This window comes from Pseudorasbora parva, chromosome 15, assembly GCF_024679245.1.
Source record: "Pseudorasbora parva isolate DD20220531a chromosome 15, ASM2467924v1, whole genome shotgun sequence".
Taxonomy (NCBI): domain Eukaryota; kingdom Metazoa; phylum Chordata; class Actinopteri; order Cypriniformes; family Gobionidae; genus Pseudorasbora; species Pseudorasbora parva.
The window spans coordinates 8913044-9021290 of NC_090186.1; the positions used below are offsets into that span (position 1 = coordinate 8913044).

Here is a 108247-nt window from a genome sequence, read left to right on the forward strand (position 1 = left end):
ACATTGCAAAATGTGGTAGCACTTTAGAATGATGGTCATTAGTTAACTACATTAGTTAACATGAACTAATAATGAACGGCACTTATAAAGCATTTATTTATCTTTGTTAACGTTAATTTCAACATTTACTAATGCATTATTAAAATCATGTTAACATTAGTAGCTAAATGCACTGTGAAGTAACATGAACAAGCCATTACAGCTGGATTTTTATTAACTAACATTAAAAAAGAAGAACAAATACAGTAGGCTAACAAATAAACTGCTCGTGGTTAGTTCATGTTACGTTAACTAATGACCATTATTCTAAAGGTTACCCAAAATGCAAGATTCAAAAGTGCAAAAATGCCTGCAGTGATTAAAGTCCAGCTACACAGAAAGGAGTTTTTGGATAGGCATATAATCCTACCAAGCTGCTTAACACACACACACACACACACACACACACACACACACACACACACACACACACACACACACACACACACACACACACACACAGACCGAGCAAGTCCCTTTATCAACATCGGAAACCCAAATGTTAGTGGACACAAACAAACGCAGCGCTCGTGCAACCAAATGCTGTGAGCAACTCCACTTGCCTTTGAGCTCATCCTATCACCATGGCGACAATCACATGGGCTGTCTGTCCCAGATTGTTTGAGCACCCCCACCCTTGGGAAGACAAGAATTCTCTCCATCCATCGCACTGCAACTCAACTCAACCCCCTCCATCCCCTGCTACAAAACGCACACATTTCCCTCCTTCCACTCAGCTGTTACAGCCGCGCTGATGAAAACCTCGTTATGTAACTGCCGGTCCTAACGGGCTATACACAGACGGGCTTTCAGAATACATGCACACAACAGCCCACATCTGCCACCGTCTTCAAAAGGACTGAGAGCTGCTCACACTTGAGCTTGCGCACATCAAGCACTCTTAAACCGGACTGGTTTGTCAGACAGGCGCCTGTTAGTATGCATCCCACGTCTAACTCGTCTCGTCATCAGAGAGACGGATGCAAAGACTGCAGGCTGCAAGGCTCTGTCTCATACTAACATGTAGACGGCCATCTTGGGAAGGAGAACTAGAGCAAGGGGATAAACAGATTCCTGTTGAGACCCCGGGAGAAATGTGGAGCATGTGTAATGTAGAAATATATGCTGAATATTAGTTTAGGCCTAAGGAAGAGGGGAAAAAACACAATGTATGTATCACATGACATCAGTTCACACACACATTTGTTTAGCGAGGACACTAGTCACTGGATAGACTTCCATTGAATTTTATATTTTATATCAGTTAATGCTATTTTCTATGGCCTAACCCAAACTCTTAACCATTTCGCCACAGACACATGTGCAAAAAGAATTAAAAAAATTTTTTGGCCAATTTATAAGTCTTTTAACCAGTAAAATGCACATGCCTACACACACACACTTTAGTTTATATACACTGATTATGTAAAACATTATGACTAATATTGTGTTGGTCCCCCTTTTGCTGCCAAAACAGCCCCGGCCCGTTGAGGAACGCTGTGCTGTGGTATCTGGCAACAATATGTTAGCAGCAGATACTTTAAGTCCTGTAAATTGCAAGGTGGGGCCTCCATGGATCTGACTTCGTTTTTCAGCACATCCCACAGATGCTCGATTGATTTGAGATATGGGGAATTTGGAGGCCAAATCAACATCTCAAACTCGTTGTTTTGCTCCTCCAACCATTCCTGAACCATTTTTGCTTTGTGGCAGGGCCCATTAACCCATGGGCGTAGATTACGCGGGGGACGCGGGGGACGTGTCCCCCTCACTTTTAATAAAATGTATTTTCGTCCCCCGCACTTTTACTGGGTCTCACCGATCCTAGTCGACCCGCTCCGAGCGGGATCCGAACCGGCGTTACCCTGCGCGGCGACGGGCAAGTTAACAGGGACGCTAAAAACAGATTTCTTTAATCTGGGTTGATTGCGCGCTTCTTGAGGTCACGGGCAAGTGTATTTACATTGAAACCAATGTGAATACATCAAGATTTAAATTCAGAGACAAAAAATTATCTATGCATGACCTGTCATTTTATTCGCGTCTAAATATGAGGGCGCTCTCACAGAATGTCAAAAGCGGATTCGTAGAGGTAATACCCAGTCACGCTGGAGCTGCAGCTGAAGGAAAACAATCGTTATGAGTTATGAAACGTGACGACGACAATCAGACGATTGCGACAATATATGCTTTATGTGTGTTTTTCAAGTCATCTCAAGGCTATATTGACAATAAAGTATAGGCTATCATATGAATAATGGAGCTTTTAATGTTTAGTATCTTCTGCTCAAGGCTGCATTTATGTAATCAAAAATAGTTCAAACAGTAATATTTTGAAATATTATTACAAATTAAAACAGCTTTTTTCCTATGTGAATATAGTAATTTATTCCTGTGATCAAAGCTGAATTTATCATCATTACTCCAGTCTTCAGTGCCACATGATCCTTCACTAATCACTCTCATATGATGATTTTATAATCAAGAAACATTTATGATTATTATCTGTGTTGAAAACAGTTGTGCTGCTTAAAAATGTTGTGGAAACCATGATAGCCTACATGTTATTTTTCAGTATTCTTTAATGAATAGAAAGTTCAATGGACAGCATTTATTTGCATTCATTAAATAAATTATTATCTTTTGTAATATTAAAAATATCACTTGTGATCAATTTACTGCATGTCTGATCAACAAAAGTATTAATTTCTCTCTTTTTTTAATTTTACCACAAATGTTTAGATGATTTCCACAAAAATTAAGCAGCACCATGAGCAGCACAACTGATAATAATCATAAATGTGTGTTGATCATCAGATCCTCATTTGAGAATGATTAGTGAAGGATCATGTGACACTGAAGACTGAAGTAATGATGATAAATTCAGATTTGATCACAGGAATAAATTAAACTTTTCTATATCTTCACATAGAGAACAGCTGGTTTACATCAGAATATATCTATATTTTTTTACATTGCACAAAATCTATGGAGTCTTAATGCACAAGTGTTTGTAGTATATAAACCAATCATAAAATTGGCACAAAAAATAGGAGAATAATATTATAGATATTAATTAGTGGTTATTGTTCAGCAGTGTATTTGATATCTTGCCCAATTAAAAGCAAGAGATGCAATAAATGATATTGGTCCAAAAAAAAAAAAAAAATTCTGTCCCCCTCACTTCTGAAAAGATGGCTACGCCCCTGCATTAACCTGCCGAAAGATGCCACAGTCACCAGGGAATAACGTTTCCATGAAAGGGGGGTTTGCATCAATGAGCCTTGGCCGCCCATGACCCTGTCGCCGGTTCGCCACCTGGACCCCTTTTGATAGATACTGACCACTGCAGACCAGACCATGTTAGTAACAATAACACTCACCTCAGAGACAGTAAATAAGTAAATGCATACAAGTCAATACGGTGTCTGCAGAGGAACTCGGTCCAAAACTAGATAGACCTAGAATAACAAATATTAGACAACAGGTAAAAAAGTTTGAGGAATTCATTACATTCATAACAATTTTAATTTTGCCTTCATTTTAATTTCTGACCCTGCTAACAGCTAGAAATAAGGACGACGATGGTATGATGTTGAATCATATGCATACTCAGACACAGAAACTTTAGTTTGTTTTTTTCCCCCCCAGAAACAGGATTTGTGAGACTTGATCCTTTTGCAGAATCGAATCACTCCCATCACATGAGTCACAGCTGCACGTCCACATATGTGCAACAATGAGGCTATAAAATGTATGTTTTGAATATGAAAAGACATTGGTACAAAAGTGATTAGCACAAAAGTCAGAAAGAAAAATGAGGGTGCTTTTGTGGCAAGAAACAGGCAGCAGCTGGTTGGTTGCTAAGACAACCAAGATTAGTCCTGCACCATTGGCCCTCAGCTGCACCGCAGACTACAAGAGTTTTAACACCATCCCACCTGGATTGCAAATCATCCTTTATATCATATAATTTATCAAAATATACAAATGTTATATTTCATGTAATGATTATGCGTACTATACCTAAAATCAGCTTGTCAATAATACTGACACATTAACAGAAACAGAGAACTTATGATAACTCAATGTTTGACATGAAAGCGATAACAAGTCTGTTTTATTGTAATAGGAAAAGCAAATGTAAACAAACACAGAAAGGGAAGGACATAAGAGTATGACATCATCTGTAGTGATGCAGGAGCTGCAGTAGCACAACCCCACCACAGGAGGAGCAGTGAGTTTCAAATGAGACAAACTATCAATACAAACTGTTTTACAAGCTTTACCCATTAAATATAGGCGGCTTTAAAGATCTGTAAAGAGCAAACACAAGTAAACTAGGCCATTTACTACTGTCTATGTAGTATCTGTGACTGAAATAACAGCTAGCATGACTTGACAAACAAGCCATGTCAATCCAGACAAAATTCACGTTGACTAGTCGTCGTATAATAAAAAAAAAAGCAACTAAACTGAACCCTGCACATCAGCACACATGGCAATTCCAGCAGACAGCAGGCATGTGAAGTACTGACTGAGGGTATTGTGTCGTGGCAGATGAAACACAGTAGTTTTATTCAGAAAAGCAGGCTGGGTTGACCCGTTATGCAGATTTTTTTTTGTAGAATGGGAGGTTTGCACTCTGAGACCCCCTTCACTGAACTAGGTCACACATTGTCATGGAAGCAAAGAATTTCATTAAAAAGAAAAGAGAATTTACCAAACAGTCACGTTTAATAAGCTGTCAACAACTTGTGCATGTTGGAGAAATAACTGAATTTGCTAATACTGAGCTCAATAGTCCAGAATAAATTGAATAGTCACTTTAGCTGTTCCATGCTCTCTGTCTTGTTCTCTGTCACACACTCACATTGTCAGGCAAGACCAGACATCACTTCCAGGATGTTTGGGAAGAATCCGTAATGAGACAGAGGCATTGTGACAAGGAGGCATCTCCATGGTGACAGGAAGCCAAGCTGAAAAAATGCACAATAGTCAGCAGCAGAGGGAGGTGAATGTGTGTGAGAGAGGGGTTTGCTGGTGTGTGAACATTAAGTAAAACTCATGGAGAGCTTCAGAATTTCTTACATTATGAAAATATAATGACTGTCAATGAATTCCAGGTTATCAAGAGTCATGCTCATTTTTTTTTTTTTTGGTCCAGATGTATTAATTTATTCATAAATACATTAGACAAATACTTACTTCAGTATACATCTTTAATGATGATGATGGTTTTTAATTTCTGAATTCAACAGAATGAATTATACCCATTTGTGTCATGGTTGGTTGAAGTGAAGCAGAGTAGAAAAAATAGTCTTTATTAAATCCACAATGAAAACTCAGGAGATTGTAGGAGAAAATGTAAACACAACCAATTTTAACATAGACGATACTGGCCAAGGCAATTGAGGGTGTACAACTCATCTTTAATCGCCAAAATGACATGTTTTTCCTGTGAAACAAATATCCTCATGCCTTTAAATAGCTTGGATGTAACCCTACACTCTTGCTTCATTTAGTATACGTGGACATGAATATGTAAATTAGCCCCGCCTCCACTCACACCAGTTCAGAAACTCACTCTGTCAACTTTTATTGTAAATGCTGCACACTGGTATCGCTCTCTACAACGTCGGGCACATAACATTAATTAATATGATTGGCCTTTTGCTTAATAACGTTATCAAACCGCTAATAATGTGTTGCTAATGATACACAAACCATGTTCCTGTTGACCATCCCAGTGTTAGACAGGTGCCTTCTGAAATCTTCAGTATCTTTAGAAATGCTTTAAACTTTATAGAATGTGAGTAAAGGCATATAGTTCATCATAACATTGTAATGTACATCATATACACTATAATGCCAAAAATATTGGGACACCCCTCCAAGTCACTCAAGTCAGGTTCACTGAATTCAAGTGTTTGAATCACTTCCATGGCCACAGGTGTATAAAATCAAGTACCTAGACATGCAGATGCTTCTACAAACATTTGTGAAAGAATGTGTCGCTCTCAGAAGCTCAGGGAATTCAAGCGTAGTACCATGATAGGTTGCCACCTTTGCAATAAGTCAATTTGTGAAATTTCCTCACTACTAAATATTCCACAGTCAACTGTTAATGGTATTATAACAAAGTGAAAGCAATTGGGAACAACAGCAACTCAGCCACGAGAAATCACAAAGCGGGGTCAGCGCATGCTGAGGCGCAGAGTGCGCAAAAGTCACCAACTTTCAGCAGAGTCAATAGCTACAGACCTCCAAACTTTGAGTGGCCTTCAGATTAGCTCAAGAACAGTACGTAGAGTGCTTCATTGAATGGATTTCCATGGCAGAGAAGGTGCATCCAAGCCTTACATCACCAAGTGCAATGCAAAGTGTCAGGTGCAGTGGTGTAAAGCACGCCGCCACTGGACTCCAGAGCAGTGGAGACGTGTTCTTTTGGAGTGACCAATCACATTTCTCTGTTTGGCACTTGTCATAAGAACTATACTTGCCTGAGTACATTTTGCCAAGTGTAAAGTTTGGTGGAGGGGGGTTATGTTGTGGGGTTGTTTTTCAGTGGTTGGGCTTGGCCCCTTAGTTTCAGTGAAAGGAACTCTTAATGCTTCAGTATACCAAGACATTTTGGAAAATTTCATGCTCCTAACATTGTGGGAACAGTTTTGGGGGGGTGGCCCTTCATTTTCCCAGCATGACTGCGCACCAGTGCACAAAGCAAGGTCCATAAAGACATGGATGAGCAAGTTTGATGTAGAGGAAACTGACTGACCTGCACAGAGTCCTGACCTCAATCCGACAAAACACCACCTTTGGGATGAATTAGAGCGGAGACTGTGAGCCAGGCCTAACTTGCCTTCCCTTGAGCTTCACATCATAGTAATGATATGCTAAAGCTCGCCCACACGTTGACGTAATTATTTGCTACAAGATAGTAATTTCAGCAATTTCAAACCGTGTTTTTGAGACCATCTTTGGTCCAATAAACTTTTAAGGAGAACAATCTCTGCAATGGTGTTGACTTATGAATTTGCACATGGTTTGTCTTAAAGAATATTAAAAACACCACATAGACATAAACAACATTAAAAACTCTTTTCACACTCACTTTTCACAATACTGAAAAGGAGTAGTATAAGTAAACAGGAAAAACAGTGCGGGAATATTTAACAACTAAAGAAACTCAAAACAGGAACAAAACAGTGAAACTGAAAACAAAACAGAACATAAATTATTTAAAATTCTCAAAACTGTACTGGAACCATAGTGATAAAAACCACCTCACAGAGCAACACACTACTCATTTGTGGAAGCAGGACTGTTGTAAGATCATTAAAGCAAAAGGTGAAAGAACGTTTCATATAAGTACCTGTTTTCAGCAATGCCAGCATTGTCCTAGACTGACTGACTCCCTCCTGCCTGTTCCCAGTAGTGTTATGCAATACTCTGAAATGTACCAATTTTGCAATTTTATTAGAGCCACATATCAAAAATGGCTTTAGAAGAGAAGGATGTCAGAAACCCTGACATTAAAATATTTGGAGGAACCCACAGGGTTACCATCTGGAAAAACATCTCATTACATGTAAATACTCACACACACCTCCGAGATTCATCAGGATGGTTGTGGTATTTAATTATCATATATAACCACATTGCCTCTGGTGCACAGAGGTCATTACAGGGTCACAAAGGTCATATCATTAATGAAAGACAGTCACTGAGGTGCCATAAACTACAACATGATGACTGATGTACTGCATGAGCTAAAAAGACTCCAGGGCTCCAAATGAAACGGCCAGCATCCTTTATGTTTTTACTATATTGGACTGTCCCTGTTCATGGAGACTGATTGATTGTTCCCTGTGGAGCATGACATCACACTGTGTATTAATTTGACCCAGGAAAACCTTGGAGTTACCGCTCCGGTGTTATATAATTTCTCCTCTATTTTCTATTCTTACCCATTTAGTCCTTCTTCTGTTCTCTCTTCTTTGGATAATACCTTCTGTTCTAAATTACTCGGGGACAGTGCACAAAATCTGCAAACACATCAGAGACCATCTGTGATGTCTGTGTATGTATTATTGTGTGGTGAAGGTTATACCTAGAGGATAAGCTGCTACTAAAGTAAAATAGTTATCACAAAAAATTGAATAAAAATTCAATAATTTACTCGCTCTCATTTCAGATCTTTTCTTTCTTATGTGGAACACAAAAGGAGCTATTTAGCAGAATGCCCAAGCTGCTCTTTTCCATTAAATGAAAAAAAAAATCGGTTTAACCTTCCTTCATGCATTCAATGAAAAAACTGTTTGATTACGTAATTTTAGTGGCCCCTCTCAAGCGAGGAAGAATTACTAATGCAATAAAACAGACATCTTAACGTAGTCCCATCTAAATCCCATCTGCGTAAGAGCTCGTCTTAACTCCCCAAATAGAATGACGTGCCACCAAACTTACTGCAACGACTCCATCAAGTAGATCTCCATCAACCGGATGTTTACAAGCATTGACCGTGGCTGTACAAAATCCTCCCCCATAATTACGCTCCCATTGAGAGTGAGTGCTTCTCTCATAATCCTAATTACACGAAATTACAAACAGGCATATCGCTGCAGTCTGTTAAAGTATGTGTGATAGAATGACACAACGATGACCTTTAGTCAGGAATAAACCAACAGGCAACAATTCCTTCCAAGCAGCATTTTCTGTTTGTAGTAAGGGCTAAACTAATTAAAAAACCGTTATAGGCTCAGGCTCCAAAATGAACACTTTCCAAGAACCAAATGGGAGTGAAATGTGCATAAGATACTTGACATTTAGGAACTGCAGCATCATTTATGGTTTCAGCTGAGTTATAATAGTAAGAAAAGGCAAAATATGCAAGGAAATAAAAACAAATTTGTTATTGTAAAAAAAACAAATAGATCAGTTTTATGGCCATTAAAAAATATTTACAAATGTTCTCAGTTCTATTGGCTGGTGTGTGGCAGTTAAAATATAAATGCTGTTCATTTGAACTTTCTATTTATCAAACTGAAAAAAAATAATCATGGTTTCTGCAACAATATTAAGCAGCACAGCGGTTTTCAACATTGATAATAATTATAGGCTTGGTTGTGTTTATGTGGCGCAGTATAACATGTCTTAATACTTCTTTTGTTTAAAAAACGCTGTATTTTTCTTATATTTGACCTTTACTCTCCACCACTGTCTGCACTGTCCTTTGAACGGCTCGTTTGCTTCCTGCTTCTATGAAGCCCATCCCTCTGAAAAACGAAATGGTCTTAGATTGGTTAGATGGCCAAATGTAGTTTCCTGTATTTTTATTGGCTGAAGTGCCAAGCAGAGGTTGTCCAGAAACGCCACGCCCTTTACCATTACGGGCAGAAGTCACATCTGCGGTGACTAGCAAGGGTTTATGATGTCACCAACCCAGGAAGAAGCTTGTTGTAGTCCAAACCGGCCATTTTTGTAGGCAATAAACTGGCATAACTTTAAAAGACAATATCTCCGTTTGCATTGAACTTTCAGCGCTGTAACTTTGCAGATACTGTTTATGCTCAAGCAGCAACATTACACACTAACTGAAGTCAAAAAAGTGAAATCGCATGCAAGCACCCCTTTAAGAAACAAATAATAGTTGACTGTTATATTTCCACGGCCAATATATCAGCCGATACTTTGCATTTTTCTGTTTGGTCGAAGTTTTTGAAGCAGGACTTTTATTTTGACAGATACATATAAAATAGCGCCTTAATATCAGCTATTGGCCACCCTGCACTGAAAAAAAAGTAGCCTTACATTTTTAAGTACAATCATCTTCGATGTTTGAGTCATTTCAACTTAAATTACATCAAACTGACTTTAAAAAATGACTTGAATCTTGTATAACAAAAAAAGTTGAAAATTGATTAACTTATTTTGATGAGTTAAAGCAATGTAAAAACATATGTTGTCATAATTTCTTGATCATATATATTTGTAAAGTGTGCTCTCTAAAATATCGGCATCGGCTTTCAAAATTATATCGGTATAGGCCACTACAAATCAGCATATTTTAATGATTTCTGAAGGATCAAGTGACACTAAAAAATGGAGTGATAATGCTGAAAAGTCTGCTTTGCCATCACAGGAATAAATTATATTTTAAAATATACGAGATAACGGTTATTATAACCAATATTGCTGTTATTACTGTATTTAAATTTAAATAAATGCAGCCTTGGTTAGCATAAGATGTTTCTTACAAAAACAATAAAAAATCTTACAGACCCAAAACTTTTGAATTGTCTTATAGATTCAGTGCAAAATATGTATTTATTTATTTTGTTAATCAGGCCAGACAGATGAACCAGACAAAGTAACCAGTCACTAGTCAGACATCCTGGGTCTAATCGATACCAATCCGGGTAGTGATGATAGTGTACCAGTCATACATTGTCACGGCCCATTTAGCAGGGGCTGAATAAGGGTGTTTGAAGAGTGTTTAGGACTAAATGCATGTTATGAAGAAATGAAGATTTTATTGCTGACTTTATAAAGCATGTATTCATTAATAAATATTAACTAGGAGTATTTTAAGCATAATTTTACTCCTCCCACCCCTAGTGTTCACACACTTAGGCTCAGAATGTGCTCTTCAGCTCACATCCATCAGTTTATTCATGCGTGTGGAGAGGTATCAAAAAGCTGTTAGAAAAGTGAGAGAAATCCTTTGTGTCTGGATTGGGAGCCACAGGGGGGAGTAAAGCAGACAGTCTGGACATCAAATCAGGAGCATACTCTCATGGTTTCTGTACTGTTTTATAGCACATGTACCGGTTTTGCAGCAAAACACTCTATAGTCACCTACAATAGCTTAAAAATAGAAAGGCATTTATTTCACTTCACTGATCTACCAACTAGGACACACACTTGATTGAGTAACATGGTTTTAAGGCAAAGTCATACACCACAGTGTCCCTGAATTGCATTAAAGCGTTAATCGACTCAGTAGTTTATTTTTTACTACACTGCACTGGGATTAAGAAACGTCAGATACATTTAGGCGAGATAGACGAGGAGAGTAAAAAGGGAAGAGAACTGAAGGAAGAAAGCGGATGCTGAGGTACGAGTATTTTTAGCATGAGTGAGTTTGTGTGAACATGTTTGAGTGTGAGTCTGACTTAACTTCTGACCTCTGATATTATGCAAATGTGTCTGACTCACAGTCTTGCCATAAGTGTCTGCGTTTTTGACACCTCAAGAAAGCTCTGCAATAAGACATTTAGCATAATAAAAACATATTCTCAGATACATTATAATGTAAAACCATTGAAAACAATCTTTGAGCGGTATAAATAATTATTAAATTTGTAATAAGTGTTACATTGAATAAATACATTGAAAATTGGGGTTTGCACATTTTTATTTTGTTTTCTACACAGTAATATTAATAATCCATAAATGTATAAAATTCATAAATTCATTATTTTTAAAATTAGACCCCCCAGAAAGGAGTTTCCTCATGACATAAACAGTCAAACTGAGGAGTTCATACTCCCGCAGCAGCACATGATGTTGTCGCCTTATGCACCTGATCAGACATTTTATGAGGCTCGGGCTCCAGGGTGATGGTAGGCTCTGTCCTCTTTACTGGTACTGCATTGTGCATTGACTGAAGAGATGCTTGTTAAATCTAGATTTAAACTGAGAGAGTGTGAGCCCCGAAAATGATCAGGAAGGCTATTTCAAGGTGTGAAAATGCTCTCCCTCCTTTAGTGGACGTAGATACTCTAGGTACTAGAATAGAAGCCCATAGTTTTTTTTTACCTTAAAGAGCATGATGGATTTAGGGTGATAGAAGATGAGTTAAATACACAGGCGCTAGACCATTTAGGGCCCTATAGGTCAGTAGCAATACTTTGTAATTGATGCAGAACTTACTAAGTAACTAGATTAACAAATTGGTGTAATGATCATCATTTTCATGACATTTTAGACTGTTTGAAGCTTGTTTATTGAGGATGCAGGGCAACCACCTGATGTATTCCAGGAATCAAGTCTAGAAGTCACGAATGCATGAACTTACTTTTCTGCATCATAGCATGGTCTATAGCTTAGCCATGTTTCTGAGGTGGAAGAAGGCTGTTTTTGTAACATTTGAAACATGAAGACAAAGTTGCTGACTAATATAACACCAGTACATCCTTCTAAATGCAGATTGTATTCTTAGATATTCTGTACGATCTAAACCACATTGATGCATGTCCCTGAATACCAGTGTGATTTTGTTTGTTGATCTAAGAGTATTTTATGATCTATAGTGTATTATGTATAGAGTCAAATGGAGCACTAATATCAAGTTAAACTAGTATTTTGAGATACAGCATTGTTCAGAAGCTAGAAGTAATTTTAACAAGCGCAGTTTCTGTGCTATGATGAGGCCTGAATTCAGAGCAGACTGAACATTTTCATAGATATCAGCACTATTGCTTCTTTTTCTAGTATTTAAGGCATACATTAAGGAAGAAATTAGTCTGTAATGTGTTAAATCATTTGGATCTAATTGTGGTTTCCTAATTAAATGTTTAATAATTTCCAGCTTTAATGGTCTTGGGACTTGACCTAGAGATAAAGACGAGTTTATAATACTGAGAAGAAAAGAGTATATAAATACACAGAGTCTAAAAAAGTACAGAACACAGTATATTTCTGATAACTAAATGGATCATTGGTCTGCCTCAGATGGTGATTGAGTCTCACCTCCGCCTATGAGTGTGGAAAGGTGTTTGGAGGAGAACTGTGACTCTGTGTACTGACCCCTGAGACTGATAAACACAGTCCAGATGGGGACAGAGGGGCCCACAGAGGGAGCCCAGCAGGGCCCGCACACCCTCAGTCAGATACCTCTCCAGTGTCCTCTATAACCCCTCTCCTCTTTCATCCTCTGCAGTCCATATGCATCTGAGAAAAACAACAACAACATAAAATGTCTGTGTGTGTGTGTTCAATTTCTCAAAAGAACCTCACTACTGAAGATCTTAGTGGAGCATTACAAATGAAAGCAGCAACTATCTGCATTGTCATGATAAAGACTATACAAAGCAATAGACAAGAAGTGCTAAGAGCTCTTTAGGAGGGTGATAAAAGCTCTCTTTGTGTGATAATGTGATGAGTGCTAATTGTGTACGGCCATCAGAGCATTCAAAATGCGCAGTTAAACATATCATTTGCATTTTTTTTTCTTATCAAGGCTATAGAAATGCTATTTTATACACAATTCAAAATGTGAGTTTGGATTCAATTTCACAAAATAAAATATTACAACAAAACATAAAAATTATTGTAAATAACAAATAAATGTATTAAATGTTATTGATACTCAAATTTAAGCTAAAATAATAATGGCTGTTCAAGGAACACAGTAATGCCTGCATTAGTGCATCCTGTTGTGTTGATTTATTAAAAATGTCATGCCAAATAGACAGCACCCCCCACTGCCAGTCCATCTGTACACACTATCATAGACACACACACACATTCATATATTACACCAGTATTAATGTGATCTTTAGACATACACTGACCATATGTCCTTCTTACAGCCCATCCATTTTCAATCTGTTTCCCCAAGTCTAAGACATGTGATGAACTAAATGCACCCATTTCATGTGTGGAAGAGCTATTGTGTTACATAAGCCCATGAAGTCTTGAGATGCATGTGTAGTATCCATCTGTACCATTAAAGAAGAGTCTCTCTCTGTAGATGAATGTGCTGTTTCAGCTGGCTGGAAACTAAGGCGAGCTTCACAGTGCTGTATCCAGGGAGTTATTTCTGGCGTGCCTCGATAACGCCAACTGCTGATGACTCTTTAATATGTCCTGTCACTAAACCCTTTCCAGGAAGCTTTCTGAATCTTAGTCATTCTATTCTATTCTATTCTATTCTATTCAATTCTATTCTATTCTATTCTATTCTATTCTATTCTATTCTATTCTATTCTATTCTATTCTATTCTATTCTATTCTATCTTTGGGTTAGTTCACACAAAAATGAAAATTCTGTCATTAATTACTCACCCTCAATTCTATGCTGTTGATGTAGTAAATAAACTTCAGCACTTTCGAGTTACGTCAGAGCTACACCAGACCGCCGGCCTACCATTGGCCGATGCTGTTTTATATATATATATATATATATATATATATATATATATATATATATACAGTCTTGTTCAAAATAATAGCAGTACAATGTGACTAACCAGAATAATCAAGGTTTTTAGTATATTTTTTATTGCTACGTGGCAAACAAGTTACCAGTAGGTTCAGTAGATTGTCAGAAAACAAACAAGACCCAGCATTCATGATATGCACGCTCTTAAGGCTGTGCAATTGGGCAATTAGTTGAAAGGGGTGTGTTCAAAAAAAATAGCAGTGTCTACCTTTGACTGTACAAACTCAAAACTATTTTGTACAAACATTTTTTTTTTTCTGGGATTTAGCAATCCTGTGAATCACTAAACTAATATTTAGTTGTATGACCACAGTTTTTTAAAACTGCTTGACATCTGTGTGGCATGGAGTCAACCAACTTGTGGCACCTCTCAGCTGTTATTCCACTCCATGATTCTTTAACAACATTCCACAATTCATTCACATTTCTTGGTTTTGCTTCAGAAACAGCATTTTTGAAATCACCCCACAAGTTCTCAATTGGATTAAGGTCTGGAGATTGGGCTGGCCACACATAACATTAATTTTGTTGGTTTGGAACCAAGACTTTGCCCGTTTACTAGTGTGTTTTGGGTCATTGTCTTGTTGAAACAACCATTTCAAGGGCATGTCCTCTTCAGCATAGGGCAACATGACTTCTTCAAGTATTTTAACATATGCAAACTGATCCATGATCCCTGGTATGAGATAAATAGGCCCAACACCATAGTAGGAGAAACATGCCCATATCATGATGCTTGCACCTCCATGCTTCACTGTCTTCACTGTGTACTGTGGCTTGAATTCAGAGTTTGGGGGTCGTCTCACAAACTGCCTGTGGCACTTGGACCCAAAAAGAACAATTTTACTCTCATCAGTCCACAAAATGTTCCTCCATTTCTCTTTAGGCCAGTTGATGTGTTCTTTGGCAAATTGTAACCTCTTCTGCACATGCCTTTTTTTTAACAGAGGGACTTTGCGGGGGATTCTTGAAAATAGATTAGCTTCACACAGACGTCTTCTAACTGTCACAGTACTTACAGGTAACTCCAGACTGTCTTTGATCATCCTGGAGGTGATCATTGGCTGAGCCTTTGCCATTCTGGTTATTCTTCTATCCATTTTGATGGTTGTCTTCCGTTTTCTTCCACGTCTCTCTGGTTTTGCTCTCCATTTTAAGGCATTGGAGATCATTTTAGCTGAACAGCCTATCATTTTTTGCACCTCTTTATAGGTTTTCCCCTCTCTAATCAACTTTTTAATCAAAGTACGCTGTTCTTCTGAACAATGTCTTGAACGACCCATTTTCCTCAGCTTTCAAATGCATGTTCAACAAGTGTTGGCTTCATCCTTAAATAGGGCCCACCTGATTCACACCTGTTTCTTCACAAAATTGATGACCTCAGTGATTGAATGCCACACTGCTATTTTTTTGAACACACCCCTTTCAACTAATTCAACTAATTGCCCAATTGCACAGCCTTAAGAGCGTGCATATCATGAATGCTGGGTCTCATTTGTTTTCTGAGAATCTACTGAACCTACTGGTAACTTGTTTGCCACGTAGCAATATAAAATATACTAAAAACCTTGATTATTCTGGTTAGTCACATTGTACTGCTATTATTTTGAACAATACTGTATATATATATATATATATACATATATATATATATATATATATATATATATATATATATATATATATAATGAAAAAAATCTATCTAATAGCGTGAAACAAATAAAAAATCATCAAGCATGTCAAAGTGATTTCACAGGGTATTTAAGCCGAAGGACCAACATGAATAAAACCAATACATAATTAAAGATGATATTTTGATATTTCCAGTCATATAATTGAGCTCATACGTTTACCATCAAGAGTGCCGAGTCACCTTTCATCACATCCCCGATGTCAAGCCACATTTGTGCAAACAGTCTAGTCCTGTACCCCACCCTCCCCTGTTTCCGAGGTGGAAGAAAGCTGCTTTTGTAGCAAATGAAATATGATGTTTGAAAGTTGCTGTCTAATAACACCCAGGTATATAACTGTAAATTATTTAGTAACAGTACATCCTTCAAAATGCAAATTGAGAGATTCTGTGTACAGGTTTTTGGTCCAATAAGTAATGCCTCAGTCAAAAAATCCCTCCAATATTTTATATCTTTAACACATCAACTTGGATAATTTAGAGATTTCATCTGGTCATATCAACGGCATAACAGTGGAAACTAATTCCATGTTTTCTTATAATATTACCAAGGGGCAGCATATATATTGAAAAAAGCAGAGGGCCTAAACACAGATCCTTGTGGCACTCCATCATTTACTGATGTCATATTAGATTTTTCCCCATTTAAATAGACAAAATGGTAACGGCCTGGTACGATCTAAACCACCTTAATACATGTCCCTGAATACCAGTGTCATTTTGTTGTCGATCTAAGAGTATTTTATGATCCATAGCGTCAAACGCTGCACTAAGATCAAGTTAAGTTTTGAGATACAGCCTTGATCAGAAGCTAGAAATCATTTACAATTTTAACGAGCTATGAAAGTAATAATGAAAAAAATCTTACTGACCCAAATCTTTTGAACTTGCGTATATTGCAAAAGTAATGTATAACAAATAAAGTCTGCTGCACCAAACATGTCAAGCGATTGCAAAGGGTATTTAAACCGAAGAACCAACATTAAAAAAAACAATACAATTAAATATGTATTTTCCAGTCATGACACCATTCAGCTCATACATTAACCCAAGAGTGCCGAGTCACCTTTCATCGCGTGCCCGACGGCAAGCCACATTTGTGCCAACAGTAGTCCTGTACCTCTCCCTTCCCCCTCAAAAGCAGCTTATGGATTACTTGCAAAAGCACTTGTAAACCCTGTGTGACGAAACACTGTGTCTTAAACAAAAAAGCACATTGTAGGCCAATAATATAATGACTGTGATCATTTAACCTCTCAACATGCATCTCAAATATATGCAATTTTAATATACAGTACATTGTGCTGTTTTATCGTGTGTGTGTGTGTGTGTGTGTGTGTGTGTGTTTGTGTGTGTGTCCACTGGTAGAACAAGGCTTTATGTAAGAAGATAAGGGAAGGTGAGCGGGTGCAGAGCGGGCTGACAGACCAGTGTTTTTTTCCCCTGGCTGCACTGCAGACATCCCAATCTACTTTACTCTCACCTCAACACTAACGTGTCACATATCAAAGTGACTAAGACATTGTCACACGTCATCCACGTGGAGAGGTTCTCTATGTCATTGTGAGAGTGTTTAAGGAAGAGATGTGGTGTGTGATTGCATTCCTTCTAATACCATGATCCAACATCTTAATCGTCAATTAAATACTAATGACATACGTTAAAAAAAAATATTTTATTTAGCCAGAATTCTTAAACTTGTCTTCTGTAGAGCTGCTTTGAATTTGTTGCATAATTTATGAATTTTGCAACATTTAGAACACGGGACACAATGTCATCTAATGAATTGTATGTACTTTAAGTGGAAAACACACACACACACACACACACACACACACACACACACACACACACACACACACACACACACACACACACACACACACACACACACACACACACACACACACACACACACACACACACACACACAGCAGTCAATAAATCAGTCTTTAACAAAGCACTTTGAAAGACTAGAAAGGAAATGAGTAGGTTGGAAATAAAACTACAGGAGCCTTAATGAGAGGATGTGAACACACCGGTGTTTACAGTCATGACATAAGAGCATAATTACTTATTCCTTTTCTGTTAGACTATTTTTACTGCAGATCCTATGCCCAGGGGCGTAGCACCAAATTTTGGGCCCTGGGTACAAACCATCTTGCTGGGCCCCCGTACCATGTATGTGTATGTATAGAAAACTGACTTCTAAAGGCCCCCCCCCTGCCTCGGGCCCTGGTTACTCAGTACCCTTTATCCCCCCAGTCCCACGCCCCTGCCTATGCCTCACCTGTTACAAGCAGATTTGCTTGCATAGATCATTAATATGGAATATTTCAGAGAATTGTGGAATTATGTTTAACAGTAAAATTGCAGCGGGGTGAAATTGATTTGGTGAGATGGGTTTATAGAAGCAGGTGAAGGACAGCCAGAGGACTGACATTGTCAGGCTGTACTGCACAGACAGGTTGTGTTATTTAATCTGTCCCTTGGCTTTCTGTCATATTGTTTTCTAAATTGTTTCGCACTTTTTCGTTAAAACACCTTCTCCTATACAGATTAATATGCAAGTTTAATTGTAATTGTACTACAGGAGCTCTTGAATGCTTGAATCTTATTGGTTGACGAAAGTATGGACACAATATGTTGAGGTGTGGTAACGTAGTATAAGTGGAATAATTGACTCCGGTTCACTGAAATATTAGAAAATAACGCACACAGGTTCAAATAGTTTACGTTGTTGTGTCAATTATTTCAGTAGGTTCATCAGGTTGACACAATCATTGACACAATCACCCACACAATCATTAACTCGCGTCTCGCGAGTCCTCTCAGCACAACAACACAACCTCTCTGGTGTTGAAGGCTGGAAGATGAGCGATGACGGTGGTGTGGGACCTGCTTCCGCCGTTTTCAGAAACTGTGAAATCCTGAATGGCAGTGACGGAGACACTGAGTCTATTGCCGCGGTAACAGGGCAGATTTTGAAAAGGGGGCTGACAGCTAACTCAATGCGGGCATAGCCACGGGCTGCACATCACTTTGCAACGGGCCCTGAAGTATGGAGAGACCTGGCAAGACCCTGCGTTCTCTTTACAAATCGGCATCTTAGCCAGGAGAGAACTATGCAAAAGCATTTAACGTACAACTAAAACTATTTTACACTTAGACTATACATTTTATTTATGAAAAAACATTTGTATTTTGTTTTTATATTTTTATTCTATGCATGTTAGTTTCAGCATGACACGATTCAGCATTTAAACTTTTAAAATATAGCCTTTCTCTTCTAGAGAAAATATATTCTCATATATTCTATAAAATATTGATCACTTGTCCTGCATACAGATTATTATTTTTTTACATCAGATGCTTTCTAGAATGACAGTCCCTCCCCTTATAGGAAATAAAGGAGAGATAGAGAAATTAGATGAATATGAACACACACACACACACACGTTTTTATATCTTTACGAAAAATGTCCAGACTAAATCGTTTTTTTACTGTACAAACTGTATTTTCACAGAAAACTCTCTGCATTTTTACGTTTTCAAAAAACATCACTTGGTATGATTCTTAAGCTGTTTTTCTCATGGGGCCCAACCATGGCCCCACAATGTCAACATGTTTCGCATTTTACTATCGCTGTGTGGACATTTGGTCCTCATAATGTAGGTTAACTGGTTTGTCAGCCAAAAATGAAAATTTTGTCAATAATTACTTCCCCTCATGTCATTCCAAACCCGTAAGACCTTTGATCATCTTTGTTCAGCTTCCAGGTTCTACATCAGAACCCCGGCTTACTATTGGCCGACGCTGATCACGTGATCACCACAACGCATACCTGTGAGTGATGCTAACGCAGCAGCTGGCCAATAATGAGGTGGCATTATGCTGATGTCTTTAGTACTTTTCTGGGCCTTGAAAGTTGCAATGACGTTGCTGCTGGATGATTCAGAAAGCTCTCAGATTTCATCAAAAATATCTTAATTTGTGTTCTGAAGATGAACGAAGGTTTTAGAGTTTTGTAATGGCATGAATGTGAGTAATTAATGACAGAATATTCATTGGGGTGAACTAATCCTTTAAAGGAGGACGCATACACAGTATATTTGCAATCTAATTCTGTACTAACAATACTTATATCCTCACTGTTTTTACAAGGCCAGGTACAATCATTTCCTGTGGTTCAGTTTTTTTAATATGTGAGGTAATAATTCAGAGCTGCGGGTGACCCCTCAACTTAGGTGAGGCAGAAAGCTCTCTCCACCCCTCCCCTTCCATCCACATGCCTCCATTTTGCTGCTGAGCCTGTTCCTCATGAATTAATGAGCCTTGCAGTGCGGCAGTGAGGCCACAATGTGCTGCGATGACTCTCAAGAGTTCTGCCGCAGCCTGACAGCAATTCAGTTATACTATAAATTCAGTCCTGCATTCCAATTTACAGACTGGACTACCGACCAACATCCCCTTAAACTAGCTGAATTGTTGTAGGATTGCATCTAACCTTTGTCATTAAATGTAGTTTATTATAATGCAACATCTGCTGCTTTGGGTTATTCTACGACTGATAAAAAACCTAAAAAATAAAGATTCTGGCATCATTTACTCACCTTCATGCTCTTCCAAACCTCAATGACTTTCTTTCATCTTTGGAACACAAAGGAAAATATTTGGAAAAATATTGGTACGTAGGCAGTTTATTTTCCCATTGACCATAGCAAAAAAACTACTATTTCTTAATATTAATAATAATATTTCTTCAAAATATCTTTGCTTATGTCCCACACTGTAAAAAAAATATTGTTGGTTTAACTTAAAAAACTAAGTAACCTGGTTGCCCTAAAAAATGTTGATACAATGAAGGAAATTGGTTTAATATACTCAAAATATTATTGTATCTGAACCACATAATATGTGATAAATCATGCAAATAGCACAATTTGGCATGTTTCACTGCGTCATCACACATAAAACACACAATTACCCAATATGCTTACAAAATCTTCATCTTCATGAAATGTTCATTGTATTAACTCAATGTTTTAATTTCAATGAACTGGAAGCAACCAGGCAACGTATTTTTTAAATATTCTTTTACAGTGCACAGACAAAAGAAAGGCATTCAGGTTTGGACTGACATGAGGGTGAGTAAATGATGAGAGAATTTTCATTTTGGGGTGCACTATGTCTTTAAAGGGATAGATCCCCAAAATGCAAATAGGGAGAGAATGGAGCAAAAGATGTAGAGCAGATGTGTGATGATGGAGAGCGTTGCATGAGGGGGAGGGGCTATACGTATCTAGAGTGTAACGGGATATTGGCTGCAGTACTTCTCTTGCTTGTCACATTGCTGTTAAACTTTAATGTAATCAGAGTGGCATGGCTGGGAGTGAATGGCCTTCAGAGCAAGACATGCATCAGAGACGGGGTAGATAAAACGCTGTAATACAGGAAAAGCAAGAGCAGATGAAAAATGACACCAAGTCTCCTCTTTCACTCTCTCTGTTCCTCTTTAATGCTGACTTGCGTCCAGTGCCTCCTTTGAATGTTATTTTGACCTTTAGACGAGAAAAAGCTTTCCACTGCCTATTCCTCTCTGTATTAAGAATTTGTTTCGCTTCTGTTTTATTTTAAAAGTGAAGTGTCATTTTATGCACAACTAATGTCACTAAATGGAATAGGGAAAATATGTGCAGACAGCGAAGCAAATGTCATTTGAAAGTTGACTAGTTTTAGCATTTCATAACGTATATTTTCTCAAATATTTTTCCAAATCATGTCTGTGGCAAGGTTGTATAAGGACACCTTACAGCAACCAACATCTTCCTTCATCTGCATTGGAGCAGTGTGTGAAGTGACAGAACAACTGTTCAAAGAAAGGAGAATAGGATAGAGGACAGGTGAAAAAAGTCACAGGAGTGTGAGATGCCCAGGTGCATCATGGGAGACTGCAGCACTGCAGTGGTAACTGCAGTAGCTCCTCCTCCTAGATTGTCTTACACACGCACAAATGCATTCATCTTATCAGCCTTGCACATTCACAAGGACAGGAAAACATCACAGCAGGAGGAGTCTTAAAGGCACGTGGAACAGGACAGCGACACACTTTTATTACAAATCCCACATGCAGACTTTTAGATGAGATGTTAAATCATTCATAACTTAAGGCGGGCTGTGCTTAATTGCTTTTTCTATCTTCTGCTCTGAATAAAAAAGCCTTCCGTGTCCTGCAGCGTATCAAGCCATTCAGCAAATAGAGCTATCAGACATAAGACTGAGAGAGCCAAAAGGAGAGCCTTTAGCTCCAGTCCAAAACCTAGAGAGCATTTTACGACAGCAAAAAACGATCCAAAATGGCGGTAGAGTCATTAGAAATGTACTTCATTCAGTACTGAAAAGTATTAATAAAACCAATTCAATCTAATTAAAATGTACAGGTTTATGCAGCATTTATGTTAGGAATTTGTTATAATTTTGCATATTAGGCTATTTTGTCAATCAACATCAGAATCTGATGGCCCCGCCACTACATTATTAAAGCTACAGTTGAGTGCATGAAGTGTCCAATATTCCACACTTCCTTTTTCAACTAATTAAAGTCATATTTTTGTGTATATTTGTATACAATATATTTATATGTAAAATATCCCAAAAACACAGTTTTTCGTGTGCATATGATACGCACTTTATGGCGTATTATACGTACGAACCCCCCACCCCACCACACCCCACCACCCTAAACCTACCCAAGAGCGTGTCATATGCACGCCATAAAGTGTGTATCATATGCACGCAAAAAACTGTGTAGCATTTGCACGCCTAAACTCATTTTGGCGTATCCATTCCACGAGATTTCACACTCGTACTATTTATACGGATACAGTTACACAACAAAAAACGAATCATTGATAGGCTATACCGCGTATACACGGCATAATCAGAGAGAGCTTTCATCTTCATACAATATACTTTAAAACTAATTGCATGTCATTTAGCAACAGTCATTTAGTCATCCTGATTTTATTAATGTTATTAATATCAATCTAGATTAGAGTGCATCAAGTCTCTCATACCAGCCACCGAGCTTACGCACAGAATGTTATAATGACATAACTTTTTCAACACACTCATTACAAAAAGTACATTAAGAGGCTAGATACATTTCTAAAAACTTAATTTTGGGTAACTGCTAAAATAATTCATTTTAAATATAGGCCTTAATATAGCCTATATATTTTATATATTATATCTATCCTATATATATATATATATATATATATATATATATATATATATATATATATATATATATATATATATATATATATATATATATATATATATAAATAAATGACAAAAGCACATAATTAAAATAACTAAAACTTCAGCTAAATTTAAAATAGAAATCTATAATAAATACTATAATCGTATACAAATATCATACTAAAAAAATGTTAATATATTCAAAATATATATGTATATTTTGGTAATATAAAGCAGCAAAGCTCAAAGTTTAAGATGTGAGAGTGCTTGTAAGTGGGAAACAAGCAAAGACATTCAATCTTTCATACATTCAAGTGGACCTCCCCATTTCTGCCCCTGCCTCCTCATGGCCTTTAATCTAGAAAACTCTCATACAAGAACATAATTACAGTCAGCAGACAATTGCTCCCCATGTCCCTGAGTGCACAGAAACACTTTAGCAAGCCTTTTTGAATGCGTCTTGTCAATGGCGCTTTGAAATCCTCTGCATTTCCCATGGCTATGTGGCAGACACAGGTGTCAGATGAGACAGCTTTGATGAGCATCTTGCTTTGAGAAAAACACAGGATGGCATTGTTACACAGACTGTGGCCATGAAAGCAACAGTACCATGTTCCCGTGTGTTAATGTGATGCCAACAGGTGCAGCGGGAGGTACAGAGGTCTCAGAAAACCAAAGGCGAGTGACAAACCAATACATTTGATCAACATTGTTTGAACGGACACTTTTACTTTACTATAAATCATGATCATTACAATGAATTAAGTCATGGCTGGGATGAAAAGTTAAGTGTGGATGTTAAACAATAATTTATTTAATTAACTTAATAAGGAAAAAGAGACTACCACAACTTGTTTAATGTGACTTTAAAAATATATAAGTATACATACATATACTGTATATATATATATATATACACAGGTCCTTCTCAAAAAATTTGCATATTGTGATAAAGTTCATTATTTTCCATAATGTTATGATAAAAATTAAACTTTCATATATTTTAGATTCATTGCTCACCAACTGAAATATTTCAGGTCTTCTATTGTTTTAATACTGATGATTTTGCCATACATCTCAAAACATTTGCATATCATGAAAAGGTTCTCTAAACGAGCTATTAACCTAATCATCTGAATCAACTAATTAACTCTAAACACCTGCAAAAGATTCCTGAGGCTTTTAAAAACTCCCAGCCTGGTTCATTACTCAAAACTGCAATCATGTGTAAGACTGCAGACCTGACTGCTGTCCAGAAGGCCATCATTGACACCCTCAAGAGAGAGGGTAAGACACAGAAAGAAATTTCTGAACGAATAGGCTGTTCCCAGAGTGCTGTATCAAGGCACCTCAGTGGAAAGTCTGTGGGAAAGAAAAAGTGTGGCAAAAAACGCTGCACAACGAGAAGAGGTGACCGGACCCTGAGGAAGATTGTGGAGAAGGACCGATTCCAGACCTTGGGGGACCTGCGGAAGCAGTGGACTGAGTCTGGAGTAGAAACATCCAGAGCCACCGTGCACAGGCGTGTGCAGGAAATGGGCTACAGGTGCCGCATTCCCCAGGTCAAGCCACTTTGGGCTACAGAGAAGCAGCACTGGACTGTTGCTCAGTAGTCCAAAGTACTTTTTTTGGATGAATGCAAATTTTGCATGTCATTCGGAAATCAAGGTGCCAGAGTCTGGAGGAAGACTGGGGAGAAGGAAATGCCAAAATGCCTGAAGTCCAGTGTCAAGTACCCACAGTCAGTGATGGTCTGGGGTGCCATGTCAGCTGCTGGTGTTGGTCCACTGTGTTTTATCAAGGGCAGGGTCAATGCAGCTAGCTATCAGGAGATTTTGGAGCACTTCATGCTTCCATCTGCTGAAAAGCTTTATGGAGATGAAGATTTGGTTTTTCAGCACGACCTGGCACCTGCTCACAGTGCCAAAACCACTGTTAAATGGTTTACTGACCATGGTATTACTGTGCTCAATTGGCCTCCCAACTCTCCTGACCTGAACCCCATAGAAAATCTGTGGGATATTGTGAAGAGAAAGTTGAGAGACGCAAGACCCAACACTCTGGATGAGCTTAAGGCCGCTATCGAAGCATCCTGGGCCTCCATAACACCTCAGCAGAGCCACAGGCTGATCGCCTCCATGCCACGCCGCATTGAAGCAGTCATTTCTGCAAAAGGATTCCTGACCAAGTATTGAGTGCATAACTGAACATAATTATTTGAAGGTTTACTTTTTTTTTGTATTAAGAACACTTTTCTTTTATTGGTCGGATGAAATATGCTAATTTTTTGAGATAGGAATTTGGGGTTTTCATGAGCTGTATGCCAAAACACATTTTTTGAAGTTATTCTAAATATTAGTAATATTGCACAGTATTAGTTTTTTTACTATATTAAAATATGTTTTTAAAATAAATGTAGCCTTGCTGAGCATATGAGACTTCTTTCATAAACATTAAAAAAATCGTTTAAACCATAGTATATTAGTCAAGTGTAGGTTTTCATTTCATTTTCCCAGAGACAGCATACATCAGTCATATAAGCTGTAAAAATAAATGAAGGTGCGCAGGACACCCAATCAAGTCTTGTATTTTAATAGGAGGATGTTTAGGAGGAAGGTGCTTATGATGACAGTGATAGATTCTGGGTAAGAAATGCCCTAGAATCTGTTAGACAAGGAGACAAAGATTGAAGACATGAAGGGAATGAAACTGGAGGGTGGTGGATCTGATGGTGGGTCCTGCCTTCCAAAAGATACACACCTTGGGGCATAATAAATGACATTTTTTTTTTTATCTTTTTAACACATTCTGCAGGAACAATTTCAAGTGTAGCATAAAATACAGATGAAAAGAAACATTTTGGGACTGTTTGCATGTTATGCTCAAGCAAATTATTTGCTGTTAGCGTTTAAACATTCCCTGGGATGGTTGTTTGGCAAAGAGCTCTGAGCTCTTTCAGTACAGAGATGAAGGACACTGGCATTAAACATGATTATATAACACGCTTATAGATGTGAAATTCACTGCATGATGGGATGAGAGAGGGGAATGGGGACAAAGACAAAGTAAGAGATAAAGGCAAGCTTTACATGTCCACTGATGTGGAAAAAGCTCAATCAATACTGTACCCAATTACCCCCCACACCCCCAAAATATTACATTATTCTGCCTTTAGAAATGCACCAATATCAAAATTCTAGCTAATAATTATATTAATTTTATGGTATGTTACTGATAAATTGCAGATATTAAAATTATAATACTATTGTTTAAACAAATAAAAAATAAAGCTTTGTTTACATGCACCCACACATTCTGTTAATAATCAACCTTTTATTTAAACTGTTATTAATCAAATTATTTTATTAAATATAATCTTAAGGAAGTCTCAAAATCAATATCTGTTTTTGTGTGCATCTCTTTAAATGCAAATGAGCTGCTGCTCCCCACCCCCATTTCCAGAAGAGTCAAACACGTCCATCTAGCGTGTTTAGATAGAGAACTGAAGCAAAATTAGAGCAGTGGAATGGGGAAACGCGTTCTATCTTCATTGAAACTGTTCCATCGTGACATAACATTGGAAAATGAGAACGACTCATTTTGAGACACTGTTTATGAATTGTGTAGATTAAAAAAAAAAGGAGTGGGTGGATTTTTACCATTATAGGGTGGTTGTGTACAAACACTGTTGACACATTTATGTTCAAACACAGCATAGAGTGAATTTTGCATATTAGGGCCCCTTTAAAACCATTGATTTTAAGTACTCAGGTATGTTTACATGTAATAATTTCATCAGATTCTCAGATCTCACACAAGAAATCAGCAGCGCTCAGGTTACAAAAATGTGTTTTTCACTGTAAACGTCTGAAGTTTTTTAGATGCACAAAGACGTGTGTTGTTGAATGGCGCAATAATAAAAAAAATATAATCTCCAATTTCAGTCTTTTACAGCGTATCCAAAACAGAAGTGAATCAATCTGAACAAAACAAATATTCTATATGACCTGCCTTTTCAAGACCTATTGAACAATGAAATGAATCGGTTTAATGTGGCATTTTCCACCATTATGCTGTGTAGTTGGCTGGGAGACTACGTGGGCATCCAGTCAGTGCAGAGGCTGGGAACCATGCCTTCACTCATAATTACCCACTCCACACAGCCTGCTGCGTCCTCTCAGCTAATCTGAGAGGTGAAAGGAGCAGCATGACATCATCGCCTCTTTTGTTCTCATGGCAACAATGGAGGCAATGTTTCATTAATACAGTAGCCATGGCGTTCATATGCAAATGTGCGTCTGTGAATGAACGTCCAGCAGGTGGAAAGGGGAGGGAGAGCTATTCTACACTCATCTAATGATGGCTCGTTTGCAGGAGACGGCAAGAAACCCAATGACATGTAGGCCAAAGGCACAAGGTCCAATTTTGTCTCTTAGCACAGAAATCAATTACAGCACAGAGCACGGAGGGAAAATAACTGCAGTCTTGACAAGGCCACACAGCCCCAGGACAAACCTAGCGAAAAGCAGACAGATGAAGGTGACTGGGTTTTTTTCCGTCTTCATTGTTTTCTCTAATAGGTGGTTTTGGGGAACAGGAGTTGAATGCATAAACACTACTGTAGAAAGAGTGTTTAAAGATGCATTAAAGGAGAAATGAGCCTTTCTCTTTCACCCACTCCGGAGCAGACAAAGCCACAGGAGCTGGAGGAGGGGGAAAGAGAGAGACAAGAGAGGGAAATACAGCGGAGGGGTCAATGTCAGACATGTTTGTTTCCTCCACTGCAAACCTCATGCTGGCAACTAAATGCCAGAATGCAAACATTACAACCATTCAAGAATATAATGAAACAATACAGATAAACGCATGATTATTGTAATGTTATGGCTAGTAACTGACAAATGGCAGATATTAAAATTCCATCATTTAAAACTAAAACCATTAAAACAATCATCTAAAAATGTTTGAATTTAAGCATCATGACATAATGTACAGTATAAAATATATTCATTTTTTTAAAGTATTAATGAATTTATTTTAAGATTTATTAGTAACACTTTACAAAGGTTAACTTTGTCCACATTGTTGAACTAATCAATGGAAAATACTTCTAAAGCATTTATTAATCTTAGTTAATGTTAATTTCAACATTTACTAATTTAAATGTCATTATTACCATCAAATGTTGTATAATATTATTTAATTGACCTGCGCTAACAAGCTACCTATGTAGATTGTTCCAAAATGCTCACTTAATATGTCTTGAGATGAGTCCTATACTGTGTGTAATGGCAGAAAAAAATGCTACACATTTGAGCAGCAAGTCAGCTGAGCTGTCATGCAGCATCATATGAATGCCTCCACACGTGACCAGCAGAAGAGACAGGGAGGGAGAATGAGACAGCAGACCCCACCCACTCCACTTCATCTAAAATTGAAGATACTAGTTCACATCTCGCAGGAAAACACGATCAGTGTGATTGATATGTATTTGGGGGAGAGCGGTTGTTCCCTTTTATCAGTGTATAAATCTGCTACAGACATGATATACTCGGATACACACTCCGGCTGCATAGCCCAGCACATCCCTGTGACGTTGCACACCGTGTGACTCAGTGAGAATGAGCGTGTGTGTGTGTGTGTGTATGTCAGTGAATTAGACAATATGTGAGTGTGTTATGTAATGCAGAGCATTTGTTGCATGCTCCATCCCATCTGCAGCTGAGAGCTGTTTTTCTGTGAGTCAGCTAAGTGCTGCTACATCAAGTATGACTTTCTATAGCACTAAAGAGTGTACAGGGTATGGACACAGGAATGGGATCCATTACTGTAGAGCTCAAGCACTAAGCTTAATTCCTCTCAAGCACGATGCAAAAAGTCTGAAAGTCTTTGAAATCGCTTGAGATCCATTATAAGAGGCTCTTTCGGGTGCTTAATGGTTTAATATGCGAGTCTGGTACTTAAGAGACCAACACCCAGTAAAGCATGTTGCACTGTGCTTTAATCAGTCCCATCTGCTTTTATCATTAAAAAGTTATATCTCTAAATAAATAAATAGTATTTTTTTAAATATGCACCAGGTATGCGCCAACATTGCTGACGATATAATAAGCCAATAATTAACTTCATGCTAGGGCCGATAGCCAACAAATGGCCAGTACTAAAATTCTATACTCTTTTGTCTAAATAAATAATAATAAAAAATGTTAAACACTAAAACAAAAATCAATTGTTTTAAAAGATCAAAACAGAACAAAAAAGTATTTCTGAGATTTTCTAAAGATTATATTTAACAGTATTATTACAGTATTAAACAGACAACAACATAGACCGAGACAATGTTGACAGAAATAAACTTTTATTTAAAGACTTCTAACTAAATTAAATACTGTCAGCTTATCTTGTATTTAATATCATTGTGTATTTAGTATAAATATTCCTTCAAGATCACACCAATCAGTTTGCAAAGCCTTTAAACAGTCATGTATGACTCATGTATGAATATTTAAAGGCTTTGTACGATGGTTAACACACTTATTGGTGTGATCATGAAGAATTATTACACCTCCAGTTTAGAAACAAAGCCCATGAGGCAGTTCACAGTAACCCCATAAACAGTTAAGTGCTGAACTCTACAGCTTCAGTCTCTCAGCTGAATACACCGTTGTTTGGCATAGAGACTGAAGGGCAGGCTCTCTCCACTCATAGATGGGCTCTGTCACTGCAGGAGGGACAGCAGTCTAGATTTATTATTCAAGATAATTGAGCTCTTATGAAAGCCGATGCTGACCTAAATTCATTTGACTGGTTAAAATTTAAATGGCCTCTGCCATTGCCAGCCCGTGACCGCAATAGGCTGAGAGCAAAGGCAAAGCAGCCAATCTTTATTGGCCACTGAATGGAGGAGCTGGAAATTTGGTTACGTCAAGCTGTTTGCGTACAATAGCGCCTGCCATTTTGCTCGAAAGATTTGGGCATTCTGCCACAGTTGTTTTCCAGTATTATATTACATCATAAACTAGATCTGTATATCCATTTAAAGTGTCTTTTTATTGTTAAAAGTACTTCAGCTTGACAGAAGTCTCTAAATGTGCTTTACTCTTAATTAATGCAACTAAAAACTGTGATATGAATGAACTTTCAGAGACACAACACTCATTGATTCAAAAACTATTCAAATGGTGCTGTTGGATAGGGCAGTGGAGAACAGATGGCTGCTGATTGGTCAATGTTCAGTGGGTACAGAAAGTATTCAGACCCCCTTAAATTTTCCACTCTGTGTTATATTGCAGTCATTTGCTAAAATATTTTAAGTTAATTTTTTTTCTCATTAATGTACACACAGCACCCCATATTGACAGAAAACACAGAATTGTTGACATTTTTGCAGATTTATTAAAAAAGAAAAACTATTCAGAGCCTTTGCTCAGTATTTAGTAGAAGCACCCTTTTGATCTAATACAGCCATGAGTCTTTTTGGGAAAGATGCAACAAGATTGTCACACCTATAATTGGGGATCGCCAATGTCACGTGATTTCAGCAGTTTCGATCGAGTTTCAAACTGCTGAAATCACGTGACATTGGCGATCCGAATCATTGACTCATGAACCGTATGAATCTTTTTTTGAGGAACACGGAAGAGGAGACAATGCTGAGTAAAGTCGTAGTTTTTGTTATTTTTGGACCAAAATTTATTTCCGATGCTTCAAGAGATTCTAATCAACTAACTGATGTCACATATGGACTACTTTGATGATGTTTTTATTCCCTTTCTGGACATGGACAGTAAAGTGTGCATAGACTGCATAAGCTCTCGGACTAAATATAAAATATCTTAAACTGTGTTCTGAAGATGAACGGAGGTCTTAGGGGTGTGGAATGACATTTGGGTGAGTCATTAATGACATCAATTTCATTTTTGGGTGAACTAACCCTTTAAGTGCAGCAGAAGTTTTTTTGTAACCTTGGCCAGATCTGTGCCTTGCCACAATTCTGTCTCTGAGCTCTTCAGGCAGTTCCTTTGACCTCATGATTCTCATTGGGTCTGACATGCACTGTGAGCTGTAAGGTCTTATATAGACAGGTGTGTGGCTTTCCTAATCAAAACCAATCAGTATAATCAAACACAGCTGGACTCAAATGAAGGTGTAGAACCATCTTAAGCAGGGCTTAATTCTCCGAGGTGTACATAATAGAAGTTGCAAAATAATAGCCTATTAAGGCGGCGTGTACAAACAGGTGTTCTCGCCTCACCCGGCGTATGTTTTCAATTGTTTCCAATGGATGCGCCGCACTTTTCCACCAACAGCTGGCAGGTTTTGTCCATTTTTACGCGTTGAGCGTCCATAGTTCAACTTTGGGTGAACATCAATGTCCAATCACAGTGGAGGAGAGGCGGGACAAATGCCACAACCACCAACCGGCGCTTCAAACAACGACTGATGTTTGACATTACAACACCGCAAGGGCGCTTAATAATCAGGAATGCAAACTAATAACGTTTTCTTGACCTGGTTTTCTTGGAAGCCTTCAGTAAATTTACATTTACAACTTTGTTTTTACCGATCCAGACAAAAATGAAAAGACTGCTTCAAACAAAGCTCAGCTTTGAAAAGAGAAAAGATACAGGGCAAGAGAAGGAGACTGGGGAAAAAAGAAAGAGAGAAGATGATGGCGATGAGACAGAAAGAGCAGGTAGCCCACTGTGCTCAGAATAGAAAAAGCATTAGCCTACAATATATTCCTAATTGCTACACATAATGTGATTCTTGTCTGTGAAATCCAGGCTAAAGTCTCATAATCTAATATTGAGATTAGGAGCATCACATTTAGATTTCACTCATTGGTTATATTTTCACATTGATTTCTATCTTTGACATGATCTTACTCATTCAACATTAAATATATTAAGGTTATATGTTCAAATAATGTTCTTTACATAATGTAAATCACAAAAATTACCTTTAGCTAGGTTTTCAAAGACGGAGTCACACATGTCGTCTTTGGCTCAATTTAACAACAAAACAGATTTTCTGATTTTCCAATTTGGAGTCTAATTTTGTTGCAACATTTAACCAGATTCTCATTTATAAAAATCTGTTGTCTTCTTAAAATAATGTATACTGCACACTGACATGGTTTTAAAGCTACAGTTAGCTGATTCTTTGATTTTCTTATGTCTCAAAATGCGTGTAAAGGAGGGATGTTTTTTTTTTTTTTTTCAAACCCTCCAAAATTCATATTTGGACCTCTGTATTTAGAAAGTCCTGGGTACGGCCCTGATCTTAAGGATGATCAAAATGGACAGCACCTGAGTTAAATATATGAGTGTCACAGCAAAGGGTCTGAATACTTAGGCCTTGTCCACATGGACATGGGTATTTTTATAACCAGAGTTTTTCCTCCTGCCTTTTAAAAAAAAGACCGCGCCATTCGCCAGTTTCTGTGTTTACTAGACAACAGAAGCACGCAAACGCAACTCGGCCGTCGTCATAATGGCCCCGCCCGCCGACTCTATACACGATGTGATTGGCCCGTCCAGATTTTGAGGAATCCAGCTCAGAAGAGTATTGAGAGCTGCTAGACGACACTCGCGGGCAGATTAAATTTGCTGCCGCTAGGGTGTGTCTAGATTTCTAGGCTATGTTTTTCTGTCAATATAGAGTGCTGTGTGTACATTAATGAGAAAAAAATACTTAAATGATTTTAGCAAATGGCTGTATTATATAAAAAAGAGTGAAAAATTTAAGGGGGTCTGAATACTTTCCATACCCACTGTAAGTGTCAGTCAACAGAAGGCAATGCCATCAGGGTTTTTTAAAAGGCAGGTGAGCTCCAATGTACCAGGCGAATGTACCAGGCGAAAGCCAAGCTGAGGAACCCTGTTGACCTTCAGCTCAATGTCACTGGGCTTTCTGGAGAAGCAGGCAAAACAGAAAAAAAACATGATCATTTGAAGGTGATATGTAATGGATAACGTGTTATGTAGACTTATCGAGGAGTTTATGAAAGAAGTCTCTTACGTTCACCAACATAAGGCTGCATTTGTTTGATGAAAAATGTAGTAAAAACAGTAATATCTTTTGTAATATTTTAAGTCTTTTATTTGTCATTGTTGATTAAAAAAATCTTGCAAACCCCAAACATTTGAATGTTAGTGCATATAAGCTAAGCAGAAATGTGTGGTTGATTTAAAAATCACCTTACAAAAGAGTTTTGCATATAAAATAGATTTGAATACATTTGAATAATTTTTGGCTTCCTCTCTGTGATCACTAAATAGTGCTGATTTGGCCACTTCGCAGTGCTTCAGAGAGGTGACTGAGGAGGAGGAGGGGAGAAAGAAAGGATTAAATGCTCTCAAGAGCGATGCAAATGAGACATTTGAAGAGAGGGAAGGGGTGATTTTGACGGCTCCCTGTCAGGAGGGCTTGACAGACAACATGGATGCAGGGGGAGACTTTGTAGGCTGTTAGCCTTCTGTGTAGGCTATACACAGATACTAAATTATAAGCGAAAGGACTTCTTTAGTCTACTTCTTTCAGTGACAATATGCATGACGTGCTGTTATAGCAGCTGCTTTGTCCTGCTTTAGTATACATGCAGTGTTGTTTTCATTCAGCACTATTCTGCTCAGCATTCTCAGTATTCTGCTCAGTACCTATAAAAACAAGAAAGCTAAGGCGTAATATTTTGCTGTAGACTCTCTATGACATCAGCACTCTCAGCGTTTGTCTCGCCCTGTCAAAGTGTGATTGCTGACCACTACTTTGCAGTCCCTGAACCCGGAGAGAAAAAAACAGCAGTCCACAGGGTTGAGAGGGAAAACACTGCCATCATGAATACTCATCAGTTGCAGCCTCGGGCTTCATTCTGACACCAGTTCTCTTTCTCAGATCGAACATTTTTATTTTGTAAAAGAGATAAAATATTTTAAACAGCATTTCAAAGTGAAAACTGCCTTCGCTTGTCAGCATACCAGTTGTTATGCTAATGCTAAAGCTAGTTCATGAAACATGTAAATGTGTAGGCCTACCTTCAGTGAGGCAGTCAGTCACAAAAAAGGGGTGTGGTCAGGATGAGCATCTGGGATACTAGAGAGAAACAGGAAGGTACACTCAAGCATGACACAAACGGCAGTATTCAACAATATGTGTTTTCTGACAAAGCAAGAGGTAGAGGCAGCGCAAACAGCACTGAACTATAGCAGAAGTCAAACACTGTGGAGATGGCATTATCTTCTCAGCATGGATGTCTCTCCATGAGCCCACAGTTAAGCTCCTGTGAGTTTACTGTACACTGGGAAACTATTGTTAAGCCAAACATAACTTAAACTCCCAAAGGCAACAACCTCACAGTTACAGGACAAGCATATAATTTCCTTCAAACCAGGTGGCCCAGGAAATCCTGAAGTTTCTCATTAGTAATATACATAATATACATAAAATTTTGGTCACATATTAACATAAAGTCCTTCCATAATATAACAGCTAAAGGGTAGATAACAAACCATTTAATAGTTTGGAGTCTATAAGATTTGTATTATGCTAATCAAGGCTTAAATATAGAACATCTCAAATATAGTAAAAACTAGTGTTGTTGTGGGTATCGACTTCGGTACCAGTGAAACTTTAAAAATGTGACGATACCAGCATTTCCCACTTGCATTTTTAACCAAAGTCCTTTCCATAGACTGTAAAAAATTTAAAAATTAACATAGTGTCAGTGAAGCCTCAAAGTCAGCCGTTGCCATCTTGGCAGCGCATTACCCCGTGTCACTCGCAGATAACACAAAATGGGCAAAGAGGCGGGACGTGGGCGGAGCTAAGGGGACTTGATGACTAACAGACAGCGGATAAATGGCTATCCATGTGTCAATCAAAGTGGCCACGCCCTTAATTATGCAGAACTTTAAGGCTTTACATAATGCAAAGGATTGAGTTATAAAAAAAAAAATTAGCCCCTTACAGTTTTCATGAATGGCAAAATTAATGGTATAGACCAAAACCAAGTTATATATAAACCATGTATAGACCAAAACCTGCTGTAAATTTGGGCATTTTAACATGGGGCTCAATGAGATTCTGCTCCCTTTCGGAGCCTGTGTGGCCAGTCGATGAATTGCAGTTTAAGTCACATCCATATTGGCATATTGATCAATGCTTTAAAAATATGTTGTAAATAGACATCTTCACCTAACGCTTATACAGATACACACGGGACTGGAGTGTTTGAAAGCAGGTGTCTATTAGCGGATTCATTTATCAGCGGACACATATCAGCTCCCGTGTGTATCTATGTAATGCTCGGTGATGAGAGCATCAAAGATGTCAATTACAACATGGTTTTGAAGCGTTGATCATTGTAGCCAATCACAGACATATATTGAGCTTTTGAACACAATGGCTAATAAGAGATGTAAAAAAAAACAAAATCCATTCAACAACGTTTAAAATGCTAGTGGGAAATGCTGGTTTTTGAAAATGTCAGTACATGTACTGACTTGGTACCTGTGAAAACACAGTAATATTGTAAAATATTATTACTATTTAAAAGAAAAAATATATATATTCTGAAATGTAAATTAATTCCAAAGCTCCAAAGTCTTCAGTGTCAAATGATCCTTCAGAAATCATGCTGATTTGTTGCTTAATAACATTTCTTATTATTATCATATCAATACTGAAAACAGTTGTGCTACTTATAATTTTTTGAAAACGTAATTTATTTGTTCAGGATTCTTTGAGGATCCTAGAAAGTTATTTTATAACATTATCATTGGCATTAAATAATCTTTGTTAAGTAAAAAAAAATATTTTTTCAAAGAACATTTGACTGGCCTAAAACTTGAACAGTACTGTATATTTGTTAAATACACATGTTGCCAAAAGTGAACAGGCTTGTTTGCACCATAAATGGCCTTTCATAATATTAATGAATAAAATCAAATGGACAAGTGAAGTAGCGGAGATACGACTGGCATATTTTTGGACTCCAGAGTCCAGAATCAATCTACATCTGTTAAGTTTCAGCATTTGAGGTCTTATTACTATTAACTGCCTGGGAACAAAATATCATAGTGAATTTAAAAATAAAATCACAGGGGAATGAACATTCAATTGTGTTACTGAAAGATTTCAGGGTTTAGTTACACTGAAATCTGAAGCATGGATTGATGACTCTGCTTAGAGACTAAAGCATTTATTTTTATACAGATAATGCCATAAATGTATCACGTAACGCAAAATTGAAGACTTTTTTTTTTTTTATTCAATTTGGGAGACTGGTTTAAAGGAAAGATAAAATAAGCACTTCTATAAACAATGCTTCACAAGGCAATATAGAGGATGACAAAATAAAACCAGTAACAAATGCTTAAACAAAATGTATTTCCCGTGAAAATGGAAGCACATCCTCACTACATCAAGGTGATGATGCATTAGCGTGACAAAGAGAGAGCCAAGCACACACAGACAGATATCTTTCTCTTTAAAAAAGCAAGGCATATTATTATTATCCAGACAGCACAAAACAAAGCATCCGAATTTTGATAAACGCGTGTGATTAAATTCCATATTGTTCGATTTTGTTGTCAATCATGACAAGGAGAACCGTCAAGGAAAAACATCATGTGATCAATGTAAGCAAATAGTGGATGTTGTGGAGGTGATGCGGCGCCCTGTCCAATAGAATGAATGGACTCAAATAGCGTCCAATCAGAGGAGCGCTTGGGCTCAATATAAAAACCCCACAAAGCCGATTATTTCTGGACACCATTATCAGTCTTTGTGTGGGTTCTGGTGGACTTTAGGAAGGATTAATTCCGCTTTCCCAAAGAAAATCAGTATAAGGTATGGTTTTTGTTTAAAATCATTAAAACAAGCCTTTGTTATTCTAATATTCAGAAGTTGTGATGTGATAACGCTGCCAAATCAATTTACAAAAACATACATTTGCGGGCTGTATTAAATAATTTAATTATGATCAGGAATGCATACATTTCCAGGCATAAAACGTGGATTAAGCTCTACTGGGTATTTGCAATGCGCCGCTTATATTTACATAAATGATTTAAACGTGTATAAAGCCCAGCAACGTCAATACAAAGATGTTTAAACGCTTTAAATCTGTTGGCCAAGACGACACGGATTAAATTTGTGCATGATCTGGTGCTTTTGTCCCAAACATCAGCAACGACCTTGCAGTCTGCCTCCTTTTTCTGCAAGGTCTTTGGAGACGTTGCGCATTACGCATTCGCTTGCTTCAGAGAATAATAAATGTTTCCCATACAAGACTTTCTTGATGCACAGAAGGCATTACATAACATTCAAAAACGGTATGCATTTTTATAATGAGGCGTCAATTATTGGACGCGCGCGCGCTCGACATTCCATCATATTTACTGCCCGCGTGACATGACACATCACCGAGCGCAACAGTCGTCATACCCCGACCGTTGGCTGCTGTAACGGTTTAAGCGAATATAAACATTTTTTTCTGTTTTAGAAAATGCGCTTAAATGCCGTTACGTCATTATTAATGCAGCTGAGAGACTGGCTTTGTCGCCGCGTTTGAATCCGATTTAAATTCGCCTTTAACGTCCTTGTTTCCAAATATTTGCACCAGGTAGACGCAACCATGCCTTTCGGTAACACTCACAATCAGCTGAAGATGAACTACTCCGCCGAGCAGGAGTATCCCGACCTCAGCAAGCACAACAACCACATGGCGAAGGTGCTGACGCCCGAGATGTACGCAAGCCTCCGGGACAAACAAACCCCCAGCGGATTTACCCTCGATGACGTCATTCAAACCGGAGTTGACAACCCAGGTAAATGACCTACCTTCAAAATGGCCAGGTTTTCTTATTTCAGCCGGCGTTCCGGTGCAAGGTGCTCAAATGTTAGTTTTTTTTATTTTTTTTAAATAAATATTTTATCGGGTTTTTGTCTGATTATATTACATTTAAGCTTGTCTACATGCTGTTTTACCCTCTGAATCTCAAGGAACAAGTACTTTTAGTCACTGGCAGAAGACGCCAAAGATGTTGATGACTCATCCTGCACTCCCGTTTTTGAGCAATTGTTCTCTAGTATGGGAATGTCCCTCCCCCAATACCTCCTGAAGCCAAATAGGAAGTCGTTTTAATTGCCAAGTTATCCTAATTGTTTTTTTTTTTGTTTTTTAATGCATGAATAAAGAACCAATGCAACCGTACAGAATCCATATAGTAAGTTACACTTAACTAGGGGAGTGAATTATAAAAATAAAAAAATTCTCATACTTGTACATCAAAGTAATTATAAAAGCAGCAGAATTGATTCTTATCCGAAGCCTTTTTGATGTGTTTTTGGAAGATGAAATGGCTAGCTCTATTGAACAAGTTAAATGGTTCATGGCTGTAAGATGGCAGATTTGATAGTAATAACGTTGATCATTTAACTTGGTGGATCTCTAAACACTTTGACATTTGTATCTCATCATCCTCATGTGTTCACGTTCGCTTATTAATTACACAAGACACTTTTTTTAATTTTAATTACACTTAGACTTTAATTACACTTAGACCATTTAGAACACACAACCTTTTCCACAAATAACTAACTTTTTAATAATTTTTTTTGTTATAGTCTGGTCATTTTTGGTACGAAAACAACCTTGTATGTTATTTCTGCATCTGAACGTTTGTGTAACTGGGACTCTGGGGAAGCCTCCTTGGGCTGGCTCATATTTAAGTGCTTTTATGAAGTGTACATTGGCCTTCATTGTGGTGGTGCACTGACTGTCCCATTTGACGCATTCTTGCCTGATATGTCCAAAATAAATAGTCTCTGAGCCTGTATTGTACAAACATTATTTGCATCCTTTGCATAGTGCTGCTTGCTCATACTTGCGGTATTCATCCTAGTGGCTAATGCATGTTATGCACTTCAGTAAAAGCTTTGTCATGCATTTGACTCTGTATACCAAACAGTAGAAACAACATTCTAAGGTTTTATTTGTAAAGTCCATCAAAGGGAGGATTGTCTTGAATCTCATGATCACTGCAAGGCCAAACATGAGGTGTGGCTATATTAAGCTGTCGCCCAATCTGTTTGCCGTCAGTGCTTTAAGAAACGTCCCCAAACCCTTTCGTTGCTACAAAAAGATATTGAAGTCCAGGATTTGGCTGACTGCTGATGTTGTGTTCCAGGGCATCCTTTCATCATGACAGTGGGCTGCGTCGCTGGAGACGAGGAGACCTACGAGGTGTTCAAAGATCTTCTGGATCCCATCATCGAGGACCGTCATGGTGGATATAAACCCACAGACAAACACAAGACTGACCTGAACCCAGACAACCTCCAGGTACTCTGCGTCTCTCCGTCTGGTGCATCTAATCAGGTTTAACGTTTCGAAATAGCCGGCTGTTAATAGTGGTGTTTTTAATAGGGTGGAGACGACCTTGACCCCAACTACGTCCTGAGCTCCAGAGTGCGAACAGGCAGGAGCATCCGCGGTTTCTGCCTCCCTCCTCACTGCAGCCGCGGGGAGAGACGCGGCATCGAGAGTCTGTCCGTTGAGGGTGAGCTCACCTAGGCGTCTGTTTGCGCCGGCCGTACTTGATTCATGATTGGTTGTTAAAGAGGAGTGGGCGGAGATGAGTGATTTCAAGCATCCACTCTGGAGCTCTGTGACATATCCTGTGGTTTTTCACAGCTTTGGGAGCCCTTGATGGCGATCTTAAAGGAAAGTACTATGCCCTCAAGGACATGACAGAGGAGGAGCAGCAGCAGCTGATTGATGACCACTTCCTGTTTGATAAGCCTGTGTCCCCACTGCTGCTGGCCTCTGGGATGGCCCGTGACTGGCCCGATGCCAGGGGGATCTGGTGAGTGAGCGGGCTTTTGGGTTCATTGCTCCTCGCGTTATTACATTTTGGAGTTTCTCAACATACTAAATAAATCCATGTAGGTGCTAGAATACATTTAAAAATTATTATTAAGTAAAATAATTAATTCCAAAAACATTTGGAGCTGTATTTATATATTGGGGAAGGGGTTCATAAATTTATGATTTTTAATATATAATTTTATTTTCTTAACATTAAGGCACAATGACAATAAGACATTCCTAGTCTGGGTGAATGAGGAAGACCATCTTCGTGTCATCTCCATGCAGAAAGGTGGCAACATGAAGGAAGTCTTCAACCGCTTCTGCACCGGCCTCACAAAGGTGAGTTTTCCTGTCTGTTCCCTTCACTTTTGTAACCTTACTTGGAACTCCTATGATTTAAAAACAAATCTTAATCCGTTTCTCCTACAGATTGAGGAATTGTTCAAAGAGAAGGGCCATGAGTTCATGTGGAACGAGCACTTGGGCTACGTCCTAACCTGCCCCTCCAACCTGGGCACAGGGTTGCGTGGAGGCGTTCACGTCAAACTTCCCAACGTCAGTAAGCATGAGAAATTCGGTGAGATCCTCAAGCGACTGAGGCTCCAAAAGCGTGGAACAGGTATATATGCTCACCTGAGCCATACAACGAATCCTGTGCAGGATGTCGTCTCCAATACTAACCCTGCTCCCTTCAACAGGTGGAGTCGACACCGCTGCAGTAGGCGGTGTCTTTGACATCTCCAACGCAGACCGTTTGGGCTTCTCTGAGGTTGAGCTGGTTCAGATGGTGGTGGATGGAGTTAAGCTGCTTGTAGAGATGGAGAAACGCCTGGAGGCAGGCCAGTCGATCGACGACCTTATGCCTGAGCAGAAGTGAACACTTCGTGACTCCTAACTTAACTCCTTCCCTGCCTCCACCAGTCCTCCCTTCCTCCAGTACCAATAATCTTTAACCACATCAAGGAACATACACTCCACCCAAACGGTAGTGGCACTAAAGTTAGACGAGTCTTCCATCAGTGTGAAGGATTTTGTATCGCAAACGTCCTGCAATGTTGAAGATGGAGTTTAACACCAGAAAATAAAGTCTCTTTGGCCCATGGAGTTTCTTGTGTGCATGTCTGTTTGCTGTAATTGGATGGAATCATCAGTTAATTTTCTGTGTTCGTTAACAAAATCAATGCTCCGAACATGTGGTTTTAGTCAAATTACGCTATTTTTAGTTTTTAAACTGAAGATGTCACTGCTATCTGAGATACAATGATCAATCCCTGTGCTTTGAGGTCATTTTATAAAGTACAAACAGTCACAAGATCATTACGGATTTGCATTAATCCAAGAACCACAATCTCAAGCGCACTTGTGGTTTGAAGAGTATACTGTAGTTCTTATTGCATTTTATTTAATTCAAAAGGGGGTTGCTTTTGAATGCTACTTTCAAACCGGCCGTGTACTGCCACCTAGTGGCCATAATAGGCTATACATCCAAAAGGACTTTTTTTTTTTTTTTTTTTTTTTTTTTAATCTCTTAATTGGTTTACTATTTTTGTTGTAACTATTTTGCGGAAACCATGAATGTAGCTTACAAACATTTCGGTAACCATAGTTTCCGCGTATACTAGGCTACAGGTGTTTCTATCAGTGTCGTCTAAGAACTCACTACTTTTTTTTTTTTTGGTCTTAGACTCTACAATGAAGGAAACCCCGTTTAGTTATATTAAGGGCAAAGGCTACATTTTAGGTAGCTAACACTTACAAGCCAACACACACGCTATAAAATAAAAATCGTTGTCAACTTCGACATCAGAGAAAAGTAGCAACCCGATGACTAAAGTCCGTCACCATCACGTCTATACGACAACTATCAGAACAAGACCTTTTTCGACATTTGATTGAAACTGCATTAAAGAATTGTAATGGTAATTGTTTAGACCCTTTGACTGATTTATTCGGCAGAATAGTCTATAATGCACACATTTGCTCAAATTCTACCAGACTAAAATATTCCAAAATCTATCAAACCTGGGGTCACTCATGTAAGTAATTTTCGCTCTAAATGTTTGAATCTGGAATTGTTTAAATACTTCTGGTTTTCAGTATTAAAACCTTAAAGCAGTACTACAGGTCCTTCTCAAAAAATAGCATATGTGATAAAAGTTCATTATTTTCCTTAATGTAATGATAAAAATTAAACTTTCATATATTTTAGATTCTTTGCACACCAACTGAAACATTTCAGGTCTTTTATTGTTTTAACTCGTGATTTTGGCATACAGCTCATGAAAATCCAAAATTCCTATCTCAAAAATTAGCATATTTCATCCGACCAATAAAAGAAAAGTGTTTTTAATACAAAAAAAAAGTCAACCTTCAGATAATTATGTTCAGTTATGCACTCAATACTTGGTCAGGAATCCTTTTGCAGAAATGACTGCTTCAATGCGGCGTGGCATGGAGGCGATCAGCCTGTGGCACTGCTGAGGTGTTATGGAGGCCCAGGATGCTTCGATAGCGGCCTTAAGCTCATCCAGAGTGTTGGGTCTTGCGTCTCTCAACTTTCTCTTCACAATATCCCACAGATTCTCTATGGGCTTCAGGTCAGGAGAGTTGGCAGGCCAATTGAGCACAGTAATACCATGGTCAGTAAACCATTTAACAGTGGTTTTGGCACTGTGAGCAGGTGCCAGGTCGTGCTGAAAAACAAAATCTTCATCTCCATAAAGCTTTTCAGCAGATGGAAGCATGAAGTGCTCCAAAATCTCCTGATAGCTAGCTGCATTGACCCTGCCCTTGATAAAACACAGTGGACCAACACCAGCAGCTGACATGGCACCCCAGACCATCACTGACTGTGGGTACTTGACACTGGACTTCAGGCATTTTGCCATTTCCTTCTCCCGTCTTCCTCCAGACTCTGGCACCTTGATTTCCGAATGACATGCAAAATGTGCTTTAATCTGAAAACATTCCAGTGCTGCTTCTCTGTAGCCCATTTCCTGCACACGCCTGTGCACGGTGGCTCTGGATGTTTCTACTTCAGACTCAGTCCACTGCTTCCGCAGGTCCCCCAAGGTCTGGAATCGGTCCTTCTCCACAATCTTCCTCAGGGTCCGGCCACCTCTTCTCGTTTTGCAGGGTTTTTTTCCACGCTTTTTCCTTCCCACAGACTTCCCACTGAGGTGCCTTGATACAGCACTCTGGGAACAGCCTATTCGTTCATAAATTTCTTTCTGTGTCTTACCCTCTCTCTTGAGGGTGTCAATGATGGCCTTCTGGACAGCAGTCAGGTCGGCAGTCTTACCCATGATTGCAGTTTTGAGTAATGAACCAGGCTGGGAGTTTTTAAAAGCCTCAGGAATCTTTTGCAGGTGTTTAGAGTTATTTAGTTGATTCAGATGATTAGGTTAATAGCTCGTTTAGGGAACCTTTTCATGATATGCTAATTTTTTTAGATGGGAATTTGGGGTTTTCATGAGCTGTATGCCAAAATCATCAGTATTAAAACAATAAAAGACCTGAAATATTTCAGTTGGTGTGCAATGAATCTAAAATAAATGAAAGTTTAATTTTTATCATTACATTATGGAAAATAATGAACTTTTATCACGTATGCTAATTTTTTGAGAAGGACCTGTATATGTAACTTTCTTGTGATGAGCAAATACATCGTAAATCCATTTCTCAAACCGTTTTGTTTTAGCCTGAATCATTATGGTACACATAAGTGTCCAGCTCTTTCACAATTTTTTTACGGTCTATGGTCCAACTATTTTAGTCCAATTCAGGTCACACCGCTGCGGAGTAGCACAGGTCCTGCGTGACTCGTCATAGGCATACACAGAGAGAAGTAGCTCCGGCTACAATGTTCTTCCGCAAGAAGCATGCAGTTTTGTTTATTAACCACTAGAGGGCCAAACGTTTGATAGGCTGGATCCTATATCGCCCCCTTTACCCTCAAGGCTATTGAAGGGACAGCCATTTGTAGTGGTGTCCGAGACATTAGTGGACGTTATGGAGTCGAAATCATTCAATCCCACATTGCACCGCTATAACGAGTGTACAGCATGTACAAACAATGGCTGTCCAAATTCACTCACTCGTCTACATTCACTCCAAGTGAACTAAGTGACGTAGGGAATTAGGGTTTAAGTTGTGATTTTGGATTCAGCCCTAGTGTTGTTTTAAGAAAAGTACATAGCACATGTTATTACTCCAAATACTGTGAAATATAAAGTGTGACCCGAGTGCTAGGCTGTATTTGATGTGCCCCAATTATAAAGCTATACTTTTTGCTTCTTAATATTTATTACATCAGTTGTGAAATTGCTTCTCACAACCAGGCATGACTGAAAGTTGGCCTTTTTTATGCCACAATTTAATCAAGCAAAAACACAGACTGATAATAATAACACAAGGTGACATGATTTCTTGCTACGACTCATTTCTTTTTATTTGTGCACATGTATAGAACACAAGGTGTGAGTCACTGTATTTCACAGAAGCCCACACGGGCAGTTTAGTCTAACAGCATTGAGTCAAGCATGTCTCCTCTCCCATCCTCACAGTATTTACAAGGTTAAACTCCACAATAAAGCTCTTCACTGCCTCAGCGGCAGAATATAAAAACCACATGACTAAAAATAGGAGTGGAGTGGAATGGGCTGGTATAATATAAAGCAACATTTAAAAAAAAAAAAGTGTTAAATAAATGTAAATGCGCAGAACGTTTTCAGCTGAATTGAAGAAAGCTGTCGCACCCCAGCCAAATCCTGAACATATAGTGTCAGTTCCTGTAGGCTAAATACTGATTGTATAATGATGGTCCATCTTAATCTCTCTGCGCACTTCACACACGCTTCAAAACACGCCAATGCTGTGAAAAACTGCACTTCACACTGATGCATGATGCACACTGCAGTGTAAAAAGAAAATCTCACTTACAGCATACATAAATCCCATACGCAACACATACACCCTCACTTATATGAATCATACACATGCTTATCAGTAGATGGGGTTTATCAGTCATAGATCAGAATAAACGTTCTATGCAAACTATGTATATTTTTGTTCTCTGCTCTCATATACTTCCAGTCTATACACTCGTTTTGTAGATGAGCTATAAAACATATATAACATATCAGTTCTCATTCATTTAGTTCAATAAGAAGTACACAGAATCCTCTCTCTGAAAAGAGCACTGCCAGTCCTGGCCCTTTCAGCAAAGCATCACGGGTAAGCAACTACAAATAGGAAAGCTCTTGTCAAAGTGATTAGTGCTTGATCCCCAAGGTGTGATGTATAGCTATATTTTACATGGATACAAGAAACCGTTAGAGGAGGGGGAGATAAAGAGGCCTGGAAGCAGAGCTGATGGGGGCAGACCGAGAAACCTGAGGCTGCTTGTTTGGCCTGGAGAGTGTGTTTGTGGGTAGTGTGGTTGATTGTGCCTCCGGGTTCAGGGCTTAGCAGCGTCACCCCTTCTGTAGTCCAAGTGGCACAGAGGTGAAAGATGGAGGCTCAACACCTCAAGACATCAGTCCAGTCAGTCACCCAGTTGAGGGTTACGCCAGAGACCTCTGACGTGGTTTTATTCTGGGGTACAGCTACAGGGAAATTAAGAAACGCATAACTATTAATGCCATTTCATAACATTCACTACCATTTAAAAGGAAGAAATACTTTTATACAGCAAGGATGCGTTCAATTGATCAAATCTATCTGTCAAGTACTTTAAAATGTGGCGTACCACAATCAACAAACACTAAAGTAAATCACAATTACAGCCCATGTGTGCACCTACCCCCAATAAGTTACGTGGCACATAGCCCTCTTTGTCGTTGAGTTTACTCCACCACCACTCTGTCTCGGTATCATCCTTCCTGCGTAGGACAGTAATGGCGTCACCCTCCTGAAAGGAAAGCTCATCTGCGCTCTGAGCCTCATACTCCCACAGAGCGTACACAACTCCTTTATTCATCACACCCAACTTCTCCTGCACGCCTGTAAAAACAGAGAGAAAGTTCTTAATATGGTATGTAAACGTCTCGAGCAGTACAATAACAAAAAAACCGACAAAAAAATAGGTTACACCTAAATATATTGGTGAGGATTGAGTAATATTATTGATTTCAAAATTTAGTCAGTGCATTGTTTTTGAAAGAAGACACTTATGCTCATCAAGGCTACATTTATTTAATAAAAAATACAGTAAAACTGTAATATTGTGATATATTGTATTGCCAGGACATTTGTAATATAACTCAGATTGTATTCATCTGAAAGAACAAAGCCATATAAACCTAGGATTGCTTGAGGGTGAGGAAATCATGGGCTATTTTATTATTTTTGGGGGAACAAGCCAATTATTATTTTTTAAATGTTTAATAAAAAAATAAAAATAAAAATAAAAAATTAATAAAAAAAATCTTATTGACCACAAACTTTTGAATGATAGTGTAAATTAATATGTTAATGTTCTGTGGTACAGCTTTGGAACTTTTAGAGAGAGAGTTCACATAAACAATCTTACATCAAATCATGCCTAACAACCCGACAACAGCCAACTTCAACATTTTTGTACAGCAATTGATTCACTTCATTCAAATTGCTCTAAACGCTGTACACTGAGGACATCTTCTGGTTAAAGGCTTGTAAATGCAACGTGAATACAGCAAAAATATGTTCAATGGCATGTTCTACAAAACAAATACATAATATCAGTAAATATTACAGAGAAATTATCTGTACATGCCGTCTTTTATTAATTTCTAGCACTTAAATTGCGTGTTTGCTCTATTTCTTTAAATGAAAAATCCTTTGGCTAATATTTTGTTATCTAATACAGTTACTTTCATTTAATGAGACTTATGGGGCATTCACACCAGACGCGAATGAAGCGAATAATTTGTGCTATTCGTGCGAAGTTGGACGCTTGAACATTTTGAATCCATTCACTTTATTTGCACATGAAATTCGCTTCATTCGCGTGACATTCACTACACAACAGACGCGAAATCACGTTATAGCAGGGGCTTCTGCCAGGCAGCGGCAGTTGTCAGAAGGACTATCCGAGATAAGGCTGCTCTCGCTGGGGGTAATGAGCGCTGAGCGCCACTGATCACCTGGATCTCACACCTCTCTTAATAAATAAACCACAGATTTGTGCTTTAAACAACTACATTCTCACCTGAAAAACTTTTAAAACTACATTTTGTGACACAATAACAGTAATATTTTTAAATTACTCTGGCCTCTGGGTTTCCCATCCATCACCACCACTTGACAGAAGTAAGCAATCTCCTGAATAGTTAACGCAGCGCAAATATCTGGCAAAAGTTTTCAACTTGTGTTGATTCGCTCCACAGAATGTCAATTTGCGTATTTGCATTGACTTAACATGTAAATCACTTGCGCTTATCACTTCATTTGTGTATGGTGTGAACGTACCATTAGAGACGTTTTGAAGATGAATTTGTATAATATGAGATGCACAAATGGATTACTTGGTTAATTTGAGAAAACTATTTTCTTAAATAACCTTCACGTTTCCATAAAATTAGAGTTATTAAATCAGATGGTGTGAGAGAAGGACAAATACATTAATACTTTGAGACTCCGAGAGGAGCAGAAAGATGCTCTTACCATAGAGAAACTGTGAGCACTGTATGTAACCCTCCTCCATCTCCTCACATTTGTCTGCTGCTGTCTCCACATCACTGATGGTGGTGGCAAAGATGGCAGCACCAGACTCCACCAGCAGCTTACACAGGTGCACGCTGTTACAGGAGGCGGCACAATGCAAGGGCGTCCTACACACACGGACACGCGTCAGGGACTCTTTCTACTCACCACCTGTTAGCTTTAATTGACTGATCAATCTCGTTCACACTGACAGATTCAACAATGTGTCCTCACCAGCCATCACTGTCTGCTGCATTCACATTAACACCAAAGTCCAGCAGGAACTTGACGATGTGATGGTGTCCAGCGCACACTGAGTTATGGAGGGGTGTAATGCCCTCATCATTAGGGGTGCTGGGATTGTCAACCTATGAAATGAGAAGAATTAAACAGGAATTGGTTAATAAAGATGGGCAAAATCCATCTGTGTCTGCAATATCAATTCACTGAAGCACATGGCATACATCAATATACAAACCTCATAGATTATCCTTTGTACGAGGTCAAACTCGCCCTCCAGTGAGGCATCCAGCAGCAGGGCGAGTGGGTTGAACTTCACTCTAAGGCCATGACCCGTCCGCTCAGAGTCGGGCTTCTTTAGGTTAGTGCGTTTGCCCTGTTGAGGCCATGGACCATTAGGCTTTGTTCACACAGCACATATAACCTCATTTTTAGGACTGACTGTACTATTGCAAGTGATATAATCTTATTGGCTTGTTCAAAATTAGTAAAACCAATATCTGGGGTATCTATATTCACTGATATAGTAGTGATGTAAACATTAACAAGGTCAACACTACAAGACTTTCCAATACATACAGTACAGCAATTGAGAGTAGCTATCAGAGTGAGAAGAGAGGATGGAAACAGGAAATGTGCCTCTGCTCATGTCTTTAGGCACTAGGCACATGAGAACACGAGTAAAATTCATATGGCTGTGTTGCATGTGCATACTGTTGCACATACCATTGTTCAAAAGTTTGGGATAGACTTTTCTATCATTCTAATATGGGCTCACAAAATAGTTCAGATTTTTTAACAATGTTGAAAACTGTTGTGCTGCTTAAAGGGTTAGTTCACCCAAAAATGAAAATCGTGTCATTAATTACTCACCCTCATGGCGTTCTAAACCTGTTAGACCTTCGTTCATTTTCAGAACAAAAACGAAGATATTTTTGATCAAATCTGAAAGCAGAACCTGTGAGCCCTCCATAGACAGCAATTTAATTAACAATTTCAAGGTCCAGAAAGGTAGTAAAAAATCATTATAATAGTGACAGAAAATGTTATGAAGCAACAATACATTTTGTGAAAAAACAAACAAAAGTTCTGCGGCATAATGACTCATGCGCATGTGTTGTAATGCGCGTGAACAGCATCGGCCAATGGTAAGCCGGCGTTCTGGAAGTGCTGCACCGTTTACAATACGTCAACAGCGTAAGAGTCTAACACAGGCTAGAAGAAATTACTTAATAAAGATGCTATTTTTTTTGTTTTTGTGCACAAAGTTCTTTCGTCGCGTCATAACATTAAGGATGAACCACTGGAGTCACATGGACTATTTTAAAAATGTCTTTACCACTTTTCTGTGACTTGAAAGTGTTAATTAAATTACTGTCTATGGAAGGGTCAGAGAGCTCTCAGATTTCATCAAAAAGGTCTTAATTTGTGTTCCGAAGAAGGTATTACGGGGTTGGAACGATATGAGGGTGAATAATTAATGACAGAATTTAAATTTTTGGGTGAACTAACCCTTTAATATTTTGTTGGAAACTGTACTGTTTTTTCAGGATTCTTTGCGGAACAGAAAGTATAAAAGAACAGCATTTATTTAAAATAGAATTTTTTATAGAAATAGAAAAGAATGCTTTTGTTATATTATAAAGTTGTGATTAATTTAATGCACCCTTGCTGAAGAAAAAAAAAGAAAGATAAAAAATCTGACCCCAAACTGTTGATCAGCAGGGTATTATGTATTGTACATACAAATTTATAATTTAGATTGCATATTACAATACAAATCTAAAAATATATTATTGTATAATATTAGGTAATATAAGTTTTTAGATTATATTGTAATATCCTAAAAATATAATCTAAATAATATTTATACGCAATAATTGATTTTAATTATTTGTATTGTTATTATTAAGAATATATAATTATTATAAAGGTTCAAAGATTTCAAGTTTGCAGCACTAAAAAAAATGAAACCTGAAGGGACTTAAGAGTTAAAAAGGATTGAGTATGGGTGTGTAGATCAACATTAGACCAACCGTGGGCTGGGATGAGGGTGAAGTGTCTGCTTCTTCAGGGGTGCTGGCCTCAGCTACAGGACTCGGCAAAATCGCTAAAGGTTCCGCAGGATTATTGTTACTGTCTTCTGATGGTTCTGGTGCTGGAAGGGTCAGCTTTTCATCTGCTTGCTCTAGGGGCTCATTATCATTGGTTTCACTTTGCAGGACAACGTCCTCAACAACAGCACCCTCAGAGGGCGTGGTAGGTGTTTCTGAGGGTGGATTCCCATTGTCTGCATCAAAGAGCACTTCACCTGTGGTAATGGAGGGCTGGTAGAAAGGAGGCACTCCCCCACCTCCACTTCCACCTCCAATTCCTCCCTCCATTCCTCCAGCCAAGGTGTTGAACCGCTGATAGAGTAGTTTCTGGATGTTGGGCCCATTGGGTCCCTCTGGCTCTGTAATCGAGCTGCGCTTCTTAAGAGGCCGTGGAGCATTGGCCAGTTTCTTGCGCAAGACCTCCAGTTCAGCATCGCTCTGGTAGCGCATTGGGGAGTGCACCATGGGTGTGAGTTTAGTGGGGCTGAGAGGTCGTGGGATGTGGTCCACACTGGGTGGGGGCGGCTCAGGAACACCTATGATTTGTCCATCGAGGTCCAGCTCAACATCGAACATATCTCCTCCAGGACCCTGCAGGGCAGGAAAGGCTCCAGAGCCCCCGAAAGGTAAGGGGGAAGGGGGGGTAGAGCTAGGAGGTAGGACTGGCTTACCATATACTGCAGAAAAAAGAAGAAAATATAGTGTATTCAATTATACTGTACTCAGGGAAAAAACACAAGCACATCATCAAGAAATAAACATCATACACGGAAGATACTTCATTCTTGCATCTGTCTGCAGTTTTATTTTATTATTTTTCTATGTAAAATGCAATCTTTGACACCTGTGATGTCTCTAGCCGTTTTTTCCATCTTTAAGTGGTGCAATTTTGAAAACACTGTTTAAAGTTAAAAAGAGACCTGCACTGTTCCATTCTGCTGCACCGCATCAAGCCGTTTTTAAAACACTAAGTGTGTGAACATGGATTGTGTAGAAATACAGATTTTTTTATTTTCAGATTAATTATAATGATTAATTAAATCCCAAAGCTTATTGATTTATAGAAACACATTTTCTACAGGGATATTCAGACACTTTCTATTTACTATCCAATTTCATGGGGGTTTATTAGTCAAGTGCTAATGAAATTTCGTTATAATTTTAGACATTGACATTACAACAGGTTTAAACAAAATGCATTTTAAAGTTGACCAGTTAATATCTGCAGAGCGGTTTTTGGTTGTACTATTTTATCAGTTGAACTGCAGTTATAAAAAAACTATATTTGGTTAATATAAAAATGATATGTTTTCAATTATATAAATACAGAATTATATATTTTTAATTCATTTTTAATTTATATTATTATAAAATTAACTATAATATTTTATTTTTTAAATATGTTCTATTAATCGTATTAATATATATTTTTTTAGTAATTTATCAAGTTAGAAGTCTCCCTGCACAATTGTACAGTATTAGCTTGTGTGTAAATACCTGATATGAGAAGATTGGCTTAAAGTATAAGCAGTAGTATAAGTAGAAGTATGCTACTGCTAGAATAAGTAGTAAACTGTTGAACTTTTAACATTAAACTAGTTACTGACATATACCTGCTTTGACTGCAGGCTTGACGTTCAGAGGGTAGTTCTTTGGGGCTGCTTGTTGTAGGTACATGTGGTAGATGGAGCTTGAGTTCATGGTGGCTGGACCTTTTCTGGGTGACTGCGGTCTGGAGCCCTTATCTGGGATGAATGGCCTTACCGCAACAGCTAGAGGAGGGTCTGGTCTCTCCCCAGGGGGGAAAAAGGGTGGACTGGGCTGGAAGGTGGGGCTGGGGGGCACAGAAATGCGCTGCTGGATCTGCTGAGATGACGAGCCGGTGGGTGTAGGGGGGACACGGGGCCAGGCCGGCAGTGGCGGTGGGTTGTTAGGTAGGCTGGGCACTGGGCGGAGAGGAACGTCCTTGCGCCGATCCAAGGAGCTGGTGGAACCCGAGTTGGCAGATGAGAGGGGGTGGTTGCTGGTATGGGCTCCATATGGGGGAGGCTGGGGCTTGTTGAGAGGAGGAACGGAGCCTATTTTACTGGAATCCTGAATTAAAAAAAAAAAAAAAAGTGTAAAAGGAAGACACTATGATGATAAAATAATAAGAGTTTTTTTTTTTGTGTATGCTGGTGTTAGTTAGACACACCTTATCTGCAGGAGTGCCCGCAGGTGATGCCGTTTTGCTTGTCGTGTCCATTCCAGATTCCTTCCAGTCAAGTGGCTTGACTGATGCATTGCTCTTGTTGAGGGTGGGCCAACCGGCATCATTAGCTAGAAAGAGAAAGGAAGGGACCATTAGAAAAAGATTAGAAATGACAGAACCCCTCACAAGCATTCATGATTAGAGGAGTATGACGAACTGCACTGCTAATATATTAGACACAACTTCTAAAGATGTCTAGGTATGTTTTTGAGTTAGGAGACATGAAGTGTTACAATCTTGTGGAATGTGGAAATTAAGTTTACAAGAATAGTTCGGATGACCCTAAATTGTAAAATAATGCTATTCTGCAAAGCCTTCATGAATAATGTTGACTGCAAGATATCTTGACAATCTTGAACGAGCTTGATATGTGGCGTGTACATTTTGTGTGAAATCAACAAGTTAGCTGAATGTTAGAGAATGATGAAATGGAACCAGTAATTTAGTGAGTTTTAGTGTACTGAGGAAGGAGTAGAAAGCCCAGTGAACCTAATCAGGGTAGTTTCTCATGCCAGCACATACATTCACTCTCACTCATGAGACCTCACACAATCTACCCCAACTACATTCCTGCACACACAATCATATACACACACATACTCCCAAAAGGCAGGATCAGCAGCTTTTGACGTGTATTGAATTAGAGTAAAGAGAAGAGTGAAGTTAATTGACCAGGCAGAGGGATGAAGTGTATCATTAAGGTACTACTGCCCATGGAAAAACTATAATTTTGTCTTCTCTCTTAAGCCACATTCTGTTTGGAAAATTGCCCCTCTGCGAAGTGGATATTATTTACTTTAGCAGAATTTCCCCTACTGCCTAGAAGAAAGTTAAATAAACTCTGTGAGAGACTCAGCAATTCAGTTTGCTAAGATACAGAGGAGTCCAGAAGTCTGAGAGCACTAGAAAAATGCTATTATTTTGACAATAATATATATATTTAAATGTATATCTATTACAATTTACACTAAAGTTTAAAACTTTGGTGTCAGTAAATTTTTTTAAAAGAAATTAATATTCATTCAGTAAATGCATATTTTTAAAAACGGGACAAAGACATTCATGTCATAATATATATATTTAAAAAAATGCATTTCTATTGAGCTTCCTATTCATTTTTGAATCCTTAAAAACTTTCAGGAAATGTTTCTGCTTCAGGAAAAGGTTTTCTGATGGATCATGTGACTGAAAACTGGAGTAATGATGCTGAAAATGCAGCTTTGCATCACAGGAATAAAATACATATATATTCAAATAGAAAACGGTTATTTTAAATTGTAATAATATTTCACAATATATTTTTAATCAAATAAATGCAGCCTTGGTGAGCAAAAAATTCTAACCAACAAAACTAATGTATATTATCAGCAATAGAGTAAGACGTTAAAATTGAAAATGAACATGAATTTCAGAATGTATTTGGTTATTCTCTTTTGCTTTGATGACAGCAGCACGTCTGACTCAAGTTGGACACAAACTTGATGATCAAGTTCTCCAGAAAGATTTGAGGTGATCAAAGGACCATCTTGAGCTTCAATGGAAGCAAGAAATTCTAGCCCTACAAGGGAGTCACATGATCAATGACACTAATTTACTTATTCATTCTGTATTTGACTCAGACATTCTGTGTTGAGACTCATGAGCAATATGGGTTATTGTAACAAAGTCACAGAGACTAGGCCGACTGCATTGATCCTGCTCACAACACTGAATAAGGTTCATAGGCCATTCGTCCTGCCTTCCATCAGACACCTTCCCACTCACGAGAAGCGCCGTCCAACCCTGCCGTAGAGCAGGAGACTGGGGGTGGAGCCCCAGGGCCTGGGCGGGGCTCTGGAAGGGACGGAGCAATCGGGTCCACTATGATGTCTAAATCAGAGACCTTCCAGGGGCCAGGAGGTTTTCTCACTCCATCTAATCCCCCCCCCCACAAATTCCACAACATCAAAGTACAGGGACAGCAAAGAGAAAAAAGACAGACACACACACATACACATATTCACAGCACAGAGCAGAAACGACACAAGAGGTTAGAAGTAAAGAAAATGATAAATCAACTTCATAATAAAACAGTAATCGAAGAGAGTGAACCCACAGCAGAAAGCGATGGGATACATGCTGTGATCTTTTAGAAGGCTCAAAGCACTATTTACATTTATGCATTTGGCTTTCATTCTAAACATTGCATTCAAGGTATACTCTAGCTCTTTGGTTGCCCCAGGTGACCCCCCCCCCCAATTCAGCACACGTCTGTTTACCTACTCCTAACCGAGAAACACTTATTAAATATGTTAGATGGTTTATTTCCATTTTTTAAATATTTTATACATTTTTATTGAAAATAAATGCTTTTCCGATCTGATATGTGATGGGGAAAAGGGAGTAGAGCGAGTGTGGCAAAAGGCTAATTCGAACCTATGATCGGTTTGCATCAAATCTTGATAGGATGCTTCTTACCCCTACACTATAGCCACGATAAAGAAAGAGGTGATTTCTGTAATTTTGTCTGTCCCAATTTATCGTGTAGTAAATGCACATATTCTGTTTAATGTAAATAATATGGCATCTAAAAAAAAACAGAGAGAGAGGATCACCTTTTTATTATCTTCCAACACCCATGTAGAGAGCATATGTACTTTTCATAACTAGCATGCATATGATACGTTATCCACATTTATAACGTACTGGACTTTGATATTTAAATTACATCGATGTAGGTTATTGTAGATTATTGTCAGTGAAGTTATGTTTGTAATACGTAGTTATATGTCGAAAACTAGCAAGTGACAGCTTTGTGACAGAAATGAAACGTCCAATACGTTCAATATTAGTTGATATTATTAATATAATAATATTGATAAAAGTACATTTATTTTGATTGCTAACTTATTGGCTGAGATAAGAAGACTAACCTCTATACTGGGCTTTCTTCTGGTCTTCTTCCTTTCTCTTTTTCTGTCCCTATGCATCCGCAGTTATTAGACGCCTCATTTTTGATTAACGAGCAAGGGATGAGCACTTGCCGACCTAACGCCTGAACTAGACATGTGCCGATTTTCGATAATGCGATTTATCACGATAATGAATATGCACGATATTGTTATCGTGGGCACTTTAAAATATCGTAAATAATAATTTATTAACAATTAATAATTTTTTATAATGCACTCAAGAATACTTTGCCCATCAACCGTATAAATGCTCAACACCGCTGTATTCTGCGTCAAAGGGACACACGCTCAGGTGTAAATGAGAAGCACATGAACGAGTGAAGGAGTTAGCAGAGGGCGCTGATGAACGGCAGAATGCAGCAATTACCCCGGAAACCCGCAAACAAAAGAAACGGCTGTAGATTTTAAAACAGCCATTCGTTTTTGTAATCTCAATGTTGTTCATCTTAAAGACTTAATAGGCTATTTATTTTCAAATTTAAACATTTTTGTTTTAATCTGGACTACAACATGCCCTAATGTTTAGAATTTTTTTGATTATATGTTATTGTTCAGTAAAACTTTGAGACATACGACTTCATTAGTTAACATGTTAATTCATTATTACCAAACTGACAATGAAAAATGCTTAAATAAGAATTTATTATTCTAAGTAATGTTCATTTCTTAGTTACTGTTTAAGTCAAATCAAAATAACTTTTTTAATGGACCTAAGATAAATGATCAGTATTTCTTAACTAACATTACCAAAAACATACTTTCTTTACCAAATGTAGCTATTGCTCAATCTTAGTTAATGCATTAAATAATGAGACCTTTTTGTAATTTGTTACCTGTTGTGTTTTATAGCCTAATTCTTTTGCACTTTAATCTGTTTGAAAATTGTACTTTTACAGCTCTGAAAAAAATCAAGAGACAACTTAACATTGATTTCTCATTAAATTCTCAATGTTAAGTGCTCTTAATTTTTTTTTCCAGAGCTGTATATATTTTTGGTGCATTATTGTACTTAAACATTCAGTTATTTTTGTTATTACAAAAATAGTTCTTAAAGCTGTTATGCTATGGCAACACTTTTTTTTTGCAACTTATTTCAATATCGGGATAACATCGTATATCGTGATAAAACTTCAGCAATTAATCGCAACATGAAAAATTGATATCGGCACATGCCTAGCCTGAACTAATAATCAATAATCCCGTGGCTGAGGGGGCGCCCTATGATGATCATGTTTAATAAGCATCATGTTGTATTTCGAATGTTCTGATTCTATGCTTAAAGTAATGGGCGGCAGAGCGGGCGCTCGCTCTAATACAATTGTCGCCCTAGGCAACCGCCTGGCTCGCCTATAGCAAACGCAGGCCCTGAGCCCATAGTATTTTTTGTTATTATTATTGTTGTGTGCATGATATAACATTTCGTCATTAGCATAGTATGTGCATGCTGATTTTCCTAAAAACACATTTTGCATTAATTAGATGGTCCACAAGGTGGCAATACTAGCCCAGGCCAGCATTTCACATTCAGATAAACAAAGAGACAGGACAAAAAAAACGTGTCGAGTGTCGTTCGCACAAGCATTGAAATAGAGTATACTTTGAAATCAAGGTATCAAGCAGATACAATTCTGAGTAAGAATGAGTTGCTGGATTTGCCAAAGTTAGAAAGAGTCATCAAATATTTCACAAAGTGTTTTGCTTGAGACACTTATTAGAAAGTGAAGTAGACATTCATGAGCAAAACTAGTTTTCCGGGCTGTGTCTGTAAAATAATTGGATCTGACTGTTACGTATGTCTGTTTAATTTATTTCATTGAGAGATGGAATCCCCCAATGAGAGATGAGTGACGTTATCGGGGATTATAGAAGTATAGGCCTCAACAGCATCAACGGCATGCTCGCTTTCTCTTTGTTCCTCATGATATGATTACTGGCTGTACACTATCTGTGTACTGTTATTTATTTTATTCGCTAATATATATTTTTGTTAACATCATTTGTGAATTATTTTGTATAGATTTATCATCTTAAGTGGCATCAAGCCAATCCATAATTATTTTTTATAAAAACAACCAATATATCAGTTGGTTATGGGCCATAACACTGATAAATAAGCAGAGAGTTTTCTGTACAACAGTCCCAAAGACATTATTTAAATAAACATCATTGCTTGCTGGTTTATAATCAGAATTGACAAAACTTAAACGTGTAGTGAGAACAAAATGAAATGTGTCCGCTTTAAAAGGCTAAGTGAGCACTATTCGGCGGGAATAAAAATCTGGATCTGCAAGACTAAATGTAGCCCTAAATACAGACTACCATTGATCAAAAGTGATCAAAGCAGCTTAATGTTCAATCCAATGTGGATACATTTTATGTATTACAAAATTATAAAGCTGATTCACAATGTAGGATAAAGATAAACAGACATAAAGGGTACCATTTATTTGGCACCATTTAATTCCAAATAAATGTGTGCAGTTATCATGCAGAGAAGTCAGCGTTTAAGGACTGACCTGATTTGGAGCGGGCATGGTTGGCTGGGCTGTTGACACCCAGTGACTGAGGTTTGAGGGGTTCAGGAGGCACTACATAACCCTCCTGCCTGCCTGGCACTGGGACCTGGATGTAGGGTCCCACGGCAGCCACACGGCCAGTGTTTCCATGAGCAGGCTGTGGAGAGGGAGGACCATTTACTCTATTCAGCTGCAGGAAGGGGAAAAAGGAAAAAAGTGGGCAAAAAAGGAAACAAAAAAGGGTAATGAGCCTAGTTGAAATTCAACAACATTTCTCTAGCAACCAGATTTATTCTCTAGATGTCTGAATGGGTTCTAAACAAGCCTCCTAAACAAATTAAACTAAGAAACATGAGTGAGTGATACACCCTCGTGGCCTTACAGGAAGGTTTTCTTTTTGACGTGCCTCAGCTTTTCTCTTGTACAGTCGATCTCTGAGCTCACTGATACGCTTGTCCATCAGAGTCACCTCCATGTTTCTCTTATTCAACAGCTCTTTCTGCTGCTGAAGTTTACTGTTCTGCTCCTGATTCAGCTTATTACGGATCTAATGGGGTGGGGAAAAAATGCCAAAAAAAGATCAATAATCACTGACAGAAAAAACAAGCACACACACTAGTAACACAGATATACAAAGATTAATAATCAAGATCTACGTTTGGGGCTGATTTTATGTTTCTATAACAACAAATGTCTAATTGATCATTCAAAATGTTCTATTTTTTGTTTTTCTCTTTTTACTCTCATGGCCATTGACGGAATATTCAGGCTTTCCAAGTAAGCAGATGCATATGTAAAATAACCAGTGTTCTAGGGGTATTTTAATGCAAAAATCTTACATATTGTACCTTTATTTATTTTTTTAAAGATGGAAAAAAAATCTGCACAATAAAATGTCTTAAATGTAATAATGGCTAAACTGTGCCTATACCTGCAGCTCCTGGTAGAGTTTGCGGAGCTCCAGGGCAGCGTTGCCGGTGACCTGACCCCCGAGGGTCTGCAGGCCGTTCAGTTTGCCTCTCCTCAGTTCCTCTAGCTGCTGGCTGAGCTGATCCACCCTCGAGACGGCAGCCTGCAGCTCCGCCTGCTTCTCCTGGAACAGCCCGCTGATGTGCTCGATCTCTGCGGCTAACAGATCACATCAGGGTTATACACACACAAACTTGAGTGCAAACCCACAAGATATACATAAGCCGACATACTTTCTCCATTACTATAGGATTATTATTTAATGTCAATGAAAATACAAATGCATGGCTGCACATGTTTTACAAGAGCTCATTAAAAATGCAACACTAGCAGGTTGAACAGATATATTCTATACAGCAAAACTGACTTTTATAGCTTTCATAACTTAATCATAACATAGCCTAAATGCCTGTTGAAAAAAAACTAATCCTGACCCAACAGCATGTGTATTTATGTGTGGAGTTGGAAGCTCAGTGGCCTCTCACACAACTTCTTACAAGAAGCAAGTCGGCTTAACACAGCCACGCAAAAGGTCAAAACCACATCATAATCAGCAGTGACCAGTAACGTATCTACTCTGATGAATGCCAAAGTCAGTGATCAAGCAAGTACATACACAGGTTGCCATTGATGACTTTGCTGTAGTCCACTTGGCCCCTCATGGCACGGATCTTCTTGAGTTTGGCTTCCTGACTCTCCACCCTCTCCTTCAGCCTCTGTAGTTTTTCGGTCTCGGAAACAGCCTGCTGCTGCCGTCGCTCCTGCTGCTTAAGATAGCGCAACCGCTGCTCCTGCAGACACGATACATACATGAGCATGCAAAAAAAAAAAAGTATTTACTGAACCACTTAAAAACTATCATAGGCCTTTAACTGACCATACAACAGCTCAAATAGCAAAATCAAATCATTGCGATAATACACTTTACAGTCAAATTTTATTACGGTAAAAGGGTGTTTTGGTATATGTAATTTGTATACTAGGTATCCAAAGATGCTAGTGAATCAGAGAAGCATTGAATCAGACTATGGAAGACTACACAATTACACTTGCAAATGTTGAATGATCGTCATAAAGGAAAACCTCTCTATGTTTGCACAAACTAAAGGAAAAGTAATGTTTAAGCCCGGGGCATCTGCAGTGCCCTAACAAGAGTAAAGCGCATCACCATGCGATCTTGTCATTACATCACAATTCATCACTTAAACAAGACAGACAACCCAGTGATTTACTGTCAGTGTCAAGCATGGAGAAATTTGTTATTAAGAGCAACAGTAGTACCTGTGGGAAAAGATGCTGCTTACAAACCTGACGTATTGAGTAACTAAGAGAAAATAAAAGCAATTAGGCTTTTTTTTGTGTGTCAGTTTTCTCTATCTGCAGGGAACACAAACAGATGCAGTGAAATGGAAACAGTGTCTCTGAGTGAGTGAGAAAACTAAAAATAGCACATAGTGGACATTCAATGACTGGAGGCTCATAGTCATCACAGCACATCGACTCACAGCAATAATAAGCCAAACAGCACTGATATCAGTGTTTCCGTCGGGTCTGATCCTGGAACAGTCTGTAAGTGTGACCAGTTCTGGATTCCACACAACACTCTTTGTTGAATGTAGAAACAAAGCTATTTGGCGCTAGTGTGGATGAGAAATGCCTGACATACAGAAAATGTCAGGGTTGTTTGCTACATAATTGGCATTTTCTGTCTCATCCAGTTTCCCGCCTCAGCCTGCGGTTCCCATGACTAACACCCCTATAATGGTCAGAAAAGCCCACTGTAATGACCTATAAATGGCACTGAGGAAAACAAATATGAGGTCAGTAACTTAAAATATCTAATAACAACATTGCACGACGATAATAAAGAGCTTAAGCTGCTTCATAAACAAAGTTAGAGGTTTACCCAACAAGCAGCTGTGTTTTGAATAATTACAGGGATACTTATAGCATTAATTAGCAAATTTTTAAACGTCTTACAGTTATTTGCATAGAATGGCAAACATGGCAGTTTACTTGAAACTTTAAAGTTTTTTTTCTTTTCTCCAACATAAAGATGATTGTTTATTGACAGTGGGCAAATATCTTTCACATGCATATGAGAAGCCTATACAAAGATTGCGAGAAAAAAAAAGTGTTTTTGCCAAGTGCAAATTTAAGTAAACACCCAGAAATGACAGTGTGAATTAAATCACCACTAAATGACACAATCAGTTGTCAACATCTCTTCCCATTTCTTAAGGTTACTAATTGTTTTTATACCATCTACAGTTACCTTTTCAAAATGAATAAGGCAAACTTCAGTGGATTAAATTCATTATAAAAAATTTGGCTTAAACTTTTTGATTATTGACTTAAGGAATCAATTTAAACAGCAAAAAAGACCTCTAATTCTATCTGAAAAATAAAGCCAACACATGCGATTAAACAAGGTACTCAAGCACCTTTCCCAAAGATAAGAGGTTACTATTCAGCTGCTAGCTATTCAGATATCATAAAACAACTAGCTTGCTGGGTTCTAGGGCAAATGTAAAAGGATAAAAAACAAAAAACCTACATTGCATCTACAATTAGAGTCAAATAAGTTAACCAATTTGTTAGTTACACCATGCAAAAAATACAATTCACAATACAGTGGGGTCCAAAATCTGAGACATTTCTATAGCTTAATTTCATAACCTTTTCTAATAATATTATAATAATAAAGTTACACATGCTGACATTTTTAGAAACTACAGACATTTAAATACTGGGTAATTCTACATTCCACCTGAAAAATAAAGCCAAAGCATCTGATTATATATCATGCAGTGCCACCACAACAGTGAATATAAATGGCCACTCTGCTTAAGCTCTAAAGAAAGTGATGCTCAATCCACAATATAAATAAAATCAAAATAGAAACCATGCCATTTTAATGACAGTGAATTTAATTATGCCAATGTTTGATTTAATTGCAAAAGCTGACAGAAGGGAATATTTGCGCGTAGTCCCCACACAGATGAAAACAAAGATCTATAAAAAGATGCCCATTAAAGGACACATCTGAGCGCGTTACCTTAGCGACAAGCATCTGTTGCTGGGCCTCAATTTGCTGCTGCTGACGAGTGGCCATCTCCTGCAGCTCTGAGAGAGTGAGCTCCACGCGAGGGTTTCCCACCTACACACGGAGAGAGAGAGAGAGGGAGAGGGAGAGAGAGAGTGAGTGTGATGGAGGTAAAGAAAAAAGGAGGGGCAATCAGGCCAAAAAAGATATATGCACAAAAACAAGGCTACAAATATGGCTGGTTTAATTCTACAGGCAAAAACGACAAAGAAGACTGTGAGAAACAGACACAACCAGGGCTCACTGTAGTGAGAGTGGGGTGTGAAATGACCTGTGGCCAAGTAAACACTATGAGCTTAATTATAGCAGAAGCGCTATGTTAGCGTAGGCCTGCTAAGCTCATTGGGAAGAGGAATGGCAACGCTTTTAGCCGAAAGGTTCTAAAACAGGCCAGTCACAGGGATGCATCCCAGAATCCCACTCTCTGTCACTCTGCATTCTGGAAGATAAGAGCAATTGTCCATCAACGCGACTGTCACCAAAGTGTCGCCATGGCAGCAGAGCAGAACCGCTGTGTAGCAAAGATTAAAGGCACCAAAATATACAGACGGCAATTGCCATGATAGACTGCTATTTAGAGCAATCAAGAAAAACTGAGTTTGATAAGGCGCGGTAAATTATGTGAACATGAAGTAGTGTAGGATGACTTACATAAATCTGATGCAGACCACTCAAAATTTCAAATCTTCCATTGTCTGTGTCAATGCGTCTATTTCCAACAGAAAGTCAACAGTCTGTTTGTCTCTGGGCTGTTCTAAGCAAAAGCCATATGAGTGCACTCAGTGTTTAAGGTTGAAGCTGGGCCAGTCATTAATGTTATGTAAGGACTAGGCACGATCAGGCATCAGTTGGAGTCAAATTAGTTCATCAACTACTACATTATGCCAAAAATACAATCCATAAAATGGTACAAAAGTCTGAGACCACTAGCGAAAATGTTTGTCAACCTTTTATAAATTATTTTAATAATAGTTATACATTTGCTGGCATTTGATTAGCAACCAAGAAACTTAAATCTAAGTATCTTACACATAACTTTATTCATTTTTTTTTTTTGGACCCCACTATACACTACAGTATATTTTTTTAATGCTTTTGAAAGATGTTTCTTATGCTCACACAGGCTGCATTATTTAAATCAAAAATACAATAATAAAACCACAATATTGTAAAATATAATTAGAATTTAAAACAGCTTTTCTAACTGAATACATTTTAAAATGTTATTTATTCTTGTGATGTCAAATCTGATTTTGTTAGCATCATTACTCTAGTTTTCAGTGTCATATGATCCTTCAGAAATAATTTTAATATGATGATTTACTTCAAGAAATTTGTTATTATTTATCAATGTTATGAGTTGTGGTGCTTAATACTTTGGTGGAATTATTTCCATAATTTATTTCCACTAAAAATCTTTGATAAATAGAAAGTTCAAAAGAAAGTTAATTTATTTGAAACAGAAATCTTCTGTAAATATAATATGTCTTTACTGTAACTTTTGATTAAATTAAATGCGTCTTTGCTAAAACAAACAAACAAAAAAAATGTCCCAAACTTTTGAAAGTAGTGCATATTGATACAATTTTGAAACGTACAATGATCTGGAACTGTATGAGAAGTGTGTTCTAACATGTGCCAGCTAGTCATTGCCCTTCACCACTTCGTCCCCCTGCAAAACACTTACTGGAACAAAAAGTCTCAGTTTGCTACAGGAAGACTATGCTTTCAATAATAACCTCCTCTAACTGAAAAAATTTGCTACCCAACAAAACTTTAAACACTCTGGTATTGAATAATGTTCCATGGTGCATCAATGTGGCAATCTATCAGCATTAATGCTAACATTAACCCGCATGAGCGCACAAATATGCACAGCATAAAAAAGAAACTGGTGATGCTTGTTGTGTGGTTTTGCCAGGTCACCTATAGCCCATGGCTACGTCTATTCTTAGCCAAGTTAATACCATGATCTATATACATAATTCATGGGTAGTATTTTTTCCACTATCACAATTTCTTGTTTTTGTTGATCTCTCTGCTTTAAATCACTATGTGTGAAAATCGCCTGCTAAATCACCCCTGTTGTTACAGCAATATATGATTATAAAATGGATTAAGCAGTGGTTTTAGCTCTAAGAGGTTAAAAAAAGCCAGGAAAATTACTGTGTAAATACAGTAGCATTTGACACAATACAAAACGTCTTCTAAGAACATAAACTGTAAAGCTCACCTACCTTTGTACACAGAACCATGTTACCACACAATAGACATAACACCACATACAAACCAATATTTCACAACATAATGATAACAACAAAATACGATAAATAAGAACAAACATCAAATGTAAGTAGATATATGTAAGTTGACTGCCCTTGATTATATTAAAATAGAAGACCATTATTTTAAACTGTAAAAATACTTCACAATATTATACATTTCATTTACAAAATAAAAAGCAAATATCAAATAGCTTGAACAGGTTACTGTGTCACTGGAAGTTAGGGCTGGATGATTCATCAAAAAGTAAATCGAAACCAAAAATCAGAACCTCTGACCAACGTAATTTTCCAATGTCGGTTATTATAATTTTGTTTTCTGGTTAATACTTTCCGTATTATTGTGTATAATGTGTAGTGACGTGACTCTGCCCCATCCAGCCTCAGCGGCATGGAAGCAATATTGATGGAGGCGAACTAAAACAAGAAGTCCACACACACAGACAGCGTGGGAGCCCCAAAGCAAGATCACTTTCTTTGCGTCTTCATGAAATTATCAATGGTTTGCCAGTTTGAAGAACAACAACATGGAAAACATTGCACTTCAATGCTCGCAAGCTGTTTTTGAGCCGAGCCGCGTAGCCTTTTTGTTAAACATTTTCACAGTACAAACCCTGTCAGTAAACTATGAGGGGAAAAAAAGTATTAAACATTTTTTAAATGTTTCAATGATTGAGATTTTATGTCATATGGTCCAGCCCTACTCGAAGGCTCATAGGTGTCCTTTGATTTCAAATTTAGAAAGATTGTGCTCATGCTCGGTGTCAATACCAAACTGCCCCCTCTATTCAACTAATGATTAGTGATTTCTGAGGAAAAAAAGTGGGTTTTGCCTGGAGCAGAAGGCCCAATCGGGTCTGGATCAAATCAACTGTCATTTTAAATCAGAGTGAGGGATTGAACTTTTTCTCCACTGCTACCGCTTTGCTTGAGAATAAAACAGGCTATACGTTAGATACAACAAGCAGCATTACGAACTTGTGTTCCCATCAAAAAGCATTTCAATACTTTAAATGATCGAATTCGATCAAATGGCTCATAACAAATGTAACATCTTAGCTCAACACATACCTATTTTTTTAAGTTCATCTTCCCTCAGCACAAAATACTCAACACAACACGCCTTGATCAATAAATGACGCAGCTTTCCATGCAGTTCCCATAAGCACGAGCTACATGGCAGATCTCCCAATTTCACTAAGGATGAAATTATTTGACTCCATTTGCAAGAGAGTGATATATGGCTTAAAAGCCAATTGTGTCATGCTCTGTTTACCCACACAGTCTGTTTAGCCACATCGCATTGGTTGTAAAGAGCCCATTTTCATGGCAATGTGGTGCAAGGAGTGACATACTGATTTGATTATCCGTTTCTGAATCCGCTTCTGGAGAGAAAAAAACTCCCCAGCGTCCTCTGCACATTGAGCAGAGGGAGCTCTGAGCCACCCTCAAGCCAGACTGCATGGCATGATCCTTTTTACCAGACGCAGATGTATAAATATGACTGTGTGGACCTCTAGGAAACGTGTCATTCAACTGTGTGGTGAGACTCAGTGCTTATTAAAACAATAATCAGCCCTGAGGTAAATTAAGATTGTTCTCAATGCTTTTCTAGGTAGGAAGTAACAACAATTTCTGTGAAGCATTTTATTCAATACAAGACAAAGGAAGCAGGTCAGTGGGTATTAACTTCAGGGCTATGTTCTATACATCATGTGCTACAGTACGCTTCTCCTGAGAACGACAGATACATAGGAAAGGCCAATTTTGCAAAAAGCCATTTCAGACATTTTGCTAACTTGCAACATCATGTTCACTTTCGCATTCGCAATCATGCATACTTTGTGTATAGGGTGAGGCGGTACTGACTACACATTTTACAAGATACAATATTTGTAAATATCTTGTAAATATCTGTACAATTTTGCACACTAAATCCTCTGCCATAGTCTTATCACCAGACGAGAATAAGGGGAGATGGCTGACAAGTGAAATCTGACTCCTGTTGTACTGTGCTGCGACTCATGTTTTCTTAAATTTAAGATCATAAAAAGTCTTCAACACCTTAAATTGTATAACAAGCACCTCTTATATACTACACCTCTATAAGACAAAACATATTTACTAAAACGTACCTAAAAGTTAAATTAAATTGAATTCAAAATATTAACAAAATCTATATAGTATCTCAGTGATACTAAAATAACACTAGTATGGCTGATATATAGTTGCACCCCTAAAGTTTCTAAATGCGCTTCTAATTTTTTTTTACTTAGGAGGACAGGTGCTCCTTGGGGAAAAAAGTAAGTGTCAAGCCCTGATGTAAAATAAATGTTTTTTGTTTTAATATAAAAGGTAAAAAGACAGAGGAGCCAATTATTTGCCAAGCGTTGTTTCTAAGATATATATTATATATTATATATATATATATATATATATATATATATATATATATATATATATATATATATATATATATATATATAACAAAATAAATAAAAAAAATACTCTCAATATGCCCCAAACTTAAAAATCGCACGACAAACTCGGCATTAAATACTTTTAAATTAAACCTCTGCAGGGCAGCATTCCCCAATCAAAGCAGCTTTGGATGCAACTTTACATGTTGCCCAAGCACAACATGGAAAATCAGATACAGGATAAGCTCGTCTTCCAACAGAAATATTTTGATAAAATGCAGCACAACCAAGAAGTTTCATAACTCGTATCCATTCTTCATCACTTCACAGAATGCACCCACATGGACAGCATGTTCAGCTGTGACTCTTGGCATGGAGGAGGCACACATATAATCTGCTTTCAACACTAAGATTTAGACCAGCGTTCGTTTATTGGCATTGGCCTAAAAGCTGTGCAGATGTTAAAGAGGATGTAAAAGACGTTCAAGCAATGTTACGATAAGCTGTAATTTAGAACACCAGATATTTGACCTTATTTAACATTATAGAGTATTGAAATCTAAAGACTATACCATGACCATATAATCGTGAACACTTACTACTATATAGAGCTGCATATAGACACTAATTAAACAGTTGGCTTTTAATCAAATTTATTAAAGTATCTTTCAGTTATAATGTTATTTTTCTTAAATATCTCTCAGATAAATATACAGTGAACCCTAAACATGGTACATTATGAAAATATTAGTTAAAAAAAAAAGTTTCTACTGATTCTTTTCTACTGATACAAAACCCTTTAATTAATATATTGTCCTACTCAGATTAAGGGCAATAATTAGATTACTGCTGTCCATGTAAACATGAATAAACAAACAATTTTATTAGAAATGTCTGGGTCATATTTTACCCCCAAATAAAAGATAAGGTATGTTGTGCATAAAGACAGTTATAAAGACAATGGAGCCTATTTTAAGAACTATTGAAAATTAAGATGTTTTTCTTTTTTTTCTTCTTCTTTTACTTTGGGATGAAATATTAGCTAGATATTTCTTGATGGTTTTAATGAGTTTCACCCAAGGATGAATGACTTGTGGTGATGCATTTGCCACACGGTTGCTTTCAATACAACATCTGCTTTGAAAATAAATGCTAACTTGATGAATTCTGACACACACACTGGAGAACTAATGAAAACCAGCAGACAACAAACCAGCTATTAACAATAAACCTGAAATCATAAAGTTGCATGCAAGTTCACATCACAGTTTCAGTCGAAGAACAATAAGGTAGAAACTAAGAAAAAACTATCAAGAGACATTTTCAAAATAAGAATAATTCATGACAAAAAGTGAAGTGTTGAGTGAAACCTGGAACATGTTAAGCCCAGGAGAGAGTATCTGCCCACACACACGCAGGAACAGCTTCTACTTTATAAAACATGATCAGCCCACACAGTTCAGTGTTCTGGAGCTCATAACTCTGCATATGTGTGATGGACAGGCATGGTGTTCCTGTACAAGCAGGGGCTCTAGTGCTACTAGATGGATTAAATGGGTAATAGATTGCTCTATGCAATGACAAAGAACACAAGCAAAAGATTGACAGCAGCTCTCATTACTTTCCACGTACAATGGAATGGATCACACACAGATTTAACAACAGCTGATTTAACCATTGAAAAGCATTAGAAGTCTATGAATTTTCAGAAACGTATTATTGAAAAAAGACTGCGTGTAAGACGGTCTCCTTCTGCGTGGAGAGCAAAGGCAGCCTTACCTTTCAGAGTCTCCCTTGGGGCAAAAAAATCAGTCACGAGCTGTGTAGATGGACATGATTGGATAAAAGATGATGAAACAAACAGGTAGGGCAAAAAGGACTGAAAGTCCCAGCATCCACTGACACTGCAGACAGTGGATGCCTCTGAGACCCTCTGACACAAAGTTAGAAAAGTAGACTCTCAGGAAGAGCAAAAGACAACAGATGGAGTGACGATAGGAAATGAGAGAGAGTGGGCCACCCACTATTTCATAAGGAGAATGTTTTTTTTTCCTTTGCTGGCCACAAATTTAGGGATTTACCGTACTGTGAACACTGGGCATGGTTCTTTTTGTGTGCATAAGCGTGTGTGTGTGTGTGTGCGCGAGCGAGAGAGAGACCAAAAGAGAGCGAGAGCGAGAGAGAGGAGAGAGAAACATCTTCAGAGAAACAGTAGTCAGGGCAGAGAAAACAGCCCTGATGTAAAACCAGAGGATGATCCTCTTAAAAGCGGTTATGTCATGAAATGGGTGTAATCCACAAAATAATAAAGACATAACGGGAGAATAACAGTACAACTGAATGCGTTATGAGAAATGTCATACTGCTGAATCAGCACAGTGTCTGTGTGTGCCAGAGATGACTTGCCTTAAACCCTAGACAGGGAGATATATTACTTTAAGTACAGGGATGGGCTGCTTTAGGATTGTTCATGTTGTAGAAATAAGATGAGAGAAATCCGATTAAACATCCCCCAAAAAACAGCTGTTGCAAAATATGCCAGGAGTTTTGTCTTAGCTGTACTCTGAGGCTCAGACTCAGTCCAAGTCCTTGTTCTGACCTAGGGTGGACAACAGGATGTCAACACATTCGAGGAGAATTATTTGGGGCTAGCTGTGCATCATAGGTACAATGGCCCTCATTTATCAAACTTACGTAGAAAAGGGCGTATATGTTGGCGTAAGATTATGCTTACACTCCTCTCACTGCCTAATTTATGGAGCTGTGCGCACCTCTGCAATCCAGGTGTACGCAATACCTGCCCTTGATAAATGCCGCGACTGAAAACGATCATCATCAGAATAACACGCCCCTATATATTCAAGTCTCCGCCTCCTCCACGCCCTCATTTTACGCCATGGACACACGGAAGATGGCAAAGAAGCGAAACTTCTCGGACGTGGAGATCGGGCGCGTCTCAATCATATCACTAGTCCACTAGTCAGGGCACTGATTAGGACATAAGTCAACGGGCTGACTCCCTGATCAGTGCCCTGACTACTGAACTAGTGAGATGATTGAGACGCGCCCATCAGGACCATCAGGTAAGTGGAAAAAAGCGAAATAGTTTTATTTGAGAGTTTAAAGAGTGGGAATAAAGGCACCCACAAAAACAAAATGTGGACCTAAATTAAGAGCACTGTTAACAGTGTGGGGGTTGAGACGCGCACTCCAGCAGTTTAAAGCTGTTTGGATGAGAAATTATCACAATGCATTATTTTCGTATTTTCAATTAGCATTTAATTTCGTATCACGGCACATGTAGGCTATTGGGGTGTACGATAGTGATGATGACGTGGTGTGGAGTACCATTCATTCACATTAATAATTGCATGACAATTTGTAATATTCTTATTATTATTATGATTTTTATTATTAATTACACTTATTGTTTTTTAGAAGAAGAATGTCGTTATTATTAATTTTATTATTATTATTTAAAAGAAGAATGTCATTTTTATTATTTTGTCAGTCTGAATTATTTTCAGTCACAGTCTGTGCGCAGCTGTCGGGCCTAACCCTGAACCGTCAGGTAAAGCGCACAGGCTCGCAACTGGAGGAATACATGCCTCAAATGCTTTGGTATAGTCACACAAATTAAACATTGAAGTCCATTGCACATAAATAAACAAAGAAGTTTATAATTACAGTGGGTCATAATATAGCATATCTTTGTCAGTGTGTTTTGTGGTGTTAGGAATAGTTTTTCTGTGCATTTTCGCACTACTGAGCTGGCGTAGGATTTGAGTGTGCCGTACACCAACGTCCATATTGATAAATCTCAAAGTCACCGTGGGTTTGGGTGTACGCAAGGTGTACGCTGGAAATTTGGTGTACGCACTTTTGATTAAATGAGGGCCAATGAATGTACTATGAAAAAATGGTCCAGCAAAAGCTAATCTTTGTGGATTATGGATCTTCTGTTTTGTTTGGGGGTGTGGGGCACAACGCTGACAGGTTGCCAGATGTCAAGAGTTTAAAAATCTGACAAACAGAACTTTCCTGTTAAAAGTATACATTTTCTATTCAGTGTTTTACGAAACGTTTTGCAATCTGGTAACCATGCACACGCGCTCTCTACACTGCAGAAGAGCAGATGATCTGAAAACAGACAAGCAATAAGATGGAGTTTAGCGATCTACATTTAAATTCTGCTTAAATAAAAGTGTCATTTAGTGAATCCGTGTCCTGTCATGAGCCACTTGCATTGTTAGGTGTGAAACCTTCTCAGTGATGAACTGTAATAAATCCAAACATGGATTGCGACTATTTTCTTGCGACTGTGTCATAAATGCACTTATGCAACCTCTGTGTGTCAGTACAAAGTCTTTTTTGCTGTTGTTATAAGACAAACATTAAATGTTATTTGGAATTTTTGGAATTACTATTAGTCATTAATAAAACTATTAGAATGTCACTGTTTTAATTTGAGAGACGTTATTTGTTTAGAGTTTGATATGATAAACAGCCTATAGTAAATAAGTACACTAGATGAGGATGAGTGCTCTTATAGGTGAAGAGTGCAATAATTTATAAAATACAATAAATTTCCAAAATGACAAAAGTTATTTTGATAATAATTTATTAAAATAGTCTTTATTATCAGTTTAACCATTAAGCAGCATGATTAAATTGCGACAAAGTTTTCAGTGACTCAAACTCTCAGACATTTAAGTTGCCTAAAACTTGACTAAACAAAAACAGGACAAGGTTGACTAAATATGATAGCTAAAATTCTAAAAAATAAAGTACACAATAATAAAGAGACAGGACTAAGACTAAATTAAAAAATGTTTTTGACAAAATTAACATAACTTTGAAAATGACTGGACGTCTTTTCTGAAATTGTATTATGTTATGATCACTTGATCATTTACTCACGCTCATGCTATCCAAGATGTATTTGACGTTTCTTCTTCAGATGAACACAAATCTGAACACAAATCACAAATTACTTTAAAAAATAATCCTGTTCTGTGAGTCTTTGTAATAAAAGTGTAGGGGACCAACAAAGCCTACATTTTCAAAAACCACACAAAGCAAACCACACAGTAAGTCGATAAATCAATGTCTTCAGTAGTGAAATTAGCAAGAAAAATACTCATTTAAATACTAATGACCTTCTACTATAAACCCCGTCTTCCGAACCAACTGTTTCATGAGAACATGCTCGACAAAAACTTATGCGAGATCCATTTTTTCAGGTCAAATTCTATAATGGCAGAGCAATTCTCATTCTGTCCTCACCCTCTGTTTCTTCAGAAAAGATGGGAAATTAATCCTAAATTTGTCAAACTAAACCATTTAATTAAATTATACAGAGGACCTGCAGTATCGTGGGCCAAACTAGCCAAATGCCATGGCCATAAGTTAACCCTCTTGAATCCACTCAAACACAGAGAGTGAAAATGAGAGTCATATGGCTACCTGACAAGACAGGCAGACAGGTAGACAGGTGTGTTGAGTAACAGTCCCTATAGGAAGGCAGCGCCTGTCAGAAATAAGTGTGTGCTAAGCACCATAGTGGTGAGACTTCATGCCTGGGTGGCACCAGCATCACTAATCAGCTCCCTCACCGACCAACTACCTGTGCCATCGTTCCATCTCTGAAGATTACACTGCTGCATGGAAAAAAACAAGCTCCCATCTCCCATAAAGGCTTGTGTTTTCTCATTCCGTACTCTGGTGGTCTACAGTTATCTTTCTCCCTAAAGGTGGAATTAGTTCTGCTTCCTGGAGCCTGGTTTCTCCCCTGTTGGAATCTGGGCCAGATGGTTGGAGAAGACAAGCGTAGTGGACCACTCTTTGCAGGAAGCAGACCACAAAAAGAATGAGTGATGTGACAAATGCTTATATGAAAGAAAATGTTGATTGAATCTGGGACATGACAGGTCTGGCTGCGCTTGGCTCGGGTTAACAGAGAAGGACTGAATAAACGTGACATGATTGAAACTCTTTCGTACTGAAGAGTGTCAACTTCAGCCAGAACATTGCAGCTGCTACTTTGCATTACAGTAAGCAGAAAAGCATAAGATTTTGTGAGTGTGTGGAATTCAACCCCCCAGGATGCATTTGGAATAACCACAATGCTAAGATTAGAAAAGGCGGCACACATTTTGATGAGGATGTGATATCAACTAACCCCATTCTCGTTGTGCATGTCTGAGCTGCTTCCTCTTCTCCTGCTGGGCTGCTCCTGAGACTGCTGGCTCCCTAAGAGTGGAGAAATAAAATACAGTCCGAGTGCATCAATAAAAAACGCATTCAATTGTGTAATATGACCATGAATGAACACAAAAAGCGTCTAAATATACATTGTGGAATTTTAACAAACAAAGCATGCTTGGCTGAACAAGACTGTGACTGAGGAGGAAAAGTTTAAAGTTTGTGATAGCCATGTGACACTGGGAACAGAGCTTGTGCTTTCAGTGGATTACTGCCTCTCTTTCCCTCCCACACAGGGGTTTCAGGTTTATGCCTTAATCCATGTTGATGCTCACTACAACCTAATCCTGCCTACAGTGATAGGAAAAACCTCACTGAACAAAAAGAGTGAAAACTAACAAACGATAGGGTAAGAGAGATGGAGACTCTCACACGCATCACATATGGCAGCATTACACTATGTTCAGGGATAACGTGAGCAACAAGCCCGTCCGTGGTGAGATCTCATTGGTCATTGTGATAGATACAACTGTACAATAAAGTGACAACGAGTCGGTTTTATCATTGTGTGAAAATAGGCTTCCACAAAATAACTTAATAGGTTTTTCCTACTTATTTTCTGTAGTATCAGAAAATACACTACTTTTCAAAAGAGAAGGGGTCTGTGAGAAAATAAATCTTTACTACAGAAATTATTATTTCCCACCAATTAATCTATAAAAATAGGTTTCTACAAAAATATTGAAGCAAACAGTTGTTTTCAACATTGATAATAAGAAGAAAATTTTATTGAGAACCAAATCAGCATATTAGAATGATTTCTGAAGGATCATAAAGACTGGTTAATGCTGCTGAAAATTCATCTTTGCTATCAATTGAATAAACTATACATTAAAATCTATTAAAGTAGAAAATTATTTTAGTTTTATGTATTTTTAAAAAATAGTATGTAATATTTCACAATATTCTCTGCATTACTGATCAAATAAATGCAGCCTTAGCGAGCATAAGAGACTTATTTCAAAAACAAAATATTAATCTCTAAACCCATAGTTAAAAATGCTTGTCCTAAAAGCAAGCAATTTTAATACGAATTGGATATGAATGTCCCTAACATTTACAAGAAAAAGAAATAAGGTTATTTAATTATAATTTAGTGTTTCAATTTCAGTCTTTCTGCTTTAAAACTTATGGGCAATTTGTTTATTATTATTATTATTATTTATTAATTTACAAATTAACTATTTGGAATGTAAATGTATTTATATTTTAATGTACAGCCTGGCCTACATTCATACATTTGGTAATTTATCTAATTAATCAAAGAACTACATTTACAGATTAATCAATGATTAAAATTGAGCCCTTAAAATATTGCACAATAAGAATTCTCTACATTACCATTTTGCTAAATTGTCATAAGCTGTGCTTGAAAACAGTGTATGTGTGTTTGTACTGGTCCAATTAAGGCAAGATGCTTGATTATATAATAATATTTAATCACAACGCAGCAGCATTGCTGCCTAGCTGGGGCATTTTTGTTTGGGATATGCTTTGAGTTCATTTCATCCCTTTATCTTGAATATGGTATTTGATATGATTTTATTGTGGTAGACTTTCCAAGTCACTTTGCTTTGCTCATTGTTGTTTGAAGGCACTGACACTTGCAAAGCTACTTTGATTCAGTTTGTGAATAGCACAACAGAACTGAATCATGAACAGATCCCTGCATTGTTCGGCCAGGATGTGCTTGTCTCTTGTCTCTGATGTTAGAGGCCACTGAAAAGGGAATGAAAAACATTCTGCCACTGTCAGCCAACGAAAAGAAAGCATTGGTGGGTGGGACGTGGCCTACTGCCAGTCAAGAGGAGTGTTCTCACCCTGATCGCTGCTTTCAGTGGGCGAGTCTTCGTGGCGCAGGTAGAACTTCACCTCCTGCTTTCTGGGGCCCCATTTCTGCAAGTGCTCATACATCATGTGTTCAAAGGGTATGGCTCGCTCTAGAGAGGGGGAAACATAAGACACAACGCATTAAAACAACAAACCATGCCGTCTGATTTCAGAAAAAGGGCATACACTTCATGTTTTGTTCCTCCGGGGAAAAAAGCTGGTAAAAAGATGAAGGGATAGTGTGTTCACATTAAATAGCAGGAGTGAGACTCTCTCATGCTGAGGAGAGTGTTTTTCCAATGTTACGCACTTGCCAACCTGAGAGGAGAACAGAGGAACATAGTGGGATCAAGAGAACAAAGCAGCAATGAAACTGAAATCAAACGTGGCACCCAGCCAGAGGAATGTGGTGGGCTGGGAGGGCAACAGAGACATAAATGGGGGAAAACAATATTTCGGACATTGCTAACAGGTGGAGGGAAATCTGGAAGTCTGGCAGCCACCTAGAGGGGGATGGGATAAAATGACAGAATAATAGAAGAAAGTATAAAAGTAGAGAATATAAGAAAAGCACACACGTTCAGGAGCAGCCAATTTAAACTTCTAAGAAACCTAGAGTCAAATGTTTCAGCTAAATACTCACAACAACACAAGAATATTAAACTTCTCATACGAGCAAACCATTTTTCAGTTTGACTACCAACATTTTATTACAGGCACTGTTTTTCTGAAGAAAAAGGTGCTGGGGCCCATGTAAAAGTCACAACCATGATGCCATTGGAAGTGGTTTAATTCAAATCTTCTGAAGAAACAATCACAATATGATTGTTCTTCATATAGAGCACATCAAATATCTTAAACAGAAGCTCAATCAAACATGGGAGAAACAATGTAATTGATATATATAGTTTGTTATATTTGATGAGGTCTATGTATGTGCATAAATTAATGGTTATGAATAAAATCCTAAATTAAATTTGTTCATACGAAACAATTATGTTTCTTCAGAAGACATAAATTCAATCACTCTATTCATATGGATTACATGTATGATGTTTTTGCAGCATCATAGTATTGGTTATGTAGACTAACAGATAAACAAAAGTCTTAAGGATATTGAGGGCAAATAATTCGTAACAGAATTTTTACAAACAAATTTCCCCAAGGGGACAATAAAAGTCAACAACATTTGAATTTATGTATTTATTTATTTTATTGAAAAGCCTTTAATTGTTTTAATTATTAATTCATTATGACGAATTATTATAAACTAATCAAACAGTTATTCCAACATAATTATTTTGAGATATAATCTTATATAAAAGCCAGGACTGCTGATAACCACAATAAAAGATTTGGTGAGGCAAAATATCCACTTAGTAACCAGACAGTAATGAGGCATCTTATGCGATCCATCACCTGCTGTAAAATAACTGGGTTTGTCACGTTTTCAATGACAGATGCACTTCAAGATGAAAGGACACAGTGCTGATGGAAGAGCTTTTGAAAGGAGGCTCCCTGAGCAAAGATAACATTTCTGCTACACAGCTGTTTATACAAATCACTATCATCAAGAGAAAATGGAAAAATGAAGGGAAAAAAAACATGGACACAGCTGTCAGAACAGAAGTAGCAGTTATGTCTGAAAGGACTAAGTGAGTTTTTCCTTTGCTGCCAGATTCTTCAAAATACTGAGCATGTGCGTCTTTGTGAAAGTAAAAGCACTAAACGTTTTTACACATAAACTGCTAGGGTGGGAAAGTAAGAAAACCAGAAAATATTGGGAGTCTGTACAAATGATTTAATGTAAAGCTGAGTGCTTTCCCGTTGTGAATATTTTTTACCTTTTCATTTAAGAAATGTCAATGAAAGACAAATGTGCATCTTGCAACAGTCATTGCCGACAAATATCCTACGTTTAGAGGGCAAGAGATAGGATTAGAGAGAATGGAGGCACTCAAAGGAACTCACCGTTTCCACGCCAAACCTCAGCCAGGTGGCAGCCGCTTTCTCCCGGTTCCTTACAAAACTCCACCACATCACGACAAGTCGTCTCAGGAGTGATGGGCACTTCCGTCAGCGCCTGCTCCCCATCACTCAAATACACCGTTAAAATCATCTAGAAGTGAGAGGAGAAAGAAAGAATATTTTTAATATTTTATTCCCAAGAGGGAAAAGCAGGGATTCCCACTGAGCCATAAGACCACTAGGGGGCAGTGCCATTGCTCAAACAACTTGATTAATATTAGACATGTATCAATTTGCTATTCAACTATTCTTTTCAGACATCATGTTGTCTGTCTTTATTTAAAACAGGTTTTTATGAACTTTACCTCTTAAAGGGATAGTTCACCCAAAAATTGAATTTGATGTTTATCTGCTATCAACCGGGCATCCATGATGTAGGTGTGTTTGTTTCTTCAGTAGAACACAAATTATTTATTTTTTACTTCAAACATTGCTCATAAAAAAATCTTAATTTGTGTTCTACTGAAGAAACAAACACACCTACATCTTGGATGTCCTGGGGGTAATAACAAATAAACATCAAATTTTCATTTTTGTGTGAACTATCCCTTTAATAAGTTGCATATGGGAAGATCTAGCACAACTATACTGCACATTGACTTCAGAGTCTGTTAATGGATATTTCTAGCCCATCCCCTCAGAAATAACTCACTCTAATAGAGGGAAAAGCCTGGGCCTGTTAGCTTGACAGTGACTGACAGATATGGTGGACTGATTAGTGCTGCTGTAAGTGAAGTGAGAGAGAGAGAGAGAGAGAGAGAGAGAGAGAGAGAGAGAGAGAGAGAGAGAGAGAGAGAGAGAGAGAGAGAGAGAGAGAGAGAGAGAGAGAGAGAGAGAGAGAGAGATGAGATCATTACCTCCCAAATGTGGAGATGAGGGCATGATCATCTACTACTCTTCTATCTGCAATATGGTGCTGCACTGCCATTTTATAATTCAAACGTGTCACAGACCAAGCAGCTTGGCAGAGAGCAGACAACAGATTCATTACATCATCCATCAAGCAAACATCTCAAGTCTCAACCGCTCACAACAGAGGACTGTGATGTGGCCAATATCTCACACGTGACATTTCTCAAGACAAAAGGGCGGATTACAAGGCTGGGGAAACATTTATATATCTGTTATCGGTTATATCTGCAAAACCTGACATAACTCCAAGTCGGACCTTTGTGTCGTGCAGTCTTAAGAGAGGAGTGAGTATGTCTAAGACAACTTGATAAATGGGTGCTTCTTCAACTATGGGCACTTTTGGCCCTGAGGACTTAAAGCAGTGTTTTCAGAGTTTACATATTGTAAACTATGTTTTCAATAGTGTTTTCAATAGTTTTCAAAGTGTTTTCAGAGTTTACATATTTGTCTGCCACCAAATGATGTATTGTGCTTAACACTCCATAAAGGAAATGAGACTATACATAAACAAAATCACAAGCAAACGCAGCTATTAATCCTCAAATTATGGTACAATAATAACTAGTTCTGTGGCTCACACACACCAGCAAATATAGAACGGATGAGACCTAGGAGAAAGTGTGGGGTGCACTTGGCCATTGATTTAGTCTGAATGATTACTAGTTGGGTGGGTTAAGAATACCCCTTTACCATTATTAGTGCACGAATAAATACCCTAACTTCACACCATAAGTGTGTCTGTGACTGCAATTTTATGTAAAACCACTCTTTCTAAAGCTTATCCAGGCAGGCTAACCCTACATTAATTTCTCTTGAATGGAGGGCAGTTCAAAACAGGTATGTGGGAGATGAAAAAGCTCTTACATTGAACTGTCAGATGCAGAAACACCACACTCACATTCTTCTGTGCATGAAGTTGAAAGGAACAATTGGATCAGGTCCATTTCAATGGACTCTGTCTGGCACAACACTGGGAAAGAAATATTTGGGCCACACACAAGGTTTTTTGAAATATCAAAATGACTCTTTTGTGTATTTACACAAAAATGGATTCTGTATAGTGCAACACTAGAATGGAAATATGTAGGCCGCGCACAAAGAATATGTGTGTGAAGGACAAAAAAGGTGCAAACTAAAACTGCAAGGGGAACAAAACAGGTGCAAATGGGTCCGAGTGAAAAGCTGAATAATCTGAGGAAAGTAGGACTGTGTATCGCCAAAAAACTGACGATACAATTCAGATATTACGATACAATATATTGTAATACTGTAAGAAAGGCAATATATTGCAAAATCAGTTTTATTTAGGGAGAGGATCAAAATTTATAAAATCTGTCATAAAGGGGAAAAAAATGTGACCTGTGCTGGCAAAATGAGTCACATACATTTTCAAACACCAAGTCAACACATCTATAAGAAAATATATATATTCAACTTTTTTTCCCTATGATGCCACAATTGTTTGATTAACATTGAGACAGCCTATATATTAAAGGGGGGGTGAAACACTCAGTTTCAGTCAGTGTCATGTCAATCTTGAGTACCTATAGAGTAGCATTGCATCCTGCATATCTCCGAAAAGTCTTTATTTTTTTAATAATTATATAAGAAAGATGCGCTGTTCCGAGTCTTTCCGAAAAAAGCCGAGCGGGTGGGGGCGTGTCGTGTGAGCGGAGCTAAATAATGACGTGTGCTCGCTGCTGCTATGTTGAGTCGAGTGCGTCGTAAAGCTGTGTCATCCCTAACAGCGGGAAAAAAACTTTATTCAAAATAAAAATATGGCTTTTAATCAGATACAGCCATACATCTATGATCCGGAATCAGACCCAGAGGCTGCAGTTGAACAGGAGCAGCAGCAAAAACGACTAGAGCAGGACGTCTGTATGTGGTACAAGTTATACACTAACTATATAATATGCTTAGCGGCTTGTGTTATTTTCATATTTATACTTGAATTATATCGTCGTATTTTTGTCTTTGAAGGTGTACATGTGGGAAGTGCAGTTGTGCACGTGTGTTTGTGTGTTTACGCGTGGTTTGTGTAGACAGTAAGCGGACTAAAAAAAACAGACATTTGAAGCAGTCTCACTCACCCTTCTAACGTTGGGACTGCTCCATCCTTCAGCATTAGGCGATTGGGAAAATCCGGCGTCGAGCTGGGCCTTGTTTATGAAACAGTCGGCACCGAAATGCAGCGAACAGATATAAACATTCGCGCAACTCAGTTGCTGATCCGGAAAAGCAAATTACATCCACTGTTGCCATAACGCGGGGTTTTTGGCGAATCTGTGCAGGACTGTCTTGGTCTGGCAACCAAAAACGCACTTTTTTGGTGACATTGTTATGTGCACATCACCTGTGCAGCGCATCCTACAAGCCAGCGCTTTGATGGGGGTAGCCTGTTACTTTCGCTCTCTCCCTCTCTCAATCTCACGCGCTTCCGGTAGAATTGTCCGTAAGGCCCATACAAGGAAATTCCGCCCCCATTAACGTCAAAGGGGACGCATGATCTCAAAAAACTTGCCGAAACTTATGACTAACCGGAAGTAGTATTTTTGACAAAGAAATACTCCCATCAAACGTCCACCTTAACTTTTGAAACTTTGTCTATGTTTAGTATGGGATTCCAAGTCTTTAACAGTGTAAAAAGATCAGTATGCATGAAACAGCATTTCACCCCCCCTTTAAGATCTACTGTAATGCATGGATAATGTTTGAAATACTGTAATTGTGTGTATATCGGGATTACGAACTGTCTGAAAGGTGTCTTTGTGCACACGCTTCGGATGTGTCAGTCAGCACAAGTATATAGTTTTGTTTACATCAGCATGAGTTGGAAAATCACATTTCAATGACTCATGCCATTGAGAATTCGCTATGAATATTCACAAAGTTGAGATGCAATTAAGCTTTATAGCGGTGCTGAGGGGAAGCTCCAGTCGTCGAGAAGCACGCAGAGAAACACTGTCATTTTTCAAGCATTATTAAAACAGAAGGAAAGATTTTGGAAAGTACACCTCCCAGAAAATGTACAAATAAAGATGATTTTAGATGTTATATTACTATTTTAAGCACTGGGATCATTAGATGATGGCTTAATGAACTCAAATTCGACCAAAAATGTAAATGTTTCACTTGTTTTGTCAGTATCTCATAATTAGACTGTGCATTCCAACTAATTTTGCCTGTACGGGTCACATATGCATAAAATCAGAGCAAAAGTTTTATTTAAATCAAACAGAGGGATATGCATTTGCATTTATATCACCAATCACTATTTTCTACAATTTACACGTTCAGATTATAGCAGTTCATTTAAGTAAACTACTTAACAACAGAAAGTGCATAGCCCACTCCATGACTGCATAACACCGTTTTTTAAAATGTAATACTGTAGATGCTTTAAAATAAGCAGCTTTACATATATTGCACTATATAAATAAATGTGCTTTGAATGGAGTGTAGAATCGACATCGCTATGACCAGATGCTTTCTTGCTGCTATCTTCTCACCGCTATCATTTTTGTTGTGTGTGTATTATGTAATTTAGAGGAAAGCATGCAGCACATATTTACACATTATATAGAAATGGACCACGCCAGCACGGATGGCGATGTTAAGTGAGCTCTCAGATTCACTGCGTTTCACGAGTACTGGATTTTAGCAATACTAATTTTGCAAACAACAAAATTTGTCTTGATCTAGTTGGGTTTGCTAATGCAAACACTACCGATGCATTCTTGCACTTCTTTGCATCACAGTTTACATTCTGAGATAACACTGCCATGTAACGTTTTGGTTTAAATCGAACACAAAGCCACTGACAAATCTAGTAAGTCCAGTAAGTACATAAATATCCACAGGTTTTTGGGAATTGCATTGATACAGTATTTTCAAACTTACTATTGCGATATTATGATATTTTCCTACACACCCCTAAAGGAAAGTCCCACAGAGAAGATGTAAAACACTGCAAACACAAACTGTGAACAAGGATTTACAAGAAACAAAAGTCAAACAGGACTGCCACTGAGTTTAAACAAATAAATAAAAAAATTAAGCAACAAATCTACAAAAGAAAAAGTCTAACTTAATCTAAACATAGATTCCTTGCAGAAGTTGCACCATTACTCAGCGGATATGCTGTGTCGTCACTGAATCTACAGCATAACACAAAAGAAGTGGAGTTTGCAGCCTAGACTTAATGTGAAATGACTGTGTGTCACAAAATTTTACAAAATAAATAAATGACTAGCACTGTCCTCCCAGCATGTAAAAACTATGTGAAAACCACAAATAACATTGTAGTCTGATTCATAGACAAACAGCAAATAATTTATATTTAACAGTGTTATTAAAAGACACACATTTCCAAAAGAGTTTAGTTGTAATAAATGACATTTGATTTTAATGTTAAAAAATATGGAAGAATAAATTAAAAGTATGAACAAATGAATGGAGTATGTAGCCAGGACCAAAAGAAGAGAGCTGGTGCAGGTGCTGCAAAAACAATTCTGTAGAAAACACCCATCAGCAATGAGATGGCATTACAAAAGACCCTGTGTGTGTGAGAAAAACACTTTTGCTCAGCTCATTTAAAAAGTCACCATGCCTGACAGATAACGTAAGGTTTGTCATTATGTCAAAGCCTCAAGCGGTGCAGAGAAGCGCCAGAGACAAACAACGCATGGCCACACTTTGGCATTCACAGTACACACTGTCACTGCATCAAAAAGAATGACATGTTTATCTGAGCACCGGCACCGACTTCTGCTAAAGTTACACACACAGAGTGCTGGATAGTCTCAATGAGGAGTGAAAGGGATTTTAGTAAACAATAGGAGTGTGAAGAAGTTAAAAAGGACATGCTATCCAACGTTCTACATTTCTAATGTTCTGGTTTTTTAAAATATTATATTTGGTAAATATAGATACAGTGCAGACCTCATGCATAGCTCAGTGGATCATGTTTAACTGCATTTAAATTCATTCCACAATTTTTCCCTCTAGGGATGTTCAATAATTTTTTTTCCCTAAACGACAAAATACATTTTTTGTTTTGTTTCACATGCGCAAATAGCAGCATAAACAGCCGAGCATGAGGATTAAAGGGTTAGTTCACCCAAAAATGAAAATTCTGTCATTATTACAACTCATGTTGTTCGACACCCATAAGACCTTCATTAATCTTCGGAACATAAATGAAGATATTTGTGTTGAAATCTGATGGCTCAGAAAGGCCTTCATTGACACCAATGTCATTTCCTCTCTCAAGACCCATAAAGGCACTAAAGACGTCGTTACAAAGCCCATCTCACTACAGTGACACTACAATAACTTTATGAAGCGACGAGAATAGTTTTTGTGTGCAAAAATAAATAAATAACGACTTATATAGTGGGCTGATTTCAAAACAAAGATTCGAACTGTTATGAATCCGTGTATCGAATCAGCGGTTCGGATTGCCAAAGTCACGTGATTTCAGCAGATTGGGGGTTTGACACGTGATCCGAAACATGAATCGATATGCTGAAAACATGCGGTTTCAGTTCATTTTTATGACGCGCTCAACAAACTAAAGATCACAGACAGGAAAACAAAATGGCATAAAGCGACATGTTTTTATTTTTTATTTTACAAAAGAACAATGCTTTTTAAAAATGTCTTGAAAAATTGCTTTTTTAACTGTGTACCCAAAGTAGTAATCAGTCAAAATTCTTAAATGTTGGTTAACTGATTAATTATGAACATCCCCATTTTCCTTACAATTAGCACAGAAAAATGTGACAAAAGTAAGACTTGAGCAAAAACACATGAATTTATAGATACTGAAATGAGGAAGGACTAGGTTAGAAGCATGATAACCTCAGTGTCGCCATTAAATGTCATATGGCTTTGTACAGTGAAAACGACAATCATGCGAGTTCTGAGTTGGAGTTTAAAATGTTTCAAGCTGATATGATTTGTTATCAAAGTAAGATCAATAGACGTGCCGAAATCCTCCATCTCAGTCTGTGTGAAGAGCACCAGTTCACACTGGGTAGTTCCAGGAACCAGCCATCAAGGTGGCTCCCTGAGAACTAAATGTTCCCCTAGGGCCATTTTCCTGGTTGCATTTGCACCGCCACTAGGAACTCTAAAGAGTGACATAAGCCATGCTTTTGTTGTGAATTGTTTAGACTCTGCGGCGGATCTTTATTTTGACGGCGTTGAGAACGCCAGAGCCTGAGCACAGAGTTTTCACATTCGCCATCGTCATTTGTTTACAGTCTGTTTAACAGTCCTGTCTAATAAGTTATTAAATAGAACCGTTATACAAAGAAAGTAGACAGTATTAGTGTTTGCCATGGGGTTGATGCCCAATGTTACTAGCTGAGCAGAAATACATAATCATGTTTCAGTTGGTGCCATCAAAGTTGCGTTGGATTTTCTCATCTTAAAGGGTTGCGAGGTCCATCTATCACTATTTCCCATGTTTATTGAGTTAGTTTCTGGGGTAAATGCATAGGCTATAATCTATGTGTGTACACTGCTTTTTTATAAATGGCAGGTGCTCGTGTTTTGCCTGCGTTCAACCAATCAGTGTACTTACATCACTGGTAGATTCATATAGTGCTGAGTTAGACCCTACTCTGAAGTTGGCGTCAATTTAGTTCCCCTAAAACGAGTTCCTAAAACTAAAAGTATTCCCAGTTCCCCCGGATGAGCCAAAATGGGGTACTTCTGCCATTAGTTCTAGGAACTAAGAAAAGGTTACTCTGGTGTGAAAGTTTATAACACAAAAACAGTTCAAGTATTTTGTCCTCTTAACTTTTTTACAAGATCACAATCACTCTAAATTCTGTGGTCATTCGCCACTCATTAAAAATAAATGATGTCCTAGAAGGTAACTTTTACCAAGCAGCTCCCAGTGCTATACTTCCCTCACCGCCACCCACTAAAACCTCTGCTACTGTCTGTCTGCCATGAGAAGAGCCTCCTCACCTGATAGAAGCCAAAAGACAACAACATCTAAAGAACACTCGCCACTTCTGTTGTGGAAATCAAATCCTTCAAGCGAACGAATCAATTAAAATGCCCTTTATTCATGTGGTATGAAGGACAGCTTGAGTTCCTGTTTAGTTGTGTTCCATTATAGTGTCGTTTTTGATTTGATTCCTTAATGAATCGATAAACCAGAAGCTTAAGCATCACAACAGAAACAGAAAATCAGTGTTAAGACACATTAAGCCCTGTCTTTGTCACACACCGCCATGCCTTCATTTAATTTCAAAAGGAAGATGTTTTGTTCACCATATGATGTAGTTTACTAATTTTGGTTTTATTAATCTAATAATCTTCTTGAAGGCATCAAATCAACAAAACCATAAAGTGACGAGACCGTAAAATGCAACGAGAGACGAGGTACATTTGAGGTACAAATGTGAAGCTGGACCATCATAACTACTGAATATCAAACATTTTTCTAAAGTTATTCACAGTAGTACATAACCTTTTAAGCTCTAGGCTACATCTACTCTATTTTCAAACCATTCATCCGAGTATCAGTGAGCACCAAGACCTGCAACATTATGGTCAGCCTTCTTTTTGCATTTGTGTAAGGGAGAGATCTGCTCGAGTAAGCATCCAGCCTACAGATTTCAAATCCCATATAAAATGTATTTGAATGTTGAATACCAAAGCTGATTTCACTTGAAATACTCAAGAAGGTCAAAAATATCACAACTGCAGCACTCCTGCAAACTTGCACGTCACAGTTCATAATCTTGTTCTCTTGAAAAGTTAATAAATGTTACCTCGAAAAAACTGAATTCTTCCTTTCTGCAGAGGAACAGGGCATATATAATTCAATGTCCAGACAGTCAACTCTTACTTGATTAATCTGAACAATGAAAATGAATGATGACTAGATCCCCAAATTTTTTCAGGCCCCACAACTCCCCTCCCCTGTCGCTATATTAATATAGCCAATCAGATCCATTCAGCAGCGTGACAAAGCCTAGCAGACAGAGATGGAGAACAGAAACCAATGACTGTCTTGGCACAGAGTGTATGAAGCAATGCAAAAGATTGGCTTTGGCAGTAAAACTAGACTACATTTCTATGATTAGAGTTGCATTATCATTGAAAGGCTGTACTATATGTTCTAAACAATGCTATCAGCAACAATTTTGGATTGATAAATAAAGTAGCCCATATATTGTTGCTTCTTAGCAGAATTACCATTAAACTGTCACTACTTTAAAATATAGACGCACTGTCAAATGTTGCTTGTACTGACATTACTTACTACCTGAACTACTTGTGCCAAAGATTTCATGAAAACACAAATTATCTTGACATCCAACCATACTTTAGAGACACAGGTTAGTATTAAAAATCTCCCACTCTCATCTCTAATCAGGACATCTATTTGCATCACCTTTCCCCACTTAGATGCGGTCCGTCTTCTCCTGGCCTCTCTCTTGAGCTGCCGGGCATGCTCCTTGCTCCAGGTTTTATCTCCAGGTTTGATAGACAAGCTGAACAGGCCTCGAAGAACAATAGTCACAAACTTCTTCATGACGCATGAATCGCTTGTAGCCCTACAGCAAACACATCCTTTGAACGGGTCTCGTTCAAACCCACTCAGCAAAAGTAGCAGGCAAGGGTTCCCTGCAGCGGAAAGCCTTCAGTAGTCACGCTAGCTGTGTAACTGCTGAGAGCAAGTGAGCGTGTGAGTGAGAGAAAAGGAAAATCAGAGGAAGACGACGGAGGGAGGGTGCTTCTCTCATCAGAATTGTGAAGGGTGCGTCACCAGGTCCCCTCCAGAAAAAAGCTCCCTCGAGAAAGCATACGACTGCACCCCGGATCAGAGGAGGCTGATGGGTGCATGCTGCAAAAGCCGGGATAGATATCAGAAGAGGATAGAGTGTGTGTGTGTATTGTACTGGAAAAACTGCGACTGTGTGATTTTACAAACCAACAAAATAGTTCAGAACACAGATAATCCCAAAACTAACAGGTTTACTAACATATCAGGGAGTATTTATGAGATTAACTCAAATTCACTCAAATTGGGTAATCCTGTAAAGTTTAAGCCAATTATAACGTTTTGGCAGGACTAAATTACACTCCAAGAAATACTAATACTATATTAATTAACAAGTACATATACTAACAACTCACAGACACACTTCTTTGTAGAATTGGACCAATGGTCTATGCTACACTGACACCAATACATCTTTCACATTTGAGAGTAGAACTTATGTATTATTGATGCTGCCATGTTAAAAGGCCATGAAAATATGAAGAGTTGAAACATTGAAGTTAAAAATAATGGAAATCAAATGACAGTCGAGTTTTAATAAAACATGCTTAAGTAGATTTTCGTTCCTGGAATCATCCTCCTTTGAACCATGTGAAGCCCTTGAGACTGACATTGTTACAAGCCTTAAAGCTTGGCTTAAATGATTGGCTTTATTATTTTTAAATATTTCTGGCAGATAACTTAGTGAAATGCATACATACAAATACAATTTAAAAATGTTCTGCTTTAAAGGAATGTTTTCATTGTTCGGTTTAAAATATAAATCAGTGAAACAAATCTTTGAACACCATTGGCGTTTGACATTCTTCAAATTGTCTTTTGCATTCATACAGGTTCAGAATGACACAATGACCATTAACTGACAGAAAAATTATGTTCATTTTTGGGTGAACTATCCCTTTGAGTATTATCTAATCTTAAATATTGTTAAAAATAAACAAAATATAAACAATGTGTCAATGCAATCAATTCAATGTCTTTCCCTAATTCACGATGGTAAGCCCTTTATATAAGGGTTTATATTTTAGACCTAGCAGGATGCTTTTCACACAAAATTGCATGTGTCACCCATCCACACGTGTATCGGTTGCTACTTTGATGTGGTGTGGAAGAGGCATAGATTAGGCATCAGAAGCAAGAAGAGAGCCGAAACACAGCGCAAAAAAAAATTCTTCTGCAAAATGCATGCACCAAAGGTCCAAAGTTACATAGTGTACCTTTAAGGTTTATTTAAAAATTCACTTTTCTGCATGCCATGTACCTTTACAATGTTCTGTAATCTGAATGCCCTTGCAAAAGAAAAAAGTGGACTTGAATAATGTATGATGACATTATACATTCATTGTCGTTGGCGGCTGAAAGGGGTATACGGTTGTACAGTTATGCTGCAAAAATGGCATTTTCCCTATATTACTTATCTATATTTCAGTGGTTATCATACATTTAAATTAGTGGAACATACACTAAAATGTTTATCTTGTGTGGGGATCCCTCCCTATGACATCACAGCTCCAATGTTTGCTGCAATAAAAAAAAGTTTAACCTGATTGCGTGCTATAATATGATATGCATGTCTTATATAAAATCTAGGTAACTAACCTTTCGGGACATCTTAGGGTGTTTGATGACATGATGATATAATACTATAATGATATAATGCTATTGGACTGTGTAAACTGACTCTAAAAATGCTTGACTGTAAATACTTTTCAAAACAGATTTAAAAAAAAACATTTTTGATTCCAGTGGAAGTAAATGTATACCAGACTGATTACACTGCACCTATGAGGTTTCTGCAAGACCTACCATACTGTCACAAGTGCTTCCACAAATCCATAACTTACCATAGCCCGGTTTCAAAGACAGGGCTAAAATAAAGCCAGAATTAGGCCTTTGATCAATCAGTATACTTTAAGTAGCTTTTAAAAATGTTCTTTAGAAAGAAACATTACACTGATAAGTCTGCTTCTAAGAAAGTGCTTGATTAATCATAGGCAGTCCACCACAAAAAAAAAAAGGCTTTTTAAAAGCACTGAAGTGACAGAGGTTTTTCTTTCAAAGGTTTTAAGTGAACTGTCTCTCATTCAGAACCTATGCTCCGCTCCTCAGTCCTCCCAGATTCAAACCTCTTGTGACAGACACCATTCATATTTAAGGAGCTTCATCCAATTCTAAGTATAACAGTTAAGCAGGAAGCATACATGAAAGTGAATTAATTTGTAATGATCTCAAATGGCAAGAAAAGAGGGAGTAGAGGGACAAAAAAATAGGAAGACATGAATCAGCAACAATAACTTTTGAATAATTGCAGACTGATTGTTTTATCTTGTTTTTAAGGCCAGACTGTTGTCAAGCTCCACAACCCATGTCAGAAATTAGTTAAAAATCAATCAGAACCATATAAATAAATGTAATAAATAAATAAATAAATAATGTAATCAGTGCAAGCTGTCTGCGTAACGATACTATCACTAAAATGAACTGATTAAGAGAAGCACTATTTAAAAGGGATAGTTCACCCAAAAATGATAATTATCATAATTTACTTACCCTCATGTTGTTCCAAACCTTTATGCATTTCTATCTTCTGTTCAACACAAAAGATATTTAAAAGATTTTCTGTAACCAGAGAGTTGCTGTCAACTGTCTGTTTACCAACATTCTTTAAAATATCTTTTCGTTCAAAAGAAAGAAAGAAACTCAAAGGTTTGGAACAACATGAGGCGGAGTAAGTGTCATTTTTGGATTAACAATCCCTTTCATTTCTATACCAGCATTGTTATTGTTAACTACAATATTAAATTAAATTTGGATATTATTTGGATAAAATCTGATTATGTTGCATATAACTGAATAAAGAGTGATATAGGCCTATTTATATTTAATAATATGTTCCAATTTTAGTGTTAATTTCAGTAAAAGTGTGGTTATTTTATTGGCTTGCTTTTTTTAGATTCAATAAAATTATTTAATTTAATTCAAAAGTCTAATATTAATGCAAATTATTATTAAATACAAATTTCAAATGAGAAATTAATCATTATAAAAAATTAAAAAAAAAAAAAATTCATTTCGGTTAGGCCTTTCACGATAAATTTTGCTGGCCGATAAATTGGCCAAGAAATTATTGTGATAAACAATAATATTGTCACTCTGAGACTAAATCTAAAGACTAATCTAAAATAATGATAATGGCATAATAATGCAGGTACACCTTTTCAAAGATCAATAAACTTTTATTATAAAGATTTAACACTGAAAACGGAAAACATTTTAAACATCCACAATAAATGAACAAAACCAAAAGCAATAAATAAAATGGATGAAAACTGCAACAGATGATTGTCTTTTAGGTGCATATTAGGGGCAGCACGGTTCACAAAACCCACGGTTCGGTTCGTATCACGGTTTTAGGGTCACGGTTTTTGGTTCTGTACAGTTCTTGTTGTTGTTTTTCTTTTAATCGTTCACACTCCAGAAATTTACTTCAGCATATGATATATAGCTTAATTATCCACAATTTAGGATACAGTATTAAAAAAAAAAATTATATCATGCAATCGTGCACAAACTGAGCTTGACCAGCTCTGAGGAAAGCTAGGTGCGATTTTCATCATTTATCAACGGCCAAAATATTTTTTTTCTAATAATGTTAACAACCACCAATGAGAAGAAGAAAAAAGACATTTCTGGAGCTGAAATCCATAGACCGACAACCAGAAGCAGCTGATCATAAACGCCAGAGTGAGTTGGATTAAATACAGTAAGAAAGGAAGAAATGGGGAACCATTTATCAAAATAGGACTTTGGGTGTAAGAACAATGTCTTGAATTGAATTCAAGAAATTCATAAAAAATTTAATGGATATTATTCTTACATGGACATAAAGTAAAAAAGCATTTTTGTCTGCTATTTTTCTTCATCAAAGAAATTGTGTTACTTTGTAATGATTCAAAACTGCAGAGACTGAATCAGCATTCGGGCAAATGCTTTTCACCAGAACAAAGGCTCATTTGATAGTGACATCATAATATTAGTGTGCATTAGCGTTTCAACAACATACAGCACACGGTTCTGTGGGTCAATGATGATCTTGCTCAAACTTGGCTTTCAAAAAACAAAGTGAAAAACTATAGCCACAAGAGGGAGAGGAAGATGCGGTTGTGTCTGCTTAAAGTACCCCAACAACAGTGCGTTAGCAGCTCACTATGCTGGCCTTCATTGGCTGCTTGAGTCACACGCACAGAGAGGATGAGCCTAGACGAGAAGGGCACTCTCTCTCGCTGACTGGGGCTGTGACACTGATGCCATTTCAGAGCTGCGGGGCAACCCGCCATGCAGGGTAACCTCACGATTCTGACAGCACGTTCATGTGCCATAACACGAAAGCTCATTGGGTTCCTCTGTGTGATCCGCACTGGTTAGTCCAGGTCAAGGAAGAGACCAGAAATATAAACAGTCAAAACAACAAAAAGACACTACAAGGGCTGTGGACAAGACCAGATTTAAAAATAAAATAGCATCAGAATGAATTATTGTTCTAGGAAACTGTTACAACAAGTCTAGTTTTTTTTTACTATGTCTGACAGGTGAATGACCAATTTACCTGCCAGAAGAACAAGGACATAAAGGCTTAATATCAAGCCCTGAACAAGATTAAAATGCACAATGTTCATAATCATTATGACTCAGAATTCGCTTCTCAGTACAAAGTTAAAGGAAAATGAACAGCTGCATCGGAGAGCAGTAAATGAGAATGCAGAGGGGCAGGCCGGCCATAATGATCAATACACCCCATTAAAGCAGACACCTACCCTGTGAAACACTCCAGATTAGATGTCAAATGCCCAGTAAACACGAATCCAGGACGTGCACACGCGTGCAGAGAGTCACAAATTAAGGTACTGTGGATCAGTCCAGTGCTGTGAATTCATAGCGCACAGAGCACAGAGATGACACATTATGAATCTCTCTACAAACAGAAACGCTATCTAGCAGAACAGACACAGTGGGTTCAGCTGAGGTTTGTCTGTGGACAACAAGGCTGTCAATTCAAATAAAATAGAAAAAATTAACTCTAGGATGATGAAAGCTTCTTTCATGAGCTTGCCGTTTTCAGACAGCAATAGTTTTAACATGTCTTGAGATTCCTGTGTATTCTGTGTTCATAACATGAACAGACAGTATTACATAACACTGATTATTATATAATTACAGATCTTTAGTTAAAACACGCATGTGAGTCCACAATGCGAGTAAATCTTTCCATTGGCTAATAAATGCTTAGATTTTACTCGCCTGCGTGTGTCAGAGGTGGTGAAATTTTTCGTTTGATCGGTTCATGAAATAGTTTATCCCACCACTCTCAAACCAATAACAATTTCATACGGTTTGGGCATTTTTTTTTTTATTGGGCGGTTTTATTCCGATTGAGGTGTTTATATGGAGTATTTTCATTCAGATTGGACTTTTAAACCGATTACAGTACTACATAAAAACACTTAGACTATAAAAAAGCACTATAGATGGCTCTTTATAAACTGGATAGTTTATTTATAGTTCGATTACGGATATTTTACGTCATGTTTGAATGCATAATCTAAAAAAAAGTGACAGCCCTAGTGCGTTGTATACTGCTATTAGTAGTAGAACTAGCAGTATTATTATCATATTAATAATTACTGTTATATTGTTTTACAGAAACACTAAAGGACCAACAATATCTTAAGCACCACCACCAGTCAAGTTCAGTAAAAATAACAAATAAGCATTCATACATTTTTTTTTTAAATTAGAGCTGTCAAATGATTAATCGCAATATATACAAGTTTGTTTACATAACGTGTGTGTACGGTGTTTAATTATCATGTGTATATATAAATACACACACAATGTATATATTTAGGAAATATTGGCATGTGTATATACTGCATATTATATATATATATATATATATATATATATATATATATATATATATATAAAAAGTATATATATATAAAAAAATTTAATCAACCAAATTAAACCAGTACAAACAAAAGTCATATCTGTACTACAGAGGCATCTGAAATGGCATTTACACATACTGTTTAATGCAGCTCATAGGTGCCATAAATAAATAAATTAAAAAATTAAAAAAATAGATGAATGTTTGAAATATGACATTGCTTTTTAACTATGAGACTAAAACTGCCAGTAGGTGGCAGCAAGTTTCTGTCTTAATAAGTCATTTGTGCGTCCTCGCTTCCTTTCCTCACATCGTAGCTCCACCCACTCAGGATGTGAGGGAAGGATACACACGTGTATCCTCCTTGCTCATGACTTTGCAGGAAGCTTCCTCACTCCTCATTCCTCACCGTGCAATTAGAGAATTGAGATGCCCTTCAAGATGGCTGTGTTTGATTAGTTTCCGGGTCACGGGCTGGAGGACGGAAGAGCGAGTAAATGAGGATACATCAATTTGAGTATTGAAACCCACTGAATCATTCATTCAAAAGATTCCTTTAAAACGGCTGACCCATTCAGAAACAAATCTAGTGCCTGTCTTTATGAATGACTCATTGAATAATTCACTCAAACAGTGTAAAATACTGATTCATTCAGTCGAAAGACTGTTGTGTGTTGCTCTGAGATGGTTCACAATAGTTCTGCTCTGCTTTGTTTTGAACTATTTTCATAAGCAATGAGTGGTGGTCAATGTCAGCTCACACATTCTAGAGTTAAAGGTGCAGTGTGAGATTTTTAATTTAGGTTGTGAATTACACACCCAAACACTCAATCCTCCCTTTGAGAGCACATAGAGAAGTTAAGGAGGAAACACAGGACAAAAATGCCGTTGTCGGAGAGAGCAGTGACTAGCGCTCTGTAGAGAAGTTTATCCGTTTAGGGCTACTATAGAAACATGATGCCGCAAAATGCAGATTTCACTGTCAGAGGACCACCGGTGTTAGATAGAAAAGGCTCATTAATCTAAGTTCTTACTCCACTGAAAACAGTTTTGTATATTTTATTGCATTTCTGTCAACAGATCCTCATAAATAAAACACACTAAACCTTTATTAACACACCCCTAACTGACAAGATCAGAACAAGCACTGTTAAGCGTACAAAATGGTGCCACTGATCTGTACTTGCTCTCTCAAAAACTCCCTGCACTTAACTTTATATCAAACTAAAACATCAGAGCTAGTGCTATGTTGGCTATCGCTTTATTAATATCTAGCATTGCGCCGATGTATCAGAGCTGCTAAATTTACCCACAGGAGTTATTAAATGGTGTAGCGGGCAAAGCGAGTAAACAACTCATCACTTCTCTACAAGGCCAACCAGCACTCTGCCTGCTCACTAAGACAATCCAGAGAGACCCTGAGAGCGCAGGTTCTGAAATGCATCAGTGACCCTGTTTCCAGCGTACTCCTATAACAGGGCGCTCTTCAGTAAACAGTAGACAATTAAAGTGCTTTATTATAAACACCACAGGATCATATGGGAACGCGTCTCTTGAGTCTGCGTGTCTTTGACCTCTACTGAGGTTTGATAAAGTATGCTCTCAGATCTTCTCATCTACTCAGATTCTTGGCTTAGACATTGCTCTAGTTCTCTAGATACAAATAGCCACTAGGCAGTACATATGTAGGCATTTCCCATCATGCATCTGCATTCCCAGCATGATAGAGCAATCTAGGTCATGGAGGATGTCTCTAGTGACTCAAATGGCATGTAGGCTCTTCATCACAGTCTTAGAGTACTATACAGTTAACAGGATAACTATTGGAAAACAGTGTTCTCACCGTTAATTTAAGCAGACTGGAGATGTCTTTATTATTCTACCGAAGACAAAGAATACGTGCTCTTCTTCCACCCCCTCCAGGTACACTGGGCGTGCCAAACATTTTGTCCTCTCATATTTGTATGTAAAAATATATCCGTGCAGCACAGCACTGCTTCAAGTTATTGACACAATTAGAAAAACGGGTTAGTTCACCCAAAAACTTTAATTCTGTCATTACTCACCCTCATGTCGTTCCAAGACCTTTCGTCATCTTCAGAAACGATTTAAGATATTTCTGATGAAATCCAAGAGGTTTCTGACCCCACACCGATTAAATTACCACTTTCAAGGCCCAGAAAGGTAAACAAAGACTTCACATAAAAAAAAAAAAATTTTTAAATTAATGCCATCTAATTTTCCAATAAATTTTCCATTGTATCATTTCAGTATTGTTATCAAGATATTTTAATCAGGTATTGTATCCAAGAAAATCTTGACAACACTATTCTTCACCATTCACTGTGTAGCAGGTATTTGGATGCCTATTTAGCCCCTGAGGTGATATCTAGAGGGTTTAACATACAAAGAGTCAGAGAGGCACAAAATATAGGACCATAATGTAATGTACAGCTCTAAACTTTTGCTGAACTCAACCACACCCTGCTGTGAGTTGCCGTTTACTCCTCATTTGGCTGTTTCCATGGCTGTCAGCCAATTGCAGCACAGGCAGCTTAGCGGCTTTATCTACACTTTAACAATGCCAACATCAGCATAGGGGTGAAGGTGAAGGGGCTTCAGCACACAGGAAACCAAACCTAACATCCTTTGTTTGGAAGCAGCTGTGGATATAATCATATATAATATTAAGGCTAATGTTGAAATTAATAAGTAGAAAATGAATGGTGTGGTACCTAAAAGCTGATTTTGCAATTAAGCTAAAAGCAAAACATTCAAATATTCAACCAAATAGCCTGTAAAAATGCAAATTAGGTACAGTAAACACTCCACATTATTTTGGTAAAAGTCAAAAAACAGTCATTTCAATTGGAAAGTTGGAAGTTTTGAGTGAGGGTGAAAATGTGAAAATAATTAATTTTTTTTTTTTTTTTTTTTTGAGTAACCAAAAAGTATATCTAAGCCTTGAGAGTCCTCCTATCTGCTGTCACTATTGAAGAGGGTAGATCTTCCAGAACAAATGTGAGCTTTTTTTCATTTTATAGGCAGGTACTAGGATGCTGAGATATATTAAAGATATAATAAAGATGATAAAAGCATCTGCAAAATGAATAAATGTACTTGGAGCCTCCCACCCACCCATCCATCAATAACAATATTGCCTCAAAAATCCACTTATATCTACAAGGCTGGCTAAAACACACCATTTCTCTCTATAATCAGCAAAACCACATTTTACTGTTGCTTTGTTTAGTTGCAACCAATCACATTTTTTTCTATGCTACAGCAAAACATAATATTATCCCGATGACAAAGGACAGCAATCATAATAGCAATCTGTGCTTTCTGCTAAGACGTTCTGCTTGAGAACTGGCCACATCAGGGAGGAAGACGTAAACGTGTGCATAATCGGCATGAAAGGTACCAGTAATTATAGCATTTTGATTTGTCAGTGGAATGAAATAGATAATGCCCTCTAAAACTTGAGAGAGAAACATTAGTTTACTCCGATTTCACAATAATGATGTTTTCTAGATAAGGTAATCGTGGTATTGATGAACCACACGCTGTGATGATTCACATCTGTAGAGGAGGCAGTAAAAGGCAATCAAGGTCACAAAATACTATTTTGTTGATAAGCGTAAAACCTTGTGGGTTAAATGTGCTCGGCAAAGTTAATGTTTAGTGATACAATGCTTCCTTTAGAGTTAATATGTGATCTCAGAGTAATTCACCTGTCAGGTCTTGTGACAACCCAATGATTTTCTGTGAAGTAAGTTTAAAACATCTGAGATTATGAAAAGCGAGAAACAAATAAAAATGACCTGATGTACTAAAAGCCTTTGTACACAATAATTCAGAAAGGTTGCCTTAAAAACAATACTCACGCTTAACCCTCATCCCACAAATCCTTCCTTCAGGGGTCCTAAAAACCCTAATGTATACTTGTTTATGTCCAGAAAACATTTCATTTTGATAATAGTTTTTCATGCAATTTTGTTTTAGATGTTTTGTTATTTTATTTACCTTTAAATTACTATATTTTATCAATAAATTAATTAAGCACATTCTTTCAACAAAAGATTATATAACATGATATTTCATGACTTTTGCCACTAGATGGCCTTATTTTTTGGGGCAAATGAGCTGTTCCGCTGGGTCAGAAACACATGTCTATATTATTAAAAATATTTTTGCATTTTTTTCTCTGTGTACTGAAGCATTCCTCGCATTCCATATATTCCAATGGGGATCAAATTGACAAGCGAGGGATCTGTTACTTTTTTTAAATTACAAGCTCAAAGCTCAAAACGAAATCTTTCAGCGACTCAAGTGTGACAAAAGTCCTAGGGTCTTGGACCACTCCAATGAACTCTCAATTAAGAAAGAGAAATAATAAAATGTAAAATTAGTTTCGGGTCAAAACGACCCGAGGGAAGGATGGAAGGATAATATGGATATTCATCCTTCACATTTTTGTTTCTAAAAGGAATTGTGTTTTAAGTGAAAATAAAAAGGAGCAATAAAATAATGAATTAACAAACATTAATTGCAGCATATCTTTACCATATCCATCTACTCCAATTTTGAGACCCTTTCAGAATTGAGGAAGAAAAAAATGGCAATAATGACTTAGTATTACTGGAAGCTATTGATGCATTAGGCGGAAAAGAATTAAAGAAGAAGAAAAAAATCCTCTTAAATGTTGCACATCAACATCATAAAACTAATACCTGCCATTAACACATTGAAACCATGGAGCTCCTCAGAAGATGAACAAAAGCCTTGTCACAAAATAAAGTTCTAACTGATCTATTTTGACACTGTTCTGCAATAATAATAAAAAACCTAATTGTTTTTTTCCCCCATCTCAAACAGAGGTATTCATATTTAAAAAGCTAAACGATTAGTGGAGTTAAAACAGCTCAGCATGAGGCACGTGTTCTTGCACTTGGGATATTCCCATCCACAGTCCATTAGCATTAACAGCTTTCTCAAAAGGGGCCCGTTATGAATCCCTTGGCCTAGCTCTTAGGAAGCCCACAATGCCTCTCTCAACAAAACAAACTACATACTTTTTGCATTTGAGTGAGTTTTCAATAACAACAACAACAAAAAAATACTATAAACAAAAAAATGTAGTGATGCAGGCACAATTTTTCAACTATAAGATTCACACTGATGCCTCACCACGTGAATCATAATAATATATGACATATACAAACTGCTTTGTTTTGACTCGTTAAGAAAATAAGAGAAGGGATACTCACAGGCATCATCTTTGCTTGTCAGAGGAACATCTGGTCTTCAGCTTCACTTTGCCTTACACAACAACCACAAGGTCCAACCCGAGATCACAGCCCTCTGCACAGCAGGAGAACAACTTCACTTGCACTATTACTGACACATGAATGTCCACAACACCAACAAATACAGGCCAAACAGGCCACGTCTCTGTAACTTACATCGTATTGTTTTACTTTAAACGTTTTAATTTACTTTGATAAGCAAACGGCAATAATCACATTAATACCCGTTAGCTGAGTAAGAACAATTAAAGATACGCTTTAAAAGAAACTAGCTAAACTGGAATATCAGCTGGTTGTGTGTGTAGAAACATGGCAGATGTTGGGTGTTTCTATACACCCACTGAGAGCCTGTAACTCATTCTCTCCTCACTCTGAATAATTAGTATATCAGTGTGTTATGAATCAAAACGAAAGGTTTAAACCAGCTGCATTATTGTTTGTCCCATTTAGACATTTATTTTAAGGGGTTTTCCTCTATCCGCACCAGTTCTCACATCTGTTAGCCAGTTAGCAGCACTGACACAAAAACACCTCTGTATAATAAATGTTCACAAAAATCGAAAAAATACATCGACGACGGATAAAACTAAATTATACTTACGTGTCACGTGTACACATATGCCATAACGTTAATCTTTTAGTAGCGATGCGTGAGGTGTTCCTCGTATCCTTCCGCAGCGGAGTATCGATTAACTCGCGAGATAGCTAACCAGTTAGCCTGCTAGCCGAAGCCAGGTAAAACACTCCCAATAGGCGAAGCGAATGGAAAAGAAATCATAACACGCTTATTAATCTACATGCAGTCAGATATTGGCATAATACCATTTAAAAAAACAAAACAAAAGCAATACAACACGGCACGAACTGGCTGAGGCGAATACAAGCTGCTCGCGCTGTCGTGTTAAATGATGGCACGCGCAGAGCTGGAATGGCAGGAATGTGGAGCATAATGACTTATGGATGTTTGTATCAGTAGTAGAGTAATCATTGAAATCGAAGTGATGAAACAAAGGAGTATAATACGCCCTAAGTTTGTCAATGAGTCACATTAGTAGGTAAGAAGTTGGTCACTTTAAAATGAGCATTTCTTTCAGGTGTTTGATGACAAATTCAAAGCAACATAGCATTTCCTTATATTGTTCGATACTTTAACTCATTTCATGAATAGTTTTCAGTTATAAATAATGTTATGTCTCATTTTAAATGGTAAAGTAGTTATATATTTGAAAAAGGGTTAAAGGATTTTAAATTTGTGATGTAGACGCAGCTTTTCTCCTTTTTTAAAATCGGATGTGTTGGACAGTCCTTTAACACCCACTACTGATCAATAACATGAACTACATATTAAATACAAGACGACATAAAATGTGATTCTAAAATGCTAAAAAAAAAAAAAAAAGTTAAAACAATCACCACATACAAAATATTGTCAATAGACATTTTTGTGAGTTGTGTAATTTAACTTAAGCTTATAGAAGACACTTGATTTGTGTCTGCCTTAAAAAACAAATATTATTGAAGGACTGAAGCCATTAAAGAGGACTTTTTTAGCAGTTTAATTTCATAAGTTAACAATCAAACAGTTTCATGTTTGCCGGTATGAATTTATCTGCAACACAGAGTGAAAGACAACAAGGCAGTGAGTTATCCATAATGTGATCCAAATCAAAAGCGTTTTATTGTTTCCATAAAACAAAATACATATATCCAGGTGAAGTTCTTCAGGGGAAGATTTACAGAGAAGACATGGGGAATGACACTCCGGTGGTCCAATCAGTGGGCAGGCTCTGTAAAAAAAAGGAAAGTCATGTTAAACCATAAAGTTTCTACATATGTCTCATAAATAAGTATTTAAAACAAAGCTTCATTCTATCCATTAGGCCCTTTCCATTTGTTATTTTTCTCTTCATTTAGAAAACTATTACAATATGAGGAAAGTTTAAAAATGTTCATGTTTACCAAAGTTTGAGCAAAAAACATAATACTGAAAATGTGATTTTAAAAGTTAACACTTACTTGACTGCACTGCTTTCTTCTTTCCTGCAAAACAGAAATGATACTAACACTTTAACAAGAACGTTTGCAAGCTCTCAAAATAAAATTTGCCTTGTAAACACATTCTGAATTTGTGTAACATATTGTCTATCAACACGGGGCCAGCTCATCATATAATTATGACAGATTATGCATATAATGCTTACATGATATATAATATGTAGTGGCATAAACAATTATTATATAGTACATAATTTTATTGTATACCAAGAAATAAATAACGGTTAATGTGATGTTGACAGTACATTTTTAAAGGGTTAGTTCACCCCGAATTGAAAATTCTGTCATTAATTACTCACCATCATGTCATTCCTAACCTGTAAGACTTTTGTTCATCTTCAGGACACAAATGAAGATCTTTTTGATGAAATGCGAGAGCATTCTGTCCCTACATTGACTAAAAATGAGAAACTTTGCACTAAATCGAGCATTCATATGGACTCTTTTTACAATCTCTTTATGAACTCAAAGTTTCAGTTGTGTAGTGCACTACGGAAGGACAGAAAGCTCTCAAATTTCAACAAAATGATGTTTGTTTGTCTTCTGAAAATTAACTAAAGTCTTACAGGTTTGGAACAACGTGAAGAATTAATGACAGAATTACACATTTTTGGTTGAACTACCGCTTTAAAAACATCTCCATCGTGTAGTCACACAGACTATTTTAACAATACTATCTTTCTGGACTCAAAAGATGCAATGACGTTGCTGCCAATGGAAGGTCAGAAAAAAAATTGATGATTTCTCGATTTTAATCGATTCTGATTGAAAGACATCATTCCACCTTGTAAACAATGTCACGTTATAACGTCACATTTACCTGAAAAAAAACATATCCAGTGTCCATAAACTCGTTAGTCAGCTAGAAAAATTAACTCCAGAGAAGAGCATATGATAAATATATGCACCATATTACATATTCATTTTCTTCAATATTTAATGTATGTTTAAATAAGTATGGCAAGTGTTTATGACAGCCACCATTTAAATGTTTCATATAACTTTATTATTAAATGTTTGTATACGAATCAGTTCATTTTTTCCTAGTAGGCTACAACTGACGGCCATAGTTTGCAGTAGGCATGTGCCGATATCAATTTTTCATGTTGCGATTAATTGCTAAAGCTTTTATCACGTTATAAGATATTCTTATGATATTGAAATAAGTTGCAAAAAAAGTGGTCATAGCATAACAGCTTTAAGAACTTTTTTGTAATAACAAAAATAACTGAATGTTTAAATACAATAATACAATGCACCAAAAATATATACAGCTATAGGCTATAAAGAACAACAGGTAACAAATTACAATAAGGTCTCATTATTTAATGCATTAAACTAAGATTGAGCAATAGCTACATTCGTTACAGAAAGGATAATGTTTTTGGTAATGTTAGTTAAGAAATACTTATTATTGTTAGTTTTATCTTAGGTCCATTAAAAAAGTTATTTTGTTATTAAACAGTAACTAAGAAATTAACATTTAGAATAATTAATTCTTTGTAGTATTTTTCATTGTCAGTTTGCTAATAATGAATTAACATGTTTACTAATGAAGTCGTATGTCTCAAAGTTTTAATGAACAATAATTACAATTTTTTTTTTTAAACTAATCATTAGGGCGTGTTGTAGTCCAGATTAAAACAAAAATGTTTAAGTTTGAAAATAAATAGCCTATTAAATCTTTAAGTATTTGGTGCTGTGATGAACAAAAAAAAAAACCGAATGGCTGTTTTAAAGCAGCACTAGGGAACTTTTCAACCTTTATAACATATTTTTTAAGACTCTTGTGATGATAAATCGACTTACAAAAGGTTGAATGACACGTCTGCCATAGCCTGATGGGGTCTGTATCGTTTTTAATCGTACTTTTAAACTTCGGGTTTCGGGTAGTAACCCGGGAACAAAAAGAACTACAAAATTCGACTGCTTTACGGCATATACGTCACTTCCACCAACACCCACACTTCCTTAAATTCGGACGTGCGAGCCCAACTTTGTTCGTCGGATAATATAGTCATGTCCGAAGCAGCAGAGACAAATAAGAAAAAAGGTTTTGTTGGAGGAAACCAATAAGAGGAAACGAAAAAGTGATGGGATTAAAGGCAGGACGGGGATCAACATTGGACCAGCGTTTGCTCGTTGGCGTGAGCTGAAGGAGGCGTGCCCGACCGATGCTGTCATGCTGTTATGGTGATTACCTACAACTCAAACATTGAATTGAAGTATCATATAGATTCTGTAAAACGGTAACCAATAGACTACTATAATGACGCTGGCTTGTAAACGTGAGTTTTGTGATTATTTGGCGTTTGAAAAAAAATAAAACCCATGAAGTTATATTCATATGACATGCTGAAACATATGCCACTGACTGTACCTCCGATGAAGACATTTCACACGCGATGCCAGAAGAACACCTGCATGTGAACTCCTCAGTGTTCAGGTTAACTGTTAGTGCTGCACCGACCCGCGGCGCCACTTTTATGAAGTTATTTGGCCCGCACCGCTGTATATATTTTTATAACCTGCCCCGCACCCACGACCATTAAATAGACATACGGGGTCCGCGGGTTATGAGACCCGTGCATCACTAGTTCAGGGCTATCAGGGTCGTCATGTCAACAAATGCACGCGCGATGGCATCCCCTGTTGTAGGATGACAGAGCTTACGACAGTAGTTGAGGACATTATTTTTTCCAAACTGTAGGGGGACCCCGAGAGCAAATGTTGCCAAGTGCTGCTTTAAAAACTAGCGCGGTTGCTTTTGTTTTCAGGGTTTCCGGGGTAAGCACTGCATTCTGCAGTTCATCAGCGCCCTCTGCTGTCACTGAGTGGCACTTCAGCAGCGCGTCTCCTTCACTCGTTCATGTGCTTCTCATTTACATCTGAGCCCAGCCCTTTGACGCAGAATACAGCGGTGTTGAGCCTTTATACGGTTGATGGGCAAAGTATTCTTGAGTGCTTTATAAAAAATTGAATGATTGTTAATAAATTATTATTTACGATATTTTGAAGTGCCCACGATAACAATACAGTGATGCCATACAAGAACCATTTCTGTTTCCCTTATGATTTATGCCTAAAGTAGTGTGAATATTCATTTAAAAAATCTAAACATTTCCAGAATAAAGAACTTTTAATTGTATGGAAAGGTTCTTCATGGAAACCATAGACAGTAAACCATATAACCTGTCTCATTTAGGAGGCTACGTCCTCAGGAGGTCACATTTGAAGGCTGTATACGTCCCCAATGATGTCTTATTCTTTGTGAGGTGTAAAATCCTGTCATTTATTTATTACTTACAACCTAACAGTTATTTTTCTTAAATGAGAAAGCCACAATGTATGCATCCTTCAAATGTGACCTCCGAAGGACGCAGCTTATATAAATGATAGAGAGCGCTTCAATATACTTGGCCTCTCACCTCCATATGAAAGTTTGTAGTACATGAAAGTCATGAGTCCTACTCCAACCCACATCTCCTGGTATGCCTTGGTGTAGTAGGGGGCCACCTTAGACCACCAGCCAGCGAATGCACCACCTGCCATCTAGGGATCAAAACATAGAGATGCATGAATATTTGTCTAGAAGGCTTTAAATATGTATTATTACCAAACATATGTTTGAATGTGCAAACGTTATGTGCCATTAAAATAGCCAATCGAGTAACATGACAAACAATACTTTCAAGGACATAAAGTCAAAGACCAATTAAAATGAAAGATGTAATATACAATATTTAAGATACGTAAAGACATTACAAAATGAGTAAAAACAGTCTCATTTTATCACTGTCAGGATAAGACGAGTTCATGCAAAGCTCAGTATGACGCCAACTTGAATCGTGCAAAGAACAGTTCTTTTCTCCGTCCACTATAGGGGCACATTTCTCGCTGAGACTATACAAAATTGTATAGTCTTTTCATGTGCTTTTATAGTCATTTTATAAACACTTGCTTCACGAGTGTCATTTAGATGATAAGTTTGGCGGAGAGCCTTGATTTTCGATGTTGATTAATTTAAGGCGCTCAGTAAGGCCTTGTCATTTGGTCCGATAAACGAAAAAAGTAATGGTTTAAACGACTGAGAAGCTTCTTAAAATAGTCAGCGATTATTTCAACTATGCCAACTGGAATCATACAGCATTTATTATAAGCAAATGTACTCACCTCTAATATGTTTGTGCACTGGACCACTCGGAGAAGGTCACTGTTCTGCGCTAGCTCAATGGGAGATGTAGCGGAAGCTCTCTTTGGGTTTCCGCTTGTAATTAAAAGCCCCGGAATCAAAATAAAAGTCCACACGTGACTAATGTATTTTTGTAACATTTTAATTCACCTCTCGTCCTTATTGTCTTTAGATAGAACTTTGGATTTTAAATCGGATGTAATAAAATGTTAGATGTTAGAAAATGTTAGATCACATGATATTTTTTTTGGAAGTCCACATATATATCAGACAATGAAACAGATAGTTTATCTTGATAATTGAAGTATTTGACTGTTAAAAAGAACAGCATAAAAGCCTTTATATATTTGGGTAATTCTATAATTGCAGGTACATTTGGTGTCCTTAGTCATTATTTTTTCTGCTTTAAAAAAAAGGTCAGTTTTACAGTTTTTCTCAGTCGCTTTGGTGAATTTCTCACATCACTATTTACATTTGCACAACAGTTAGTTCAACCTCCACAACATTTAGTCATTTGTGCACATCATAGTATAGCAGTTTCTCGTTCCTTCCAACAAATTGCAAATGCTTTTGGACATGCATCATTTGCTTTCATAAAATTCTGCTGTTTAATAACATTATCATTTGCTTATGTCATGTCAGTCAAAATGAACTATAGCCTACTTGTGAATGATTAATAGTCATTCCATATAAAACTAATAGTCCTCATTTCATTACTTGAATCATTACATAAAAAAAAATAATTTCTTCCTAAAAATGTCACTTAAATTGAAAAATTTCTCTCAGGTGAATCTCAACTTTCACTAATGAGAAGGGGTATGAAAAGCATTAGTTCTGTGTGTTGTATGTTCAGTTTCAATATGGCTACTGCAATATTGTTTACAGTTGTGCACAGCCCAAAGGGAGTTTATGTTTGTTGTAAATTGTTGTATTGTTTCTTTTGCACAATGCTGTGAACAAATTAGAATGGCAAAGAGCATAAAAAATGTGAAAAATATACAGTGACTTGTATTCAGAAACCTCACTAAATACAGTAATATGTAACTGTATTTTTCAAATGGCTGTGCAAATATTATATGCTGTCTTGAGCATTTCCAGGTAGTGTCACCAAGATCTGACTTTTTTGCATTGGAAAACAATGGTGTCAGGAGTTTTTAGCTTGATGACACGGACACTTTCATTGACATGAATACTTGCTTTTGAGGAATGATCTATCCATTTTGAGCAAGTGACACGCTTTTGATAGCTGTGAATCATAATTTCCAAAGTTAATTTTTTGCATCATGTATTATTGTGGTATCAAAATATTTTATTTTAATTTTCTTTTGGTAGCCTAACATTTAATATTTTTATTTATTTATTATACATTTTTATAAAATCCCTAAATAATAATTTTCCTAATTCTACAACTTCATATTGTAAAAAATAAAATACAATAAAAATAGTGTAATTATCTCCCATAACTATGTAAGATATGATGTCACTTTCCCTCACTAATAAGATCTGAAGCACTGAAAGGTGTGTGTGCTCTCTCTGAGAAAAATATTTTAATCTAAAAAGTTCTACCCAAGAGTTATTTTGTAAAACGTCAAAATTGTTACCACAATATCAAAAGGATTTCATTTGTGTCAGTGCTCTTGCTAGCAATTAGAGTTTTTGGCTAAAAAGCTTAAAATGGTCAACTGTTACAGTCTAACAATGTTGATAGTATGTAACACTTGACAGTAAGACAATTACATAAGAATTGGGGTTGTTTCTGTTAAAGGTAATGTAACTTGAGTTTGACAAGCACAGAATTATTAAAATTGAATAGGCCTATGTTTTCTACAAGAATTTCTGTAAATTACTTTTTTTTTTCCCTTCACTGTAAATTTTTTTTTTTTTTTTTTTTGGTTTTTGTTGGTTTACCTTAAAAAAGTAAGTAACCTGGTTGCCTTAAAATTGTGAGTTTATTGAAATTAAACATTTGAGTTGATACAATGAAGGAAATTTGTTTAATAAATAGAAACTGAAAATATTATTGTATCTGAACCACATAAAAAAATGTGATAAATCATGAAAATAGCACTATTTGGCATGTTTCACTGCGTCATCAGAAATAAAACACACAATTACCCAATATGCTTACAAAATCTTTTAATAATATTTTAATAAAGGTTGTCGAATCTCAAAAAATGTTCATTGTATTAACTCAAGATTTTAATTTCAATGGACTAAAAATTAAGGCAACCAGGTAACTTTTTTTCTAAATATTTTTTTTTACAGTGTTCTACTCTGGAATGCCAAATGTATCTCCAACAGAATCACTCACTTAGATCAGAAATAATTTCAAGAGACAGACAGCAGGATAGATAGATAGATAGATAGATAGATAGATAGATAGATAGATAGATAGATAGATAGATAGATAGATAGATAGATAGATAGATAGATAGATAGATAGATAGATAGATAGATAGATAGATAGATAGATAGATAGATAGATAGATAGATAGATAGATAGATAGATAGATCTATAAAGGTCCTGGCCCTGATATGTCACTAGACATTAAGAAATCATGTTAATTTCAAATGTTGCAGCCCTCAACTGATGTTGATGTTGACATGTTGTGTTTTGGCCTGAAGCTCCGCCCTCCACCTATCTACCAATCACGAAGTAAGTAGTGTTTGGGCATCCGGGTTGCCAGATCTGCTAGATTGATTGATTGATTGATTGATTGATTGATTGATTGATTGATTGATTGATTGATTGATTGATTGATTGATTGAGCATACAACAAAAACGCAAATAATTTTTTGGTGAAATTTAATAGTGTAGACATTCCAACAGCAATAGACAGATTGAAGGGAACAAAAAGCCTGCAGGGTTCAGAAGCAAATAAATAAAATTGAGCATTTTGGAGACAATTACACAAAACCACAACAACAACCGTATAATTCGCAGAAAAATGTGATTACAGACAATATTGGGTATTGCATCTGCAGGCTATTGTGTTAATGATCATAGAGAACTCCACTTTGTCCGGACCAACAGTTATTCAGCAGGCAAGAGTATATAACACTGCTAAGACGGAAGCTTTATAATCAGCCCTCTCATGGTAAATAATTACCAAACCTATACTTTGTCTGTCACATTCAGTCCATGCTACATGAAAAACACAGTTCTGTCACTACATGATAAATGGAAGAGGTGAGAGTTAGGTAGTTCATGGGTACATACAGGAAGAAGGGCCACTGATGCGCAAAGGCAGTGGTGCAGTCCTCTCCCCTCAGGCTAATCTCTGCTCTGTAATCCAGATATATAACTATGACAAAAATGACAGATTAGGCTGGATATCTGGGTTGACTGCTCTCGTATGTGCTTATGTGTGTGCTACTTTCACTCTCAACAGTCATTAGCTATGGACCCTGTAAAGCTAAAATACAAAGACATGTTTTATTTTAATTAGAAAAACAAATGGACAAAAATGCAAAAGCAATTCTAAAGCGAGATAATAGCATCAAGGAAATATAGTTCTAATAAAATTCATGCTGGTTTTTTATGCTTTTATTTTGTCCATTAAACACAAAAGTAATGTCTTTGAAGAATCATTATGCAGTTCTTGTAAAAAAATAAAAATTAATCATAGTGATCAGGAGCTGTTAAAGGTGCACTGTGTAAATTTTAGCGGCATCACGTGGTGAGGTTGCAAATTGCTACTGAAGACCACTGAAAACATAGTTATGAATGTATTATATTGCATTTCTGTCAATAGATCCTCATAAATAGTACACACTGCCCCCCCCCCCTCCAAAAAACCCCCACACATCATAAAAGCCTAGTCTATATGACTATATACACAATAATTTAATAATAATAATAATAATAATAATAATAACAACAATACATTCTTTATAAAATTTTATTATTATGATATTTGGGGATAAAAAAACATTTTAAGTTTTAAATTAAAAAGTAGCTACTTTATGTTATAAAAATGTTATCGATCAATTACAAAAGTTTTTGGGTTTTTTAATCCCTTTTTTCAGTCTAATTTAACGTAATTCAACGCAATATAATTTAGCGCAGTGTTAGTGTAGATCTATGTCTGAGAACTAGCGAACTACAGAAAATGGTCGTATGGACTTTTATCTCATGAGAAAGTTGCTGATTTCACATGTATTTTTACAATGTGATTTGTATGATTTTTAGGTGGAAAAATAAGATTGAATGTCAGCCCCCCCCCCCCCCCCCCCCATTCCTAACTGCAAAATGGATGAATGAGATTGTTACGAATTAGCC

General features: G+C 37.4%; 3 protein-coding genes and 1 long non-coding RNA gene across 7 annotated transcripts; 1 reads left to right on the forward strand and 3 right to left on the reverse strand.

Annotated features, from left to right (window-relative positions):
* Window positions 1–9841: 9841 nt before the first annotated feature.
* Window positions 9842–38798, reverse strand: LOC137041084 (uncharacterized). Its single transcript, XR_010898021.1, has 4 exons — window positions 38071–38798; window positions 34263–34320; window positions 12796–12996; window positions 9842–12657 (listed from the first exon to the last, which is right to left on the reverse strand). It is a non-coding gene; the product is annotated as an uncharacterized lncRNA (long non-coding RNA).
* ckbb (creatine kinase, brain b) lies at window positions 36930–41206 on the forward strand. Its single transcript, XM_067417022.1, has 8 exons — window positions 36930–37077; window positions 37853–38057; window positions 39420–39574; window positions 39659–39791; window positions 39926–40097; window positions 40318–40441; window positions 40532–40721; window positions 40801–41206. The coding sequence occupies exons 2-8, from the start codon at window positions 37865–37867 to the stop codon at window positions 40977–40979; spliced, it is 1146 nt and encodes a 381-aa protein (XP_067273123.1). The 5' UTR covers window positions 36930–37077; window positions 37853–37864; the 3' UTR covers window positions 40980–41206.
* A 3317-nt stretch (window positions 41207–44523) lies between these two features.
* On the reverse strand, window positions 44524–98659 carry ppp1r13bb (protein phosphatase 1, regulatory subunit 13Bb). Of its 4 annotated transcripts, XM_067417013.1 has the most exons (19): window positions 98320–98659; window positions 97680–97773; window positions 76682–76829; window positions 74701–74820; window positions 72798–72868; window positions 61867–61968; window positions 59425–59599; window positions 58771–58967; window positions 58222–58386; window positions 57840–58029; window positions 54137–54286; window positions 52316–52440; window positions 51735–52215; window positions 50062–50798; window positions 48264–48401; window positions 48020–48153; window positions 47747–47913; window positions 45906–46105; window positions 44524–45708 (listed from the first exon to the last, which is right to left on the reverse strand). In XM_067417013.1, the coding sequence occupies exons 2-19, from the start codon at window positions 97686–97688 to the stop codon at window positions 45667–45669; spliced, it is 3351 nt and encodes a 1116-aa protein (XP_067273114.1). In that variant the 5' UTR covers window positions 97689–97773; window positions 98320–98659; the 3' UTR covers window positions 44524–45666. The 4 variants fall into 4 exon arrangements, with proteins under 4 accessions (XP_067273114.1, XP_067273113.1, XP_067273112.1 ...); XM_067417012.1 differs by lacking the exons at window positions 97680–97773; window positions 98320–98659 and adding an exon at window positions 86073–86340 and having other exon boundaries at window positions 58246–58386; XM_067417011.1 differs by lacking the exons at window positions 97680–97773; window positions 98320–98659 and adding an exon at window positions 86073–86339.
* A 713-nt stretch (window positions 98660–99372) lies between these two features.
* atp5mj (ATP synthase membrane subunit j) lies at window positions 99373–104048 on the reverse strand. Its single transcript, XM_067417015.1, has 4 exons — window positions 103947–104048; window positions 103202–103325; window positions 99735–99758; window positions 99373–99505 (listed from the first exon to the last, which is right to left on the reverse strand). The coding sequence occupies exons 2-4, from the start codon at window positions 103323–103325 to the stop codon at window positions 99492–99494; spliced, it is 162 nt and encodes a 53-aa protein (XP_067273116.1). The 5' UTR covers window positions 103947–104048; the 3' UTR covers window positions 99373–99491.
* Between the last annotated feature and the right edge of the window lie 4199 nt (window positions 104049–108247).

What these genes read in the sequence shown, in the direction of transcription:
- atp5mj (XM_067417015.1), bottom strand. Translation starts at nt 103,325, where the DNA reads ATGGCAGGTGGTGCATTCGCTGGCTGGTGGTCTAAGGTGGCCCCCTAC. An exon ending in CTACAAACTTTCATATGGAG is followed by an intron (nt 99,759 to 103,201) that starts GTGAGAGGCCAA and finishes TCTGTTTTGCAG; the next exon opens with GAAAGAAGAAAGCAGTGCAG.
- ckbb (XM_067417022.1), top strand. Translation starts at nt 37,865, where the DNA reads ATGCCTTTCGGTAACACTCACAATCAGCTGAAGATGAACTACTCCGCC. An exon ending in AACCGGAGTTGACAACCCAG is followed by an intron (nt 38,058 to 39,419) that starts GTAAATGACCTA and finishes GTTGTGTTCCAG; the next exon opens with GGCATCCTTTCATCATGACA. An exon ending in CGAGAGTCTGTCCGTTGAGG is followed by an intron (nt 39,792 to 39,925) that starts GTGAGCTCACCT and finishes GGTTTTTCACAG; the next exon opens with CTTTGGGAGCCCTTGATGGC.
- ppp1r13bb (XM_067417011.1), bottom strand. Translation starts at nt 86,213, where the DNA reads ATGAAGAAGTTTGTGACTATTGTTCTTCGAGGCCTGTTCAGCTTGTCT. An exon ending in GTCAAAAAGAAAACCTTCCT is followed by an intron (nt 58,030 to 58,221) that starts GTAAGGCCACGA and finishes CCCTTCCTGCAG; the next exon opens with CTGAATAGAGTAAATGGTCC. An exon ending in AGGGTTGGACGGCGCTTCTC is followed by an intron (nt 52,441 to 54,136) that starts GTGAGTGGGAAG and finishes TTCTCTTTCTAG; the next exon opens with CTAATGATGCCGGTTGGCCC.